The 144179-nt window shown below is 48.0% G+C and overlaps 1 protein-coding gene, 1 long non-coding RNA gene, 1 other non-coding gene and 1 pseudogene across 3 annotated transcripts; 2 read left to right on the top strand and 2 right to left on the bottom strand.

The window, feature by feature from the left end:
• Positions 1-31739: 31739 nt before the first annotated feature.
• On the top strand, positions 31740-78533 carry LOC136319496 (chondroitin sulfate proteoglycan 4-like). The gene is given in 14 exon segments (XM_066252740.1): positions 31740-31892; positions 32011-32137; positions 38793-38956; positions 39298-40438; positions 40441-42310; positions 42312-42852; positions 44241-44711; positions 48278-48454; positions 56793-56991; positions 60725-60856; positions 62651-62823; positions 74580-74763; positions 75401-75470; positions 75900-78533. Coding segments are annotated over 14 exon segments (7380 nt in total). The 3' UTR covers positions 77878-78533.
• Positions 78534-80448: 1915 nt separating this feature from the next.
• Positions 80449-80546, bottom strand: LOC136321513 (small nucleolar RNA U3; annotated as a pseudogene).
• A 24331-nt stretch (positions 80547-104877) lies between these two features.
• On the top strand, positions 104878-105013 carry LOC136321228 (small nucleolar RNA SNORA2/SNORA34 family). Its single transcript, XR_010728506.1, has one exon. It is a non-coding gene; the product is annotated as a small nucleolar RNA SNORA2/SNORA34 family (small nucleolar RNA).
• Positions 105014-117379: 12366 nt separating this feature from the next.
• LOC136320362 (uncharacterized) lies at positions 117380-119392 on the bottom strand. The gene is made up of 2 exons (XR_010728323.1): positions 118775-119392; positions 117380-117868 (listed from the first exon to the last, which is right to left on the bottom strand). It is a non-coding gene; the product is annotated as an uncharacterized lncRNA (long non-coding RNA).
• Positions 119393-144179: the final 24787 nt, after the last annotated feature.

The following is a 144179-nucleotide window of genomic DNA, read 5'->3' as shown; positions in this document are numbered from 1 at the left end:
AACGATGAGACCGAAAGACTTAGGTAACATATCCTATCTTTCCAAGTTTGGTAAAGTCTCAATTCAGTAATGAAGGGACACAGCATTCTACTTTAATTGGCACGGATACTTCCACTCAGGAAAGTTCTAATCTGTGTTGATTAGACTTCATTATTTGGCCGATGGAAACATCAAATTTTTGGAGTCCTGTCTTACAGAGCTCAGTGAGGTCAACTATTTCTCGTCGATCAACCCTGTTTTCTATTTTGGGGCAGGCTTTTTGGAGACGGGCATTTCCTCCACACTATGTAACGCACGTCCACTGTGACAGCTATCTCCAGCACATGGGACAGTTGGGAGAGCAAATGAGTGATGACCAATTGTCTGTCCGTACAGTTCCTTCCAGAGTGCCGTGCCCCACAGAAAACACGTTTTGTGAGGTCCCCTGGACAATATCCCATGACTGTGATCATTGTCACGTGCCTGTTTATTTTTCCCTTGAGAAACTGAATGAGTGAAGAAGAAGAAAAAAAATGATCATAACTCAACAAAAGCATATCAATAACAGGAAACTGTTGGTGAGAAATACCCCAATGTTCCTGTAAATTCACGTCACTGGATTCCCTGGGGACAAAGGTGAGTATACTGCACGGGTAAATAATTGTGATTTAATACAGAGGGTTGGCCTCGGCTGTTTATAGTAAGACAACAAAAAAGGAATTGTTTCTGGAGGCACACATAAGCAAATAATAGAAACACATAGCAATATAATCAGGAAGTGGTGATGTTATGTCCAGGTCAACCACTGAAAACAACACTCTGCAATCCAGCAAAGCTTCTCCTCGGCCCTTGCAGGCCGTCTGAGGTGGGACCTTAGAAGGAAGGGACTCATCCACAGGTTGCTTGGAAATAATGAAGAAAACGAAGTATTTGCTCTGGGAGAATTTCTGGAAAGGGTTCTGCATCACGACACCTGTCTGTTCGCCGGGCCTTCTTCCTAATGGTGATGAGAGAGAATATAGCAACAGTCTCTCCCTCCTTCTCTTAAAGGATTCCTGGCCAGACAGCAGAGCCAGCCTGAGAACTCATGCTTTTGGGTGTGTGCCGTCCCGGCTAAGGAGAGAAAGGAGTGGCTGGGCTTTAACTGCACCCCGACACCCATACGTTTAGGGCTTTTGGTGCTGTTTCTATGATAAATTATGCCTTTGTTTGTTTGTTTGTTTTTTATAAAATTGGGAAACCATAGTTTTCTATTCCCTGACCCCCAAAATTGACTTACTGTGAAAGTAAGTCAATTAAGTCCTTTGTCTGTAGCCTGCTGAGAAAGTTTTACTGGGGTATGAGATAGGGGTGGGGTGTCGAGAAGGGAAAGTGTGAACAGTAGGAGACTCATCCCAGAATTCCACTTGACATCTCTGCTTTTGTTCTGGGTTGACAGGGTGCAAAGTCTGGAAGCCGTCCTCGGATCTGGTCAGCTTTAGAGTTCACCAAGCTCTCAGCCAGAGGTAACATCACTTTGATGGCTCTTACGACCATTCCTCCACTTCTTTGAAGATCTGTGGTAAGCAGAGGGATGACCCCTCCCCCAAAGGTGTCCACATCCTAATCCCTACAACATGTGGAAACATCTCCTTATATCACAAGATATACTTTGCAGGTGTGATTCAATTAAAGAATTTGAGGTGGAGAAATTATCCTGGGATACCGGATGGACCCAATATAACGACAAGGATCCTATAAGCCCCAGAGGAGAAAATGTGGCAGCCAAAGCAGAGAGAAAGAGACTTGAAGACGCTCTGAGCTGCTGGCTTGGAAGACGGAGGAAGGGTCCCTGAGCCAAGGACCTCAGGTGATGAGAAAGGCAAACGGATCTTCACAGTCCTGTCAACACTCGATTCTAGTTCTGTGATACCCATTTTGGAACTCTGACCTTCAGAGCCGTGAGGGAATAAACAGTGTTGTTTTAAGCCATGGCATGGGTGGCAATGTGCCACAGAGCCACAGGGCACTCGCAGAGCCAAACTGTGCTCTATGTCCAAAGGCAGCAGGCTAGAGGTAGACCTGCCAGGCTGCGTCCAGGAAAGTGAAATGCCTCCACAGAGAACCTCCACCCAAGGGCGGCAAAGATGGCTGGCTTCCACCCAGTACTTTGAAACACGTCCAACAATCAGTCAGACCATGAACAACAAGACAAACAAAAGCAGAATCTCCCATGCCATCTCCTCGTCTAACATTTGAACCTGCCAGTTTAGGCACGTCCTGCGTTCGGCATAACAGGCAGGTTGAGCCCCTGGTTGAGTTAGCACTCACTTCCTGTGGACATTGTTCCTAACCTCATGGCTCACAGCCCGATCTGGTGAAAACACTCCAGGCTGTCCCCCATCTCTATATTTAGAAATCATCTGATGTTCAAATGTGTTCATTGGCCTGCTGGATTTCTAAGATCTTAGAGTGAGGGGATAACACTAACTTTTTTTTTTTAACTGTTTACTGCTTACCAGCTCTCTTGCAAACATGTGACTTTACTCTCTTGGCTGTTCTGCTGTCTCTTGTTATTTGCTTATTACAGAGAAGGAAAATGAGACCCAGTATTATATGGTAAATAACAGTACCGGGCTCCTTTACTAGATACTTCTCTACTCCCAATGCTGGAGCTTTTGAGGCTGAGTCCTTGGATGTCCCCTGGGTCTACTCTTGATCCCTGGTCATCTCATCCAGTCTTGTGACTTCAAATACCATATATATGCAACATGACTATATTTCTAACCCACGTATCTTTTCTCGGAAAATAGGGCCACCTCACCCCCTGCAGATTGTACACCCAACCGCCTACCTGGCACCCACGGTTGGATTTCTAATAGATTTCTTGAACTTACCCATGTCCCAAAATTGATCTCCTGGTCTTCCCCCAAGGTCAGTCAGGCCCAGATAGAAACAACACTCACACTTTTCAGCACAGGGGAGTTTCACAGGTGTTAAAAGGATTGTAAACAGGCGGTGGATAGTGTGGAGGCGGCAAAGGAGGAGGGTGATACACAGCAGTCCTGTTCTGGAGCTCACAAGCCTGCGTTGTGGACGATGTTGTCATGTTAGGGTTGCTGGGTCAGTGCTGACGCTGCCCAGAATCCGCTCTTTGTGTGGGTTGCAGGTTTCTGAAGTCACCCTGACCCATTCCTCATTTCAGCAATTGCCAGCAGTAGTCACTTTATTCCTCCCCCTTTCTGGCCTCCCACTGGTGCCTTCAAACAGGAAGCTGGACAGCAAGTGAGCCTGGTAAATGCAGCTTGCGGACGCCTAGCCCCAGAGCAACAAGATGGCAGGCGTGGGGCTGAGAGACAAGAGTCATTCACCAACGCGCCCTTTGGATCTGCTCTGTTCCCAATCTTCCCCGTCTCAGCAGAGGCTGACTCCACGTTGTCACATCCCAAATTTTGGTGATACCCTTGACTCCTCTTTCTTTTTTTTTTTTTTCAGTTTGTGAATATTTTTTTTTATTCAATTAATTGTGTTTACATAGATTCTAGGGACACCTGAAATGCATTCCCCCTCCCCCATATTCCCCTCAACATTTCCCTTGCCTCCTTTCATACAACTCCCTCCCCCCTTCCCTTCAGGTTTATCCCATCCTATCATCCCCTTTCCCTCTGTCCTCTTTTCCTTTGATCCCTTTGATCCCTCCTCTGCCTCAATTCCATTCCTCACATTGTTCATTGGATTCCTCAAATGAGTGAGGTCATATGATGATATTTTTCTTTCTCTGCCTGGCTTATTTCACTCAACATAATAGTTTCCAGGTGCCTCCATATTGTTGCAAAAGGTAATATTTCCTTCTTTTTCATAGCCCCATAGTATTCCATGTGTATATGTACCACTGCTTTTTAATCCACTTGACCACTGACGGACATTTGGGCTGTTTTCAGGTCTTCGCTATTGTGAACAATGCTGCCATAAACATGGGGGTGCATTTCTTTTTTTCAGTCAGTGATATGGTGTCCTTGGGATATATTCCTATAAGTGGGATGGCTGGGTCAAAGGGAAGTTCCATTTCTAATATTTTGAGGAATCTCCATACTGTTTTGCACAGTGGCTGTACCAGTCTGCATTCCCACCAGCAGTGCAGGAGGGTTCCCCTTTCTCCACATCCCTGCCAGCACCTATCCTGTGTTGTTTTGTTAATGAGCGCCATTCTGACAGGTGTGAAGTGGTATTTCATTGTGGTTTTAATTTGCATTTCTCTAATGATTAGTGATGTTGAACATTTTTTCATTTGTCTATTGGCCATCTGTATGTCCTCTTTGGAGAAGTGTCTGTTCATTTCTTGTGCCCATTCTTTGATTGGATTGTTTGTCTTCCTGGTGTTGAGTTTTACAAGTTCTTTATAAATTTTGGTTATTAATCCCTTAACAGATGTATTGTCGAGTATGTTCTCCCATTGTGTGCTTTGTCTTTTTACTTTGTTCATATTGTCTTTAGCTGTGCAAAAGCTTTTTAGTTTGAGATAGTCCCATTTGTTTATCTTGTCTTTTATTTCATTTGCCTGTGGAGATAAAACAGCTAAGATATTGCTGCGATAGATGTCAGTGAGCTTACTGCCTGTGTTTTCTTCTAGGATGCTTATGGTTTCATGATTTACATTTAAGTTCTTTATCCACATTGAGTTTATTTTTGAGCATGATGTAAGTTGGTGGTCTAGTTTAATTTTTTTGCAGGTAGCTGTCCAGTTTTCCCAACACCATTTGTTAAAGAGACTGTCTTTACTCCACTGTAAGCTCTTACCTCCTTTGTCAAATATCAATTGTCCATAAAGATGTGGGTTTATTTCTGGGTTCTCTGTTCTGTTCCATTGCTCTATATGCCTGTTCTTATGCCAGTACCAAGCTGTTTTGAGTACAATGGCCTTGTAGTATAACTTGAGATCAGGAAGTGTGATACCTCCCACTTTATTCTTCTTTTTCAAGATTGCTGAGGCTATTTGTGTTCTTTTTTGGTTCCATATAAATTTTTGGAATATGTGTTCTATATCTTTGAAGTATGTCATTGGTATTTTAATTGGTATTGCATTAAATTTATAAATTGCTTTGCATAATGTAGACATTTTAATGATGTTTATTCTTCTTAATTATGAGCATGGTATATGCTTCCACTTGTTTGTGTCTTCCTTGATTTCTTTTATCAATGTTTTATAATTTTCTGAGTACGAGTCTTTAACCTCCTTAGTTAAATTTACTCCTAGGTACTTAATTTTTTTGTTGTTGCAATAGTGAAGGGGATTGTTTCCTTAATTTCTCTTTCTGACAGTTCATTGTTCGTGTATAAAAATGCCTCTGATTTCTGTGTATTACTTTTATATCCTGCCACCTTGCTGAATTCAATTATTAGGTCCAGTAGTTTTTGGACTGAGACTTTAGGGTGTTCTGTATACAGTATCATATCATCTGCAAATAGTGATAATTTTACTTCCTCTTTTCCAATTTGGATGCCTTTTATTTCTTCTTGTCTGATTGCTGTAGCTAGGACTTCTAGTACTATGTTGAATAAGAGTGGTGAAAGGGGGCACCCCTGCCTTGTTCCTGATTTTAAGGGAATTGCTTTTAATTTTTGTCCATTAATTATAATGTTGGCCATGGGTTTGTCCTCGATGGCCTTTATCATGTTGAGGTATGTTCCCTGTATTCTCACTTGCTAAGAGTTTTGATCATAAATGGGTGCTGGATTATATCAAATGCTTTTTCTGCATCTATTGAAATTATGTCGTTTTTCTCCTTCCTTTTGTTTATGTGCTGAATTACATTAATTGATTTGTAAATGTTGTATGATCCTTGCCTCCTCAGAATAAATCCCACTCAATCATGATGTATAATTTTTTCATGTATTGCTAAATTCGGTTTGCTAATATTTTGTTGAGGATTTTAGCATCTAAATTCATCAGGAATATTGGCCTATAATTTTCTTTCTTTGTGTTGTCTTTGCCTGGTTTTGGAATCAGAATTATGCTTGCCTCATATAAGGAACTTGGAAGTGTTCCTTCCTGTTGAATTTTTTGAAATAGCTTGAGAAGGATAGGAGTTAGTTCTTCTATGAATGTTTGGTAGAATTCACCAGTGAAGCCATTGGGCCCAGGAGTTATGTTTTTTGAGAGCTCTTTAATAACTGTCTCGATCTCTTTTGTTGTAATCGGTCTGTTTAGGTTTTCTGAGTCTTCCATATTGATTTTTGGAAGATTATATGTTTCAAGGAATTTGTCCATTTCACCTAGGTTGTTTAATTTTTTGGCATACACTTCTTCATAGTATTTTCTTACAATATTTTTTATTTCTGTTGTGTCAGTTGTTATTTCTCCACTCTCATTTCTAATTTTATTTATTTGAGTCCTCTCTCTTCTTTTCTTGGTGAGTCTTGTTAAAGGTTCGTCGATCTTGTTTACCCTTTCAAAGAACCAGCTTTTGGTTTCATTGATCCTCCATAATGTTTTTTTAGCTTCTATGTCATTTATTTCTGCTCTGATCTTTATTATTTTCTTCCTTCTACTACCTCTGGGCCTTACTTGCTGTTATTTTTCTAGTTATTTTAGATGAAGGGTTAGGTTGTTTATTTGAGCTTTTTCAAGCTCCTTAAGGAATGCCTGTAGTGCTATACTTTCCTCTCAGGACTGCTTTTGCTGTGTTCCATAAATTTTGAGTTGTTGTTTGCTCATTATTATTTGTTTCTAGGAATTTTTTTATTTCTTCTTTGATTTCATTGTTAACCCATTTGTTATTTAATAACATGCTATTTAGTTTCCATGTGTTTGAGTATTTTTCAGTTTTTCTGTTGTGGTTGATTTCTAGTTTCATGCCATTGTGATCAGAGAAAATGCTTGATATGATTTCAATCTTAAATTTGTTGAGACTGCTTTTGTGTCCTAACATGTGGTCTATCCTAGAGAATGTACCATGAGCACTTGAAAAGAATAGTGTGAAAGCTTCTAAAAATATTTATTAAATAGAGTTGCTCTAGTGTGTCCTTTAAGTCTGCTGTGTCTTTGTTAATTTTCTTTCTTGGAGATCTATCTAGTGATGTTAATGGGATATTGAAATCCCCTACTATTATAGTATTGCTGTTGATCTCACCCTTTATATCCATCAAAGTCTGCTTTATATATTTAGGTGCTCCTATATTAGGTGTGTAGATATTTATGATGGTTATATCTCCCTGTTGGATTGCTCCCTTTATCATTATGTAGTGACCTTCTTTATCTCTTAATGTCTTTGTCTCTTTAAGTCTTTGTCTTAATGTCCATTTTGTCTGATATAAGTATTGCTACCCCAGCTTTTCTTTTCAATTCCATTTACATAAAATAATTTTTTCCATCCTTTTACGTTCAGTTTATGTGCATCTTTTGTTTTAAGATGTGTCCCTTGTAGACAGCATATGTATGGGTCCTGTTTTTTAATTCAAGCAGCCACCCTATGTCTTTTGATTGAATCATTTAATTCATTTCCATTTAAGGTCATTATTGATATGTAGTTGTTTATTGCCATTTTATTTTTTAAAGCTGTATTCCTCTTTTGCTATATTCTTTCCTCACTTTGATCTGTTTATAACAGTCCCCTTAACATTTCCTGCAGCATTGGTTTGTTGTAAGAAATTCCTTGAGTTTTTTTTGTCTGGGAAACTTTATTTCTCCTTCAATTTTAAATGATAGCCTTGCTGGATAAAGGAGTCTTGGTTGTAGGCTCTTGTTCTGCATTACTTTGACTATTTCTTGCCATTCCCTTCTGGCCTCAAGTGTTTCTGTTGAGAAGTCGGATGTCACCCTTATGCGGGCTCCTTTGTAGGTGATAGCCTTCTTTTCTCTAGCATCTTTTAATATTTTCTCTTTATTGCTTAGCTTTGGTATTTTAATTATGATGTGTCTGGTGTAGGTCTCTTTGGGTTTCTCTTTAATGGAGTTCTCTGTGGTTCTTGAACTGTGAGACCCTTCCTTGCATCAATTTAGGGAAGTTTTCAGCTATGATTTGATTGAATAAAGTTTCTATCCCTTGTTCTTTCTCTTCTTCAGGAACCCCTATGATGCAGTTGTTATTTCTCTTTATGTTGTCACAGAGCTCTCTCAGAGTTGCCTCAGAGTTTTTGAGTCTCTTTTCTTTTTTCTGCTCTGCTTCCATGGCTTTGTTCATCTTTCCTCCAACTCGCTGATTTGATCCTCAGCTTCATCTATCCTGCTTTTAACTCCTTCCATTGTGGTCTTCATTTCTGATATTGTGTTTGTCACCTCTGACTGATTCTTTTTTCATATTTCAATGTCCTTTTTTATACTTGCTATCTCTTTATTTAGGTGTTTGTAATGACCATCCATTGTTGTTCTAAGATCCCTAAGCATCTTAAGAATCAGTATTCTAAACTCTGCATCTGGCAATTTGGTTATTTCCATATCACTCAGTTCCTTTTCTGGAGATTTGTCTTGTGGTTTCATTTGGATTGCAGTTCTCTGTCTTCTCATTATGTCTGTGTGTTTGGGTGTGTTGTTTGTAGGGCTGATTGAGTCTAGGTTTGGTGTTGTCTGCCTCCAATTTTTTTTTTGTATTTTTCTGAAGCTGGAAATGGGGAGAGACAGTCAGACAGACTCCCGCATGCGCCTGACTGGGAACCATCCAGCACGCCCACCAGGGGTGACGCTCTGCCCACCAGGGGGCGATGCTCTGCCCCTCCGGGGTATTGCTCTGCCACGACCAGAGCCACTCTAGCACCTGAGGCAGAGGCCAAGGAGCCATCCCCAGCACCTGGGCCATCTTTGCTCCAATGGAGCCTTGGCTGCGGGAGGGGAAGAGAGAGACAGAGAGGAAGGAGGGGGGGTGGAGAAGCAAATGGGCACTTCTCCTGTGTGCCCTGGCTGGGAATCAAACCCGGGTCCCCTGCACACCAGGCTGACGCTCTACCGCTGAGCCAACTGGCCAGGGCCAATTTTTAGTTTTATTATTTCTAGGTCTTCTTGGGTTGGCATCAGCTATTGTTTTTTCGACTTCTCTTTCTTAAACACACTGTATCCAACCCATCAGGAAATCTTTGTTGGTTCTGCCTTCAAAATATATTTCTATCTGATCACTTCCCATCACTCTCCTCTCCTATCTGGATTGTTGCAATGGTCTCACTGCTTCGCTTGATCCCCGCAGTCTTATCAACATGGTGGCGTAAACCAGATGACAGCCTCACTCTGTCCCAAACCTCGCACGGCTTCCCTTTTCTCTCTGAATAGAAGCCAAAGGGTTAAAAATGGCCTATTGGGCTCTATCACCTGCACCACCTTCACTATTTCTCTGATCCCAGAGTGAACACCTGATTTAAATTTCCAGTCGGTTCCCACTCACCTTTCCTACTCCTCTGCTCTTTTCCATGAGCACCATTAGTTATTCAATAATTGTGTCCACTCATTGCTGTGTTTACACCTCCACATGGAGGGGCTTTTATTTATTTTGTTCATGGACAGATCACAGGCTCCATGAATAGTGCTGGTATACATAGGAGGCTCTTAATAAGTATTTGCTAAAAATCAGTATCAGTTGTCACACAGAAGCACACACACATATATACACACATTTATAACTGAGAACTTATTATAATACATACCTCAATATACTATCATATAAAATAAATGTATATTATATAAAAGTTATTTTATAAGGTAGTAGAGAATATGTACGTGTACACAAGACCTCTACTGAATTAAAGTGGTGGCTGGAGAAAGGAAGGAGACAAGGAGGGAGGCGGAGAGGGCGAGAGAAGGGGGTTGAGGGGAGGAGCCACCCTTGTTAGGACGGTAGGTCACAAGCTAACAGCACTTGCTTTTCACACCACATCTCCCAGCCCCATAACCACTTTTCCCAGTCTCCCGTCCTTGAACATTTTGGACTTTTCTCCCTTTGGTTGGTTCCAAACTTCAAATAATTGACAAGACCGGTCTCTGGGGCTCCCTCGATATGCCTCTCATGAGCAGGAATCATCATTTCAGATAATTTGAAATGTGCATAATAAGCTCTCGCAGACAACAAGAGTTGTCTATACTTTAACCCTCTGAATTCTATTCCATCCACTGCCTGATCCCTTATAACAATTACTGATTTCTCTTGGGTCTCGTAATGACTTGTGCATACATCTGTCCTCCTCGGGAACAGGGGGCCCTGTATCAGCTGGGCTGCAATCCATTTTCTCTCCCCATTGCTGGAGGATACTCCCAAGGGAAGGAAAAGGATATGGGTGACCTGGTTGAATCTCCTTGTTGACACGATAACTGGGTCTCTGGAAAACAGACTAATAATAAATTTCCTAAGAGGAGAGTCGTTTTCTGTGGAGTCTTCCTAACAGGATGTCTTTGGATTGCTTAGGGAAACATACCTGGGACCTGCTGATTTATTAAGCTTGGTTCCCTGGAGAATGTTTTGTGAGATATACTATATATTTCAGGAGGGAGGTGTAACATGAAGGTAGCTTATAACTTCATGCTCCCTGCTATGTAAGGTGACTCTCATTTAGAGACTGTCACAGGCCGGAAAGTACATGTCTAGTGTAGGAAGAAGGAGCTGGGGACTTTTCTTGGGGGGGGGGGCCTTCACCTCCCTCTGCCTTGCTGGTGCTTCCAGGATGGTGTATCCTGAAATTACTAATAGAGCTTGAGTCTGAGTAAGGTCTCTAATCAAGCAAACTTAATTTGGAAATCTAATCCTTGGTGTTAGCTCACTCTCCTATTAGACCATGAGCTCATGGAAGGCCAAAACTATACACGACTCAGCTCTGTGTGCCTGGCATTGTGTCTTTAAGAAGGCACCTGCTCAGCAAGTAACACAACACATTATATTGAAGAGTTGCTGGTTCTGAGGACTCCAGCAGGTGAAGAATCTGATGGAAAATGTAGGAATATAAATGCACACAAAGACAAATGATATGCTTGCCAATACTCTGACCACTAATGCCCACTCTCCTCTGGGCGTAATGTGTTTTAAATGTGTCATTTATTTCTACACTAAGCTCGACATCTCATTTACACCAGTGCAGTGAAAACTGTAAGATGGGCTCTTCAAAGGTTTTTCTGTTTCAAGTGAGTTACAGGCTCACAGATATGTCTTGAACGTAGCTTGACCACTGTGGGTCATCCATCAATGGCCAAGTGTGGCGAGGCCCATTCTGGCTTTCCTCGGCCTTGACCACGCTCATCATTGGCAGTTCCAGCTGACCTCCTGGTGAAAACATAGTTTATATCTCTCTCTAATGGACAAAGTAGCTTGTCCAGGGATTTGTTTCATCGTGGTTGTGAATGCAGGTGGGGGAGGGTAGGTTCTTCTCTTCAGTTGGGGCCAGAGGCTATGGTTTGGAGACGTCTGTAGGTGCCATGTACCCCAGAGTGTCTTCCCTGTGGTCTACGATTGTGCTGCCCTCATCAACTCTCCTGCTACTCCTTTATATTAAGGGATTCTTTTTCTTTCTTTCTTTAGAGGGGGCATCTGTAAGCACTTGAGTGTCATTTAAAAAGAGCAACCCTCAGAGCACAATGACTTGGTAACCAATATAATAGGTATTGTCTCTTTTGGGTTTCCTCCATGACAGATCCTGAAACAAGGACTCCAGGCCGGCAGGAGGACGTTGAGGATCAAGTCAACCAGGGAGAAGAGCCAATGAAAGTCGTGCAATTCATTTGTACCAATACATCGACAGATTATTGTGCCTTTCACCTCCTTTCCGCTATGCCCGCTCTAAGCTTCTACCCAGATCCTGCCCAGGCCTTCATGGTTTCCTACCTGAAATATAGCTGCAGCCTCGTAAGTTACCACCTGCCTTTCACTCCCCTTTTCACTGCCTGTTCTCTGCTCCATCACGGGACTAACCTTTTCTCTAGGAGAGCTCACATTACTCCTCTCTCCTGCTCAACTCTACTCTGTGGTTTTTTCCAGGGCAAAAACCCATTTAAGCACACATTTCCAAGCCTAGAAATCAACATTTTGTTTATAATACGGCCCCAGTTCACTTGTGAAACGTTTCCCATTGTGTCCCACTGTTCCAACACGTTAGTGGCTGCAACCAGCCTGAGGGCCATTGGTTCCCAATCCATAGACTTTGTTCACTTGGCAGAGGGCTTTTCCTAAACCATTGATTAGTTGTTCACATTTAGACTTTAAGGCATTTAACATACAAAAAAGAATGCTCATGTCTGGCCTCTTTGGAAAAGTTGGAATATCTGGCAACAACACTGGGTCCCCTGCTGCTGAAGGCCACAGTCAGCTGGATGTGAGTAGTGGTTACAGGTCTTAGATGGTCATGAGAGCCCAGTGCGCCCCAGGCCCCTACCCAGTCCTGTCACTTATTTCCATACAAGGCCCCTATAGTCACTTGGGCCCAGCTCTAAACATGCCCCCAGTTCCTACCCAGCTGCTTAATTCCTGTCTCCAAAAAGCTCCAGTTTTCTGAACAGATGCTATCAGTGACCCTAAACCTCAGTGACTTTGTCCTGAAGTCAGTGACTTTCTGTCATGATCGGCTTGCACAGAGGGAGGGCCAGAGCCAGAGTCGATGCCCCTCCGAGCAGCCCACAAGCAATAACAATGGGGGACAAGTGGAAACTACTCCCACTTCTGCACCATGGAGTGAGGGAGCCCCTATGGTGTGCTCAGCGCTGTCTCCCATAGAGCTCCGGCTGTCGAAAGAGATAACCTGCTTGCATGACATGTAAGACTTCTTTTCCTTCCCTCCCTCACTTCCCCACTTCTTGGGTCACCTCCCAAATTACCTGTTGGATTCAAGCCCTTGTCTCAAGGTCTGCTTCTGGGAGCCCCGCTAAGGCACTTTCCTCTGACTAAGCCACTCACCACCCTGTTCCTTGCGACCACACCCTTCCGTTTCCTACTCAGTCCACAATGTCCACTCATTTCCACAGCCCCTTGTCCCTCTGAGTTGGAACATGTGCTCCCTCAGTCGTGAAAAGTTCCCTGACCTGTCTTCTACCTGGACGTACATTTCCACTTCTTTCTCTGAACCCACAGAGCACTCAGCTTAGTATCTTCCTTATGGCTCTTATCTTTTGCAAATTGTGTTCCACATCTTTATAACTTGCATCCCCATCTTCCTTCCCACCTGGTCAGCTGCTCTGTAGGTACCATTCCAGATCCCTTCTCCCATCTCAGCTTCCAGTGAGTGGTCAGCTCTGTGGGGGTTGGGATGGACACTCACTCAGGTACAACCTCCCTGGACCTTCCCTCATGCCATACCAGTGTGGCCCCATGTCCTGCCCTGGGGCTTCCTGGTGGGTGCTAAGCATGGAATATTGAGGGGCCCTGCTGAGTAAGGACGCATGCTCAAGCCACAAGCGGGGTGGTGAAAAAGATGTGAGCCAGCAGAGTAGCACCTGCCACCCCCTGGACTAAGTGTTCTGTAATGCTCCAAGGCTCTCGGAGGGTGGCTCTGCGAGGCAGCTTATCTGTCACAGTCACCAGCAGCCAATTCAACCGCACACATTACATATTGGCTCTTCCTTCTCTTTTGTTTTCTTATTGTTGAGCTTTGACAGTTCCTTGAATATTTTGGATAACAGTGTTATCCCACGTGTCTTCCTGCAACTTTTTCCCGCCAGTCTGTGGTTTGTCTTCTAAGTCTCTTGATGTTGTTTTTCACAGGGCAGAACTTGTACACATTGATGAAATCAAGCTTGTCGATTACTTCTTTCATGGCTCCCGTGTTCGGTGTTCTAGCTACAAAGGCATCTACCATACCCAAGGTCATCCGGGGTTTCTCCTAGATTATCTTTTAAGAATTGTATAGTTTTGCATTTTACATTCAGGTCTATATCAACTTTGAGTTCATTTTAGTGAAGGATATAAGGTCTGTATCTAGATTCATTTTTTGTTTTTCCTGCACGTGGATGTTCAGTTGACCCAGCACCACTTGTTGAAAAGACTGTCTTTGTTCCACTGAACTGCCTTTGTGCCTGTCTCAAAGCTCAGCTGACTATATTTGTGTGGGTCTATCTCTGGGTTCTCTAGTCTGTTCCACTGATCTCTGTGTCTGTTCTTTCTCCAATACCACATTGTCTTGATGACTGCAGTTGTAGAGTAAGTTTTGAAGTAAAGTAGCATCAGCCCTCCAAATTGGTTCTTCTCCTTCAACATAGTTGGCTCTTCTGGGTATGCCCCTCTCTCTATAAACTTTAGAGTCAACTCTTCGATATCCATAACTTGTTGGGATGGTGACTGGGATTGAATCAACATTTTCCAGAAACTTAGAAATTAACTGAATGCTCACAGAAACTTATGGAGCATTTAGTAGAAAAAAATGACCGAACCTCAGTAAGAAAAGTGAGACTTGTGTCACTCTAACCTGCCCTATGCTTATCCCTGGCCCAGCACAGTGGTCATTGCAGAGGGAGCTCAAGAGTTAAAATTTTGGCTTTAGTAACCGTAGATTTTAGTTACAATAAATAAGGTGATGGGCACACAACATAATCAATAGTTTTAATGTTATAGAATTGTTGACTTAAAACCTATGTGCTCTTATTGATCAATGTTACCCCATTAAATTTAATTTCTAAATAAAAGAAAAATAGGCCTAATGATTAATGCAAGTACAAATGTTTGTTCCAGGAGCTGGGTACATGAACGGGCCTACGTGACTTCATGAGGCTACAAGCGGTCCACCTCTGTGCCCCAGGCCCAGGTCTGCAAGGAACCTGGACGGTATCTCAGCCTTGGTGCTCTAAGGATGCACATAGAGAGATACTGGTCAGCAGATGAAGAAACGCTAGAAAAATCTCTGGACTGCAACTTTTATCTAATTAGCTTTTCTCTAAATTCCAAACCCAGATCCCAAGAATAAAACTTGGAATCTTCCCTTTATATATATAAAAAAAGATTGGCTTGAGATGAGATGTCAGGACAGTTTTCAGGGTACACGGGTATAGAATCCCCATTTTTTCAAATCACTGGCCACCTGAATTAAGCACACATAAAAACTCAGTCTTTGTCTCTACTTACATGGCAGAATGGTGACAGGCAGAATGAACACCAATATTTCCAGTGTCAGTAGTCACAAGCAAGGAGGAAATCCTCCCATTTGTGACCACCTGGATGGAATTGGCGCACAGTGTGCTGAGGTAAGTCAGAGAAAGACAAGTAGGGGATGATATATATCAGTAATATGGGAATCTAAAAAAGTCAGACTCAGAAACAGCAGAGAGTAAAATGATGGTCACCAGAGGATGTACGGTGGGGGATGAGACTGATGTGGTTTAAGGGTCCAAACCTGCAGTCAGTAGTGAACTAGACACAGAGATCGAATGCGCAGTGGGTCAAAGGTGGACAACATTGTACAATAACTAGGTGACAGGGTAGAGGAACTAGATACCACTACAATGGCAATCCTACTGCAATAGAGAAATGGATTAAATCAACAGGTTGCACATCTTCAATCGATACAATGTTAAATGTCAAATCTATTCAATTAAAAAAAGAAGAAGAAGGAAGAGAGAGCCTCAGGAGACATAATAATTGGATGATTTTACATGTTGGTCTGTCCCAGATAGTCCTACTTTATATCTGCTGTAGCTCAATGATTGCTTCTTAATGACTTTTAGGGCCTTCTTTCACTTTCTAAAGTGTCCCAATGTGATTGATGATCAGTGACACCATCACCAGACACAAAACGCTAATGGTGCCCGTTTACATGTACAAGGGGGAAGGAAAGTGCAGGAAGAGGTGGGGGTGGGGGTGGGATGGGCGTGTGTGGGGGGGAGGATGGAGCCTGCTACCTGACTCATCTGTCAGCTAGAATGGGTCCCATTTTCCTAGAGCCTAAAGTTTCATTTCACACAACCAATATTTCCAACGTGACCCCATCCTTCCAGAGCAATGAACGAAATGAGCTGCTTGTGAGATAACAGAGCCGCTCTGAACTGAATAGGTCACAAGTAGGGGAAGTCTAAACGGGAGGAAATTACGGAAGGTGGATAAACTTCCAGCCAAAGAGAAGAACAAAGGAAGTGGCATGGAATAGCAGAGAGATGAATCAGCACTGACTCACAGGGGAAAAGAACAAAGGCCCCATGGTCAGTCCGTTTCAGAGTCCTGAGGCAGGAGGAGAGAGAAACACCCAGTCTCAGAGGCTTCTGCTTTCAGGTGAGCCCCCAGGGGTTGGTGAGAATAGTCTCAGATCTGTATTTTTCCCCAGGAAACACTTTGACATGAAAGATGTGTCTGAGGGCTGTTGTAGCCTTTGTTAGCTGAGCTAAGCCTCGTGCTGCAGAATCCGAGGAGCAAGCTCTTGTGGACGGCAGTTGTGTGGTGGTGTGTTGGCCCGGTGGGACATGAGGGGCCACCCCAGAGCGTCCTTGCCCACGGGCTCCCTTCACAGCTCCACCAGAGGTTTACAGGGCGACATTTCTGCCGGGCTCTTGTCAATCTCCCTTGCCTGTTGGTTTCTCAAGCATTTTACCCAGACCTCTCCTGTAGACTTACCTCACTGAGTTGTTCATACACGGCATCTACCTTATGCTCTGCCAGGCCAGGCCAGTCTCTCAGGATTTGGTCACATCGTGATTGCAATACAGTATGTTAAAATGAAAGAAAAGTAGTAACATGATTTGCATGCCTGTGTTTCCAGACAGCCAGAATTCTCTATCTGGTCTGTGCCTGCGGCGCTGCCTGCCCCCGCCGGCAGTCCACGGTGAGAGGATGGGGGCCTGGCATGGGGAGCACAGAGAGGACTAGGGAAGGGTGTAAAGAAAGGGCCCACTCAGCAGTCAACGCCTCTCTGACATTGGACATTTCATTAGACACCCTCTCGGTGACAACAGGACAATGAAGGACTCCCGGTCTTACTTTCCGACTTTCTACCTACACCTCTTTTGTCTTTCATTCAACCATGTATGTCACCGTGACCTAAGTCTAGAACTACTCAGAAAGCCACACGGCCACAGCAACCACAAAATGGAAAATGGATCACACAGCTGCTGCTTGGAGGTGAGCGGCTCCATCGAGCTCACTGGTGTGGGGCTGTTAGGAGAGCCCGAAATAAACTTACTTGGATTGTTTCTTACAATAAGTAGTCTCCCTGACCAATATGACCTGTGTGAGATTTTGAGATTTTCATTCTCTAGAAAGCTTTGTCTGTGAGAACGACTGTCCTGAGCTCCAGGGTGACCTTGTTCCTACGGAGAGAGAGAGCCTCCTCTCTCTGCCCACATGTTACTGTTGAACGGCTCTGATTAGCACACACCTATGGCCCTATACCTGGGCCAGTTACGCCATCTAAGATGGTGAAATCATGTGACTTAGAGGTTAGGAACATGAACTCTGAAGCCAGATGGCCTGGATTAGAATCCAGGCTGTATTATTTTCTAACCTAGAGTACACTGGACTGGATACTTGACCTCCCCAGGCCTCAATGACCACAGATGTAAAATGGGAATGACGATAGTGCATTCTGGCATGACAGTGAGGAGCAAACGAGTTAGGCAGTGCAAAGGACATCACGCACTTACATAACTCTGGTCCAGCTGGGTCGTCCTGGACCATGGCAGCTCAGAGAGTGTCCATGCTGGGAGGCGTAATGGAAAGAAAGAAGTGACAGTAGAAATGTTCGGTAGTTTACAAAGCGTTTTTATATCTGTTTTCTCATCTGATTCTTGCCCCAGTCCTGCAAGGAGGTCACAGAGGACAGTCTCACTAGCCTCAGACCACACAGTTAAGAAACAGCAGTGATCAATTTTGAACTCGGACTCAGGAGCTTTCCCAGATGCCAGAGTGGCGTGGATATCACCGAAGAGGCTGGCTCAGTGGCTTGGTGATGCCGCTGGACAGTCTAGCCCTTTGCAAGCTGTGACTTGAAGGTGCCCTCAGGAAACGAGACACCGTCCTGTGTCCTTCGGGGACTCAGCGTCTAGAGGCACACAGGACCACGGTCTGCTGCCACCCGTTCAGGGGTCAGTGGTTGGGTCCCTGGGTGGCCACAGTGCCACCATTTCCAGACCTTCTTGTTTTCATTCCCCTTCCAAAGTCAGGGTCCACTCAGGACCTCGAAACGATGGTGTGGCTCTTTCCTTCCTTTCCCGTCCTGTCCTTGTCTCCTTCCTGATGGAAGTTCTGCTCTGATTCTCCCCGCGACTCAGGTCACTTGATGTGCCTATTCAGTCAGCGTCCTGGGGGCTCTGCTTATGGCTTTGTCTTTGGTCCTGGGTTCCCAAACTTTTCTTGTTTCCCTGAACTCAGTCTCCTTTTTAAGTGGGGACACACGGACTCATTCTCTCTCTCTCTGTCTCTCCCATTCTCTTTAACACACACGCGCAGGTACACGTCAACAATACCTTTTCAAGTCAAGAGTTCATGCTCCATTTTTTTCTTTGCAAACCAGGAAAGGCTGTGTCTCTCTGGGATGTACTTCTCTCAGAGCCATCATATAAGGACTCTGCCACTCATCCAAGACCATGCACCCATCAGTCACCTTCCTTATCTGAGACTCCGTTTGATCATTTATGAACTGGTAAAAATAATACCTGTCCCCTCAAAGAGTTACTGTAAGAAATAAGTGGATTTATATAGCTATCTTATTACTTTTTCTGGTCAGGGAACCCTAAGTATCTCATGTATGACAAAGCATGACTCACAATACTGAAAACATCTGCAACCAATATCTGCATCAGCCGGGTGGAAGCTGGTCCAATTAAAGGGCAGCCTCAGCCTCAGGTAATGGTCATAGATTACCTAGGGAACAAAGTGGTGGTCATAGATTACTTAGGGAACATCTAGGCTGGCCCCTGGGACAGGCTATCAGAAAACCACTATGCAGATGGTGGAAACTTAACACACATTCTGCTTCCGTGGATGTTGCCGATGGTGATGAGGATGATCATATCAAAGGTCATTGCACACCTATGAAGGTTGGAGCATGAAAGGCTGTTGACAATTGCCAAGATTTAGTCATTTTTCTAACGATATTCTCTGAGATCTCCCCATAGCTAGATTCACTGATGGGTGGGCAATTATTTTCCACTGATCTGCCATTTTTCTAATGATATTCTTTTTTTTTACAATTATATTTTATTATTATTATTTTTTAGATTTTATTTATTCATTTTTATTAGAGAGAGAGAGGAGAGAGAGAGAGATAGAGAACAGAAGGAGGAGCAGGAAGCATCAACTCCCACATGTGCCTTGACCAGCCAAGCCCAGGGTTTCGAACCGGTGACCTCAGCATTCCAGGTCGACACTTTATCCACTGCGCCACCACAGGCCAGGCTCTAATGATATTCTTTGAGATCTCTCCATAGCTAGAGTCACTGATGGGTGGGCAATTATTTTCCATTGATCTGCTTCTATTCTTTGGCTTTCCAATTTACTGCCTGACTGTAGAGCGCTAATCGGTGGAAATTTCCAGTGGAATTCTGCCAGTTGGCTGAACCCTGGGCTGTCGGCTGTCTGGAGGGCTCCAGGCGGCTGCTAACCACACAGCTCTCTTTCAATGAACCGGACTTCCAGGGACTCGATGATGGACTGACGTCTTATGAAATGATCTCGTGGGTTTGGACAGAGGACAATGAGCCACATGATTCAAGACTCATGACCACCTTGACTGTACCGTCAAGTTTCCAGGCAAATAACCAGAAGAGTGTTCAAGCAAAGCCAGGTGAAAGCACATCAGGGGAAGTCTGTCCAGACCTCTCTGGTGGCCGTTCAAGCTCCTAGAGAAAGTATTCATTTTACCAGGGTACGATGTAGTAAGTTACTAACATGGGTAAATACATTAACCTGTGTTCTGGTGACAACTCACATCTGGAGATGAGTTTGAGTCCTGCCTCATCTTAAAGTAACCGTTGTTCCTAGGCTGTGCAGTAGGGTTACAATGCTCATAAAATAATACTTCCTGTTTATTCAGCCTCCATAGCAAAATTACTAGCTCCCTAGTGGTGCCCTTGTCACGGCCTGAAATATCATCCTATATTTTTTTCAAGGGCCCCTGAAATCTGGCCTGTGCACCCCAGTGCTTAACACTGCCCCCTCATCCCACCTTTGTCCCTCGTAGTGAGGCCCTCGGTCTCTAGAATGAGGCTGTTCGGTGTCCTGGCCAAGAGCTGCTCTAGGGCTCAGAGGATGGGTCGGTGTCCCAGCTCACCTGTGTGGCCCTGGTGACCACACCCAGCCCCTCTGTGCCCGAGGTTGGTTCTCAGTCCCCCTTCTCTTCCTTCACATTCTTGACCTTCGCGATCTCACAGCTACAGCTGGTAGGCTGCGTAGGGCCAGTCACTCAACATTCATTCAACAAACATGTGCTGATCGCTCACTACGCTTGCCAGGCACTGCTCCTAATGCTTGTGAAACACACACATGCATGCGCACGGGCACACACGAGTGCACAAACACAGCTTCAAGGGGCAGGAGACAGGCAACAAATAACTAACAATGATGTGATAAACAGAAAATACGTCGAGTGAAGGGCTATAGTGGCAGGGAGAGGAACAAAGCAGGGGAGGAAGAATCAGTGTGTGTGTGTGAGGGGGGGTCCGTTACTTGAAAGACTGATATCTGAGCAAAGTCCTACAGCAGGGAAGGGACTGAGCCATGAGGGTCACTGGAAGGAGAGCCCACCCTGCAGAGGGTGCCCAGGCAAAGGCTGGGGTGAGGGAATGGGCCCTTGTGAGGACCAGGGCTTTTACCCTGAGACTGAAGGGGCCAGGCAGGGATTTCACTGAAGAGCCACCTGAATGATGTTTTAGGAGGACCGCCATGTTGGGTCGAGATGGGAAGGTAGGGAGAGGGAGGGTTAAAGAAACAGAAACAACCAAACCTGTTAGGAGGCGTCTGCCACGTCAGGACAAAAAGCAATGGTGGCTCGGACCAGGCGATCAACCTGTGGATGATTTTTAATGGACTGCCAACAGGATGGGCAAAATGACTCCCAGTACACATGTTCAGTAGGCTTCTTTCTCTCCCAAGCGCTGGTCCCACAATTTTAAAATGTGCTTACTGAGGGCAAGGCCCTCTGGGACTCTGGAAGGTTGAATGTAGTCCCAGCCCTGAAGGTGGCAGGCTCATAATGCCACGAGGCCTTGAGGAGACAGGGAGCCTCCACCTGGTCACACCAGGGCACCTGCAGGGCTGGACCCCGGTCCCTCGACCACCTGGGAGGGAGCTGGTGCTCACGGCACCCAGAGATGGTGAGCTGGCGGCAGAGGGCATGAGAGCCCCTCCTCCCTGTCAGACCCCAGATGTACTCCGTGCCTCCTTGGCAGGCAGCCCCAAGGACCTGCAGGGTGCCCCAGAGAGATGGGATCTGCTGCAGCAGACGGTAATCTTTGGATGCTGAGAGCTCAGGGCTTAAGTCTCACACATTCACTCCAGGCCTCTGATGAGCAGCTAAATGCTCTCTGAGCAAGACTCCTGGAGTTTAAAGATAATAAATCAAAAGTGGCTTGCACAGAGCCAGCATGCAATAAACAGGAATGACTACAGGGGTGGAGGGCAGTTCCTCCCTCTTCTGATTAGCCTTTTACAATATTGCTGGGTTCATTCTCCTAAGACACGGCTCTTTGATTGTTCCACTGTCTGCATGGTAATTTATCTTAAAAAGAAAAAAGGCCTCGGGGTTGTGAGTGTGGCTGAGGTGCGTGCTTTTCATCTTTCATATATGTTTCTTTGTAAGGCTTTGAAACCCTCAAGCCTGTCCACCAATAGAACCCCCATCTCTTCCTTGAAAGACAAGCAAATGGAAGAAGGTTTTTCTTCCATCTTCTCATTCCTTCTTAAATAATTTGGTAAATTTGGAAGCATTGATTACATGCCTGAAACGGTCCTTGGCCGAGCCACAGAACTTACAGAGATGGGAGAGCTGTCTCTTGCCTACAAGGGTCTTCCAGTCCACGAGAAAGGAAAACGAGGTTCAGATATGAAACTTTTAGGGCCTACTCACTGCAAGAGAACAGGGGAGCAATGGGAAGACCATTTGGGAAAGAAAAGCGGTTCCGTGGAAACCACGAACCTGACGCGGAGTCCCAAGCGTGGGGTGGTAGGCTGGGTGCCGGGAACATAGGGGAAGAAAAATCCAATATGGACTGATGATACTCTGTACCAGTGTCTTTAACTTTGTCACAGTCTGTTTTCCTACTGGCTGTTTTACTGAAAACTCTGCAGAAAACTGACATCCTCTACTGAATTCAAAAATTCATTTTAGGCCTTCTGTCACCCCCTCCTGCAGGGGCCTCTGCAATACTCTGCAGGGGGGGAACTTCTGCTCCCCCTGTCCCTCACGAGGATCCTCCCTGAACGTCGGACCTGAGCCAGGCGAACAAAGCCTGAGAGAGAAGCTGGGGTCACAGAGCGCTGTCTCTCTCCTCCGGGAGTTTTCCAACACCCCAGCAAAGCAAAGTGTTCCCCGTGGACCCCGCGTGGCTCATGCTTCCAGCCCGAAGTTGGATGGTTCCTGTTATGCAATGTGTCCCCACCAATATTCTCACTTCACTTTGAAATGTTGATCTTAAGCAAACGTCTCTTCTGCACAAACACATGAGGCATCTTTTAACACTGTATTCCTTTTTACTGCGTTTGGCTGGGAGGCTTTGTGAAGGCGAATTTAGAGCTTGTCATCTGAATCTTGGTTAATTGCACTCGAGTTTAAAGAGGTGAGATGACTGTTTTCCTTACAAGGGACATGGAAATTCATTCTGAGTTCAAAGGACTTGTTGGACATGATCTGGCGATGGCATGTGAAAAATGGCAGACAGAGCTTTCCTCAAAGCCCAATGGCGCCCCCAAGTGGCACATTCCAGCTCAGGATCCTAAATCTAACTACAGTCCGTTCAGAAACGGTTTCTTCGAAATCAGAGAATTTATTCTCTCTTGTTAGCCTTTGATGCCTGGAGCTCTGGATATGCTTCTTTGCTACCTGCTGCCAGGAAAACAAGGCTTTGATGGGATGCGGGCACTGCCGGGGTACGGGCACCCATGGGATGCGAGCACCATTGCTACGGCACGTGGCAGGTGGTTTCTCAGGGGAGAGGGTGTTGGCTCCTAGAATCAGAGACTTGTGCTGAGCTGATGTTTGGGCAAGGGAGGGGGCTTGAGAAAGGAGGTAAATGCTTTGATACTAAGTAGCATGCCTCCCTCCTCCTACACAGGCAGCTTCAAGAAGGCCACAGTGTACGTCTCCCAAGGTGGCGGTAGTGCTCCATTCTCTGTTCTCCTCTGAAACGTCAGTGGTCAAGTTACCGGTGGGGATGCATGACCCACTTTGGTCATTAGTTTTTAAGGCTTACTTCAGACATAAATTCTTTGAAGTGTTCTAAGCAGATGGATTCAGCGCTTCCCACAGGGGTCTGATCATTCCTGACCTCTGCACGTGCCCCGGAGCAGGTGGATCCCAGAGGCTGGCGGGAGACACAGGAAGGCACAGGGCTGTGGCTGGACAGTCCAATGTCTGCTCCGTGGCATCAGAACACTCACTGGGCCCATGGAATCCGCTCCTGTGAGGCTGGGAAGCACAGCACCATCCCTTCCTCCCCGGGCTGAGTGGTTTGATCAGACATCAGCGCAGGTGACTTCTCAGCCTGGTACATGCAGACATGGTCCAGGCCAGGAGGGCAATCTGGTTCACACGTCAGTCAGGGAAGAGCCCAGATTGAGTGTCAGGTGTATACTTTTTGCACAATTGTGGCATCTTATACAGATCACATGCACGGGTCAAAGTGATCATGTGAGAGCTTAGAAGCCACAGGAAGGAAGAAGAGGCGCTTCAGCAATGTCCCTGCACTGCTTTGGGGATGGGGACTCAGTCTCCACAGGGGGCCATGGAGCTCATGCACAGGCAAGGGGGGTTGTAGGCTTTGCTGTTGGTACTAAGCTCCTGGGCATTTTGGGAGAGCGACGAAAACACCACTCTGCGAGGTCTGTGGGTCGAGGTCACCACCTGGACAAACGCCTAACATTGCACACTTTTCTCATTTGCCTCCCTGTGTGCCCTGAAGAGTATGATAGATGTCATTATCCCCATGCTATGCAATTTTCAGAACTGTCAAGTCTCTCAAATTCCCAGCCTTCCACTCCATCTTTCTAGAAAATTCCCAGGCCTGGGCCAATGCTGTGCTTCCCCTTCCCTGTGTCTGATGCAGGGGGCTGGGCAGCAGGAGAAATGACAGCTGTGAAAGTTGATGAAATACCAGTGTCTACAGTTTTTACATCTATCTATCTATCTATCTATCTATCTATCTATCTATCTATCTATCTATCTCTATCACCCATCATCATTTTTGTATATATATCTATGCTAGTAGGCATCAACCAGGACCGTCTTGGACAGACAGGAGTAATGGTCAACCTAATGATGAACAATTGGGCATAACAGAGGGGAAGGGAGTGTGGGTAGACCAAGGATAATTGAAAACCTCCCAGGCCCGTGGGGAGCCCCCCTACACTTCACAGACACCTTTCATCCCACTTTAGGGAGGAAATTGAGGCTTCCCTGCCCGCTGACCCATGAACTTGCTCCCCTAAACCCCCCACCATCTAAGTCCATCCTCACCTCCTCTCCTCTTGTTCAGGACAGAGCTCCACTTTCTGCTGGACCCCCACCCCCTCCTGCCTCTTTCCAGGACACACCCTTAGTGTCCCCTCTCTCTCCTGAAATAGTCCATTTCTTGTTCTCTGTTTCTCCCCACTGAAGAGCAAGCTCTAATCCGACCCCCCCCCCCTTTCCTGATATTTGGTTCCCCCACCCCGCAGTCTGACTGCCTTCCGGCTCTCCTACCCAAACTGTGGGGCACCGTCAGCACGGTGACTCCTCTCTGCATCTACCACTCGGGGAAGGATGGTTTCTGCCTCCCTCCTCACCACCACCAGCAAGGTTATGAAGCTACTCTCACCAAGGGCAGCTTTACCCAAGCGGCCAAGAAACCCTGGCCCACTCTCATCTTCAGCTTGACTTCTCTCGATGCCCTTAGCTCTGGGGGGTGTTCCTAATGCATTCTCTTGGCTCCCTCAGCCTCCATGAAACTGGATTGCCTGTCCTCCTGGTGGCTCACTGATGATGCTCGGCCATCATCCCCTTGTGGTCAGTTGCCACCAGCCCATCAGGTGAACACACCACCCTGTGAAGACACAAACCCGGTGTCTGATTCTAGCTCCTGTAGGTGGCACTAGAGACCCAGAATCATGGGCACTGGTGGGAGGGAGGAGGGAGGGCTGGGGATGCTCTTCGTTTCCCATCTGACCATCTTCAGTGCTCTGGATCCTGGGAAGCCCGTTGGTAGAGGGGTCTCTTTAGTATATGTTTGTTTTGAAGTCTCGCCCATTTGCAGGGGGTGAAGGCAGGACCAAGTCACACGAGGAACTTGCACGAGGGGCTGGACCCTACACAGCAGGAAACGGTTCCTTGGAAAGCAGAGTTCAACAATCTAAAATCAATATTTGAGTTCTAAGATAGCCGAAAATACTTTCCTGTGGCTTCTTATATTTCTTTAAGTAGGGTTGCCGGAACGCGGCTTGGTGTGGGAAGCACAAGTTCAGCAGAAATATGTTCCTTCTAATGAGGCCTGGTGCCTGTCGACACTGCGTCTGAGCCCCTGGGGCTGCTCAGCTGGCAGTGGTGGCAATCTCCTATGTGTGCCAGATACTAAGACATCCGCAGACATCCTGGGGACACATAAATGACCATAAACTACCCTGGAGCTCTGAGACTCAGCGCAGGGCTTCCGCGGGGCCTGACTCTACACGGGCTTCGTGGGTGGGCCTGTGGGAGCAGCTTACTTCCTGCAGCTGGCCATGTGGTCCCTCATTACGGGGTGGGTGGCTCTACATTGGACCCTGCAGCTGCATGGAGCCTTGATTCTGGATGAGACTAAGCAGGAGAAGGGAAGAGAAGGGAAGTCAGAAACAGGACTCACCAGTTGGGGGAAGGTGACAAGCATGCCTATTGTGGCTGCAGACAAGGGCCATCTTTGTGTGTTCTATGGGACTGAAAAGCCTTTGTCAAGTTCATTTGTTCAGGGCCTATCATGGAATGTCAGAGCTGGCAGGAGCCCCAGAGCCCAGTGAGCCCAGCCTTCTCGTTCTTTTAAAGATAGGTTTCAAAAGGCAGATGGTGGTTTGACCCCCCTCCAGCCCCCCTCATAATTTCATCAAATCAGGTAACTCTGAGATTTTTCACATTCCTTCCGTGTTAAGCTATTCGCTGCAGACAGCTGAACAGGAATAATAACCAGGTGAAATGTGAAGGTTTGGAGGCCGACTTCCTCATTCCATTGGCTTCCAGGACCTGTTGTTTCTGGGTTAACCCGAGGACTGCCGGCTCTGTCCTCAAAACGCCGGGCTCCCCTTGCTCTCACCATCCCCACTGACCCAAGGTCAAGTTGAACAACAAAAAGGCTCTTGTTCCCTCATGCACATCACATATGGCTGTGGTTCTATTAAGACCCTTTTAGTGGGGTTCTGTTCCTTGCAGGCAAACCAGTGTGGCAGAGTGATTTTTGTAAGTGACATATCTCTCTGCATCCCTCTTCACCCAGCTGCTTCCGTGTCCCCTTGGTGTGGGCATGTATGGGCATGTATGAACAGCACTCTTCAAGGAAAGGGTATCTCACTTTGCTTAAAGGAGATGGGAAACACTAGTCAGCAGTCAAAGATGCTGCCTACATCACGTGCCAAGCTCACTGCGTGCATGATCGCATTGAAAACATCCCGTGGAAGTAGGTACTACACTTACCTCTGTGTCCATTTTCCAGATGATAAAACGGAGGCACACCGGTTAAGTGGCCTGCCTTGCTGAGTGGTGGAGCTGGGGGTTTGAACCTCTCACCACTCACTGGGTCAGGGGTTATAGCATCTGCGGGAAGAGCTGTTTCCCTAAATGATACTCAAGTGGCTCTTCCACTACATGATTACTTCCTTCCCTCTCCGCAGTTACTCTGTAAACTTGGGCCTTGGGGGCCTCAGACCTTGAGGAGAGAAGAAGCTGAAGGGGCCCAGACCTCTGCAGTCACCCAGGCCCCGCCCCACCCCTGGTTTCTAAATCCCTCCTCCTCATGGGCCACCGCTGCTGAGTCTCCAGCTGTGGCTTCTCTTTTTGGGTAGAATCTCCCAGAAAGTGTGTTTACAAGTCGAGAAGGAGTAGAAAACATTCATCCTCCCCTACTTGGAGGACATGTTCCCTCTTCTGCTCAGAGCAGCCCTGCTCTGGTGTGGGCTGAAGACACGGCCCGGGTCCGGCCACTGTGCTATCAGTGTGGTGTGAGCTGTGTGGGTCTCAGGGTAATGAAGGACCTCTTGGGCACTGGAGGTAGGTGGCTTGGCTGGAGTCACTCTGCCCCCGCCCCCAGGAGGGGGTTCTGTTCTTTGAGGAATTCAGAGTCCTGGACAGAGAGGCCCTAAAGAGACCCCGGCCACTCCTTAGGCAGTGTCTTAGAGCTCAGAGCACGTGATCTCTCGGGCACAGTCTAACAAGGCCTCCTTGGCTCCCTTCTCCCTTTCTTTGGCTGGCGGACCTCCTAGGACATTTAACGCCTCCTGAGATAGTCTTTTAAAGATTGCCATTTCTGAAGCCAGTGGTGACTTCTGAGAGTTCACCTCTTTTTCGCACATTAACTCCCTCTGAAGTCACAGTCATTGCCACAGGGAAACTGGCTCCAAATTGAAACATAAACTAGTCTGGGTGTAGGGTCAGTCCCAGAGAACGGTTAGCCTCCTGGATGGGCCTGTCATGTGACAAGTAAGAATCCTGGTCTAGGTCTCAGATTGGAGAGAGCAATAGCTTTGTGTTTCAACAGTTACATTCGTGATTTCCTATCCTGTTCTGCTGAGTGGCTACAATTCCATTTCATTCTATTCAGGGTCTCCCCTTCCCACCCACCCGGCAGGCAGGTGGGAACGAGACTGCATCTGTGGAGCCCGCACGGATGACCTCCAAGACCCAGGTGGGGTGGGGACTGTCTCAGGGGTGTCTACACAAGGGTGTTGATGAGAAGGTGACCGCCACACCCCTTCTCCCCATTCCCCCTGATGTGGTGGCACCACCAAGTCCCGTGGAACTCCACACAGCCTGGGAGGGAGACACGGGAGGGAAGAACTTCAGTGGACCGAGGTGCAGTTTTGTGTCCGCAGCAGACTGGTAGGTCCAAACAGAAACCAAGCTGCGTTTTGGAAAAACGTAGAAGACGATCATTCACGTGCACCTGAACTGTGAGCCTAGCGTTGTGTGCTGACTCGAATATAAAATGAGGATTATGAAAAACAAACAAACAAACCCAGAAGCATCTCAGAGAAACCGAGTTCAGAAAGCTCGTCTGGGTTTCATGGGACTGAGAATGTCAACAAGAAGCTGCTGTCTGTGGCTCCGACTGTCCCTTATCAGCTTTTCTCTGGGACTTGGGGCCAGTCTCCTCTCTGTGGAAAACGAGACAGAGGCAGACCGCTTTCTCTGATGACTCATGATCCCGTTCCTCCATTATTTTGCTGGATGGGGCCTTTGTGGGTTAAATTCATCTTAGTGACTAAGGAAAACCTTAGTCATAGCACTGTTAATGCCTCTTGGTTGAAAGTTTTGAGAAGAAATCAGCATTGACGTTCTTGTTTCCCAGGGTCACGCCCTTCAGACTGGGGGCCCACCCCGGCCCAGTCCTGCGGGGTTAGGTAGTGTGGGGTCACGTAAGTCAGACACAGCCACTCAGGCTGGTCACAGTATCGAAGGTGTCCGGGTTAGTTCCAGAGAAGAGTCCCGGGCCCAGTTCCTAACAGACCTTTGTTAAAACCGCCGGGGCACGTGTCTCATACCCCTCCCCACCTTGTGACATCCTGGACAGCAGCGGCTCTAAGTCATCTTTTGTGCACAACACCTTCTGTTTGCATCTGAGGGGGGCCAGTGGATACTTGTCGAATGACTGCACACCTCTCTATTTCTAGACCTTCTTTTCTCTGTGTCCACTCTCTGCTCTCTATACTTTCATTCCTGAGTGGGCAGAGTTCAAGCGAAAGGAGAAATAGAATGATTCTTGTGGCTGGGGCATGGCAGCTGAGTAGTAGCCAAAGTGTCTGTGTTTCAGTGTGACCCTTACGTGGGTGATGTTTTATCTTTCTCCTCGAAAAAATGTTTATTTTATTGATTTTAGAGAGAGGAAAGGAAAGAGCAGGAGAGAGACAGGAACATTGATCTATTCCTGTATGTGCCCTGACCGGGGATCTAAACCGGTAACCTCTGAGTTTCTGGACGATGCTCTGAGGCGAGCTATCCCACTGGGGCCCTGGGTGATGTTTTGAGCAGACACTAGAAAAACATCCTTACGGTCACTGTACTCACAAGTGGGCTTCCCCGAACACCTCAGCACCCTAAGGTCTCATTATTGGAGAGCCATCTTCACTGCTACAGAAAGTGCCTGGAGACCACATCAACTTTGAAAACATTTTTAAGTGATAGATTAAAGCTGTTTAAAGAAGGAGGCCCAGGGGCACTCTACAGGGAGACAATTCTGAGTCTCTTTTCGACACTTTGAATGATTTTTCTAAATGAAAAGCTTCATCATAGTCATTATCAATCACTGCCTTGGTCTGAGTTAAGCTCTAACCCAGGGGTCCCCAAACTATGGCCTGCGGGCCGCATGCGGCCCCCTGAGGCCATTTATCCAGCCCCCGCCGTACTTCCGGAAGGGGCACCTCTTTCATTGGTGGTCAGTGAGAGGAGCACATTGACCATCTTATTAGCCAAAAGCAGGCCCATAGTTCCCATTGAAATACTGGTCAGTTTGTTGATTTAAATTTACTTGTTCTTTATTTTAAATATTGTATTTGTTCCCGTTTTGTTTTTTTTTACTTTAAAATAAGATATATGCAGTGTGTGTTCATAGTTTTTTTTATAGTCCGGCCCTCCAACGGTCTGAGGGACAGTGAATGGCCCCCTGAACTGGCCCCCTGTGTAAAAAGTTTGGGGACCCCTGCTCTAACCTTTCAGGGCTCTCAGTGTGCTACTTAAAAGAGGTCTATTTAAATAGCTGTCCCAACGCCAATGATGACAAATTGAAATTGCAAAAGTATGAGCCTGAAGGGAGTTTAATCACTTAATGTAGCCTCTTCATTTCATAGGGGAGGAAACTGCAGCTGCTGCAGGGTAGGGGATTTGTCACCCACCCAGAGACAGAGCTACTGCCACCCACCTAGTCCAGGTCCAGGGCCATCAGCCCCAGGAAAATCAGACTGCTGTGGGTGGTGGGGAATGTGGTGATGCCTAACATGGGGTGATGTTGTGATGTATCAATAAGAGGTGGATTTGGCTTCATTTATGAGGTGCCATAAAAGGTGAGTGAGCCCCAGCGGCTAAGAGTAACAGGTTTGTGCACAGCCTGGAAAATCGATCCTCTCTGGCTGGTTCCCTTTTCAGCTGCTTGTCAGCCCAGCAAATTGTTCATTCCTTGCTCATTAGTCAGACAACACTGATAAAGTGCTGCGCATTTATTGGCGGGCAGGAGGGGAGAGGACACAAAAGAACAAGAAGACAGAGGAGTGAGGTGGTGTAGAATCCACGGACCCAGGCAACTGTAAGATTCTTGCGATGGGTCAGGGGATCCTTCACCAGACTGCTTAGGCTACTCTGAAATCCTGGTCTAATTTAGTTTGAACTTCAAGAATCTGGAGAGGAGGAAAGAGTTGTATGAAAGGAGGCACAAAGCCACGGCAGACCTCGTTGGGATCTCACCGCTTCTTTGGCGCTTGGCTTCATGCTAGGACCTGAAAAAAAAAAATCTTAATTAATCCTCACAACAACAATAGGCAGCAGGAACTATTATTATGCCCCTGTGCTGACAACCAACAATTGACAGGCACGGAATCAAGACCCAGGGAGGCTAAGGAACATGTCCTGGGCACTCAGGTAAGATGGAGACAGAGCCATGGTTGTATGCTTAACTGTGACGGGACTGCTTCTAGATCAGGAGATCTCAGAAGCTCCTTCCAACCCCAGCACTTTCTGGTTTTGTGATTATCTGAGTATGGGGGAGAGGGTCTCCCAAGTACCCACATTAACGGGCAGGTGACTGTTGTGGGTAAAAAGAGTTCAGTCCCTTAGGAGACTGTTCAGATCCCTCTTCAGAACTGTCCCACCAGAGGGCAAGGAAGCTTGGATGTTTTCCACCACCTTCCTTCTGTCACTGGTTGAGAACTGTGCCTGTGAGCGTTCAACGTTTGCCTGCCTTGGGCACACATGGGCAGCCATACATGGGCCAAGCATACCCCTGGACCCAGACTAAGCCCCAATGCAGAGAGCCACAGGAGCTTGCAGGAGCAAGTCAACATAATGGGAGGTAATCATGAGTGCCTACGGAGTCTGAGCTGGGGACCTACAGCGTCCACGTGCATGCTAAGGGCCCACCATCACTCAGCGGGACATCGATCCTCTCATCTCGAGCCTGCAGAACATACCCAGGAGTGGGTGCAGTGGACAGCATGCTGGGATTACAGTTGATTGAAGCTCTTTCAGCCACAAGTGATGGAAGCCCACCTGTGCTCGCTTAGGTTTAAGGGGACTTCTCCGACTCCTGGAATCAAATCGCAGAAAAGATAAGGTCGTTTTCTCTGCTTGCTTCGGTTCTCATTCACGCAACAGGCACTTGCTGGTGCGCGTGCGCCAGGTTCACCCCTGGAGGTAGCAATAAGCACAGCTCGGCCTGCGCTCTGGGAATGAGATCGCTCCGGCCGGGGGAGTGTTAGGGTTCGGCCTCCCACCCCCCCTAGAAATTCTTCTTTCATTTGTCATCATCTTCTGCTCGCGCACTAAACTCATGGCAGATGTCGCCGGGCAGGGCGGGGACCCCGTCCTCAGTGCCCTCGCTGCCCAACCGGGCGCTGGGCCCCCGCGCCGTCGTCCCTGGGAAAGGCCGGGTCTGCCCGCCAATCCCCGAGTGGGGCCAGGTGCTGACGGGACGCAACAGCTGCGGGTGGGTGAGGTTCTCCCCGCCCTGCCTGACAGGCCTGGCCCGGCCCTGGTTGGGGGCGGCGCCCCGGGCCCAGCTGCGGGTCTCCGCGTGGGGAGGGGCGGGCCGGGCCGGGGCTCGCGCAGGTACCTGGTGGCCTGCAGGGCGCGCGGGTGCTGGGCCGCGGCGGCGGGATGGGGAGGCTTGGGGCGCGTGGCCTCGCTCTGCTGGCCGCCTGCCTGGGGCTCTGCGGGGCGCGCGGGGCCCTCGGAGGTACGCGCCCACCTTTCCCTCCCCGTCCTTCCCTGGGCTGCGCGCGGGGCCGCCAGGAGAGGGGGCGAGCAGGGTGGGGCGCGGGCGGGGGCCCCTGGTTTCCATGCCCGAAGCACTGCAGAGACCCCGACCTTGACTCCCGCACTGGTTGGCCGGGAGAGGGGACTGCTGGGCCAGCGCCTCGGCTTCGGCGCCAACCCCGCCCCGCGCGCGACGCTCCGACCCGGGCTGCTCGGAAACCACCGCGGAGGTCCGGTTCCCGCCCCGCGCGGTCGCAGAGCCGGACCCAGGCTGCGCTCCCCCGACCCCTTCCAGCTTGGCGCGGTCCCCAGGCCCCAGGAATCACCGGGGCGCACGTGACCCTGCTGGGTTGGGGCCTTCAACTCATTGTTCCCTAAGACCCAGCACTAGAGCGCCGAAGCTTTCTGGGTCCCTTCGCTGCGAGTGCGCTTACAGTTCCATGCCGCCTCTCAGAAGCCGGCTTAATAATAAAACCAGAATTATTGAGACTGTTTACATAATTGAGCCGGATGCTTGAGCCTTCCTGCCCTCAGGGGCTCTTTGAAATTTAATTCAGTTCAACAAAAAACTTGCTTTGAGACTTTTTTGGAGAACACTTTGTAAACCGAGGACCTTGTATCTCTAGAGTTCGGGTTAGATTCTGGGCGCGGATTCACTTCGTTGTGGGACAGACAGGGTCACTGCTACCTGCACGGTCCGACAGCCTCCCCAGAAGCTCGGGGTCATGTTCCCGCGGGGACTGGCCAGGAGTAGGGACCTCACACCAGCTCCCCAGCTTTACTCGTTTCAGTTCTGCTGTTTGCGGAGCCTCCGGAGCTCCACCTCCTAGTCCTCCTCCCTCCCTCCCTCCTCCCGGGTCTTCCTCTTCCCTGCCCTGTCTACCTGGTGCGAGGTGGATTGGGCCATACGGGAGGTCCAGGCCACTGGGGCTGTGGCCTTGGTGTGGCTTTGAGCAGGAAGGCGAGATCTGCAAGCCAGGGACATCTTGGGGGCACAGGTGGGGTGTGGTGAGAGGTGGGCCAGTGATCCTAATGGTCAGTGTAGGGCGATGAAAAGCCCCTGGCTTTGGAGTCGTATATCCTCAGAGGGACTTTGGAAAAGTTACCTCTGTAGGTCTTGATTTTGCACCTGTAAAACTGAGACAGGGGTTTGTTCAGGGAGGGCTTGAGTAAGTGCTGTGTAAGACCTAGCGGCCCAAGAACCACGCGGTACACACTCAGTTCCCTCCTCTCTTCTTCTGTGTGGTGAACTTGGGTACAAAGCCAACAGCCAAGGGGTGAGATGTCCACCGAGGGGCTCAGAATGTGGGCCGAGGAGACCTATTGAATAAAGGATTCCATAGCTTATACTTGAACATATACACCATTCTTCATCCGGGGCCCTAGTTGCATGACAGATATTGATAATGAGGTCTCTCACCAAAAGATAACTGGAAGCCCTTGAAGGAATATTTTCTTGAGTGTGTTGTCAGTCAGTCATATGTGCAGTCTGAATTTAGGTTTCATGACTTCCTTATTTCTGTGGGCGATTCAGGCTGTTGCTTTGAATCACTCAACAGTGACTCAGGGAAAGGCTGCTCTCAGTCCTTAGAGGACAGAAGGTGGAGGGTGACGTGTCCTCCATGGGGCTGGCAAGTCTCATGTCCTGCTGCCTTTGTCTGGTAAACAGATGTCCTCAGTGAGAATATCTTCATCGTACACCCCTAGAGTATCTCTCTTTGCAAATCAAATAGTAATCATGCTGTCACCACTTCCTCAAGGTAGAGTACACACTTAGCACTAGACCCGTGTTGTCAACAGTTCAATAATTTTTCTCATATTGGTTGGCTCCTTGGTATTTAGTGGTCCTTATATTATTTATATGTATCTTTAACCTATGATTTGTTAGCAGGAGTTTTTAAAGCAATTGATCCTGCTTGAGATGATTTGTTTAGCGATGATGAGATAGTGGAATCGTAAACTCAGTTGACCAGGTAGACCCGTGCGCGCTGTGGCACTGTATGGGGACAGAGAGAGTGAGGGCACCCCATCATCCCTTCCGCCTTGTATAGTCCTGTCCTCCCTGGTGGAGACTGTGTATCTAGCACGTGAGCTTCACATGCCAGTTTGAGGGAGGGTGCCAGTCAACCAACCTGTAACAAAGATGAAGGAAGCCTCAGTTCTTTTTTCTTCCTTCCTTCCTTCCTTCCTTCCTTCCTTCCTTCCTTCCTTCCTTCCTTCCTTCCTTAATTCCTTCCTTCATTCATTCCTTCCTTCCATCCTCCCTTCCTCCCTCCCTCCCTCCCTCCCTCCATTCCCTCCCTCCCTCCCTCCCTCCCTCCCTCCCTCCCTCCCTTCCCTCCCTTCCTCCCACTCTCCCTCCCTTTCTAATATCTTCTTCTGGTTCCACAGTGAATATCTTAACACCTCACACTGCCATTTCTGTCTGAAGCAAACCCAAATGCTCACAGTGGCCAGTGAGTCATGGCGAGCCAGGCAGCACCTGGTGTGGCAGGAGGGGACACGGGGCATCCACGCCCCACTCGTGGTTTCTCTGCTGTGGGAACAGGTGGGCCCCTGAGTGGCTAGAGTGACTGATTTATGCAGGAAAGCCAAAAAGACCAGGTTTTTCAATTTAAAATCTCTTTATAACAATTGAAATTTACTTTAGAAATACAGCTGTATAGGTAGGTTATACAAAGCACAAACAAAGCTCATACCCTCTGCATCTGGGGCCCTTTCCAGTGCTGCTGCTTTGCCCAGTCTGTTCCCTGCACTTAGCCCAGTACCTGCAAATGATGGATGCTCGGTATCCATGAGCAACTGGGTGACAGATGCCCTGGGGGGCATGGTGGGCAAAGTAATGTCCCCCTCAAGATGCTCACATCCTAATTCCCAGAATGTGGAATATGTTATTTTACATGGTGAAAGGTACTTCGCGGATGTGATCAAACTAAGGGTTTGGAGATGGAGAGATGATCCTGGTTAGAGTCCATGTCTGAGCAGAGGTTGGAGCAATATGATTGCTAACTGGGCCCTCAAGCCAGGAAATGTGAGCAGCCCCTAGAGGCTGATAGGCAAGGAAAGGCATTCTCCCTGCGGTCTCCAGGAGGAGTACACCTTGCAATCACCTTCATTTATTTATTTGTTTGTTTGTTTGTTTTTAGGTGAGAGGAGGGGAGATAGTGAGGCAGATTCCTGCAGGCACCCTGACAGGGATCCACCCAGCAACCCTATCTGGGGCTGATGCTCAAATAACCAAGCTGTTTTTAGTGCCTGAGGCTAACGTGCTTGGACCACCTTGGCTATCCTCAGCACCTGGGTTCGATGCTCGAACCAATCGAGCCACTGGTTGTAAGAGGGAAAGAGAGAGAGAGAAGGGAGAGGAGCAAATGGTTGCCTCTCCGGTGTGCCCTGACCAGGAATTGAATCCAGGATGTCCATATGCTGGGTCAATGCTCTATCCACTGAGTCACCAGCCAGGGCTGACACTTTCATTATAGCTCAGCAAGGCCTATTTGAGTCTATGAACCACTAACTTATGATGATAAATCTGTTATTCTCAGTCTTTAAATTTGTGGTAATCTTATTGCAGCAGCAACAGGAAGCTCATATGGGGAGTTTCTGTCCCAGTGAAAGAGAGAATACAAGGGCCATATCACTGCCAGTCAGAAGGTGGTACGTGGTATCAGAGAGGCATGAGGAGCTAGGAGCTTCAGGAAAGGTTCTGCCTATGTGGATAGCAAACCTAACTCACTCCAAAGCCTGTGGCTGGGACTGGAAAGCTCCCAGACAGCATGGACCAAACATGAAAACACATGTGTGACATGTGGAGCATGCAGGATACGACACTAAGGACAGCGTAGTCTGCTCAACTGGGGCCACCCGGACCAGGACTCCTCACTGCTCTATTGCAGCAGGAGCTGCTCACATCAGAGTCTACATGACCCTATGGGGTCATGTGGGGCCCAGTCTGCAGCCCTGGAGCAAATATTTCTTCACTCATTCATTTTGTCCCAATTTACATATTAGGGGACCTGAGTTTTGTTAGCGAGACTTTTAGAAACGTCCTTATTGAGGTTGACTTTCCATGAATAAGGAGGTTGGGCCTGCAAGGACCTGTTAGGTGTGTGAGCCAAGTTATTTCTTACTTGTAAGTTTTCTTCTTTCCCAGAGTGCTCTAGATAAAATTAGTGACCGCAAATAAATATTCAACTTCAGTTCGATAAAGCATACAATGTCGATCCCAGAGTAAAACACTATAGAAAATCTTAAGAATAGATTTGTGTGTGTGTATGTGTGTGTGTGTGGGAGGGGAACAAAATGTGGCTTTCCTTTCGCATGAAGTTACTCCACTCCCGTGAAGGTACTCCACTCCCCGCGAAGTTACTCCACTCCTACAAGTGAAGGCTGTTGTGTAATGTTATAAAGCTCCTCCTTGGACTTCATCTTAGGATGCTGTATAGAGCAAATACTTTGGCAGAGAAGTTTTGTTTCTGTTGTTATTTATTTTAACTTAGAAAATAAACTTTTACACTTATGTCATCTGTAGAACATATTTAGGTTATATATAATTACCAAAAATATTCTATTATAGAGAGGTAGTTCTAATTTTCAGCGAGAGCTCTGGAATCTGTCTTGAAATCTTTTCCTCACTGATTCTTGCCCGACTGCTGTTTTACCCTCGTGTAGTCTCAGGACCTGTCTTTCTAAAACACAGAGCTGCTGTGTCTCTTCCCGACTGGTAACTACTGTGCTTCCCCGCTGTCTGCAGCATAAGGTTCAACCTCCTTCCTATGGCTTGTTAGGCCCCACAAGTGGGACCCTGCCCTCAGGCATCCAGTTGGTCAGTCACCCATCAGCTCCCCAAACGGTCATCTGCATGAGCAGAACGAAGCCAAACAAAACCACAGCCTCTCACCCAGGGCCCCCTTCTGAGTAAGGGGGCACCCAGGCAGAAGTCTGGGTTAATCTGGATTGCCCCTCCTCTCCCTCTCCCTTCCCAGAGAGTCTGACTTTCTGAATGTCTCTTGAGCCCACCCACTTCTCCCCAACTGCTCCCCCCAACCCTCTGAGTTCATTCTCTGCATGTCAGCTGGAGTTAACGTCTACACTGCACTCTGATGAGCCATTTGCCTGTTTGACTTTTTCATTTTTAATCGGTGAGAGGCAGGGTGGCAGAGACAGATTCCCTCATGTACCCCAACCGGGATCCACCCAGCAAGCCCACTAGGGGGTGATGCTCTGCCCATCCATCTAGGGTTTTGCTCTGTTGCTCAGCAACCAAGCTCTTCCTAGTGTCTGAGGCAGAAGCAATAGAGCCAATTCTCAGCACCTGGGGCCAACTCACTGCAATTGAGCCATGGCTGCAGGAGAGGGAGAGAGAGAGAGAGAGAGAGTAAGAGAGAGAGAGAGAGAGAGTAAGAGAGAGAGAGAGAGAGATGTGAGAGGGGGAGGAGTAGAGAAACAGATGGGCGCTGCTTCTGTGTGCCCTGGCTGGGAATCAACCGGAATATCCACACGCTGTGCTGACACTCCACCACTGAACCAACTGGCCAGGGTTGCGAGAAAGTGTTAACCAGAAGTTTTAAACCTGCTTCCTTGTTTTTACCCTGAGGCAATGGAAATTTCTAGCCACCAGCTGGGACGGGGATTGATTTATTGCCAGAGAGGTGAACATGGGAAAATAATGGGGATGTTGTTTATTAATGTTACTGAGTCGTTCTCAGCGGTCGAGTTTACGATTTAGAAAACATTTCCTGGTTTTGAAAACTTAACAATGCAGCCTCGAAGTCTGTCCAAATCGGAATGGGGGGATTCAGCAACGGGAAGGCCAGTCAGATAAACTTGGGGCATTAGTGGGTTTCTAATTTGTTGTGTCAGCTGCGTGAACTGATCCTTACATTCTAGTTTTATTGAGTTTAATTATTAATGGTTTTTTTTTTTTATTTTAACTAGAGGAAAAGGTGCTTGTGCATATCTGAGAAAGTCTGCAGGGCTCATAGTCATTTCTGTACTGGCTTCCTGTCTTGGTAAACACCCTGGACAGTGGTTGGGAATGCTTGGGGTTTTGACTTAGTTTTGTGTATCCGTAAGTGTTGATTTTACCTAAGTCCCTAAGCTTTGCTAGGCCCAGATTTACTCAACTGTAAGGCTCTCCTAGGTTAGTTTGGTTTGGTAGGTAGCTTGCTTGCTATCTGCCTATCTCAGGTGTGGTTCCCTAGAGACAGAGGGTTAGGCAGGGTCTGCAGGTGCGTGTTGAGTGAGGGCCACCAGGAGAGAACTGCAAAGGGGTGAGGGAGGCAGGTCAGGGCTGGAGAAGAGACCAGGCAGAGTCATGGCTCAGCTGGTCTCGTCTCAGCCTGACTCCGGGAGAGCGCTGGACTGTGAGTGGCAGCACGGACTTCTACAGGTATCTTACGTCGACTTCGGTCAGTCACTGGCTATAGGTTGCCCTCCAGGGCAGGGGGTATAATTTCACTGAAACTTCTGGATAATGGTCAGTCAGCTGGCAGGTGTGTGTATCAGCTTGCTCAAAAGGATCTAAATAGACTCATCGCAGAATCTACTATGCCACCTGGTAGATGACAATAGGAAGTGGAATAGTCATTGTGTGATGAGGTCACTTGCTCATACATTTTCACGTGTCCCCTCAGCATCCTTTTATGGCGAGAGCTATGTGGAGTTCCGCATCCAAGAAGCTTCCTCTGAGCTATCCCTCCGATTAAAATTTCAAACCAGCAAACGACAGGGACTACTCTTCCTTGCGGCTGGGATATATGACTACTGTATCATAGAACTTCTCTTAGGAAGCTTACAGGTAAGATTTTTAAAAAAATCCTTAAAAACAGACAAGCATTCGGATCCTGGAGAGAAAAACAGTGAGAAGGAGAACACAACCACTGTCCTTGTGATTTTTGGCACTTGGCTGCGATAAAGTCACATGCCGTTTGGGAGGGTGGCATCTTCTCTAATACCGGCATGTCTTAAGTATTTTGACCCAGAAAATTTTTATCCTTTATACGTAGCCTAAATGTGTGAGGAGTTTTCATGACCAAGTGTCTCTCTCCCCCCACCCTATCCCTGCCTTTCTGAATGGCCCTATTTTTAAAAAATAGAAAATGAGGTGAGATTGATTAACTACAATCCTTCCTCTTCCAGGTGAGAGCAAACCTGGGAGCAGGTGAACAAACACTCCTTTCTGAGCAACGCCTTCGTGTGGATGACTTGGCGTGGCATTTGCTGGAACTGTCCTGGGTCAAGGGTAACATCTCCCTGGTAATCGACGAACGTTATGAGACGACTGGCTGGATCCCTGGTGGGACACACAGTTTGCGTTTTCAGCACGGAATCTACCTCGGCAGCCGCGTTGGACTCGATGTCCCCTACCTAGACAGAGAGCTCCTCAATTTCCGCGGATGCATGGAGGATGTGGCGTTGAACAAGAGGAAGCTCCTGGAGTCCCTTAGATCGTACCCCAGATTCAAGAAGGTGTACGAGGTGTCCCTGGGATGCAGTGATGAATTCTTTGCGGGGAATGGGGAAGCCATCAATTTCTTTAGCTCCAGGTCCTATGTCGCCTTCCCGCCATGGACTGCGCACGGGGGAGCGCTGTTGGAACTGGCGCTGCAGACGGCAACGCGGCAAGCCTTGCTTCTGTTCCAGTCGGGCAGGGAGGGGGGTTTTATTGCTCTGGAAATAGTTCACGGTCTGCTGCAGGCTCGTGTAGGAAGGCGTGCGGGTGACGCTCAGCTCTCTTCCTTGAGATCAGTTAGTGACAACCAGTGGCACGTCATTCAACTCAGATTTTTGGGACTGTATGTGGACCTGGTGGTGGACGGACAAGGGGTAAGGACATCGCTGCCTTTGCCACACACACCGTTCGTGCCCAAAGGCCCCCTGTATGTGGGAGGCATTGATGACCGTCAGAGGGGAGCAGTCAGGAGGGTAGAACTTGCCTCCATGCCCATGAAGTCTGTATGGGGAGTCTCGTTCAAAGGGTGCATACGAGGCTTGGAAGCCAACTCAGAAAAAGGGGCATTGAAGGATGCCCTCTTCTCTAAAGATGTATCTGCTGGGTGCAACAGGAAGAGCAGAGATGCTGAAAACCCTCCCATCACAGCAACAGAAAACCTGCTTCCACCAGAGACTTCCCTTCCCACGGCTGAGCCCGAGGTCGGCCAGCCCTCCCTTCAAGATGCTGTTCGCCCTTTCTTGGTTTTGAATGACTTGGAGGTCCAGGAAGGCAGGCAAGCCTCACTGGAGCAAAAGCACATGAGGGTGAATGTGAAATCTGAGGACTGGTTATCCACCCTTCTCAAATACTACTTAAAATAAAGGACCTGCCTGCTCATGGGTTCCTTTGATTAGGTGTCGTCCCAGTGCAAGAACTGGAGAAGGCTTTCACCGTGTTAGATCTCAGGCAGGGAAGAGTCTGGTACGTCCACGATGGTTCAGAAGAACCGACGGACTCTTTCACCGTTTCCGTCTCTTTCCATAGCAGGAAGGAAATGCCATCAGACCTGCAAGGACACGACCCCTATGTTCTGAACATCCATGTCATCCCAGTAAATGATCCCCCATTGCTTCAGCTCCCCACAGGGGACATGCTTCTCCTGTTTGAGAACTGCAGGAAACGGCTAACTCCAAACGTGATCCATGTGTCAGACCCAGACACAGACCCCCTGAGCCTTAGTGTTTCAGTTCTTGTCAACGTCAGTCCAGATGCCGGGTTTTTAGAAAGCACCAAGGCTCCTGGGAGAGCCCTTGGTAGTTTTACCCATGAGGATTTAAGAGAGGGCCATGTTTTCTATGTGCACAGGGGCCATCGGAACTCCCGGATCCTTCTCAGAGCAAGTGACGGGGAGCTGGTCAGCCACACCGTGGTGTTACGGGTCATGGCTGTTCCGTGGGACTTTGAGGTGGCTACCAGGACCGGTGTGGTCGTTCCGCAGGGTGGCACGGTGCTCATCACACAGAGGAACTTGTCGGTGGTGGTTAATGGCGAACTCCAGGACATGGAGACGCACTATGTTATCACCCATCGGCCTCAGTTTGGCCAGATTCAGCGGCTGGGGTCCAGCGGTGCGTGGAAACAAGTTGGTACCTTCTCTCAGCATTCCATTGACCGGGCTCGGGTCCGGTACTGCAGCACCTTCAGAGAACTGCAACGAGAGGACGTTTCAGATCACTTTAACTTTCAGGTTACCGTCGAAGGGAGGGTCAGTGATGGGCTGACGTTTCCCATGACCGTCCGGTGGCTAAAGCTGACGCTTCTGAGAAATGTGCCTCTCGAGATCGATACACCGAACTGACAGGTGTTGAGTTCTGATCACCTGCAGGCGGTGGCAGAGGGTGTGGACGTCGCCGGGGGAGAACTACATTTCAAGGTGCTGACCCCACCCAAGAAAGGAGCGTTGCTGCTTGGCAAGGAAGTTCTGAAAGCAAACTCGCTCTTCAGCCAACAAAACATCACAGCCTCAGAGATAAGCTACACACCACGTGACAGGCCCAGGGTGGACGCACTCGACTCTTTCAAATTCTCTGTGGTGACAAAACACATTGAATCCAACAATCACACGTTCACGATCAACCTGAGAGCAGGTAGGACACGTATTATTTTAACCAACAGGGGATTGTCCGTAAGAGAAGGAGAAGGAAAGTTAATTACAACATCGGAATTATTCGCCCAGACCCCGGACAATCAGACCTTCCGATATGAAGTCACCAGGAGTCCTCAGCATGGGAAGCTGAAACGGATCGACTTCTCAGACTCCCTAGGGAGTCGTGACAGCATCACCATGTTCACAGGGGAGGACATAATGGGCAAGCGGCTGATGTACATCCACGATGACTCTGAGACCCGGGGGGACGAATTCCTCCTGGTGGCCTTCGCCGCAGGACCAGGCCACAAGGTGGCGGTCAGCGGTCTTGACACGGAGCCCTTGTCCACCGAAATCAGAGTCGCCATTACTGTCGGGTTGAAGAATGATGAGAGACCCGTGAGGGTGGTAGATGACATCTTCCATGTTGTGTGGGACGGCCAGCGCTTGTTGACCCTGGCCGACCTCTGTTACCATGACCCCGACTCCGATTTTGACGATGGGCAGTTGCTCTACACCCGGCAGGGCATCCCAAATGGGGACTTGGTGCGAGCCAGCGACCCCACTCAGAGACTACCAGTTCCGGCAGGAGGACCTGCAGGAGGGCCGCGTGCTTTTCAGGCATCGGGGCGCCGACTCCGCCCGCTTCGTCCTGTTTGTGACAGACGGTGTCCACTTTGTATCGTCCCTTCTGGAGGTCAGAGCATCAGACCCCTATGTCCGGATAGCCAACAACACGGGGCTGCTGGTGCGGAGAGGAGAGGACAGCACCCTCACACCGGCCAACCTCAGTGTCACCACGAACCAAGACGTTCGAACGGACCGCGATGTCCAATGCCACGTGGTGTGGTCCCCAAAGCACGGCCAGGTACTGGTCAGCAACTCCTTGTCTCACTCCTTTACCCAGCATGACCTGAAGCAGGGACGTGTGGTTTACATTCATGATGGCGTGGGCAGCGTTGATGTGTTCAACCTGACTGTGAAAGTTAAAGATACGTATTTAGAAATGGGTGTCTGCGTGCGAGTGTCCCCAGAAGGCCACCCACAGCTACACAGCAAGACCCTCATTGTTGAGGAAGGAAAACTGGTAAAACTGAGCAGAGCAAGGCTCCAGGTAGGTGGCCAGCCTGGCCCTGGGAACACCCACCCCCCAGCCACAGGGGCAAATCATCTACTTGTTTGCTCCTGAGAGCTGTTTCTGTGTTGATTTCTCCTCTGGCATTTGGAATAACTTTTTTTTAAAAAAATGTGGAGGCCCTTGCGAAGAAAAGCTGGCAGTTGTCTTGGTTTCCTGACTGCTAACTTCCCTATAGTTGGACAGGGTTGGTAAGTGACATTAAGCCTCATGTTAAAGCTGCGTGCACAGACACACGCAGGTGTGTGAGCTTGTTTTGTGTAGGGTAAGCTCAGAATGTGCAGGGCGCTGCATATTAGAGGAAGTGAAGAGAGCTTTACCTTTGTCATTTTTTATCAACACAGCCACTGTTTCATTTGGTCTGAGTTACACTTGTGATGTGATGAAGCAAGTGTAACAACTTGGTGTAACAAACACAAGGAGTCCTAAAGCAGCTGAGGATACCCTGTTGCACAGTTTCTTTCCTTAGCTCTGAACAAGTGGGCTGGCTTAGGTTCCTGAATTGATGGATAAAATCAGCACAGACCAGTGGGATGCCAGGAATGACACCACACACCAGAGCCACCTGGCTTCTCAGGGCTCCTACCCGGAAACTTCCAGCTGGCAGAGGTCTGCTGGCCAGGGTGAGCAGAGACTAAGGTTCGCCACTGAGGCTAACCCTGTACATACTGCTTTATGATGATGGGCCGCAAATGCGGGCTATTCTGAATCCACCCTCAGGACTTCAAACAAGTTGGTGTGATGGCTGAGTGCAGCCAAGGACATCAGGTAGGAAAGCATTCAAATCAGAAGCCATTTGCTCCCGACTCAGGCATTGAGTTTATGTGTAAGTTTCACCACCAGAGGGCAGGTGTAGTTAAGCTACGATAAGTTACAAAGACCGTTTGGAGATGGAGTTTGCTGAATCAGTACCTTCCGTCTACTGAAAATGCGGAGCTAGTCAAAATGGCAAAGAAAAACAAACTTTCCTCTAAAGTCTGGTGAGGTCAGTGATTCAGCTGTTCCTTCACCATCTTTTCTTCTTTCTCTTTATAGCATTTTATTTCTTTCACTTCAGCACTCTGCCTACCGACTTTATTGCCACTGTGAATGCTGCCTTGTTAGCCCATGAGCTGCTACTGCAGTGGTCTTGACCATGACTTTTTTTTTTTCCTTTTTTTTTTTTTTTTTTTGCCACCTGGACTGTACTTCAAATTATTGGCATTGTCTCCAGACCAGACCTAGGCTTAAACTGTGTATCAAACCGGATTTTCATTTAAGCTGTTTGTGGGCATTAATAGAAAAAAATTGGTTCAAAAGTTCTTGACTCCTCCATGTATGAATACGTCTTTCTTTTTGTGTCTGTGTGTCATATATGTGAACTCCAGGCTTTGCACGGAGATAATATTCCTTCCGGGGCCACGTTTGTCGTCAGAACCCCGCCAATGCATGGCTACCTCCGAAAATCTTTCCCGGAAGAAAGCAGCTTGGGTGCTGGTGAGACGTCGCCTTTGGTTTTCACACAGCGGGATATCGATGATGGTAACATCCATTATGTGCAAACGGCCCCTGGCAAACAGCAGGACCGCTTTTTGCTGGATGTGATGAATGGTTTCCATGCTGTGAGTGGGGTTGACATCTTGGTGGATATCGTCCCTAAATGGATCCCTCTGGAGGTACAAAATCTCACCGTCCAAGAAGGTGGCTCTAAAGCACTTAAGGAAGACAACCTCAGAATCCCAAGCAAATATTTTGAGGGGTTTGACTGTGAATTTGTTCTACACAAACCGCCAAGACATGGTTATGTTGAAAATTCTCATTTTCCCAGAGTAAAGCTCATGAAATTCACCAGGAAACAGGTAATACCTCTCAGCTAATATGATTGTGTATCTTAGATAAAAGAGAAAAAAATTAGCCATTAATTTTTCAGACTCATTGACTCTTGAGGGTGATGGGGTCTGAGAGGGCATCTAATCCAACCAGTTACCCTGTAGAAAGGTCATCTAGCCATCGCTTAAATATCTTCATTGACGGAGAGCTCATTACTTCCTGTGGTCAGTTCTTCCAGTTTAAAAAAAATGCCCAGTGTTAGACAGTTCTTTATGCTGAGCTGAAATCTGCCACTGAGACATATCTTTTGGCTCTAGGAGTCAACAGAACAAATCGTGCCTGTTTTCATGAAAGATCTTTGAATTTTTGAAAGTAAGAGTTACCAAATTCTCTTGGATTTTTTTAATCTTCTTTAGGTTAAACATTTCTAATTTCTCCAGTGGAGGCTTTCATGCCATAGTTTCCAGCTCCTGCTCCATGCTGGCTGCCCAGTTCTAGAGGAACTGCACAGTGTCACAGACACCCCGCCCCAAGTAATGCCCAGGTGCTCAGCACAGGGATGGTTTGGTCGTTCATGGGTCTTTTCATGCCTTCACTGCTTACTTAATGAACAGACTGTGGGCAGAGTACACTCTGGGTCATGCCCTATTTGGAGGGTAGCACGGTCAGTGGCTAAAATGGCCCAGCCCCGCAATCAAGCAGGTGGACATGGCCGCCAACCTGGTGTCCAGTTGGCATAAGCTGACTAGTCAAGGCTGGGCTGCTATGCTATCGAGTTTCTTTGCTTGGGGCTAGAATGGCATTAGTGTGAGATTTTTGCTTTCTTATCAGAATAAAAGAGTGATTTCCGTTACTTTCTTTTTAAATATTGAAAGGTGGCAGGCAGGTCCCTGTTGTTTCCTTTATGAGCTCCTGGGTGAATGGAGTGGGTTTGGGGGGCAAGCATTCCGGCAGAGGGGGGACAGGGAGCAGCTTGGCGGCAGGCGCGGGGACTGCAGTTGGCGAGAGCTGCGCGCGTGGGCCGTGTGGGTGGTGGTGAGGTCAGGAGGTCCAGTGCTGGGGTTTCAGCTTCACCTTCGACCCTGACTGAGACGGTGAGCAATGGTAGGTGGAGGTGTGGATAGAGGGTGACATGTTAGCCCCTGAACATGATTGCTGACAGGGGAACTGAGTACTTTCCAGTATTCGAAGGTTTTCTATAAGTGTGCTATATATTCTATAACTTCAGATCAGCAGATGTTTTTCTGGTGTTAGAAGTCGAGGAATAGGTATTTCCCACCAGACCCTCTAGATCAGGTGTGGCCAACAGTTTTTAACCCCCGGGCCAGATTAGAAAGAAAACTTTTTTTACAGGCCGGACAAAATACTAAAATTAAAAAATGTTAAATACAAAAATGATTCGTTTAAGTAAAATTTTATTATGTAATTTGTTTATAAATAAATGTGAGTGAAAAAAATTTTAATATACAATATTATTTTAATAAAAATATAATTATATGCCGTATAAATATTCAAATTGTATTGCAATCAATCGAAACAATATTCAATTAATAGAATGAGTTTGAAAGGGTTATATCACAAATAAAACAATTATTTCATTTTACAAAGAGCCTGGACATGTTTTCAGGTATCAACTGCAGCTATTGTCTATGCTACAATGCCACTTGATTCAGCACACCTGGCCACAAAAATAACGAATTCTTTGACCTTGGGTGCGCACTGGCAAACTCCGCCTAAAAGAATGTGGGTTTCACATCACTGCTAAATGTCAAACAGTTCATATTGAGTACAGAAGAGTACAAAAGTTGTAAATCTTTATAATGGATTTTTTTAAAAAAATAAAGAAGTATCGCAAAACCATTCGACCAATTATTGGAAGTTAACCCTAGATTAGTCACACGCAGAATTCTTTTCCACATATCACTATCTCCTTAAATATCTCAATTTCCAATAATCAAAGACGCTTCTGCTTCTGAGTAGCTGAGATTTTAAAATAGCAGAGAATATTAAAAATTTAATCGTGGGCCACATAAACTCATTACCTGGGCCATATCTGGCCCATAGGCCATATGTTGGCCATGCCTGCTCTAGATTAACACCGATTAAGTGGCATGTAATTTCGGAGAGAGCCACTACCTTGAGAGAATGATGCATTCCTCCAGGGAAGTACTGAGGAGATGACTTCTGCTTAAATGCTACGTTCCTAAAGAATGTTAGGTTCACAATTCTCTGGCCCTTGGACCAGGACCATTTGCCCCGTTTGCCTTCCCATGCTTAAAACGGCATGTTCTGGGCCATCCCTGGGGTCTGGGATTCCTCTGCCCATGGACCTCCAGAGAAATTCGCATTGTACCTGTGCACAGGTGACCACAGCCCTCCCTTGAGAGTCTTTGTGAACTTTCCAACTTTTGTCAGAAACACCCCTGAGATTAAAAAAAAAAAAAATCTTCACTCGAAGGAAGTGCGCCACAGGAATGGGCAAAATGGAACTGTTACCATTTTTGGCTGTGTTTCATCAAAACAAACAGCCCCGGAGACTTTTTCAGAAGTTCTGTTGCTCCCATTGAACACTGCAAGTTCTCTGCTGTTGTGTGTTTGGGTCACAGACCCGCGGAAGCCAAGTTCCTGTCTAGCTTTAAAACCCCCCTGGCCTCTGGTTTCACTCTTCAGTAGTTCATCCGGGCCCTAAAGACACGAAAGACAGGCATTCTGATAAAATGTGTGGTTATGACAAATCCAGGAGGAAGAGCAAATTCATTGGATGCCTATCTCAGGTGAAAATTGGAAAGATGGAACCTATCAGGGATAAAAGTAATGTTTGCATTTGGGTTATTACCATGAGGGCAATCAGCCCTGATAAAATAACTTGGTTCTATTAATTTCATTATATCCTGTCCACGGGAGATGTGTGGTCGCTAGTGTTGGGTAGCATCTGTTAAGAGATGCACCCCCAAAAGAACGGTGTTCTGAAGGAGGAGGAACAGGATTAGGAGATCGCTGGTGTCACTTCTCATACAAAGAACAATTAAAGGAATAATGCCTGGTTAACTCAGAAAAGAGAGGTTTGGGGGAAATTAAGTGTTGCCCTGGCTCATATGTCTCCAAAGAGAAGAAATCCAATCAGTGGATAAAGGGCTCTTTCAGCGCTTAAATCTAACATTTGGAATAGTTCAACAAAGCAGTCCTCAGCTTCCAAAATGAATCACTCTGTAGAAACAGGTAGAGTCTAAATTTTTGTGGGGGTTGTCCCATTGGAAAAAGACTGGATGTATCATTTGCCCACAACCTATTTTAGTGTTAGAAGTAGCCTTTGAACTCAGGCCTGCTGATAATCAGTCCGGCATTCTTTTTACTACCACTCACTGCCCAAGTGCTCTGTTCCCCCCTTAACCTTGTTTCTAGAATGCAGCATCCCTTTGTAAAAACCATACCATCCTAATTTGCTTCGGATGGTCAGAGTTCATGGGATGAACATGTCCTTCTCTGTGTTGGGGAGACATAAAAACAAGCTAGGATTTCTTTTATGGCAAATGTATTCAAATGTTTAAATCACATTTTAGTAAGTTGGCGATTTTGTTGTTGTTGTTGGTAATAGGTAGAGAATGAATTGATCTACTATGTTCATGACGATAGTGAGGAACTCCTTGACAAGTTCACCATCTTTGCGAGTAGCTCGGAACTTGGGAAACAGAGTTTGCCCTAAACTCTCTTTGTGACAGTGGAGTCTGTAAATGATGAGGCTCCAGTGTTAACAGCCAATAACCCCCTCCAGGTAAGCTGCTCCATGCTCTCAGATCCATCGTACTAACATTCGGGCGACCACTTTGATTTTCTTTTGTATTATTTCTAATACTAAAGAATGGGACATATGACTATGGTGGGGTGGGGTGCGGTCAGATCATTGCCTTCAGCCTTGAAGTGTCTCCATGATGCCATTGTTACGGCCCAGCTGCCAGGTCACCCTGCCTGCCTGCCTGCCTGCCCGCCCGCATGCTGCCCACCAGGCTGGTTTTTTGCTGCAGGTAAGGAAGGGAGGTGGAGCAGCCAGGTGCGTCATCTGCTGACTCACCTGAGGTGCTGCTCCTGTGGCCCAAAGTCATGGTAGGGAGGGGAAATACAGAAGAGGAAAAACACAAAACATTATAAAAATTTTAGACATTCGGAAGAAAGGGGTTGTAGACCAGGATGCACAATGACAGTGTTGCCTTCCTCTTATGCAGAGTATAATGTGAAAAAATTACTGTAAGGATGTCAGAGTAATGAAACCTTGTGCACTGAATTTATGATATAAGCCTACTATCTATTATCCATGTCAGCATCATTTCAACTTGATGAGAAAGAACCAAAGGCAGTTGTGAATGAACCCATTAGTTCCTCATGTCCCATTATTGGAACAGTAGTGACATGGGAGTTGTTTACGTCCTACAGCTCAACATCATCACCAAGGTCTGATGTTTTCCACACGTTTGCCTCCTGAGGGTGCATGTTCTTGCATGGTGCACAAGGTTGGTCACTGCTGCAGAGACTGGAGTGCTGGGAGCTTGTCAAAGAGGAACGTGAAGTTTTGGAAAATTTTTGAAGAACTGAATTTCAAAAATTTCAACCTCCGTCATAAATGGGTAAATGGGTCTAGCTAACCTCAAGAGCCTGTATAGACAGTTTAGGATGCCTAAGACATTCTTTACTTTCTAACCCTATTTATTATTATTATTATTATTATTGGAGTATGATATCCCTGTCACATCCATGAGAAAATATCATAACAAGGGCAAGTGAGAGTAACTTCCTGGCAAGATTGTGTGTGTTGGATATACTGCAAGGTATTCTCGCAAATCAATAATGTTTAACCCTGTTACAAGGGTCGTCACATATCAGGCTTGTTACCTTTCCAAAAGCCACTGTCTAAAGTGCATGCACTTCATCACAATAGAAAGGGCCACAGAAGTGTATTTTTCAACAACAGACAGTTGCTCCACAGTTGCAGTGATCCACCACTTCTTCTCAGGCAGAAGGTGCAAATTCAGTGGATTATTTTAAACTGGTGACTTTCCTTTTGCTAGATTTCAAAGCATATCAAGCAGTAACGATGGCTATCAATGACATTATTACAAAGATCACAAACAGATGTTTGCCTGGTGCTGCTCTGGGCCTGGCACTGTCCTACGGACACAGCGTTGATTCACACAGGTGCTCTTCAGCTACCCTGAGGCACCGCCTCTGTTTTAAGGACGAGGGAGCTGAGGCACAGAGGGGCTTAGAGATGCTTGCCCAAGGTCAAAGCCACAGGTGGACGCCCGCTTCTGCTCATAACCACGGTGCTCTGCTGCCTCCTCCTTCACATTACAGTTAAGAAGCCCGAGGACCTGGGGTGGTACATAAAGCGAGGCTGGCTCTTGCTCTCATTTTAAAGAAAAGAGAGTGAACACTCCAGAGGTTGACTTGCCCCAAACCAAAAAGTTGAACAGTGGTAGAGTCTGGGGTAGGGGTGGGGGAAGCTGTTCTAAGCAGGAATTCACAAGACTTGTATATTGTTTAAGGTTCTCCAGAGAGACAGAACAGGTGTATAAAGACACTGTCTCTGACTTTTCAAACAGCAGTGTCTCAAGACCTTCAGATTCTCCCGCTTGGCCACCCATTCTTCTTACCTGTCACCAGGGCCTGGAGGATGTGGCAGGAGTGATCACCTGGGAGCAGGAAGTGGGAGTGTGAGGGTAGCAGGGCTACTGGCATCTCAGACTCTGGATGGGAGCTCAGAGGCAGAAATCTGGATGTTAGCCACTGTGTCCCAGTGTTTCAGATGCATTTCTTTCTCTTGAAGTACTTTAAACCAGTGTTTTCCTACCACCAGTCTGCAGACCTGTGCCAGTCCACCAGAAATTTCATGCCAGTCTGTTGATCGATTTAACCACCTTGATGTTGTATGAAGAGTCTAGACCCAGTGGTCTTAGTCACATTAGCTTGTGCTTAGGGTGATGGCCACTTGTCAGCCTGTATTATTGATGAAAATACTCTTGAGGTTGTCTTAGAGATCTTTGGAACTTGTCCGCTCATTCACACAACCCTTTGCACCATGCAGAGAATTTACAAATCATATGCAACAGACAAAAAACATATTATACAAGTGGAGTTAGGAAATCAACCACTAGGTTGTACCATGTTACACTGTTATGTACGGTAAGATAAAACTTTCTGTTGCGTGTTTCCGTTTCTGGCTGGCTAGGTTATGCGCACGCTCAGACTTCCACCCCCTTTCTCTGTAGTTCATTTTTTTATACTTGTGCAAATAGTGTTTAGACAAAGTTATGTAGTGTTCAATGTATCATGCATGTGGCATTCAGAAACCGAGGACCAGCTTGCACCATCATGCGCTATTGTGCACAGTCTAAATATATGTTTTTTCACACTTGCCCAAATAGTCATGCATGTATTCGCCGGTTCAGAACACATCCATATTGTTTGCAAATAAATTATTGTGTGTGTAATGTCATTGTGCTACAAATTGTAAACCCTACAAACTGGAAAAGAAAAAAGAACAACAAAACATTTCAACCTTCTTCAAAAGTGAAAACAAGTCAAGTAAAAGTCATGATGACATGGAACGTAAACTGAGGACTAGTGCTTCAAGTTTAAAAGAGACAATGAAAAAGAAATGTGTGGATAATTTGGAAGGGGCAACAGAAACCAAAAAAGGAAAAGGAAACTTTGTTAGGCAGTACAATAAGGAATCTTTAAAACTTGGTTTCACTGTAGCGCCTGGTAGTAAATTATCACCACAGCCCTCCTGTGTAGTATGTTCTGAAATTCTGCCCAATGATGCAATGAAATCTCTCAAACTTGTCATTTGCATTTGAAGCATTTCTCAATCTTATTGATAAACCACTGGGGTATTTCAAGTTTTTTCTTTTTTAATCTTTCAAGATTACACAACCAAATAAAAAAAACAAAATATTCAAATGAAGAAAACAATGACAAATTGCTGTGTTGAGTGTCTTATTTAGATGCCCTTCAAATATCAAAAATTAAAAAACAGAAAAGTTCACTATTGCTGAAGAATTAGTAAAGCCTTGTATCTTACATGTCACTCTGGAAAGCTTGGGTCCTCAAGCCACACAAAAACTTGAGGCTATACCTCAAGCACTATTCAGAGAATTATTGCTATGGCCAATGATATTGGTTAATTGTAGAAAGGATAAAGAAATTGAAATTTTTTGCTGTTCAACTTGATGGATCAACTGGCATGAGTAGCCATGCTATTCTGCTTTGCTTCGTGAGGGGTATTGGCCATAAAGACTTTAGGGAAAACTAGTTGGTTGTCTCGGTACGCCAGGTCGGACCACTAGTTCAGAGATCTTTAATGCTTTTAATGAGTACTTTCAAGTGGAGGGCCTAGACTGGGGAGAGTGCCCCAGAGTGTGTATGGACGGTGCTGCATCACTCAGAGGGAGCTGTGAAAGTAAAAGACATTGTGCACCCAGAAATGTTGTCCACACCCTGTACAATTTCACCAGCAGCATTTAGATGCAAATAAACTTTCCCCTGAATTGAACACAGTGCTGAATGACACAGTGAGGATCGTCAGTGATACTCGTAGTCGAGGTTTGAACTCCAGACTGTTCACGACACTATGTGAGAGCACGGATTCACAACACCAACATCTTCTCTACACGAAGGTGAGGTAATCCTCAAGAGGAAGGCTTCTTCATGCCTTTTCGAGCTGAGAGAAGAGATGAAACAGTCTTTGCAAGAGCAAAACTCTGCATTAATAGGGCTTTTGTTGGATGAGGAATAGATGGCTAAGTGTGCATATATGGTGGATACATTTAGCCTCTTCCATGAACTAAATATTTCTCTTCAGGGGTTTAACACAAACATTTTTACAGTAAGAAATAAGACGATGCATTCAAAAAGTTACTTGTTCTTTGGGAAAGTCGCATACAGGGAGAAGATGTAGAAATGTGTCCACTTTTCCAAGACTTTTTGATTGCTGCAGACATCAACTGAAAATTCATGTTTAATATAATAAATCAACATGTAAGAGCATTATTTCAAAACTTGGATCATTATTACCCTGAAAATGAGGATTCCTGTAAAGGTAACCTTTGGATCAATAACCCATTCATGGAAGATATCAATGCCTGCTCCCTTAAGCATTAGGAAAAAGAAAACCTGATAGATTTATCTTCGGATGTCACTCTGGTGTCCAAACGTACAATGCAATCATTGTCACAATGTTGGATACCACTGGAAGAAGACTAGCCATCTCTTTGTCACAAAGCTATTAAATTTTTAATCTATTTTCTATTACCTACTTGTGAGAAGACTTTTCACCCCATCACTAATAAAAACCAGACAGAGAAACGGAATGGATGTCCATGTAGCACTTGTCTCTTGGAAACAAAACTATGTGATTATGTATCTTGCAAAGAAGTAACAGATTTCACACTACCTTTACTTGAATTAAATATTGCTCTCTAAAAAGTTCAGTTGTATTATATTTAAAAATATATTGTTTACTGTTTGATTATTTTAGATAATTTTTATTTTATAATATTATATAACTAAAAGATGATGAACAAAATACTAATAATGGTTTTCATTTCTATCTTAGCGATCCCCAAAACAATTCTCCTATTTTCACTGGTCCCCAAGTGTAAAAAGGTTGAAACCATTGCTTTAAACATCATTTCAGCACTCACAGGGCTTTTGGCTGGCTGATTGTCACGGCTATTCTTTGTACCAGAGATGATTTCCATTCTGACAAACTGGAGTTAGGAATCTGAGTTAGAACCACCTCGGGCAAGTCCTTTGCATTTTACTCTGAAATACGTTCTTCTAGGGCATCTTTTTGGTCTTCAAGAGTGACAGTGATCTTTGTGTCTATCCAATGGGTTTGTGTCCACAAGGGGGCTTCATTTTCCTAGTTTTCATCTTTTGCTTTCTATAATCCTGCCCATTTTGTTTTGTTGTTTTCTGCACCGAAAATAGAACCATTTGCTTGTTTCTGATAAGCACTTGTCATCACTAAAAGGGCTGTGAGAGTAAGGTCAGGGGAGGCATTTGGGTGGTGAGGTCTGGGTGATGACCGCATGCCCAGAAGGTCAGACCGTGGGAGGCTGAATTCATGACTGTTTCCTATCCCTCACATGGAACTCAAAACAAAGGTTTAAACATGAGGATGACAACCGGGATTAAATTGGATCATAATTGGGTTTCTAAATCTTATATTTAAAAATTGCAGCCCTGGCCAGTTGGCTCAGTGGATAGAGTGTCGGCCCAGTGTATGGATTTAATTTCCGGTCAGGGCACACAGGAGAAGTGACCATCTGCTTCTTTCCCCTCCTCCATCGCCCCTTCTCTCCCTCTTCTCCTTCCATAGCCAGTGCCTTGATTGGTTTGTGTGTTGGCCCCAGGCACTGAGGATAGCTCGGTTGGTCTGAGCTTCAGCCTCAGGCACTAAAAATAGCTTGCTTTATTTGAGCAGTGGCCCCAGATAGGAGTTGTCATGTAGAACCCAGTCAGGGTGCATGTGAGAGTCTGTCTCACTATTTCCCTTCTTCTCACTTGAAAAAAAATGACTTCTACTAATAAGTATCAATATTTTTCAAATATTTATTCCTTATACCAGGATTTCTTGGGCTTCAGATCACTTTTCAATCTGAATTGAAGTTTGGGGTCTTTGTTGTTATTTTTTTTATTTTTTTACAGAGACAGAGAGAGTCAGAGAGAGGGATAGATAGAGACAGACAGACAGGAATGGAGAAAGATGAGAAGCATCAATCATTAGTTTTTTGTTGCAACACCTTAGTTGTTCATTGATTGCTTTCTCATATGTGCCTTGACCGTGGGGCTACAGCTGAGGGAGTGACCCCTTGCTCGAGCCAGCGACTTTGGGTCCGAGCCGGTGAGCTTTTTTTTTCTCAAACCAGATGAGCCCATGCTCACGCTGGTGACCTTGGAAGTCTTGAACCTGGGTCCTCTGCATCCCAGTCCCACACTCTATCCGCTGTGCCACTGCCTGGTCAGGCTGTTTGTTTGTTTGTTTGTTTGTTTTCTTTCTCCCTGCCTATTTGAGATTTGTGTCACCAAAGACTGGGTGCTGCATCTGGTCTTACTGAAAGCAAAGGGGCCACTGATTGAACTACATTTGCTTTGACTAGAGAAATCATCTATTAAGCTGTTTAGGATTGAATTAAAAAAATTATTTCTTTGATTTAAGAGAGAGAGAGAAGCATCAACTCCTTTCACTTACTTGTTTTATTTAGTTGTGTGCTCATTGATTGCTTCTCCTATGTGCCCTGACCGGGGATCAAACCCACCACTGTGGCATGCAGGGACGATGCTTTATCCACTGAACCACCCAGCCAGGGCTAGGATTGTATTTTTAAACAAGTTGGTAACAAACACACAAGATAAGGTTCCGGTCAGAGAGCGAAGAACGACACAGACATTTGGGAATATGCACAGTGTTTCTGTGGAAGATATTTATAAATACAGGCAGAAACATAAAAACGTAGTTAGTGATAGAGCTGCCCGTTTTTCGTGGTAGCAACATGTCCTGTGACGCATGATTTCAGAAACTCAAAACAGCCTCGTCCCATCAGATGTGATCTGATGTCTCAGTAAGCGTTTTAAAGTCAACATGCTCAAAACTGACACAATCTTACTCCCCAAACCCACCCCCTGAATCTCCCCTCATTTCAGTTGCAAGCAACTCTTTCTCTTTCTCCTTGGTGAGTGCAAAGCATGCGGGGGTCCTCACTACCTTTCCTTCCTCTACGCCCCTCCGCCACAGCTAATTCTTCTGACGCTCTGTTGGCCTTCCCTTTGCCCTACACCCAGAATTTGGCCCCTTCTGCCCACCGCTACCATTTCCAGCCACTGGCTTCTCACCTCTTTCTGGATGGTTGCTGTCATCGCCTGCTGGACTCCCTTGCTCCCAGCCTCAGCTTACCTCAGTCTCTTCCTGAGCCAGAGGCCAGAGGACTCTGCCCCGCCCCGGGCCAGAGCAGCCTAGTCCCCACCTAACGCTCCACAGCGCTCCCCCCCTGCACTCGGGGGAAGCCAGGGTTCCCAGGGGGCCCTCAAGTCCCTGCAGCGTTTGCCTTCTACCACGTGTCTGACTCCCCTTTTCGCTGGCCACCTGGCTTGTCCTGTGCCCCCACCGAGGCTGTTCCCTCTGCCAGTTCCCTCCCCTGGCTCCTCTTTCGCTTCCTTCTGATTTCCCTCAAATGAGCCTCCCAGCTAACCCCCGCCCCCAACTCCAGAACCCCTCATTTTGCTCCAGTTAAATCTTTTTCATGGCACCTGGGACCTTCAAAGAGAAGACACAGTTCATGTCTGCGTGGTGCCTGCCGTTTCCTCCCTGGTTCCTCTTCCTCTCCACGGAGGGCTGCTCCATGACTCGATGACAGGGCTCCTGGTCCCTGGAGTGCCTGGAATGCCTGGCGTCACCTGGGAGTCCCCTGGCACATGCAGAGACTCCGTGCACAGCATGCTGTCGGAAATGCTCAGGCAATGCAGTCAGATCTCACGTGTGGTTGGAAAACGGGAGTTCCCCAGACACAACGCTGTTGCGCTCAGCTCAGCGGACACTGCACGGCCACCAGGGCCAGCCACCTGCTCTCCCGCAACCAGGGGGATGGGGGAAGGAAGAAGGACCAATGTGTGTTTGTTTTTCCTTCAACTATTTAAAAGCAGATGAAATCACTGGCTTCTTAAAGCGATGAGTAGAATTCCTTCACTCCACTCTTGTGGGTTGTGCGCGCCAGCCACACAGGAGGCCTGTGGTAGCCGTCTGCCTTTATCACTGTTGCACTTTTTATAGATGCGTATGTTCCTTAAGTAGCTAATTTTGAATAAATAATTCTGGATCCTGTTTTTACTGAAACCTCGTAACTCTCATGAATTAAATGAACACTATGACATGCATTTAATGATGTGTCTGTTTCGAATTAAGAGGCCCCACGCTTCAGAAACGCTGGTGAATTGCTTTGGGTTTTAAATCTTGGAGCAAGGGGCCAGGGTCTGTCTGTCTCATTGCGATGCAGTTTACCGATAACACCGCGGTTGGAATGGGTCCTGGTGAGACCTGTGTTTCTCTTCTTTTGAAGGTCTGGGTGAATTCTGTCACCGAGGTTAGCCGTGCCGATCTCTGTGCAGAGGACGCAGACTCGTCCCCACAGGACCTTGCCTACGGGGTCACTCCACCCAGCAATGGACACTTGGCTCTCAAGTCCCTTCCTGGTCAGAGCGTCCGCAACTTCACGCAGGCTCATATCAACGACGGCCAGCTAGTGTTTGTGCACACTGGTAAGTCCCAGTGAAAAATAGTGGAAGCTAAAGTGTGTTCCAATCAGAGGTCAACCTGCGTGTAAGTAGACCTGAGCAGCTGCTGGCTGAAAATCACCAGCCACCTAGAACTTTTCAGACTCAATTCTTTTTTTTAAACAAGTGACCCATGTTAGTAAGACTAATGAGAGCTAACATTGGAGAGGACAGCTCACATGTGGCTTACTCCATTATCACGCAGGGCCTGTGCTCAGCCTTGTCCTGATCACCCCCTGCTCCCCCTGCTAACACAGCCTCTCTTCCCTGCCACCCTGCCTCCCTTCCCCTGCCCTGGCACTGGGGTTAAATGGATTTGTTTGTTTGTTGTCAGTCTTCCCACTAGAGCACACGTGCTTCAAGAACAGGCTCTTTGTTTTGTTCCTTCTGCATCCTCAGAACCTTCAACAGTAACTGGAAGGTAGTAAGTGCTGAATAAACACTTGCTGAAAGAATGAAATGATATCAAATACCTATTATGGGGCAGGTAGTGTTCTAAATGCTAAAAATACATTAGTGAGTAAAACAAATCTATTTGTTTAATGAATGGACACATCAGTGAAGGAATAGACGAATGAATGGAGGAACTATCAGTGTAATTGAAGCGACCCTGATATTAAAACGCTTTTGTTTTTCTTCCCTCTGTTCGTCCATCGATCAATAAGCCACAATGCTGTAAATCTGCAGGAGGTGGGACCCAGTCTGGTTTGGTCTCCGGGGGAAACAGCCCCGTCCCAGGTCCCAGCCTGCAGGAGGCGGTGGAAGGGAGTGTGAGCTAGGGCACAGGATGAAGGATGGGAAAGCTAAACTCATAGCTTCTCAGACAGTCTGCAGAAAAGATAAAACATCTCCTAAGTCCCAGGGTAGTGATTTTCTGCTTATCTTTGCGGCAAATGCAAAGAACCCCCCCTCCCTGAATAATCTGAAAGTAATTTACTATAAACTCTCTCATCCAGTGATCCTAAACCTGTAGCCTGAGGACCTGTGAGGTTCATGTTATGCAACAAGATCCTGAATCGACCCACAAATGTGCTGCAGCATTTGCTCCTAGATTGAATGACCCTTTCCACGTATGTGTGTTTCTGTTTCTTACTTGTGTGCAGATGTGCTGATTAATAAAACACAAATCATTTAGAGAGGCCCTGAACTGAGGGGAGGGATCAGCCGACCATGTGTGGTTTTGATTAGTGAATACCCCCAAATCCAGGTATTATTAGGTGAGGACCTAGAAAGTTCTTCATTTTTTTAATGAAAAGAATATCATATTTTCGGACAGACTTGCTTTGGTGATGCGCATAAGGGAAGTTTCAAATTTCTAAACTGATGCCGTTTGCAGTGGAAAGGGACTCTGGCCCACGCCGGGCGCTGCAGGAAGTGCGGCCCCTCGGTCCATTTCATGTCATTTGCAGGAGTCCTCTGAGCCATGGGGAGTAATGACCCCATTTTACAGATGAAGAAACTGAGGCTCAGATGGATGTAAGTTGGTCTGACCCCGACCCTGGGCCTTCTCCACTGCCAGCCACCCGCCCAAGGCTAGAGGATGGATGTTACTATTTGCAATGAAGGGTCCATGTAAAAACGAGGCCCCGGGATTGCTTTATTTGTCAACTGCCGAGGCTACCACTATGCGCTCTTGGCAAGTGGGAACAAAATTATTTCTCCTTAAAAAGCAGGGAGGAGAGAGAGTCAGAGGTAGGCTTTTTGAGAGCAAATCCATCACGCGTCGTAAGTGGACGGGAGGCAGCAACGGCTCTCCCAGTGGCTGGGGCCCAGCTGCCAACCAGACCGCTGCTGGAACCAGCTGCCTGGCCCACCACAGCTGTTCATCAGCAGCTCCGCACAAAAGCTGGGGTCTAATTAGTCCCCCTTAGCATGTCCTCTTTGCAAAGTGCCCTGCATTAATCTCATTACAGGCCACATAACAACATAAGGAGGTGGATGGAGCCAGGATGGGAGAGGCTAAGTGGTTTAGGGTTGCCCTTCTGAGAGCTCTGTCAGGAAAATCTGAGGTTAGCAGCAGAAGACCCTGCAGGTCCCGCCCCCCTCCTCCACCCCACCCCACCCTCCTTCCCGCTCTCTGCTCATGATTCCTGTGATAGTTAGGGCATTCCCAGTGTATTATTCTAGGCTTGGTTGTGATAGAATTTTTATTGATTCCATTTCCATTTTATTTCCAGATCCATGAACTGTTCACAGGGCCCAATGGCAGAAAGCATCCTCCCCCTAATTTCATGTTTCATTCCAAGTGCTATGTCCAGTAAAAACAAGCCACCAAACAAGCGAACACATTGGGTTGCAGGCCCCTGTTCTAAATTAGGTGGACTCAGAATTCTCTCTCTCTTTCTCTCTCTCTCTCAAGCATGACTTTTTCTGCTGAAAAATTTTGGAAGTCTGTAACCTTTCTAAGAGCGAGAGGAATCAGACCTCTCAGAGTTATCAGAAGCTGTTAAGCCACCAGCTGAGCCCTTTATTAAATCATGTTATTAAGGGAGCCTGGCTGTGCCTTCTTTGTTCCTAGCCACATGTTCCTGAGGGCAACAAAGAGGACATTTCTGGCCATTACTTGATTCAGGGACCTGGGAACTCTGGAGTCCCTGCCGATAAACACTTTCAGAGCGTAGTGGGGTGCGCACCTCCGGCTGTGCACACTGCACCCAGCCGGGTGCTGTGTGAGCCAGGCTGGGGAAGCACCCTGGGGCGGGGGGGGGGGGCACTGGTTGATAGGGGGCTGTCTCCAGGTGGGTTTTCTGCATCAGTTAATGTACACCTTTACTGGTCTCACCTGTCCCTTGACAGGAGTGTGAGGGTAGAATTCTCTTCTTGCAGGAATGTAGCCAAAGTGGTCCTGGATCTTTCCCCTCTTGGTCCCAAACAGCTAGTTTGAGAGAGAGGAATGTATAATTAGGCTTTATTGGGGGGTTGGGAGGGGGGTGGAGCTCAGTGTTATTTACTTCCCCCTTATTTTGATTTTCAGTGTGATCAAGTAAGCCTTATCAATATTTCAGAAGTTGCTAGTGTGTGTGTGCGTGTGTGTGTTGTATACATGCATCACTTTTACTGATGTAAGTTGATTCTGAATAATAAAAGGCAGGTAAAATTCATTACAATTAAAAAAAATTTGGAGGCTTGACTAGGCAGTGGTGCAGTGGATATTGTGTCGGACTGGGACGTGGAGGACCCAGGTTCGACAACCCTGAGGTCGCCAGCTTGAGTGGGCTCATCTGGTTTGAGCAAGGCTCACCAGCTTGAGCCCAAGTTCGCTGGCTTGAGCAAGGGGTCACTCACTCTGCTATAGCCCCCCGGTCAAGGCACATATGAGAAAGCAATCAATGAACAACTAAGGTGCTGCAACAGAAAGTTGATGCTTCTCATCCTTTCCCCTTCCTGTCTGTCCCTATCTGTTCCTCTCTCCGTCTCTGTTACACACACACACACACACACACACACACACAAATTGGAGGCAGCATCTTTGCTTTGTTTTATTATGTCACAGGGGAGGGGGAGAGGGGATACACATTTTAGACCTTTATGGATGGTCTTTTAAGTTGGTGTTCTGGCAGTATTTGCTCTGGAGAGCTCAGTGACTGTAGCCCCACACTGCCCCCCCACTGCTTGGGGGGGGGTGCTTTGCAGGGGCGTGGGGTGGGGGAGAGAGTGAGAGTGGGTGCCTCTCGCAGGACAACCAAATTGACCAGAGTGTCATTTTTTTCTTGGAAAGGAGCGATGTCAGGAGGCTTTGACTTTCAGGTCACCGACGGCTTGAACTTCGCACCACGGCAGACCTTCAGCATCACAGCTCGGGCTCTGGTCATCCGCTTAGAAGTAAACAGAGGACTGAGCCTCTTCCCAGGCAATATTTTACCTTGAGTGTTTGGGTTTCATTGTTTTCCAGTGTATTTAGAAAGTTCTGCCTTCATGGTATAGGGTGTCACCTTTTACCATAGAGTGATAGCAACAACAATAAGAGAGTCCCAGAGAGGATCTTCTTTTTGCAGGAATTTAGCAAAAGCACGGCTGTTTTTCTGCCCCACCCTGTCCCCTCCCCTGTTCCTCAGAAGAGGGTAGGTTGGTCAAGGGCCAAGACCAATGGCGGGAGGAACTACTGCAGCGGGAGGAACTACTGCATCTTTATGGTCCATGTGCACCGTTTCCTCCTATCTCCTCAGAGTCTTTGAAACAAGGAAAGCCTCCAGGTCTTACAGTTTTCCCTCCCTCCCTCCATCCCTCCTTCCCTCCTTCTTTTCTTGTGCATCCAGGGACTATAGGGGATTCCACTGCTGTTTGCCCAGCGGTCACCTCAGCCCGGCCGAGGGGAAGGATCTAAGTTAGCATCTCTGGCTCAGCACCCACATCACAGGGCCAGGAAAAGATGTACCCAGTGGCACAGTATATAATACAAAAAGGAGAGGAAATAATTTAAACTTGCATTGAGGTAGACAGCACAGGAAACAATAAAATTTATATTACAGTTAAAAAAAAAGTTAAAAAATCAAGCCTTGTGATTTATTTACTTGTTATGAAAAGCTAGTAAAATACAGATAGGGAAAAACACTAATCATTTTATGAATTATGGTTACCCCAGCCAGTTGTTCACTACTGGGAAGTTTTTAAAAATACCAATGCCTTGGCCTCCCCTGAATGGAGTCTCTGAGATGTGGCCTGGCCATGTATGTTTTTGAGCCCCAGGTAGTTCTGAAGTGCAGCCAGGATTGGGCCCCATGGGGCTAGGCACGGGACTAGTCTTTGATAAGCTCACAGGAAGCCAGTGTGTGTGTGGCTTACAGAGGTGGGGTGGCGTGGTTGTCCAACAGTCGGCCAGTGGTGGTGGGAACTCCCACGCTCTATAGCACACCGAGAGAAACTTCTCTCCCGGTCACTTCAGAAACAGAGACAGTAGCGGCACATTTTAGGAAGCATTGTGAAATTTTGAATTGCCTTAAGCATTTGAGATCGTGAAAAGAAACCTTATCAAAATCCTATTGAAGACCTATTCACTCAGATTCTTTTAGTCTGAACACTTTCTAAGCTCCATAGTTTTTCTCTGAGAATAAGTGTGGTGCTTCTCTTGATTTTTTTAAGGTGATTGGGATGCCATTGACTGTTTTAATAAAATGAGCAAGCAAACAAACTCCTGTATCCTAGTAGTTTGAAAAATACAGTAATCCATAAAAATAATGTTCTAAAATTGGGGGAGGTGTGATCGCGGCAGAAGATCACATGGCTTTCATGGATTCGGGCTGGACTCTGGTTTTGTCATTGAAGATCATTGTACAATATTAGGGTAAAGGGATGTTATAGCCACCACAGCCTAGAGAGTGTGCAGTTTCTGGTGCCTGTTTTACCAAATATTCTGTAAGAAACGTATTAAAGTGGCCCAAATTCCCTGGGTCACCTTTCTGGAACTATATAAAATGTATAGCCTTCATGGCCCTCTGTTTAACCTTTGGACACAGTCCCAAGTCATGGACTCCTCTCCTGGGTCTCTGGCCTCAGGAGCAAAGCATACCCATGGTGAGCCCCTCACAGCCCAGTTTCAAGCCAGACGCTCCCTGGCGGAGCTCCTGGGGTCTATAAAGGCCACTCGGTTAGCCAGCAGCTCTCATGTGCTCCGTACACACACACACACATTTGATTCTTCACTTAGGTTCCACGAAGGCCCTTACATCTGGGGACCTGAGAGCTGTGGCCAATGACGTGGACAGTGCAGGAAACAGAACGGTGACTTTCATGGTCATGAGTGCCCCGAGACTTGGGAGGCTGGTGCGAGTCAATGCGGACAACAGCTCCGAGGGTGTCTCCGTGTTTACACAGGATCTGGTGAGTACTGATGTCCGTCCATCCGTCCATCCGTCTGTGCAGCTGCACAGGGCTGAGTGTCCCTTCATCCCACGCAGCCAGGCCGATGTGCCCCTCGGCCCAGGCAATACCCCATTTCCCCATGCGGGCTGCAAAACCAAACGCTGTGGGAAGCCCCCCATGCAATACTATGGTCAGAAAACATGAGCAAGTTCAAGCTCAGTGTCTAATAAATAAAAAGGGGTCCTGTATCACTGAAGACAGATTTCAAAGGAAATTGAGAGCACAGTCACAGGAATGAACCTGCAGGAGGTGTCTGTATATGTTCATATGTAAGGTGTGATGCTATATACGTTATTTCATACCTTATAGTCCTATGTGTCCAGATAAAGACGTGTGTGTGAATTCAATCTGTATCCAGAGGCATCTGCTTTAAACTTGGCTGGTATTGTACCCACCCCACCGCCTAGCTTTCCATTTCATGGATACAAACCTTCCAACCTTTTGGTTCTGTCCTGAGTTGCATCCTGGGAATCTGACTGACGGGACGTACTTGCTTATGTGTGATTTTATTTTCTAGAAGTCCACATTTCCAAATGGCCTTCCAAAAAGTAACCACTTCTCGTTGGCCTTTCAACTTCTTCTTTCATTCTTGAACAGTGTGGACCAGGGTCTGACCGTTCGTTGATGTGGCTGACTGTAGGTTTACACGACTAAAGAATAAAAACACTGAAGTCAGGGTTAGAGGAAACGGCACGTGGGCACCCGTGCCACCTTTAACCCCGGAGCCTAGCTTCTCTCCAGCGTGACTGGCAGGAGGGCATGTAGCCTTCTCTTTGCCACCCTCTTCGTCCGGGATGCATTTAAGGGAGGAGAGCATGGGGCTTGTAGAAGCTCTGGAGGGATACTGGAGAGAGGAAGTATGCATTCTCCAGCTCACAGGTGCAGCCTGGAGGTGAACAAAAGGCTGAGGGTGAAATCTGTATTCTCTGGGGAGCTTACTATATCCACAGGCACCCAGACCTCCCAGGGTCAGCTTGCATTCTGAACACTGACATCAGTCACTTAGAGATGCCTTGGCTCTCAGCCTTTGTTTTTTTATTTTATTCTTAAAAGAACTTGATGATGATTATTTAAAGCATTAGTTTTCACTACTTTTTTGTTGCTGTTGTTGTTGTTTGCAAATAGATGGTATTTTAGATTGATATGGTGTGGATGCGGTAGCCAGGGTCCAGCAGGGTACGCTGCAGCAGCAAACAACCCTTACATCTCAGAGGCTTACAGTAACACGTTTATTTCTCACTTACATAGTAGATAAGCTGTGGGTCTCTCCGTTATTCTGGGGTCCAGGTTGAAGGGGCAGCCCCTCCCTTGGACATTGCTGTATTTGCAGCAGAGGGAAAAGTGGTGACCGCAGAACCACATGGTGACTCTTTATTATTTTTTTAAGATCAAGTTTATGGGGATGACATTGATGAAGACAATGCTATAGGTTTCAAGGGTACATTTCTGTGCTACATCATCTGTCTACTGCCTAGTGTGCTGGCCACCCAGAGTCAAATCTCCTATTTCAGTGGTCCCCAATCCCCGGGCCCCAGACCGGTACCGGTCCATGGGCCATTTGGTACCAGTCCACAGAGAAAGAATAAATAACTTACATTATTTCCGTTTTATTTATATTTAAGTCTGAACGATGTTTTATTTTTAAAAAATGACTATATTCCCTGTGTTACATCCATCTAAGACTCACTCTTGATTCTTGTCTCAGTCACATGATACATTTATCCTTCCCACCCTAAAGGCTGGTCTGTGAAAATATTTTCTGACATTAAACCAGTCCGTGGCCCAAAAAAGGTTGGGGACCACTGTCCTATTTGATCACATGTTGACTCTTAAAGTTTGTGCTCAGTAGTGAGGTGGATCACTGTGCTCACATCTGATTGGCTAAAGAAAGTCACATGAGCAAGCCTCAAGTCAAGTCAATGAGGCGGGGAGGGAGGAGGCGGCCTGGAATACTCAGAACAAGAGACCCACCTACCCTTGTGGGCAGCCTGCTTATCAGAGCACTGCTCATAATGCAGGGCGGGCCAGGTGCAGGTTCACAGTTGTTTGCATAGAAAATAATACAATAATTAAGAAATACTAATACAAGAATAGCTCCGTGTTTCACGTACTCACAACTGCAAACCGACGTCTGCCCCACCCTGTGTAGAGCACATTTTCCTATGAAAACAAACCACCTTCAGAGTATAGCACATTTGTAACTAGGAAAACTAGGAATGAAAACTCTAAGCTAGTTCTAGGGCCCCAGGGGCAGGCAATGTCTCAATCGGTTAAAATCCAATTATTTTAAGGTTTTCTTTCTTTTCTCATTATTCCTTTTACTTTAAGAACCAAGAAGCAAGTATAAAAAAAAAGAGAAAGAAAGAAAGAAAGAAAGAAAGAAAGAAAGAAAGAAAGAAAGAAAGAAAAAGAAAGAAAGAAAAAGTAACAATGGCAGGTATTAGCTGAATTTGGTGATGGATTATATGGGGGTTTGGGGACAGTGAGGGGCCCGCACAGGGCTGTCTGAGACCAGGGGCCTCTGGCCAGCTGCTGGTCCTTGTGGGGACAGGGGCGGGCTCCAGTGTGAAAGCCACAAGTCAGGTGTGGGGAAAGGAGTTTTGTTCTTCTCGGAGGGGCCAGGTGTACAGCTCTTCTCACCACCACCGGTGCTGTCCTCTCCAAAGTGTGCACCACCCACCCCTGGCTCGGGCCCTGGCCTTGGGCTGTAGTGACTCAGAGGAGAAAGGAGAGTTCCTATTTGTACACCAGGCACCAGACTGCATGTGAGGCTTCTTATGCGAGTCCCCTCCCTGAGGTGACGATTCCTGTCTCTGTAAAGCAGCGTGGGAAATAGATTCTCAGAGACTAGAAATTCAGCTCAGCGGCCCACATGCTCTGTGTTTCTGGTGTGGGTGTGAACAGGGCATATAATATAGGGGTCAGGTGCCCTGTTTCTGCTCCTTGTTTGGCTACTGATCACTCGTGACTGAGGCCATTCATTCGCTTGGATGCCCAAGTCAGAAGATCTGGATTAGCTCTGTGAGTTAGGGCAGGTTATGTATCCTTTAAACCTCGGTTTTCTCATCTGTAAAGTGGAAGTAGTCATCATAATTGTTGAAACCATGTCCCAGGTGCTGTGCTAATCTTTCTTCTGTACTATTCATAATCTCAGGACACAGGCTTGATCCTACAGCACAGAAAGGTTAAGCAACTTGCCCTCAGTTACAGAGCCCAGAGGCACCAGGGTTTAAACCTAGGGCTTTGACTCTGGGTCCTGCTTCTGTCCCTTTCTGCTGTACTCTCCTCTTGGAGTTTGTAATGGATGACCATGAACTGAATACAACGCTGCTTAGTGCACTGCCGTGGACACTAAATAAAAGGGTAGCTAAGGCTGCTGTTATCTTTTTTGTTTTTGGAAATATAAGCATTTCCTTTCCTCTCACAATAGCCAAAAGGCTCGTTTATCACAGGGGCAGGCAGTTTTCCGGGACACTGGAACTGGCTGCTGTGTTTAAAGCGCTGTGGTGATGAAATGAATGGAAATGAGGTCACGAGAAGAGAGTGACCTTTGCCTCCCACTAGAACCTGCTTACTGTTTCCCTTTGGGGCAGAGTCCCTGGTGTTCTGGAACACTGGTCCCTGTGCAATGGGGCAGGGAGGCGCTGAGGAAATGTCAGGGGGGCCCATCCTGGGTGGAGCACTTGGTGCTTGGGTGGAGCACCAGCTGGAGGCAGAAGGAGTCCTCCGGCTGGGGGCAGGGGTGGGGGGTGGGAGCTGCTGAAGCAAAGTTGAAGTGTTTTACAGGATATGTTTGGCGGCCTTTCTAAATTTCTATGAGTGAATTTTATGGGAACACTTTCCGCTTCCACAGCCATGAAGACTCAGTAATGGGGCCAGAGGAGGGGAGTGCAGAGAAACCTCAATGGGGGTCAAACCCAGAGGGCTCACCCTGGCCCTCCCCAGCCTGTGTGTTTTTCTGAGCATGAAAATAACAAAACTGTTGTGAACTAGAATTAGAAAACATGAAAGCACTGACATTTCTGTTGAGAAATGTAAGGCAGGGCATCCTCAATAAATTCAGTCCAGTTGGTGTTCAACCTAAAGGCATCCCAGCTGTGAGCAGCTTGTGTGTCCAGAAATGCACATTATTTTTTTGTTGTTTCTTTGTTTGCGACTTGGAAAGAGAGAGAAACTTATTATTCATCTTCCTGACTCCCCTCTCCCAGATCCTGTCTCCTTTTTTTGCATGCAAATGGAATATGAAATCTTTTCCTGAAATAAGCAGTTTTACAGCCTCTATCAAACTGGACCTGGTCAACTCTTGGCCCTTTTACAATGGCTCAGTTTACTTTCCCAGTAGCTTCCAGAACATTCGGGAGGTAAAGAAATGGTGGGGTGGGTTTCGGAGGTGGCGACAATGGTCAGATCCTATTCTCTGAAATTACTTCAAGCAAACATTTATTGAGCACGTATTATGTGCTTTGATTAGACTGCTTCCAAATCAGGTCAGTGGGAAGAGAGATTATGCAGGAAACCACTTTAGTTGTGAAAAGAGCTCAGAACCATTCAACCACATTTGCGTCATCAAATGGCTTTGGACGCTTCCTGGCTTTCTAGACCAGGTGTGCTCATTTCAAGGGTCAGTTCCAGTCAATAACCTGCTGAGTGTCCAACCAGGAGAAACTTTAGGGGAGGTGAGGGTTGAGTGCTCCTTCAACCTTGACCTTAAAGGACTAAAAATGTTCCTAGCGCCGTAGCACCTCGTCTGAGGGAGGGAAAACCACTGTCTTTTGCCCATAAAACCCGCACCTTTTCTTGCTTTGGATGGGCCAATAAAAATGACCATTTTAGTGAGTGGCTCTGTATGGATTTATCTGATGAAGTAAATCTGGACACTGTCCATTATGCTTAATATCATGCATTGGCCAAGTAATTGTGGAGAAAACATCTGTTATAGTTCAAAATATTTTCTTATCCCAGAATACACCAACTATTTTCTAAGCTCTACCATGTTAAGCTACCCATAGAAACAAGTACCATTCTTGTTTTTTACCATAAATATTCCATCTGCTTACAGGGGAAAAGCTAAACCACAAAAAACTTGTGGGAAGATCTTATATCCTGAAGCATTAAATACACGAATATACAGAAGAAGTGAATCATTGTAGGGTTACAATGAAACAAAAAGCCTTTTACAAATTAGAGATGTTACTATTTATTTCAGAGAATGTGAGGACCAGTAAAAATTGCATTCTCTCTAGCCCCAATCCTTTCCAAAGTAGAGCACGGAGCTAATGGAGCGGTTCTTGTTCCAGGGCTCTGCTGGGTCATTAGCAGAGTGTTCTGGTTCTGAGACATGTGACGCCTGGCCTTTTTCCTTTTTCATAGTGCGGCGATTGCATCTCAGCCCCTGTGCTGCGTGGACGGAAGAGCAGCCTGCTTGCCTTTGCTGCTGCTGCTGCCAGACAGACGGCTGTCTCCAGGGCCACACATGGGAAACAGTGCCATCCATTATGAATTTTGTCTAATCACCTCTTCCCTCAGAATTTGGATTTATTGCTTAGGATAACACATTAAGGCATTGTGAACGTATTCCCCATAGGATAGAAATTCATCTGTTACAGCTTAATGGAGAATACCACGGGATCATTTAAAAGTGTCCGTTAGTTTTCTGAGCAGGGAGGATAAGGTTCTTGGTGTCAGTGACCTCAGTCATCATTTTGGATATTTTCTGCCAGTTTATTTGTTTGAGTTTTTTTTTTTTTTAGAGAAATAGAGACTGAGACAGGAAATAGAGAGAGAGAGTGAGGAAGGAGAGAGATGAGGAGCATCAACTCGTAGTTGTGTCACCTTAGTTGTTCATTGAATGCTTCTCATATGTGCTTGACTGGTGACCCCTTGCTCAAGCCAGTGACCTTGGGCTTCAAGCCAGTGACCTCGGGACCATGCTGATGATCCCGCGCTCAAGCCAGCGACCTCATGTTTAATCTGGCAAATCCATGTTCAAGCCTGTGACCTTGGGGTTTCAAATTAGGCACCTCAGTGTCCCAGGTCGATGCTCTCTCCACTGTGCCACCACCGGTCAGGCTGTTCTGGCAATTTTAGCTTTGCCTTTACAGGTCACTGAGTTATCTGCAAGCATGTTTTTCCATGTGTAGCAATGATTGTGTTGTGTTGTCACCGTAGTCATCATTCATGGTTCACGCTGGCAATTGGCTGATGGATCCCAGCCTAATGAATGCCTTCTCCTTGGCTAAGTTTCTGTATTACTGCTGCTGTTGAGTGGCAGCGACAGAGGAGAACTGGGAAGCCTCACCTAGTCACAGTGGCAGCAACGCAGAACTGGGAAGCAGCCTTTCTTCAACTCACCACTTGTCGTCAATACAGTACATAGAATGACTGCATCCTAGCCAGTCAGAGCACAGACTGGCCTGTGTCTCCCTTGTCGCACCTGCCGCCTTACTCCTGCTAGACTCCTTGGGGTTGGAGAGCACATCTTGCGAATTTTGTGGTAGCCTACGGTCTCACTGAGCTTCCCATCCTTTAGGGTCGGTGTTGTGGGAAAAGCATTAATTCTGGAGTCCCATGGGACTAGACTAAACACTGGGCTCGCCCACTTGCTGGATGGAGGTGAATTATTGAAATTTTCTGAGCCTCAGGTGGGCAAAATAAACACACCAAAAAACAACATTAAATAAATTGAGTTACATAATATGCCTAACAGAGTGCTTAGCACATACTGATGACTCAGTAGAAGTTAGGCACCATTTGCATGTTTTTTGTTAAATAAATGAGTAAGAAATGCCTTGGATGCCTTATTTCTGCTGCTTCATAGTGTAAATACATTATACATCATAGTTAAATTTTGTGAAACACTTTTAAAGTAGTTTATGTGTTTGTTAAACCAGTATTTATTGAAATGCCATGTATAGACTGGTGAACTAATACTTGTTTACAAAGCAGCTAGAAGTAAGTTTGTGGAGTATGTGCCAAAATTCCAGCCTACCTATTCCATGGTTTTGATGGAAAATATTTTATTAGGCATGCTTTCGAACTTCCTGATTGCCTGATACTTGCGCTGAGCTTCCCTAAGAAACTGAGGACAGCCTTGCACCTTAACCAGACCCCCTGGTGGCCCAGCAAGGGACTGGTCAGTGAGGTGCGTGCTTGGAAGACCAATCGAAAAATACTCAGTGCCTGCCATTTTGAGCATCAATGTGGCTACGGGTCAATTAGGTCAAATGTACATCTGTAATTGAGATCTTATTCTATATTTTAATGCAGAAATGGAGGCTCAGAGAGAGTAAATGACTTGCATAAAAGCCACAGAGCTGAGAGTTGGTAGCATTCATATTTCAATTGAGGTCTGGTCAATTCAAGGCTCCAATTTTAGGACACGCCTCTGCTTCCATTTTCATATTAATATGTGTACAGACGAGTAGCAATTCAGGCAGATGGGACCACTGTGTCCACAATGAAGTGCTACGGGAGAGAGCACTTCGTCCACACTCTTGGGGCCCGGCTTCTGGTCCCAGCTCTGCTACCACGTAGCCCTGCGACTGAGGATAAGGGAGAAGATGCCTAAGTTCCCAGCTCCTCTGAGCTTCCTAGCAGTCTCTAAACTTGAACCCATCACAGAAAAGTCAACAGAGACCCTGGGCTTCTTAGAACCAAATCGATCTCTTTAGCCAGTGACAAACATTCCTCTGTGCACTTCTCTAGCATCCGAAGATATGAGACCCAGAGGTTTCGGTCCCAGAGAGCTAAGGGATGGTATTGTATTGTCCCTTCAGATAAAACACTATTCTGAGAAGGTCTAGAATTTGAAATCACAGGCCTACCCATTCATAGGCCAGGTAGGAATACAGCCTTGTTATCATCCTAGAGAAATGGACCAAGTTGTGTATGTGTGTGGGGGGCATATTGGGATAGGAATGACCCCTTTTTGAATTCAGAGTGCCCAAGGCATTTTTGGGTTCCTTCCCCTGTTCTGCATCATCAGAGAAATGGGCCATCAGAGAGAAGAGACTCTTGGTTCCTTCTTGAAGTTGATATAGTGAAACAACATGGATTTATAGGTTTTAAATTATTTTTTAAACTAAAAAAAAAGTTCAGACTTACAGAACAATTGTAAAACAGTAACAAAATTCCCATATACTGTTCATCTGTATCCCCCAACTGTTAGCATTTAACTAACTTTCCTGTGTGCACACACACACATACACACAGTCATACACATACATATACATACACACAGTCATACACACACACATACACACAGTCATATACACACACATATACATACACAGTCATATACACACACATATACATACACACAGTCATACACACACACACACTTCTAAAATTGCAGACATGATGCCCCTTTAACTCTAAATACCTCCGTGTGCATCTCCTAAAAACAAGGCCTTTCTCTTTTACCACTGCAGAGTAATTTCCAAAATCATGAAATTAACATGGATATAATCTATAGACTTTCCAAATGTCCTCTATAGCAAGAGAAAAAACAAACAAACAAACAAAAACAACCCACAGCACAAAGCATAGCATTTGGTCGGCAGGTGTCTTTAGTGTTCTTTAACCTGGACCCATCCTGTAGTAGTGCTGACATTTTTTGAGAGAACAGACCAGGGACTCGTAGAATGCCCCCCGTTTGGTTTCATCTGCCGTCTCCTCATGATCAGATGCGGGTTGTGCCTTCCTGGCAGGGACACCACAGAGGTGCTGGCGTCAGGAGGGGCTGTGGTCCATTCTGTCTGTCCCTCAGGGCAAGGGCGTTGCCTTCATCACTGGCTCAGGTGCTGTCTCCCAGGCGTCCCCACTCTGAGGGGGCTTGTCTCCCCTTTGCTATCAACACGAAGCTCATGAAGGCACTTTGCAACTATTTACCCTGTATCGCCTCCCACTTTTGTTTACTAGTTTTAGCAACTGTTTTCAGATTCCTGCTAGAAACATTTATTAGAGTGGTGGTTGCCAATCGGTGATTTTTCCCAGGCTGGATTTCCTTCTGCATTTATCGCATTACTTCTTCCACATCTACAGTGTTGCATTTCTAAGGACATTCCGGAAACATTCCATCCGTATCCAGAAAGATTCCATCTGTAACGGAGAAACTCTCTGGGCTCAGCTCAATCCATAAGAAACAAAAACCTCCCCTCTCCCCTTTCCTTAATCCCAGGGCCCAGGGATTCAGCTAAGTGATTTATCTAGCTGTATTTTTTTTTTCTGAAGTTGGAAACGGGAAAGCAGTCAGATAGACTCCTGCATGTGCCCGACTGGGATCCACCTGGCATGCCCACCAGGGGGCGATGCTCTGCCCATCTGGGGCATTGCTCTGTTGCAACCAGAGCCATTCTAGCGCCTAAGGCAGAGGCCATGGAGCCATCCTCAGCACCCGGGCCATCTTTGTTCCAATGGAGCCTTGGCTGCGGGAGGGGAAGAGAGAGACAGAGAGGAAGGAGAGGGGGAAGGGTAGAGAAGCAGATGGGTGCTTCTCCTGTGTGCCCTGGCCGGGAATCGAACCTGGGACTCCTGCACGCCAGGCCGACACTCTACCACTGAGCCAACCGGCCAGGGCCTACCTAGCTGTATTTAGCACAGTGGAAGTATGCAGACCTGTTGGAAGGTTTCCTAAGGCCAATTGCTTTTTGAGGTAACCAAATTTCTAATCCTTTTCTGAGATCCTTCTCTCCGTAGATTTACCCCATACTTTTCCTCATAAAGTCTTGGTTTCAATCTCCCTTTCCTACCCCCCTTCACTCCAATACACACACCTTAGAACCTGACTCTCACAGCTGATGAGGCAAAACCTGACCTCTAACCTCTGGCCTCTAATTAAAGGCCACTCACCTGAACCCTCCTTCAGGGCATGACTGGCAGGTGGACATTCCCCAGGCACTTGCTTCCCTGACTCCCACCTGGGCATCCGATCACCTGCTCCCCAGGCTTCAAGCTCACACACTCAAGATGCACCTGATAGAACTCTCCCTCTCTCCCATGCAAAATAAGGCAATTGGTTGTGCACAGTGTCTCACTCTTGAAATGACTTTTCAGAAGCAGAGCCTATCACAGACCTCTACCAATGTGTCCTGAAGGACACAGCCATGTTGGGGACTCTCCTTCTGTGACTTCCCTCTGAAGACTTCTGACCTTCATCTCCACTCTTCCATCTGTGAGCACCATTCTTTCCCTGAGAAAATCCCTTCCAGACTGTAGGTTTCAGGAAATCTTTAAATTATTCTAAGAATGGGTTCTATATGTATTTTCCAGGAACACTAATTTTCACTTATCCCAAGGGAGGAATCAACAAGATTGTCCACCTTCCAGGGAAACCTTTTCTCCTGGTTAATAGACTGTTACTTTTAATATTAAAAAAAACTGAACCTGTTTTGGCCCAGGCCAGCTAGCTCAGTGGTAGAGCATCAGCCTGGTGTGTGGAAGTCCTGGATTCGATTCCTGGACAGGGCACACAGGAGAAGTGCCCATCTGCTTCTCCATCTTTTCCTCTCTGTCTCTCTCTCTTCCTCTCCCACAGCGAAGGTTCCACTGGAGCAAAGTTGGCCCGGGCACTGAGGACGGCTCCATGTACTCACCTCAGGCACTAGAATGGCTCTGGCTGCAATGGAGCAGCAGCTCCAGATGGGCAGAGCATCGCTTCCTGGTGGGCATGCCAGGTGAATCACGGTCTGACTGCCTCCCCGCTTCTAACTTCAGAAAAATACAAAAAACAAACAAGCAAACAAATGGAACCTATTTTGCCTTACAACATGGTGCCTCTTTGAAGAGGGATGGGAACCTTCTAAGAACCATCCTCCAGTCCCAAAATCCATGGCACAGTCACCTCTTTCTTAGAGGAAGAAAGCATGACTAATCTTTTGTCATAAATCTTAAACTGGGAATAGACATGGCAGGATTGCTAAAAAAGATTGACTTCACCCCCAAGAATGAAGTTACTAGTTAGTACCAGCAATGACCATCTTTGGAGAAACTCCCGTGTCTCACGAGGAGCCTGGCTTCTTGATGAGGAGATGTTGAGACATGAGAGTTTCTTCTCCTTGTTGAAAATTCCCAAGAGACAGCATTTCCTTGCCTCCTCCTTGGATAGGATGAGGAACAAAAGACTCACAAACAGTTTTTTGGTGACTCTGAGGACGGAGGGCTTGTATTCCATGGAAGATCACTAGACCAGAAGCCTAGTTCTAGATACATCCCCTGGACCAGCGCAGTCCCCAAGTTCTGTTCATAAATACGGTATTCCCAAATGCTACTCTGTAAATGATGTAATAGGCAGTTTCGATGTAGACAGACACCTTGGCAAAATCCACACTGGTACATTCGGATATTGTCATAGACCACAGGCTGGGAAAAGCTGTGACCTATCGGAATTAAGAGTTGACTGTTCCATCTCCAGCCTTCCCTTGTGTGGTTACAGTTTTGGAACCTTCAGTCGCTGTTGTTGGAGGAAGGGCCACCCACGTGGAGATGGCATTAGTCATCTCAACATGAATGTGCTTTTCTTTCTCTGACAGATCACTTTTATCACTGAATCACTGAGGCTTGACCAATGTCACCGCACGTTTTAACATGACTGCACTTGCGTGGATATATGTAGTAATTTGAGCGTGATGAGCGGAGGAACCTGTCCAGCTCACATACATGTTCATCTCATGTTGTTCTTGAAGTGAGGCATTGATTTTTCTCACTTGTCTGCACAGGTCAATGAACAGCTGATATTATACCAGCATGTGGACCTGGAGAACACTGGCTGGACCGCGGAAGACTCTTTCACGTTCACGGCATCCTCCCCGCCGGCGGCTCTGGGCCTCCAGGAGTTTCATGTCACTATTTCATACGATGTTCATGAGCCTGGCCGGGCCAGTCGTCTGCTCGCCAATACAGGCACAGCCCCCCACCATGCTGTGGTCGGCACCTTGTCTCTGCTTATTAAAGTAGGGACGGTTTGGAGATAAGGATTTCCCTTTTTAATTGTCAGTGCCATGACGTCAGCCTTGGATGTCAAACTGACGACAGTGATAAAAAATATATTATTTCTTTACGTGCGCTCTTTGCCTGGGCCTCGTCTTCTCAAAGCGTTCATCGTTGTGGCTGCGGGAAGGACGGCACATGGACGTTAAAGAGTTTCATCTGAACTTCCCCATGGGAACTCACCATGCCTGTGACTGAACAGTGTTGGCAGAAAATGAAAGTGGCAAACAAAAAAATGGAAAAGGGTATAAAAAGCTGCAAGAGACTGTGTAGTGGTTGGTACGTTAGGAAATTGACATTTATAGACACTCAAGGTTTCAAACTCCCCTGCTGGAATGTTGGCTGGATATTGTGGGTGTGTATATTGAAAAATCTATTATTTTTCATATGCCTGGGGTAGCAATGCTAATCCACATTCTTGACCAAGAAAGGTGTTTTGAATAATCTGTTGGGACAAGCAAATTTGAGAGAGAATGTGCTTTATAAAAGCTGTCATCTGAAAGTTTGATGAGATACCACTTTGTTCTTGATATTTTCATTTCATTGACAGGGGCTGCTGTCCAGGAGGGAGACCAAGTCCTTATTGACCGATCTATGCTGAACGCGTCCAACCTCTTATTGAAATTACCCCAATCGAGCCCTGGCCGGTTGGCTCAGCGGTAGAGCGTCAGCCTAGCGTGCGGAGGACCCGGGTTCGATTCCCGGCCAGGGCACACAGGAGAAGCGCCCATTTGCTTCTCCACCCCTCTGCCGCGCTTTCCTCTCTGTCTCTCTCTTCCCCTCCCTCAGCCAAGGCTCCATTGGAGCAAAGATGGCCCCGGGCGCTGGGGATGGCTCTGTGGCCTCTGCCTCAGGCGCTAGAGTGGCTCTGGTCGCAACATGGCGACGCCCAGGATGGGCAGAGCATCACCCCCTGGTGGGCAGAGCATCGCCCCATGGTGGGCGTGCCGGGTGGATCCCGGTCGGGCGCATGCGGGAGTCTGTCTGACTGTCTCTCCCTGTTTCCAACTTCAGAAAAATGAAAAAGAAAAAAAAAATTAAAAAAAAAAGAAATTACCCCAATCCCAGCGTTCTTCCCACGAAATCTGGTTCCAGGTGACATTTCTTCCTCACCACGGAACCATTATGGTCGGAGAGAGCAATGTCACCAAAGGAAACCCCAATTTCCCCCAGGACATGATTAACAAGTTTAGAGTCACCTACCTTCACGATGACTCCGACTCACTGGCCGATCATTTCACCTTTGCCGTGTGGCCAAACCCAAAGAGCGAGCCTGCCACCGAGCCGGAGGCTGACTCTCTGGAAGAGGTGTTCCACATCACCATCTCTCCTGTTAACAACCAGCCACCAGCATTAAAGACAAAAGGGCTTCGGTTGAAGGTTCTGCAGGGTGACAGGCTGGTTGTGGGACCTGCAAGCCTGAAGGTGGAAGATCAAGACAGCCCTCCGGGGGAGATCAGGCACACGCTCCTCCGCACACCTACCAACGGCTTTTTGTCCCTGGCTCACAGCCCAGAGATACCTGTACACCATTTCACACAAGCTGACATTGACAACGCCCAGCTCTGCTTCACGCACGATGGGAGCCCGTCCCCCGGAATGTTCTACTTTAGTGTGACCGACGGCCGACACCGCCCGCTCTACAAGCTCTTCCACCTGGAGGTCATCCCCGTCACCATCACCCTGGTGAACCTCACGGACCTGCTTCTCCCCCAAGGCTGGACAACCGTCCCTGTCACCAGTGCTCACCTGTTTGCAGTGACCAATGGGAGGAGCCCCCAGATAACTTACAAGATGACACAGCCTCCCTGTAATGGACGCCTGCTCATGGAGAACCAGGTGGTCTTCCGTTTTGGGCAGGAAGATCTGGATGCGGGAAGACTCTCCTACCACATGACAAACATGTCGGCCTCCGAGGACCAGCTGCAGTTCTTCCTGTTCACGTCAGAGAGCAACCTGACTGGGCAAGTGCTGGGCATCCGGGTGCAGCCCCTCCTGCGGGCTCGGTCACATCTGACCGTTGCCAACGGAGTGGCTTATCGGCTGACGAGAGAGGACCTTGATGCTAGTGAGCTGGCTAACAGGACTAACAATAACCCCACATTTGAAGTGACAGGCCCCCCAGTCCATGGAAGACTTGTCCGGAGAGCGAGCCATGGCCCTGTGACAGAAGACGCCACTGTCTTCACTCAGAGGGACATCGACCAGGGGCTGGTGCTGCTCCAGCCACGCGCCAATGTGACAGGTACCAGTAGGCTCAACGACTCCTTCACTTTCCTGCTCAGGGCGGACTGTGTCCAGCCAGCAGTGGGCGCTCTCCTCTTCACTGTAGTCCCACCTGATGCCTTACTTTGGCAAACTCTCCCCCCTGATGTTTCTTCATTTGTCACTGCAGGTGACCTTGTGCCTCCAGCTCCCTCTCAGAGGAAGGCTGTGGGTTCCTTGGGACCCACATCACAGACAGAGGCTCTGTGGACTCTGACCCCAACCAGACAGCAGGAAGCAGGTGTCTGGGGAGGCCACGGCAGTGAAGGCCCCCCTATGGATGGCAAGACCTCTCCCACCAGGGTTCTTTGGCCACCAGCTGTCACCAAGGCCAGCCGGGGGGCTCTCACCCAGCCCGGGGAGAGCAGATACCTTCTGGTGGTCATCGTACCCTTGGCTGCTACCATCTTCCTGCTGATAGTCACTGTGGTGGCCGTGTGTGTCTGGCTTTGGGGCCAGAAGGTAGAAAAGACAAAATCTCTTATTGAGCCCCAGACCTCCCGGGAACCCACAACCACAAGTCCTCTGCCAGAAAGAAGCAGAACTGTCCCCACTGTCATAGTGACGCCCCTGGTACACAGCCCCAGCAGTTCCCCAGTCAGTCCCTTCTGGGCCCCACCGTGTGCACCAGTGGCCTCTCCAGTCACCGAGCCCCCGGACAAGTGTGCTCCTTGGGGGGCATGGGTGAATCTGCATCCCGACATGGTCCAGCTCTGCCGATGCACCAACCCGACGCTGAAGCACAACCAGTACTGGGTGTAGACCGTGGGCTGTTCCTCACTGACCACCTACTGTGTGCCAGGCACCGGGACAGGTGCTGAGTACAGAGGCAAAGAAGAGCCCGGTTCTGCTCGGCTGTGGCCCCATGGTGAGACGTGAATGGTGTTTCTTGTGACTTTGGTACAACACTCGTCTCACGGGCTCCCCACTGTGAACTCCATGTGACTCTGAGTGTGCAGAAGACGCGGTCAATAGGTGAACCATTTGCCAAGGTGCCATAGTACAGGTTGGCCCGTGGCCCAGAGCGGTGTTCAGTGGGGGCTGGCATTAGTGGGGGAAGGCATTGCACATCCCCCCCCCCGCCCCAGACTCTCTCTTTCTGAGGGAGTCAGCAGCTGGGTCCACAAGTGGAAGAGGCTCTTTTTCAAGTCAGTAAGTTGGTTTCCAGTGTTTTCTTGTCATGTCTTGTCCTCTGTGGACTGTCTCTAGCTTTAACCTCCAAATGCAGGAAATGTGCTGGTGCTCCAGAGGGTGGGGACCAAGCGGCCTCGTTGGAAGGTATCCACTGAACATGTTGTGTTGCAAGAAGCCTTTTCTATTCTGCTGTGTACAATCAACACTACTGTATCTTTGAAGCCCAGAAGAATAAAAAGTTTGTTAAAAGCGTTTGGATGCCTCAATTTGGGTTGACTTGACAACACATTGAAACCATGGCCAGTTTGTGTCTGGCTTGTGTGCTGGAGCCCCCGTGGGCACTCACATCAGCCTCTGTGCCTGGTTCTTGGGTGTGACCCCCAGGCCATAGTTTGTCAATCATTGGTTTAGCTAAACAATAAAGTGTTGAGTCATTTCAACAAACAAGCAGCCTGAGGTGGACATTCGAGGCTGGTTCAACAGTTCAAACATGTCACTGGGGACAGAAGCTCTTCTGTCCTTTCTACTCCACCTGCTGGCCTGTTGTCCTTGTGTCCTGGTCCTTGTGATCGTCAGATGCTAAGGCTCCAACAATACAATCACATGCCAAGGCAGGAGCCTAGTGGGAGAAATGGCCAAAGACCTTTTTTAGGATTTTACTATTATTATTATTATTATTATTATTATTAATCTTATCAAGGGAGTCTCTTCCAAAACATTTTTCTCTGTCTTGGATCTCATTGTTGAAAACCGAGTAATATTATTCCCAGCCCTTGGCCAACCACCAGCAAAGGGAGAGAGAATCTCATGCCTCACCCTCTCCCTGGGACGAGGACAGCATTCCAGTGGAGCAGCCCCCCATGTCGTCGGGGGATGATAGGGGGGGTGGCAATTAAATAGGCCATCCACAGAAGATATTTTGTGTTTTCATAATGGGTGCTGCTCGTATTGAGTGCATACAGGCCAAGGATGCTGCCCAATATCCAGTGATACATAGGACACAGCAAAGAATTATTCAGCCCAAAGTGTCAGGTGTGCCTAGGCTGAGGAGCCCTGCATTAAGCCATAATGAAGATTTTTCCTGTTTTCCCAATGAAGGATTCATCAAGGCATTCCAAGTCGAGGCAAAAACTGTCCCCTGAGAGCAGAATGTCTAAACATACTGAAAGTTCATGTTATCTTTGAAACGCTGATTGGCTGATAGTACACATGAACATCTTTAAAAGAGGATGTATTAAAAACCAAACTAAACTTGAGGGCAGACTCATTTCTTCCTATTTATTCTTTCAGGAAAAAAGATTTTTGCCTTATATCAACAGGTAGAACACATTGGGAAAACAACAACAACAAAAATATATGATGTAGGATATTTACAGAGGTAAAAATGAGGTCAAAATGTGGCCAAAAGTCTGGTGCCTCTGATGTGTTCCATATGGAAAAGCCCCCCACCCCCTGTTCTGCTCCCTCTAGGTTGCTTCTCTCTCCCAACCCCATCTGAACTGCGAAAACAGGTTTCCCAGTCTACAGAATGAACAGAAGCCCCGCATCCCTGAGCCCAGAGGCGACTACCCATGGCTGAGATCCTTGGATCCAATGCCACGGACTCCTGCTGCCGCCACCCCTGGTCACAAACAACTGCTGTGGGAAAAAGCCTCTTGACTCGTCTTCCAAAGTGATTGCCTCCCGCACTCCCGCATTCCTGTGTTATACCGAGCCCCTTCCCAGTGTTTCTGTCCTTGATCCCTTTGCAAAGAAGGAGGAATAAAAGTCCTAAGTCAAAGTTGGCTTGATCACTCTGCAACGCAGAGTTGTTACAAGCAGCTGGTCATTGAGGAGGGGCCAGGTGGCAGTGTGTGCCTGAGCCCACACACAGAAGGAGAAGGCCAAGGGGCGTCCTGCATCCCGTAAGTGGTGTTGACTACCCCCTCAACTGGGCATGCAGAATGCCGGTCTGTGTGGAAAATCAGGCACACTTGGCTCCGTGACCTGCTGGCCTTTTTCTTGCTTCAGCCGTAAGATTTTCTAGAGCTAGGATTGTTATGCTGGCCAAACACAAGAGGCTGGTTCCCCTTCTCTTTTTTTGCTGTTGACTCTGCAACTCCAGACAAATAAAATCGGTGCCTGTGTTGTAATGACACATAAACCAATGCTTCCCAATGACCATTCACATGGTGTGTGTGTGCCTGCTACAGCAGAACATCAGGGTGAGCTCAGACGTCCAAACTCCCTGATTGACCAACTAATTCATGTAGGGCTTAGTAACAAACTATAGAAATGATCCCTGAAAGTATAGACTTCATGTAGGGCTTAGAAAGTTTTCTTCCAGAGGTTCTGGAATAGTCTACTGACTTGCAGGTGGGTTCAATTAAAAAGAAGCAATACCTACCATTTGGTGCTGGCTCAGACCAAACACGGACTGAAAAGTGTTGGCAAAGCCTTGTTCAGTGTTGAAAACTGAAGTTTTGGAAACTGAAAATCAGCCTGAAATGGTTTCTCCCACAGGCAGAGCTATAACCGCCGAGTCTCAACTCCTTTCCTTGGCGAATTCACTGCCTCCTAACAAGTGGCTGGTGAATTGATAAGTGGATACGAAAGGTTAACATCCGAAGAGTGGTTGACTTTTTGCATAAGAGAAGTCATCTTTGGGGGTGGGCTGGAGATGGGGGGGTTCTATTCTAACATTTTTTGATATCTGGAGGGGCTGGCAGAGTCCAATCTTTCAGGGACCTTGCTCAAACACCTGGGTGCACTTCCATGATGTCCTGCGTGAATTAGGCACCGTGAGAGTGACCCAGGAGCTGTCTTTCCTCGCTGGTTCTTCAGGTTTCTGTGGCTGCAGGACACATTTGGAGGGTGGATGGGAGGTAATGGGAGGTGATGACATGTTTCACTGACATTGCCTGTCTTGAGAATGGGACTGCGCTGTACACACCTTGCTTCTTTTAGAACATTGTAACTCAATAGGCTGGTCCCATGTAGGGAGAGATGTGGGCCACAGTGTGGCATGCTGGATGGTGGCGTCTTGGGCTAGGACGCCCGAGAACACCATGGCTGCCCCACAGGTACCGCAGAGGCTGCCTTCTTAGAGGGATCTGCACACATTTATTAGGCACCTACTGTATGCGAGACGCAGGATACCAGAGACTGCTCCTGCATGCTGAAGGTGCATCGTGTTGTCCAGAACCTCTCAAGGAGTGCCAGGATGGGGGGGGGTACAGAGAAGAGGACAGAGAGAAACAAAGGGTAGGAAAGGCTCTTTGCTTTCACTGGTCACCCAGCAAGTGGTGCAGCAAGAACCCAGGAGCCCACCGGCCCACCCTGGTGTGTCACCCATCCCTCACAGCGCCCACCTGTACCTTGCCAGGCCGGTAATACTGCAGAGTGGTGAGTAATGGACTCGGGGTCTGTTTTGGGTCCTGTTGCTTTGATGGTAAAATGAAGCGGTCCCCGTGACAGGAGACCAGGTCTTCTGGGCTCTGTTTGGTGAGCGAGTGGAAACGTGAGTGTTCCCTGGGGACCAGCCATGGGTCCTGACAAGCCGGCATGGGGTCCTCTTAAGTCCTCAAGAAGGTGGTCCAGAGAGGCGTGCAACCTTAAGAGCTGAGTAGAGAGAAGCCGGGGACCCTTTGATTTCCCGGGGATGAGGAAGACAGGAGGAAATGAGCAGTGGAGAGAGGAGTGGCGTTTGCCCACTGAAGGATGACAGGCGAGAGATCTCCCACACCTCTGAAGAGCCACGTTGGAGCTCATGGGAAAAAAGTCAGCTTCAAATCTCTGCTGACACAGAGGGCACAGGCTCGACGCCGTAGGGCAGAACACATCAGTAGACATTTCTCTGCTCTCTGACCTCCTTCCTCTTCCTGCACTTCAACCCCGGAGGTGTAGAAACCTGACTAGCCAGAGGAAGGACAGATATGAGGGAAGAGAAACACTTCCCTTCCCTGACTTCATGCTCAAAACCAGAGGAGGGAAAAAGTCTCAGCTTAAACAGCACATTTATTTTTGCTCTTATATAAGGCTGAGCATTTTTAGTGCTAATCTGAAATTGTGATTTATGACTCAGAGTGACCTTAGAACATTACTCAAGAGTGACCAGAAAATGACTGAAGGTTCCCCCTGCCCCTGGGCTGAGAACTCAGCAGACATGGCGCAGGAAGCTGACTGAAGTGGCAGAGGAAGACAGAAGTGATGTCGTTTTCTTGTTTTCTGCTGCTTGCTCAACAGGACGTTTGTGTGACCATGATGAATTGCTGTTTGTCAGAATCTCACCTCTGCCCAAGGAGGGATGAGGGCCAGCTGCTGTTGGCTTTTGTCTCAAATTTGGTTTCTGTTTGATCATGCCCCATCTACCTTCTACTTCCTCCAAGGGGCCTCGGCGGGCCACTCCAATAGCAAGGTCTTCATCACCATAATGGACATTCTTCCTGCCCCTGAGCACTGGAACCGCCTCCCTCTGTCTGGTGAGGCTCTTCTTTTATGAAGTAGAGCCCCCTCCCATGTGGGGACAGAAGCTGAAATGCCAGGCACTTGGGCCTGACCTCCCTGCAGCTAATTGGCAAACATGGCCAGTGATGGCGGGAGGAAGCAGGGGCTTCAGGTTGGTGACAGATGGTGGCGGCAGAAGGGACATTGGTTTCTCAAAGCAGCAATGACAGAGCAAAGGGCCAGTTTTGTGGTGTTGGTGGTGACACCTGCACCACCTGTGCCCTGTGGGGACCCTGGTGGCTTTGCTGGCTGGGTTCTGCCCTGTGGGTATGGCAACAGTTCCTGGCTCTGTGACCACCCAGGCTGGCTCTCTGGCATTCCTGGGGATGCAGTGAGCTTCGCAGGTATCTTTTCACTTTCCTGAAACAATTGTGGGTTTACAATAAGCTGCAGGGACAGTACAGAGAGTCCTCATGCACCTCATCCAGCTTCCCATCCTGTTAACGTTTTCTATCAAAAGTAGGAAACTACTGGCCCAACCAGTAGTGGAACAGTGGATAGAGTGTCGACCTGGGATGCTGAGGTCCCAGATCAAAACCCGAGGTTGCCGGCTCGAGCACAGGTTCATCCGGCGGGAGCGTGGGATTATTGACATGATCCCCTGGTCGCTGTGTCAGCTGGAGCCCACCCCCCAGTCAAGGCACTTACAAACTAAAGTGCTGCAACTATGAGTTGATGCTTCTCTTTTCTCTCCCTTCTTCTCTCTCTCTCTTTCTCAACCCCCCTCACAAAAGAAACCCCACCAAAAATAAAGTAGGAAACTACCATTGGGGTGACACTATTATCTAAACCACACGCTTTGTTTGGATTTCACCAATGTTTCCACTGACCTCCCCTTTCTCTTCCAGGATCTAACAGGACACCCACTGTCCTTTGGGTTGTCATGTGTCCTCACTCTCTTTTCATCTGAGACAATTTCTTGTCATCTTCTCTGCTGTCTAAGAAGACTGCTATTTGTAGAACGTCCCTCAAGTTGGGCTTGTCCGATGTTTTCTCAATGCTCGATGAGAGTGATAGATTTTAGAGAAAACTGCGACAGAGGGGAAGTATCCTTTTCCTCCCAGCGGTCCACGTCGGGGTACACAATAGCCACTCGTGTGCTGATAGACCCGGCACTGGTGACGCTCACCTGGCTGGCTGGTTTCAGCTGTGTCTGCCGGGTTCTCACCGTGGAAGCACTGTCTCTCCATTTCCACACCGCACCTGTTCGAAGTAAGTCACTAAGCCCACCTCACACTTATAGGGAGGGAGGGTTAAGTTGCATCGATCAGAGGGGCTGTCATCTTTATGTTATTTGGAATTTTCTGTAGGAAGATTTGTCCTTTCTCCTCTACTTATTTATTCAATCCTCAATCTCGCACAAGGAGAGAAGCATTGGTAATAAAACTTCAGGGAAACCTCCTAAAACTCAAGGACAGGAAAAATAGCTGGTGTGATGGGGTCCACAGAGACCCCAGAAGCTGCGGTCAGAGGGAGAACGAGGGGGATGGACGCTGTTCGGGGCCGGCTTCACCCACAAGGCTCTCGGTCCACCTTCCTTGTGGCTTCAACTCAGCAGAGCCCCTAGGTGGCTGAGTTTCTGCCCAAAGTGTTGTTGAGCGACAAGGCAGAGTGAGTCCTGTCACCCTCCCAGCCTCAGCGGGTGGTGTCAGGGAGGTGGGCCGGACAGGGGGTCCACCTCTCGGGGCCTCGGGTGTCAAGTTGAAGAATGAAGTCACTGCTTCCGTCCATCCTTCTCCTCTGCGAGGCTGTGCTGAGGGCCGGGTTGGTCCAAGTCCTCACCCCTAAAACATCGGAAAGATGAATCTGATCTTTTATCCTTCAGGATCTCCGAGAGGCATGGAACAAGGAACTCCCTGGAGAAGCGGGGGGGGGGGGGGGTTCAGGAAGGAAGGTGTGTGGCTCTCTCTTCCCAGGGTTTGCAACCACAGGGAGCCTCGCTGCCCTCCCTGGTGAGAGGGAGAGGCTGCTTGGCTGTGGCCTTTGGTAGACAGAGGCAGCCAACTCCAGAGAGGTGGGGGTGAAGGGGGGGCTGGGCAACAAATCCTCCGTCCCACCCTCCTCCCCTCTGATCTCCTTCCAGCGCCGCCATCGACTAGACCCAGCCGGAAGCCAGAGGCCAGGTTGCTGTCCATTTGGTCCAGGGAGCAGCCTCCTGGGCAGACAGCGGCATGTGGGTGGAGAGGGCAGAGGGTGGGTCTGGAGAAACCTGGGAGACACCAGCACAGAACAGATACCGGCTGTGCCGAGCCTGGCCTGTAGCCCAGGTCCTAAGGGGCTGTCAGGCCACTCTCCTTGTTGTCTCTCCCATCCTCTCTCTTGCTCTTCACAGCCCCCAGCAAGGGTCCTTTCTTGTCACAGCGGGAGGAGCCTCTCCCTTCTGCCAATGGGGAGGGCCCCATGCTGGCCTGCATTTCCCCGGGCCCCTCCCGCAGCAGTGAGGACCTGGGCGGCCAGCCTGCTGTTCTCGGGTTTCCTCTATGCTCTGGAAGCCAGGGCGTCTGAGGCCCCTCCATCCTGGCCTCTTGTGGACTTGCTTCTGGACAGGGCGCCTCTGCTTACGGGCACAGGAAGACCCCACACTGTGTGTGTGTGTGTGTGTGTGTGAGAGAGAGAGAGAGAGAGAGAGAGAGAGAGAGAGAGAGAGAGAGAGAAACAGAGAGGGTGTGAGCAAAGGAAAAGCATCCTTAAGTTGCCCTCCAAGCAAGGCTCGCATTCTTCCTGGAAAGCGTCCTCTTCCCGAGGCCGCTGCAGCCACGGCCAACTGCGGACCAGACAGCTGCTTTGGGAACCGCCGCCCATGCCTCAGAATGTAATTGGAAACAACTGTGTGCTGCTGAACAAGTGGGGAGAGGGAGCAGCCCGGCAGCTCTGCAGGGAAGGGGCTGGGCCGGGAAGGTCTGGCTGGAGGAGGGGGGGGACATCGTTGTGGGGTCAGGGCAGGTGACAAACAAGGCTTATTGGTGAGAAGAAAGAAAAATAATTGGAGGTTTCCATGTAGAAGGAGTTTCCGCTGTCTGCCCTGCCCTGCCGGCCAAGGAGGGCAAAGCCGTGTGACTTTTTACAGTGACAAGATGGTCTTGGATCCGGCAGTGAGAAGGCTCATCCGGAGCAGGGTGGAGCTCCGGTCTTTTCAGGGCTTCTGATCGGTATTTAGACAGGCCTTGTGCCCCTGTTGAAAGAGACGGAAGGCCGGTTCCAGAGGTGTGGGGACAGTTCCCAGAGGATGCAGAGCTATGTCCCGAGCCCTCAGATGGGAAGTTCCCAGTAAGTTTCCAGGTGTCAGTCTCACTTGAACAAGGAAGACTAGAAGACTCGCTCACCCCAACATGCCCTTTGCCTCCTGTGTCCTGCAAACCCCACATTCTCGGGGCTTGGACTTCCTCCATGCACCAGAATTGTCTTCCTCAGCAATGTGGCCTGTACCAAGTGCTGCCGGCTGAGCCTGCGAGGCCCACACCTGCAAGAATCCCCCCACGAGCCCTGCCGTAGGCTGAGGGCTCCTCGGGACGTCTGACATACATCCCCCCAGGGCCTCGAAAAATACGGAGAAGCGGGGCCTAAGTCCAGAAGATGGGGCTCTTAATTAAATGCCTCTCCTTCTGGGGCACACAACATTTGCCCCAACACACAGAAGAGATCAGAGCTGATCATACACAGAAGCGTTAGAAAGGAAATTTTTTAAGGAGTAAAATTACAGCAGCTTCTTCCTTGAGCTTTTTACGGTTGTAACATCAGGTATGAATATGGACCTTCAGGCTCGGTGGTTTGCCTGGGAGTCTGGGCCTCTGCGGATTCAATAGTAGGTTTCTGAGGGTGCACGTTCCCACAAGGCTCCGCAGTCCCAATGAATGCAACAATGTAAACATTCCTGTTCCTGCTGAGCCTAGAAGGCACACAATAACCTACACCAGAACAGTGCCAGGCATGCAGTAAGCACTCAGTACCTGTTTTGACATGTCCTCTCATTTAGTGATCACAGTCTGTGAAGTGGGTAGTCCTATAGACCCCGGTTGCTTGTTTGTAAAACTTTAGACCAAGAGGCCCAGTGACTTGCTCAAGGTCACGTAACTAGTAAGTGCTTATAGGGTAGTTTGATGTCTCCTCGGGGCCCCTTTGCAGAATGAAGGACCGAGACGCCTCCAGCTGCAGAGAGTGTGGGTACAGGGGGCCCGCCAGCCCTCTTAGGAACAGCCTTGGCTGGACAGAGGGATTGCCCAGGCCCGGGACGGCTTCCTAAGCAGCCCCCATCGGATGACGGGTTGACCCGGGGGTACAGAGGCTCAGCCCCTTGCTCCCTCTCAGAATAATTCTGAAGGTCCACTGCAGCTCCAGAATCCCGAGGGGCCGGTCAGCGTCTGCCTGTGCCCAGTCCTGGTCACGTCCTTTCCTTCCTTAGCAGCTGACCCCAGGGGCACTCTCTGGGGGGCCTCTCGCCCTCTAACCTCGACTCAGAACCCACTTCCCAGGAACCCAAGCCTCTGCTGCTTCACTTAGAACTTGGGCCACCTGGCTCCACAGCCTGCTCTTAACCAATGGCCTCTGCCCGTGCCCAGAGAGGCACAACTGTGAAAGCCGGGACGACCCTTAGAGGTCAAATTAAAAATTCCACTTGAAAATACCACAGCTTCCCCATAGATGCTCAGTTCACTGAGAGGGGATATATGCATGCGCAATGGACTAGAAAATTCAGAGGTTCCCCCTGTGTCCCCATATGTTCTAATAATACGAGTAGATATTTGTTGCTGATTTTACTTAGCAGAATTAAGGTCCTCTATGGTCTTTCTTTCTTTTTTTCTTTTTTTAAGATTTAATTTATTAATTTTATAGAGAGAGGAGGGGTGGGGATTGAGACATATCAACTCCTAGTTGCTTCACTTCAGTTGCTCATTGCTTGTTTGTGGCTTGTCATATGTGCCCTGACCACGCAAGCCCAGGGTTCTGAACCATCCAACCTCAGCATTCCAGGTCAATGCTATATCCACAGCGCTACCACAGGTCAAGACTTTTCGATGAACTTCTAAGAGCATGAGTTCAGTGACGGTCAGGCTCCCAAGAGTTGACAGCCTCCTAAATGACCCCACGGGGGCTGGGGAGCAGGCAATAGAAAAAGGAAGGGGACCCTGACCCCTGCTGTCTCCATGTGGGCTTTCCTGGTGTACCATCTTTGGCAGAGATGCTGAAAGTTCATCCCCGTGCCATTCTCATAAGCCTTCTTGTAGAATTGTGGTTTTTTTTTACCTAAAAAGAACACTGGGGTACTGCAACTCTATTCACCTTCTAGAGATGGGGACACTGATGTGTGGAAGAGCATAGGGCTTCCCAGCTGACCGGTGGCAGAAATGGTTCCTGAACTCTGTGCCCAGACTGCCACACGGCTCTTTCTACTGCCCTGTGCTTGCATTTGGAAGTTCATGACATTTCCAATATTATATGAGGGCTCCAGAGACCATTGGTGCACAGCGGTTATTGCCCATGTTCCCCGAACACGTCCTGCTTCCTTGGCATTCACGTTGGAATCGTGTGGCATTTGGCCCTGGGCTATGAGTCCAAGTGGAGCTGGTGACTCTTCTTGGCCAGAGACCTGCTCCCTCTCAGAGGTCAGCGCTCCCTCCTGAGTCATGCAGAGGAGGACAGAGACCAGGAGAAGCAGAGCTACCAATGGAGGGAGGCCTCCCAATTCACACGAGACTTCACAGGAGTGTGAAATAAGCCATTGTTCTCTGACACACCTCAGGTGTCAGGGTTTGGAGCTAGGGGGCACCTAACATTCACAACTCAGGCCAGGGGGTTTCTGCTTCTGGGCCAGCTTGCCCGAATGAAGCATAATGAGCAAGGTTCGCCAGGGGCGACCCGCCATTTGGGAAAAGTCAACGGAAATGTGACAGTCATTACTCGGGCATTCATTGGGCGACTCAGGCTGAGAAGGAAAGGTCGTTGCTGGTCGAGACTCCACCTGCTCTTCTTCAGGATGTCGGGTGTCCCTGGATACAGATGGGGCAGAGTCAGGCAGCTCTCATAAGTCCTATCTACCTTGGTTCTCTCTCTCCATCCAGAGATGGGCGGTGGCCACATTAGCCTTTCAGCCTGAGCCCAGCCACACCTTACCCTCTCTCCCAAGTGCAGTAGGAACTCGTAGGAGGAACTTGCTACTTCTCTGTGAAACCTCTGCTGCAGACCCCCACCTGCAGCAGGGCCTCTCAGGGCCTGGCTCTGAACTGAGAATTCACACCGCTTCCCCCTAATGGGCACAGCTGTGACTCCACACAGGACCCTGAGAAGAGACAGAGGAGAGGTGGGACGTTCTCTCTGGTGGGCTATTGGTTTTGTGGTCATCACTGGGTGACTTTCGGTTCTGGGAACTCAAATTAAACGTGGGTTTCAGGCCCCAGGGTTGAAGTCTGGTCAGCTGGTTTTGTAAACTTCACATTTCCTGCCCCTGAGACTGACATGCCCACAACAGCCAGCTGGCTGATGGAGGGCTGGGTGGCCTGGGCTTTCTTCTTCCACCACTGGCATCTTATTTCAGAAAGACTCCCCATAGCTGTTCACGGACACACATCCCAACATCAGCAGGTCCTAGGTCAGGCTGCCATTCCTCACCTCATGTAGCTTTCAATCAGGCTGGTGGCTCAAGGTCATGGTTAGCAGTTTCCTTGCATGCAGACTCTCTGGGGGACAGGATGTCACACCGCTAGAAGGTGACGCTGTCGTGGGTGATGATGCAGATTATGTGAGAAGTTCCACTACCTGAGCTGACCGCTCCCATGTTCACTGGTAACAGCACACTCTCCACGGGGTTACCGGGGATGGCATACTGTCTTTCCCCATGTATAAGACTCACCCTTTTTCAAAAAATGTGGGGTCTAAAAACCAGATGCATCTTATACAGTGGTAGTAGATTTTTTACTTGCATTTCCCACTTTTTTGTGTTTGTTGAGTTGTATGAATTTTATGGTGAATAAATCTTGAGTTCAATAACTTTATGTAATACATTTTTTTTCAAATTTAGGGCCCCCAAATTAAGGTGCATCTTATACATGAATGACCCCTTGCTCAAGTCAGCGACCTTGGGCTCAAGCCAGCAACCCTGGGTTCAAGCCTTATACATGGGGAAATATGGTAATTAACAAATCCAGCAAATGGCTGTTTTTTACATATAAAACCAAGGAGATGTTGTCACAGATACTTTGTTTTTCTCCTGACATTTCTCTTTTTCAAAATGTCTAATATGTTTTACTTGTAGAAATTAAAGCAATAGAACAGAAAGTCATTTTCTAACACTAAACCTCAAACGGGTAAGTGAAGAGTTTGACATATTTTCTTCCATATATATATATTTTTTGACAAAGACAGAGAGAGACAGATAGGGACAGACAGGCAAGAAGGAAGAGAGATAAGCATCAATTCTTTGTTGTGGCTCCTTAGTTGTTCATTGATTGCTTTCTCATATGTGCCTTGATGGGGGGGGGGGCTGCAGCAGAGCGAATGACCCCTTGCTCAAGCCAGCAACCTTGAGCTCAAGCCAGCAACCTTGGACTCAAGCCAGTGACCCCATACTCAAGCCAGATAAGCCCATGATCAAGCCAGCAACCTCGGTGTTTTGAACCTGGTTCCTCTGTGTCCCAGTCCAATGCTCTATCCACTGCGCCACTGCCTGATCAAAAATAGAAATAATAATAATAAAAAAGGACTTGTTCAGATCAGATACAACCACTCATATCAGTTGCAGAACCACAGCAGAAGGCGATGCCCTTATGGGTTCAGGCTGGAGAAAGTGGACTCATTTGGCCAACACGATTCTGTGGGACCAGATCCCTCTTGGTCTCCTGTGGCTACCACCAGGTCCAAATTACATTATCCCTTGAGCTCACGATCTGCTCCATGTGAAGATTCTCCACCTGAAAGAAAATTATTTTGGACTAATAATCGTTGCTTCTCAAGACATGGATGTGGGAGACACTGGACGTTTCCATGGCTTAGGAATTGGCACACTTTAAGAAGGCAGCTTTTCAGAATTGGTTGGAAGCAAACAGCCCATGAGAGTCTGGGAAGCAGACTTTGCACATCTAAAGGACATTCCTATTTAAGTAAGTGAAACCTCCCAAATGAGCTCAAAGCAGGCAAAGATGGAAATAAAGGTCTTACGCCAAAACTCCAGCCACCACAAAGTCTGTCTGCTTCCCTCGGAGTGGGTGGTTTCTCTTTCATCGATGGAGCTGGGGCACCTTCCAGAGGGAGAGGCCAGGATGGGGTCGGGGCCCTGAGAGCCCCGAGCAGGGTATGGGGGCCTGTTCCTCCCGCTCAGACAGAGCAGTGAGCACATAGCCAACTTCCCTTGCTGGACAGCCGCACACCAGCCCAAAGGCTAGTCCATCTTCACAGTTCCAGCAGCCACAGGAAAGAAGAATGTGTCTGTTTCCCAGTTGGCCCCTTTTCAGTCCAACAAAATTAAAATGAGTCCTACGTTGAAATGGACCACTCTGGAGTTTCCCTGTGCCCTCCACCTCCACGAGGTCCAAGAGGAGCTGGTCAGCTGCGGGCTCTGCTCCAGGTGTCCAGGCAGGTGGCTATGAGGTGCATTCTCTCTAACACGTGTCTGTTTCAGGCCTCACTGGCTCTTCCCTCCCTAGTGCAGCATGCTCCATTGGGAGTCCATGCTAGAGGCTGGCTCAGAGAGCGAGGAGGAGGCAGGAAGTTCATCAGATTTGCCCCAGGTCTTGTGACAGCTCATGGCCCCACAAGTGAGAAAAACCTAGAGTGGGGCCCAAGTTCCATCCCCATCTCTGGGGTACTGCAACCCCGCCCCGTGGCACAGGAGGCCATTTTCCATGGTGGAAATGAGTGGCAGACTCCGCACCTTCCTTCGGGAGCTCTTCCAAGTCCCTGCAAGGTGAGGTCTAATCCCGAGTACTCTGTCACTCCCTATGGTTCCCGGGTGTGTTTTGGAGTTGCCCATGCAGCTTTCTAGAAATATTTTTGCCATGCTTCAAGCCCAGACATTCCCATCCAGTAGAAGGGGACGCAGCCGGGGCCTTAGCATTGGTACGGTTTGAAGAGTGGCAGTTTCCTCAGCTGACATATGCATCAAAACCACCCCTACGGGTGGGATGCCAAAGACCCTGGGAAACAGTGTGGGTGCAAATTTTAGTAGAAGGTCAGGAGCTCGTCCATGTAAAAAGTCAGAAGATGTAAACCCAGGAAGAGGGACAGCACACAGGAACACACACCTCGCTAACAGACATGTGCTGTTTCTAGGAAAGCTACTTTAGCCAGCAGCAGGGGCCCAGGAATAAAATCAGCTGCTCTGTAGCTGCAGACAGAGTTTCCAGCAGGGGAGGGGAGAGACCGAGGAGGCTCCTCCCTGAGGCCAGATGCAGGTAACAGGAGATATACCTGCGCTCAGGGAGCAGGGATGTGTGTGGACAACGTGGCCCCAGGAGGGGACATGGGTGAAGAAGCACCAATATGTTGAACTCCCATGTTATATGGTGTTGGACATGTTGACCATGTTCTCATGATCAAGACTTCCATGTTATTCCGTCCTTACACCTGCCACGCACGCATCACTAGATGTTAGATCCTGAAGACAGAGTGGGACCGCTATCAAAACTTGCATTTGGATCGTTTTTCTTCTTGCCTTACTTTTCCTTGTCGGAGTCCTTCATTTCAACTCTATCCACATGGCAGAGACCTCGCCTCCCGCAGCCCCCAGACTTACACCCTTCAACTTAGAAAGCCCTCTCAGACCTGTCAGTCATCCTGACAGAAATACCTGGGTGGTCTCTGCCTGGGCCACGTGCCCAAGCATGGCAGGTGTTTTCACTGGTGCGTTGATGGCCAAAGCAATGACATCCGTCATTCGGTCATTCGATTCTCCATGTTCCTCATACAGTGGGACTGACCACCTCCCACAGAGGGGGTTGGTGATCATAAGCTCCTCCCCTCTAACCTGGGCGGAGACTGTGACGGCCCCAATGAAACCCGCCGACATGATGGTTTGGGGAGCGCTTCCCAGGCCGTGATGCCAACGGGGGCTGTCACGGCTTCTGGCTTTGCTGGTGCCCTGGAAGGTGAGGGTCGGGATCCTGGCCCAAGGATCGGGGCCAGCCTGAGGAGGGAGTAGGGACAGCTCAGTCCTCAGTAAATGTCCTTGTCCCTGAGGACAGAGCGCCCTCGGTCTTCTTCCTAGTGGTGCCCTGATGTCTTACCTTTTCCACCTTCTCCCTCCTTCCACCAAGTACAGTACTTCCAAAATTTATGCTAACGTTTTTTCTCTTTCTTCGGTGACTTTTTCTCAGAGTGCGTGCCCCCCACATATTTCACATGACCTGCATTTTTACGACTCTAAGAATAAACGCGGTTTGGGCTAACAGCTGGGAAGTATTTCAGGCCCGCGGGGCTGCGCCTCTGCCTAGCAGAGCGTTCCCCGAAGCCCGCACGGAGTGCGCCTCTTCCCTCTGGACCCGGTTCCAGGTGTCCGGCCCGCACACCGTGTCCCTGAAGGAATGCCTGGCTGCTTGTACAACAACCGAACTGGTGTGGAGCATATCAGTGCAGAGAGACGAGCCATCCCAAGAACAAGAAACCGGGAAATGGCATGTTTCTTCAAAAAATTTTTGGGCCAGCTGTGTTCTGACCTTACATTGCCCAGCTGAGGGGCTTCTTTCTGCACCTGGGTGGTCAGCAAGCAGGTGAAGGAGAGGGTGGAGGTGGTCAAGGTGCAAAGCCCAAAGAAACCACTGGGGGCAGATGAGAACATTCCCTCCACCCTCCCCTCCACCCCTGCTGTTCCCCCCTCCCCCACCCCCACTAGTCCACCATGGAGCCATCTATCTAGACCAGTGGTCCCCAACCCCCTGGCTGCAGACTGGTACCGGTCTGTGGGCCATTTGGTACCAGTCCGAAGAGAAAGAATAAATAACTTACATTATTTTGTTTTATTTATCAGGTCTACCGGAAAGTTCTGTCCGTTTCTATCACAACAGGTTTCGACACGTAAGTACATGTTTATTTGGCACATGTGTGCCTCTCTATTTTTATTACTTATACATACTGACGTAGCAAATTAACTAAAACAAAGTTGATTCACGTTAGTCTTCTGTGTGAAGCCATAGTGTACCCATGGCTACTGATAAAGTTCATTTATGCCACTGTATTTGATACGAATTTCAACAAGGAAGAAATGCTACAGAAGCATGTAGAAATTTATTGAAAGTGTTTGGTGAAGGTACAGTTTCTGATAGGACATGCAGAAGATGGTTTGAAAAATTCGAAACAGGTGATTTCGACCTTTCTGATAAGCCACGTTCTGGGCGACCATCTTTGATCGATGACGATGTTGTTAAGACCATGTTGGAGCAAGATCCTTTTCTGACAACATCGGAGATCGCAGAAAAGCCTAATTCAGCTCAGCAAACCATTTCGGACCATATTCGAAAGATAGGATTGGTGTGGAAATATTCAAGATGGGTGCTACATTAATTAAGTCAGAAGAATTTGGATGATCGAGTCGTCATATGCACAACTCTGCTTGCTCGGAACAAAATCAAGCCCTTCTTGAACCGGATGAGAACTGGGGACGAAAAGTGGATTACTTACAAAAACATCTTAAGGAAAAGGGCATATTGTGAACCCGGAAAACCTAGCCCTTCCACCTCTAAACCAAGTTTGACTCTGAACAAGAGAATGTTGTGTATATGGTGGGACATTCGAGGACCAATATATTATGAGCTTTTAAAATCGAACGAAAAGCTCAATTTGGAGAAGTATTGTCAGCAACTGGATAATTTAAAGACAGCAGTCCAAGAAAAGAGGCCAGCGATGTTCAATAGGAAGAACACCATACTGCATCATGATAATGCCAGGCCACATGCTGCTTTGGGGACTCGTCAAAAACTTGCAGAACTAGGCTGAGAAATTCTGTCGCATCCACCATATTCCTGGAATTAGCACCCTCTGACTGTCACTTGTTTTTGTCCTTACAAAATTTTTGAAAGGCAAAAAATTCAAAAATGAAGAAGATATCAAACAAGCACTGGTTCAATTTTTTGCATCAAAAGATAAAACATTTTTCAAAAATGGGATATACAAATTGCCCTCATGCTGGCAAGAAATCATTAATAATAATGGCAATTATATTATTTAATAAAGTTTATTGATGGTAAGAAAAATTTGTATTTTGCTTTATTCCAAAAACAGACAGAACTTTCCAGTAGACCATATATATTTAAGTCTGAATGATGTTTTATTTTTAAAAAATGACCAGATTCCCCCTGTTACATCCGTCTAAGACTCACTCTTGACGCTTGTCTCGGTCACGTGATACATTTATCTGTCTCACCCTAAAGGCTGGTCCGTGAAAATATTTTCTGACATTAAACCGGTCCGTGGCCCAAAAAAGGTTGGGGACCACTGATCTAGACCACGCCAGGGCAGCTTCCCGGCAGGAGGAGAAAGAACCCCACAGCTGTACTCCAGGGCTATGCTTGGGGTGACCCCTGCTTTGTACCATTATCACCCAGTTTCCCGAACCAGTGAGAAGGGAAAGCTTCTGTCCAAGGGTGGGTGACTCAGAACACAACAGACCTGCTTCCACACAGAGCTTGCCATCATGATCAACACACGACTCCGGGGGTGCTCCTGGTGTGAGTTCAGACTTAAGAAAGGTTTTCTCCCAGCTATCAGAGGGTTAAACCTTAAAATATTCCAGCTGGGCTTAACTGGCTTCTTAAATAAGAATCTGATGCTCTTTAAATCATCCAGAGGTCCCGGGTCTCAAGGGATAAAAAGTTCCCTGCGGCCGGAAGGGCTGGGCCTGTGTGAGCTTTGGGCATTTTCTTATTTTACTCTAGAAAACCCAAACAGAGATGGTGGCGGGCTGGCCAAAATGGTTAAAATGCTCTAGGACAGACATGATTTCAACTCCGTTATGGCTGGAGCTGGGCGGGCGTATTTACTCTTTTCCAATGATTAAAAAGTGGGGTGAAAACCAATAATAATAATAATAAAGAAAAATCTTCCAAGTGCTGCAGACGTAAGTCCTGTTAGAATCAAAGTCAAGGAGATGCTGACAGTCTTCCGTGGCTAAAAACCCAAACCTCCCTTTCTCTGAAAATCATTTGGGGTTTGGGAAGAACTCCAGGGAGCCTAAACAGAATGGAATGGGGACGTTGGTCTTTCTCTATCTTCCTGGGAGAATGGCCAGCCTGGAAAAGTGACCATGAGCTTCGCCTCATGAATGGGCAGCTTGAATTTGAGAGGAAGCTGAGACGTGGCTACCACCACCGTCAGACCTGACCTCAGTGTTCCAGGTTGACACTTTATCCACTGCGCCACCACAGGTCAGGCTACCACCGTCAGACCTGAGAGGACAGGTGCCAGGCCTTCTCACTGCTGTGGTTTCTTCACGTGCCAATGGTGATGGCCATGCCTCCCTCACGGATTCTTGTGACTAGCTCTGTGACTCACAGATGTGCGTGAACAATAGCGTGCACCCTTCCCAGACTCACTATATGCCAGGCACTATCCTGAGCCTTTCAGTCTTACTTATCTCAGAAGCAACTTGAGGCAAATCATTTATCCTTTGTTCCTTCTTTAAGGAAAATAATCCCCTGGAAGTCAGTAGTTTTACGCAGAGCTGTTGTGAAGGTTAAATGAGGCAATCTATGAATATACTGATCCAAGAACATGACCCTTATCGAGTCCTTGACGAACGTTGGCTGTTTGGGACCCAGTCTGTCATCCTGACTAGTGACAATTAGCACGGTGACACCGAGTTCCTGTGAGCACTGTGCGAACAAGGCAGGGTGGTGTGACCTGTGGGTCAGCTCCCGTGTCACCCCTCCACATGCACCCCCACACCTCCATTGTCCCTGCTCATGCCTGGGCAGCTGACCTGTGTGGGCTGCGTCCAGGGGCCCCCAACTCTCTGGCCTCCTGGTGCTCAGCTGATGCAGAGTCTGAGAAGAAGAGAGGTGGGGAAGGGTCAGGTCAAGGCATCTGCTCCCCGTTGCCCAGCTTCTCCCCGGTGGGGTCCCTGTGGGCCACCTGACTGCTGTCCTGAGTGTGGTCATGCTCACAGAGAGTTCTCTGCGGGGCTCTGTTCAGGGCACCTCCCTTCTCCCCTTCAGGTGTGAGGACAGAAAAAGTTCTCCTTTGTAACTAGCCTGGACACTGCGACATCACTGTGGTTTCCCTGTGACCTGCCCACACTGTGGACAACAGCCCCTTCATTACACTGCCTTTGAATTGCCCAAGCACGACCCCTGCCATCTCCTGTGGGACCTTCTCTCGTATTCACCCTGTTTCTCAGCTGATACCCCAGAGCAGTACACACTGCACCACAGAGGGACAAGTCTGTAATTCCTAAACCTGTGTCCTGATCAGTGTCTCTGACCCATCCACACCCTTTCCCGTCTCATCCCATGTGGGCGGAGACCCTCGGTCCCATTTGTCTAGACAGGGCAGTGGGGGAACAGGCTCAAGGGCTCTGGAGTGTGGGTGAGAGGATACTGGGGGAATTCAGGCTAGAGGGTTTAAGAATGAGGCCAGGAAGCCACTATAGACTGGAAGAAAACGGAAGACATCAAAGGACAAGTGATCAGCATGAGACCAGGACCAGGTATGGGACAGTGAAGAGAGGAGACACCTGAGAACCTGAGAAGTTCAGTCCCAGGTGAGACAGAGGGTTAAGATCTCAGTGGTGGAGCAGCTCTGTGTGTGTAAGAGCCAGAGTGTGTGGGCGGGGTCAGGCAGGTTATGGGGAACAGGGGGATGGACAGCCATTGACTGTATTAGAGGAGGTCCAGGAACTGAGAGGCAAGGTAGAGGGTGAGTTGCCTATGTGGTCACTGACATCACCAAGGATGAAAGTGATGAGTTGGGTGTAGAAGGTCCCCAGGGAAACCTGGGAGTGAACAGGCAGATGACAGGAACAGGAAGGAGAACGATAGGGCACACATCTGGAAGAAGGAATAACTCCAGGGTCCACACTCCTGTTTGGGAATGCCACCTCCTTGTCCAGGCCCCGAGGAAGAATTATGGGAGAATAAGCATCCTGTATCATTTGACTCAAAGCAGAATAGATGGCACACAAACTTTGGGCAAAATATTTCAGGTTAGTGAGGACCTACAGTTAGCAATAAAAGACCTCCTCTTGGAAAGGGAAAAGGCCAATAAATGTTGATCCAATCTCTAAAGATTTTTTTTTTTTAATCTGCCCCCAATTTGACCTTCCCAGTAGAAATGTTTCATATCCTTTTTTGAGCATTTGTGTAATATGTCTACCTTCCTTTAAATGCCATATTTTGCAAGACTTTCCTGGTTCAACAACAATGACTCAGTTCTTTTATTTATTTAGGTTTTTTTGTATTTTTGTATTTTTCTGAAGTGAGAAGCAGGCAGACAGAGAGACCAACTCCTGCATATGCCCAACTGAGATCCACCTGGCATGCCCACCAAGGGGTGATGCTCTGTCCATCTGGGGTGTTACTTCCGTTACTCAGCAACCAAACTCTTCTTAGCACCTGAGGTGGAAGGCATGGAGCTGTCCTCAGCGCCAAGGCCAATTTTTTGCTCCAATGGAGCCTTGGCGGTGGGAGGGGAAGAGAGAGATAGAGAGGAAAAAGAGGGGAAAGGTGGAGAAGCAGATTGGCGCTTCTCTTGTGTGCCCTGACCAGAAACTGAACCCGGGACTTCCACGTGCCGGGCCAACGCTCTACCACAGAGCCAGCCAGCCAGGGCCAATGACTCAGTTTTTTTAACAAATAAATAAGTCCTGAAAAATTTTACACCACCCGTGTCTCACCGCTTCCTTGAGAAATAAGAAGACATGAAGCAAAAGAGAGATCAAGGCTGTAAGCGTAGTTTCCATCTAATTGACTGTAAAATATAGCCTGCATTTCATTTTGTGTTTTAACTCTAGAATAATTTTTTTTTAATTTTGCAAAGGAAAGATAAAAAATAGGACTATTTAAGCACTAAAGATAAATGTCGTGAGGCCACCATAGCTCTTCCAGGCTCATTCCATTCGGTTGGCCTCTAGCTGCCGAACTCTTGCATCTGGTGGAGAAGCCCAAGGTCACTCACTGTCTTACAGCCAACCACAGGGCGGACGTATCCATCCACCTTGAACTTAGGGAGGATAAGACTGTGGTCCAGGTTGTATGGCAGGGTGGTAATTTCCCCCATTGTCCACTTTCTCTTCTTTTCCATATTCCATGGCTTTTTACTTGGGCCTCTGACCACCCAGAACAGAGACAACATTTTGCAGCCTTGCTTGAGGCTAGGTTTGCCCGTGTAACTAAGTTCCAGCCCGTGCGATGTGAGCAGGTGTGGTGTGGTGTGTGTGAGTTCTGGGGAAGGGTCATCAAAGCGGGGGAAGCTTGCCCTTCTCTTTCCCCTTGCCTTCTTACTGGCTGGGATGCAGTTGTACAACCAGAGCCCAAGCATCCATCTTGTGCCACAAGACAGAAGCTACCTCAAGGATGGTGAAGCAACCAGAAAGAAAGAAAGAGCCTGGGTCCCTAATGAGCACGAAGTTGCCCTAGCAACGTTAAACCCTCTTCCTTGCTGGGCTGGATTAAGCCATTGCTACTTTGGAGTTTCTGTACTCTCAGCTAAATCTAAGCCGATGCAATGCAAGATATGATGCCTCAGTTCAACTGGTTTCCCTGCGAGTCGGGAAGCTCCCCCGGGGAGGATGTCACAATGCATCTGGGCTCATCTTTTGGCCTCATGGCATTTTTGTTCTGTTCTAACATTAGTGCTTCTATCTCTACCAAGTTTCTGGCTCAGGATAGTATCCCTAGTATGTGATGCTGTTGATAAACAAAGTTCACCGTTCAGGCTGCTTTCTGTTCTGCGGGATTTGGCCTGATGGACCAGCGCGCACACACCAGGTGTATCACGTAGGAATGTTGCCCAACCGCTTGATGCCATCTGCAAACTGAGAATAATGTTGTCCACCCTCGGGGGTCATTGTGAGGATTATTACAAAGGTAATAAAAAACAATAATTTTTAAAAAGACTATGTACCCGGACACGTCCCATGTGCAGCGTCTGGGTGAGCCCACTGTGGGTCAGGCACATAAGAAACGCTAAGGGTGCTCCCTGCGGGGGAAGGCGGCCTGCCCAGGACTGCGCAGGGTCCTCAGGCATCTTACCCTTGGGGCTTGTCTCTATGAGATACAGGTCTGAATTCCCAGGACTTTCCTCTTGTGGGACAACAAGTTTTTTGTGCTCAAAATAGTTCCTCCCTTACCAGGGACCTTGACATAGTGTCCTTAAGCCAAACAGCATGAGTCAGTCCCAAGGGTCCTTGTCCCTCAGGCAAAGGGACGAGGGAAGAAAATAGAGCAGATAATTTCTTCTGTTCTGCCCAGGCCCTCCAGATCGGTCCGGTGTGTCTGAACCCCAGTATGAACAGTCTCCAGTGGACACCTAATCACCCCTGCCACAACCCACGCCTGCCACAATCATGTCCATGAAATCGGTGTGGTTGGTCCTGATACATCTGGACATGTTACCTTTGGGGGAGTTCTTTGTCCCCGACACGTGGGCAGGCCTGTTCCCCTGTGGCCTTCTCCCCTCCTGGGCTCCCCGTGCCCTCGCTGACCTCCCTTTCCCTTCCCGCTGCTGCTCTGGGCTTCCTGAGCTGCGCACACCTTAGCCAGTGGTGTTCATGATTCAATGTTATGCCCACAGGTGGGGTGGGGGTGGGGGTGGGTGGGACAAGGACAGGGAGGTGCTGGGAGCCCGAGCCCAACATGGAGCCCACCCCCATCAGTCCGTCCCTTCTTCTAGCTCCTAACACAGACTTTTCCCTTCTCATAGCTATCTACATGGAAATGTCCTCCAAGCGGTAATGCTAAACTCATAACCTCTCTCTCCTCTGTTGATGGTTGCTCCTGTCCACACACTCTTCCCTGCAGCGTGCCTCTTGTCCTGTCTGCTCTAGTCTTCAGGTCAGACACCCTCCAGTCTCCGGGGCTCAGTGCCTCTGTGCCCTCCAGTAGTCCTCGGATTGGCAGCTGTGTAAAGGGGGCTTCCGGAGTCCATGAACGCCCAGCCCGCTGGGGTACACAGACCCTGCCGGGACCCACTGCCCTCCCATCAGTGTCCACTGCCATGCCTCATTCAGTTAGTCCCATGTTCCATCTGCTCTGCCCACTGTAGACGCAGCCCACCCCCATCCGGGTCCACAACCATCATCTCCATCCGGCTTCCTAACTGGCCCTCCACCTACCAGCCCATGGGTGCATCCTACAGAGAAGTGCCAGGTGAGTCTCCCCAATATATATTTCTTCTTATAAATGACAAGATCACAAGAATGACTGCTTTTACTTTAGAAAAAATTTTTTAAATTAAATAACCACATAAAAAAACAAAGGACTGCTGCCCTGTGTCATGTGGGCCCAGGGTATTAGAACCTTGTAGGCAACCCTGGCCAGTTGGCTCAGTGGTAGAGGGTCGGCCCAGCATGTGGATGTCCTGGATTCAATTCCCAGTCAGGGCACACAGGAGAAGTGTCCATCTGCTTCTCCACCCAAACCCCTCTCGCTTCTCTTTCTCTCTCTCTCTCTCTTCCCTTCCCACAGCCATGGCTCGGTTAGACTAAGTTGGCCCTGGGTGCTGAGGATGGCTCCATAGCCTCACCATAGGTGCTGAAATAGCTTGGTTGCTGAGCAATGGAGCAATGGCCCCAGATGAGCAACGCATCACCTGGTAGGGGGCTTGCCTGGTGGATTACAGTCGGGATGCATTCAGGAGTCTGTCTCTGCCTCCTCATCTCTCACTTAGGAAAAAAAAAAGAATCTTGTAGGTGAGACCTGGCTCTATCACTGAGGAGTGGATAAAACCAGGTGAACGTGTTTGCAATCTCTACATGAGGGTCCACACTGCCCAAGGGCAGGTGTCTCACACTCTAATCTGTCTTGGCATTGACTAGAGGCATGTTCAGATCTTGGGGACTGCACCCCTAGCCTGAGAGCCCTAACACTACGTCCCACCCAGTGGCCCACAGAACACCCCGGGGTAGGCGAGGTACCCTGCATTGCCTGCCCGTTCCAGCTGCTCCCGGCAGAGGGATGCCCGTGGGACCTTCTGCGGTCCAGCTGGCCCAGGAGCATCACCCAGAGTGTGGGCAGGCAGCCTGGGCACACAGGGGCATTTGGGGTGGTCAGGAGGGAGGGAACTAAAGATCCTGAACAATTTGTGAAGAAGAAAGTGAAACTTCTATTGAAGGACATTCCTGGGTCATTCTGATTAGTTCCTTGCCAGTTTAAAAAACATGTGTGTGTGTACTTGTGTGTGAATATATGTCTGCACATACACAGTACAGTATATATACACTTTCCCTAACCCCCCATGGAGATGTGGAGTGACAAGTGACCACTTCTGTAAAACTAACATTGCAGTGACCTTTTGCCCTGGATTTTCTGAGACGATCTCTATTTCAAATATTTCGGAATAAAACATATTTTTTGAGTGGGTCAACAGGATACACGTTCTTCAGTGTTGAATGTCATGCGTCCTTAAGACGTTTCATCATTTACTCGGTTTTCTCTGAAATACTCATGGGTCCCCACCCCGCATTCCCTATGATTCCTCATTTAAAGTTTATTAGAGAAAAAAAATAATAAAAAATAAAGTTCATCAGGAGATGTACTTTACCCTCCTCGGAACACAGTTCTCTGGCTCTTTCAAGCGTCCATCCAGCTCTGCCTCAGGCGGCACTGCCTCTGTCGTCTGGGCCAAAGATAGCATGAAGTGATAAGAAAGGAAGGGGGGGTAGGGCAGGGAGGCCGAAGAGGGAGGGGAAGTGGATCATTTCCAAAGCAACGCCCACCTTTCTGTTTGCATCTCCTGCATGTGGAGCTTAGCCGGGAAGCTATCTGCAGCTCTGCAGGGCTGGTTCTCAGCAAAGACAATCAGAGGATTGTTCCCCCAGATTATGTGTAACCATGAAGTCACAGGCCTCAGCATCGTCTCCATCCCTTGCTACCCAGAGTGCAGGCCAAGGGCCAGCAGCCTTGGCAACAACCGACCGGTAGCTGGTCAGACACACAGACTCCACCACTCCCACTCATCCCCAGCAAAGAGAGACTTTTTTTTATTTTATTTTTTTATTAAGTGAGAGGCAAGGAGGCAGAGAGACAGACTCCCACATGTACCCCAGGATCCACCCGGCAAGATCCCTACGGGGCAATACTCTGTCCATCTGGGGCTGCTGCTCTGTTGCTCAGCAACCAAGCTATTTCAGTGCCTGAGACGAGGCCATGGAACCATCCTCAGTACTCAGGGCCAACTTGCTCAAACCATTGGAGCCATGGCTTTGGGGGAAGAGTAGAGAGAGAGAAGAGAGAGGGGGAGGAGTGGAGAAACAGATGGTCACTACTCCTGTGTGCCCTGACCAGGAATTGAACCTGAGACTTCCAAGGAGAATCTATTTCATCAGGATTCCTGTGCACAACTACATTTGAGAACATCCCACTTCACGGGGGTGGAAACTGAGGCCCAGGCAGGGTGAGAAACGTGACCCAGATGTCTTTCTGTGGGGCAGGCATGCAGAGATGACTTTCAGAGCTATCACTGAACCTGGCGTGGAAGCCCAGCCTCCTGCTCCGTAGGGGAAATCTCATTCTTGCCTTGTTCAGGTAACTGGCCAGTTCTGCATTCTCTCCATCTTGTTTGCATAAACAGTTAACTCGCCATTGTCCCTGGCTCTTGTCCCCGGCCCTGATATGCCAGGTGGCCAAGTGTCTGAGGTCTCGCCTTCGGTCCTGGGATTCAAGGGGCAGGGCAGTGCTGCCACAAACGATGTGCCATTGGACCATCACAAAGTGCCTGGACCACAAGCAAGTGGGTTTCACCACACAGGAACGCCATTTCTCTAATGTGACTGTCTCCTCAATTTGAGCCAGCTTTGTCCACCCAGTGGCACCATGACTCACTTTCCACCTTCGACCACATTCCTCCAGCTTTGCACACACAGCTCGTCCCCTCCCTCCCTTAACCACTAGGACCTCAGGACAGTCGTTAGCTTCAGGTCTGTTGGCCACAGAAGCACAGTGTCCGTCAAGCTAAAGACACCTTGACCTCAGTTGAGTTTTAGCCTCAGGTCTATGAAAGCTGAATAACCTGACCTTGAGGACCACATCCCCAGGAGACCAGACAGAACAGGGCCGTGACTGACATTGGGAACTGACACAGTGTCTGGCCCCAACCAATGGGGAGAGCCCATGACCCCAGCTCCCTTAGCCACCATGATGAATGATTTTCCCCCGATATAACCCACCCCCTGGAAGCCATTGGGGGGCCAGGTCTTTGAGCATCAGCTCACCAGTGTCTCCAGGATTTGCCCCATTTCCTTAAATAAACCTTTACTTTTTCTTTGCTGCAAACTCCAAGTTGTGCTTTATTAGGCTTTGATGTACGCAGGCAAACAGACCCCTTCAGTTTGGCAACCTAATGCTGTAATTCCTTCCTTCGTTCACCTCGCCAAGTTAGAGCTCCTTGAGGGTATGGAAGAAGAGGCTTCCGGACAGGCCAGCCCAGCGGAGGCTCTGGGTTGGGACTGTCGGTCCCTGGTAGTCTTCAGTAGAGATCTGAGTGAAAAGAAGGAAACCTTGTCTTCTCATGTGTCCTCCAAGCCACCTTGCAGGGACTGACTGACTCATTGGAGAAGCCATGAGACCTGTGCCAAACTCCACCCAGAAGCACTGTCATAATCCTAGGACCCGAGACCTTAGCGTTACGAAAGAATGCAGGTTCCACTTGGGAGCTTTGCATTCCTTCTCTTCTTAAGATACAGAGTTGTCTTTTTCCAAGGGACCTGGATCAAGTGACATCCTGAATATAAGTCTCAATATCATTGAGCAGATGGAAGAATGAGAACATCTATTGCCTGACTTAGAGGGGAGAAATCATCTCCTTCGATTTATGACGTCCATGATGGAGCAACTACAAGGACAGTCAAATACATCTCACCAGGGTCTCATGCTGCTGGCCAGATCATCGGGGCCCTTGTCACCTGGCCCTGCTTTGGTCTAATGCAGCCACAAGCAAGCACTTGTTGTTTCAAGCACTCTTTCAACACTCATGTGTGTTATGGTTGTAAAACATCACTAAGAAACCCAATTTTTGGCCCTGAGTCAAAGCCAGAAGTTTGATGAAGCTGCTGGTTTCAAGCAGGAGCCTGAAGGAATGTCTGTCTGTGGTCTGTTGGCCATTTCAGAACTTAGGAATGTAATGGTCAGTTCATTAGAAAGAAAACAACTGAGTTAAAAGAAAGAAAGAAAGAAAGAAAGAAAGAAAGAAAGAAAGAAAGAAAGAAAGAAAGAAAGAAAGAAACCCAACTGGATTTTTTTGTTCTAAGCAACATCTACTACTCTCATTGTCTCAATGGGGCAACAAGAGAACATCTATATCTTAAAGAAAAAATTATTATTTCGAAAGAATTATACATCAATATTTGTGGCCTGTCTACTGTTAACCAGCTCCTGCTAAGTGGTCACCACACCTAAGAGCTCCCTTCTCCAGGAAGCTTACTCTCCAGTGGGAAATATAGATCTCACCTAGCTAATAAGGAAAGCCAGACCTGAGTCCAGATGATTCTGGAAGGAACCGAGAAGGAAGGAGGGCAGGAGCTGCTGGGGCTCAGGGCAGAGTCCTGACCAGATCCCAACTCAGCCGGTCCCCTTCCATCCCTCCACATCTTGAAATAGAGCCTGTAGGACTCAGGACGGGAGGGAAGGTGCCTCCTCCATTAAGTCATTCCTCTGAGTCAGAAAGCAAAAGCAGCAAAGGCACAGGTGAAAACATTGCCCAGAGAGGAGAGGTTGCAAGGACTAAGGGTCAGCGGAGATGCTGGGAGTTTACGGATCCATTCAACTAGCCATTCAACCATTCACCAGCGGGGAGTACAGAATGGCATCTTTGGAACAAACAACAGTAATAACGGGACTTACTGCTTGTTGCACGGAGCAGGCTCTGGTCTCAGTGCTGTCCGCATATAACTCGGTCCATCTTCAGAGACGCCCTGCGGATTGGACGTCAGCACTAACCTATTTTACGGATGACAAGACTTAGGCACAGAGAGGTGGAGCAACTCTCACATCAGGTAAATGTGGAGCGGGGGTCCTGCGAGGAGGCCTCTGAGGGCAGACGGGGGCTGTCCAGTTCCGTGCTCAGCAGGGTTTTAGAAAGCGCCTGCTGTTGCTATGTGCTGGGGGACAGGATGAATTGAACCCAGTCCCTGCCCACAGTTGGGTCAGGGGAACGAATGGTTAAATAGGAAACGAAATATGGCAATAAAGGTTGCAGCAGGGACATGCCTGGCATGTGGGAATGCCACCCTCTCTCAGCATTCCAGGGAAGAGACGGAAAAGGAGCGGGGTCCTGAAGGAGACCAGCAGCTGGCTCACAACATGGGGGTCCGGGGAGGAATGAAAGTCCCGTCTGGTGACAGAGCCCCACTGGCCTGGCTGGAGCGGAAGGGAAACATCCAGAACTCAGACGCTCCTGAAGGACCTGGGTCGTTAACAGTGCCCGCCCAGCTAGCGGCTAGAGGCCACTGAGGGTGCCAGGAGGCCTGGTGGTTAGGGCATGGTCAGGGCATGGAGGACGAGAGGGACGTGCTGAAGACAGGCCTGGGCTGCTTCCCAGCGACAGAGTCTCCTTGAGCAGCTCCATCCAGGCCCTCTGAGCCTCCTCTCAACCAGGCCTCAGCCTTGGCCTGGGAAGATTTGAACAGACACCAACACATTGTACATAGGTCAGCTCATCCCCAGGATGACCCCAGCCACCCCCCCCCCACACACACACACAGTGACCACCCACTGGGGGGTGGTGGAGCCCAGGGCGCGGCAGCCACTGCCTGAGGTGGGCCCCGGACCCCACTTTCTCCACATATTGACTGAAAAGGGGTTGTGACTCCTTCCCCTGTCCCTGTGAAGGGCACATGTGTCCCTGCAGCTCAGGAGTGTCTTTCTCAAGGACCTGAAAGGCATTCCTTAAAAATGTCATCATCAGGAGCCTCTGTCTTCCAGTCCTTGTGGGAAGACAAAATCCCGGCTTTGATGACTGCCGGCTGGTGAGCGGTCACAGCGGGTCTGATCCCACTGACCCTGGACCACCCTTTGTAACGTCTCACCTCCCTGCCTCTCCTGAGCCCCAGCTCACCTCTCCACCCCCTACCCCCACCAACACACCCCGTCTGTGCAAATCAGAGCTGAGTCCAGATCGTCCCAGACAGCAGTCCTTCCTGATGGTAGTCTGTCTGTCCTCTCCACTTCAACCGGGGTCGGCTTTGTTAGTCTTCGACCCCAGTTCAGCCGGCCCCAGGCTCGCTGGGCAGAGTGATTCCAGCCCACTCCCAGCCGCACATGGTGAGAGCCACCTGTTGACACAGTCCCAGGCTTTCCAGCGGGGAGGCCACTCACGCCTGGGGCCACGCACCAGGCCCTGGGGGCTGCCTCAGCCTGATACAGCTGGCTGTACCTCTCCGCAGGATGAGAAACTGCTGACTCACTGAAAACAGCGTGTTTATAAACGGGAAGCTGTGTGTGTGACCACCGACATTCAGCATCTGAGAGCAATTGCTGAACGTGGCAAAAAAAAAAAAAAAATGCTGTGAACGAAATTAGAACTCTCTGGCTCACAGAGATACAATCCTGCCATTGACCATTTCTTAAATACTCAAAATAAGGGGAGTTCTTATTTGGGCCGACCCAGCCAGTGAGTCAGGCAGGCTGTGAATATTGATTAAATCCCTGGGAAGGCGCAGTGTTTCCTCTTTGCATTCCTGTTGGTCCCCATGCAGAACAGACAGGCTCCTGGGGACGATTTCCCAGCCACACAAAGCAGGGGTGGTGGCCCTGTGTCCCGCCAGCCCGCCTGCTCCACGCAGGGACCAGAGCTGCCCAGGAGAGACGCACAAACACCGTGACACCAACACAGCCCCGAGGGGCGGGTGCTGACGTGACAGTGGAGAGCTGCAGGGACCCAGCACAGAACTGGGCATCCCGGGCTGGGGCTCTCTTGCCGCTCACGTAACCCATGCATCCTTCTGGTGGTGGGCTTGGTGTCTGGCAAACTGACCCAAGAAGGCTGAGTTCAGTGGCTGAGGAGAAAACCGGACCCTGAACAATCCTCTGGAAATTGTTGGGGCAAAGGTGCCTGTGAGATGTCTGGAGTCTCTCCTCCCCTTTGTGCGGGTAATGGCAGCACAGAGCCTGGGGCATGTGACCTTCTTACTAGGGGAGGAGAGAGTGCTTTGTGTGCAGCTGTGTTTAATCTACACAATAACCTCAGCCTCCTGATTCAACCTCTAGCCCCTGTCTGCGAAGGCCAGGGGATGGGACCGAAAGTCCCAACCCTGCAATCACAGGATTGATTACCCTGGCAACCAGACCCCATCCTTAGGTGAGATCCAAAAGCACCCTGTTAACATTAAAGAAGACACCTCCATGTTCTCATTACTTAGGAAATCCCAAGGGTCTTACGACCTCTGTGCCGGAAACCAGGACAAAGACCAAACATCTATTTCTCCTTATAAATCACAACATCACAATAGGCTAATTAGAACATGAACTGTGGTCTACTCCTACTGTGAAGTCCTATAGAAAGTTAAAATGAACAAACTAAGTCTCCATACATCCATGTGAATCAATCTCAAAACATATTGATAGCAGCAAGTTACAGGAGAGAATATACCATGTGATTCATATGATCTTTAATATTTCTATAAATATTTAAGGCAAGCAAAACAATAGTATATATCATTTATGGATATGTCTGTGTAATATAATAAAGTTTAAATATTCAGACATGAAAGAAATATCCTGACTTCAGGGTAGTGGTTACCTCTGGGGAGAAAGGGTTAGGATAGGAAGGAGGTGCTCTAAATACTTAATGTTTTCTTTTTTAAAAAGAGAGAGAGAGAAAATTGATTCTGAAGCAAATAAAGTAAAATATTAACATCTGTGAATATGGGGGATTGGTACATGAGTATTGGTTCATACTTTCTGTACTTGGCTGCATATTTGAAATGTCATCATTTAACATTTAAAACATCAAACAAAAGACAATATCACTGCTTTTGTCCAGAGGAAAACATTATTTCCATTAATTGTCTTGTTTTAAATGTACTCACAGTGTGTGAGTGCTGCAGATATTATAATACTAATTTTATTAGAGCATAGCACACTCTATATCTCTTTATATGTGTACCTGTAACTATGCTATTCTCAACAGTCCCCTGACGCTTCCTCTGTGAACCCCTGCAAACACTTGCTGTGATGGTGCACTGTGTTTTCATGGTGATCACTGGCTTTCTATTTTTCTAAGTTACAGCAACAGCTACTGACAGGGTCACTGGCTTGGTTTCCTTGTTTCAGTAGTTGGGGCTGGGTCAGCCCAGGTCGAGCTCCTGAGGAACCACAGACCGTGTCTGCATAGTCATCAGGACCCTTCCCGGGGACAGTACAGCCACAGACTGCCGACCATCCAAGCCCCTGGTCTTTCTGCCGTGTTCTGAGGCACGGAACAAGTCTGGGAACGCCCAGCAAGTGCTGCTTACCTTCCTCACTCGATCTCTAACTTTGAAAGGGCTTCCTGTTTGACTTAAGCGCGGGGGTCAGAGGGGATGAATTACAGATAGGCATGGCTTGCAAAAAAAAAAATATTTTATCCCATGGCACAGAGTTGCATAGTAGCAGTTCAATACTTTATAAATAGCCTAGCATGTAAACAATGGAAAATGATCGTGGTGTGGACATTACCACATCATGACACCACTGCCCTGTCACTGTGATTGCCTGTTCTTTGGTATGTATTTGACCACAGTGACATCACTGAACGTCACACCACAGGCCACACGATACGGTACACACCCCCCTCACTTTATTACCCTTACGTGATTTTTTGTACACAGTCAGTCACAGGAACTTCTGAGTTAGGATGTTTATTTTGTTTGGATGTTTCTGATGTTTGGAACCCTTGATAGATGATATTTGTTTTGAATTCTTTCAGTACTATTGTTCTGGTGGCCTTGGGCAATTGCAATTATACATCAAAAGTACTTGCATATTTATTTAATTTATTCTCACATCATAGGTGAGTCTGAACTGATCATTTATTCATCCAAAACATAGAGGGAGTAACAAAACCCAGAGAGAGTAAGGGATACCCCCTGCCCCCAAGGTTGCACAGTAGAGATTCTTGACTCAAAATATTTTCTGATTCTTAAAACCAGCGTTTGTCCTGCGACTTCAATGTTCTTCAATTTTCTCCCTTTAAATTTCAGTTCCTCATACTTGATTAGACTAGCAAACAGCTGCAGAAAATAGAATGTTGGAGCTTAAAGAGGCTTTAGAGAGATGATCTCGTGTCAACACGTACAAAGGAGGAAGGTGGCGGGTTTCCTGGGATGGTGGCTGTGGTTGAGGGCTGACTTTTGCTGTCCCACCTCATCCATGCCTCTGTGATTAATAACACCCTGAAGCGCACTTTGTTCCACCTGCTACGCCTAAGCGACTTTCCACACTGACGCTCTAATTTGCAAAGTGTTCACAAAACAAGAACTAGAAACTGAGAAGTCCTTGTGGTTAAGAAAGTTGGTCAACATCATCCCTACATTAAAAAGAGAAAAATTTTAAAAAGGATGGCATTCGAAGAAGCTGCTTATCGTCCTGGTCAGCTGGCCAGCAAGCTTCATCCTCGTGCACATGGTGCGGAGACAGCATCTCAGGAAACATTCCCATCAGGGACTCTTTCCCACGTGGCTTTCTTGGGCACAAAGGGACACCCGTTGGCCCCCAGGTGTCCTTCAGGAACTAGAACAATAATTCTTAAGAACACTATGCAATATATTAACTTGGAGCTTGGGAAATTATAATACCAGCTCTTTGTTTAGGCTTGTTGATGACCTTCAGTTGTTCCATAGAACAAACCTGGAGGATTCCAAGGAGGGTTAACTTCCTTTGTCGTTTGTGTTCTCTGTTCCTTGGGCAGTGTAACACAGTCAAGTGTTCTGTCTTCTCATTCTACAGCAAGGCTCAGCACCATGACTATTTGTACTGAAGCGAGTATAATAGGGTCTGTCACAGCAATTTTTGACCCCAACAATAGCCACCTGGTGTAAATAAATAAAAATTGTATCTATTTTTTTTATCAGATCAGCATAAATATAATATATACATACTTTGATTATATATATTTTTATATACATATTTGATGTATGTATATACTTCTTGTATATATATATATATACACAAGTATATATATTCTTTTTGATGTGCCACAGAATTTTAGTAACTAGTTTATATGTGCCATAAGATGAAAAAGGTTGAAAATCACTGATTTATAAGGACTTACAATTCTGATCAATTTGTTGTCTGGCCGAATCGGGGAGACAAAGCTCCGAGTCCAGGGAAACAAGACATCTAGAGTTTGGAGGCAGAGACAAAAACAGCCGCACAGGACAAACCCAACTGCTGGGGAGGGTCCCTCTTGACCACTCAGCTGAGTTGCCCGTCAGTGTGTGCATTCGAGGGGACCGCCCCAAACCAGGCAAAGAGCCACCTGATGAAATCTCAGGGGATGGACCTCAGAGTCCCCAGCAGCCCTGGTGGAAAACCTCATCCTTCTAATGGAACCAGCAACCCAGGAGGAATGTCACCTCAGGAGTGGGGATACTCTTCCCATTTCACAGAGGAGGCAGCTAAGACAGAATAAGTAATTGCCCACATCTTATTTAACTATTGGGCTGCTGAGTCATTTATTCCATGTTCTGTGCTCCATTTTAATCATGATTTGGAGATGATTCAGTTTTTCCAAACATCAGGTTACTTGACAACGCAGGTGATGCTTCTTATATAGAAAGACTTTTTGTTCCATTCTTGGGTGTCTAAAGTCTGAATGTTGTTTCCAGGTAAATTTCTGGAAGTGCAGATGTTAGAATTACAAAACTAGAAGGCATGCATTGGTGTGAATTCTTGATTCTACAGATTATAGGAATGGTAAGATTTTTCTCGCTATTTTAAGGGATCAGTCTCTTGAGTCTCACGTTGCTCTCTGCTATGAACTGAATGCTTATGTCTCCCTAAAACTCATATGTTGAAGCCCTGATCCCTGGAATGGGGCCTTTGGGGTGGAATTAGGATTATAGAAGGTAATGAAGGTAGATCTTGATGGGGTAGAATAAGTTCCCTTAGAAGAGGAAACACCAGAGATCGTCTCCCCCCACCCCCACCCCCACCTCCACCCCCACGTGAGGACGCGATGAGAAGGAGGTTGCCTGCCCCGCAGGAAGAGCTCTTGCTGCCGCCCAGCCAGACTGGCCCCTCTGTCTCAGGATTCCAGAGACGCCACACTGTGCTACAGTGTATCTCTCTCTGGGTGTTTAAGCACCCAGCCTGTGCTATTTTGTAATAACAGCCCAAGCTGACTGTACACTAACAAATGAATAATTCCATCCCCAACTCTCACCTGTAATGTTTAGATGATCATAATAGTATGTATAATTTTTTTTTAAGATTTCTTTTTCTTTTTTTTTTTTAATTTTTATTTTATTTTATTTTAGAGAGGAGGGAGAGAGAGAGAGAGAGAGAGAGAGAGAGAGAGAGAGAAGGGGGAGGAGCTGGAAGCATCAACTCCCATATGTGCCTTGACCAGGCAAGCCAGGGTTTTGAACCGGCAACCTCAGTGTTTCCAGGTTGACACTTTATCCACTGCGCCACCACAAGTCAGGCAGTATGTATAAAAATTTAATCCACCACTTCAGGTCTAAACACTGCAAACAGCATAAAAAGTCTTCCCTTTGCAAATAGCCATGTCTGCTGTCCTCAAAGATCCCACTCTGAGAGACAACAGTTCCATTTCTCTGCCCCCTGCTTCCTAAACTGAGGTTAATCATGGAGGTTCCCAGGGCCAGGAGCTAGGAAAACCAGGTCCTTACTCTGAATCTAAAATGTACATCGGAGGCAAGAATACTCTCAAGGTGCCTTATGAACTCCAACTTGTGACCGAGTGTTCCCTGAATTTACTCACATTCTCAGGTACCGCTGCCTGCCAGCTCCCCTGGAACCTGAGATGGGGGGGGGGGGATGCCGCCCCCCAGGGGGGCAGAAGGCGCTGTGCTCCTGTGGCCTATGATTCCTGGAGGCTCTTCCAGTAAAAGCTGCTGACTTGCTGGAGAACACAGAGCTTTTATCTTCACCCCGTGACAGGCAGGACCTGTGGCTTTGCTGTCAACACTTCCCAGAAGAAAAGTAGCATTTCCTCATCATTACAGCAACGTTCTCCTAAATCATGGCAATGTGTCAAGTACCAGGGTTGTGGTCATTTTGCACTTTGGTCCAACACAGAGAAAGTTAGTAATGGGAACGAAGACTGGAGACAGGAATTAGACCAACCAGCCCTAGAGCATTGTGAAATAGCTCTGTCCCCCCTGCCGGTCCCTGCCCTGCTCACCTACCCCCCAGGTTCCCAGACCCTGGTGGGTAACTGACCCTTAATGCCCTACAGGCCTGGCCACCTTCCTTCTTCAAAACATGAGTTTTGAGTCCCATCACTATAGAAAGTTGACCCCTAACCCCATAACGACCCAGTTGTCTTCATAGTAGATGCACAAACCAGGGATTGCACAATGGAAGTCAGAGGATGCTTGAGACCAACGGATGTGTCTGCTTTTGACAGTGGTATTGTGAATAAACCTATTTATATTTTTCTTTTAAAATACCTTTGTACCTACTGTCCTATACTCAGTCTGCATTGGGCTCTAACCTATAGGCTCTGGTGCAGATGGGAATTGTAATTGCTTCTTTTTTTCCTTTTCCTCCTATTTCTTTTGTTTCCTTTTTCTTCTTTGGGAACTGTAATTGCTAAAGTTAATCTCTGCTGATATGCAAATTAATAAACTCTGCTAAGATGCCCGAACCTTTTGCAAAAGGAAGTGCCAGGTGTTGGGAAGTGCCTGCGGTGAGACGCCCAGAGGGCTCAGCGGAGGCAGCACCTCGGAGCCCAGGACACAGGGGCAGGTGCAGGAGGACCCGCTCTGCCTGAACCACTCTCAGATTTACCCTCACACGCTCACAGGGGGCCCACTGAGTGGACCTCATTTTCTTTGATCGATTCTAGAGCTAGGTTAAGGGTCAAAGAATGATGTAAGCTAGTGGTTCTGTTTTACATTAATAAAGCAATAAATTATTGCTTAGATGACACACATGGGTTGGGGGCGGGGAGAACACATGGGTATTCTGTGTGGGACAGCAGCACAGAGCAAAAGTGAGAGGGTAGAGCAGGACACGGCTTATTCTGGCCCAGCGGCGAAGAGACCGGAGAGGCCAGGCCAGAGTGTGACGAGTCTTGCATCCCACAAACATTGCTGGAGCATTTCCGGGTAGAAAGACATCTCTTCCTCTTCCTTCCTCTTTCTCCTTTTCTTCTTTTTAAAACTGGGTTTGTGGTTTGGGAGCACTGTTACCAACTGTGACGTAGAAACAGAAACAGAGCTCAGAAGGACGGCTGATGTAGAAACAAGTATCTGCTGTATCTCCTCCTCCCATGTTGTCCCTGTCCCCTCTCAGACAGGGGTCTGGGGACAACGAGCTCCGGCAGGAGTGACCCAGCGGAAGGGAGGCAGGTGACCCAGTGGAAGCGTGTGACAAATACCTTCCAGCAATGGCCCTGGTATTTAGTTATCATTAAAAAATAATAATAATAAAAACAAAACAAATTTAATTTTTCTAATTCAATTTTTCTTTCATTAGGCTGAAACACTGATCATCACACAATAGATGGCTTAAAGTGATAGAGTGAGGGTGGAATTATTTTATCACGTGATTTAAATTACGGATAAGTCCATTCCCACAACACAGAAGTCTGCCGAGCGCCACCATCCATTTGGTTGAGTTCTGGTCAATTAACATGCCACGATGGTCTTATAAAGGAAAACACACATCAGACTTTGGAAGTCAGAATCAGCAGCACTCAGACCCGAAGACTGATGGCGTGTGCAGCAAAATGGAAATAGACCCAAGAGGCAGAGAGGACTTGGACGCGAGTCCTGACTCCAATTACCTCTGGCTTCCTCCCTGTGTACCTCGACTAAGCCCCCGGACTTGGCCAAGCCTATCTCCTCTTTTGCAAAAGCTAAACACTAAGGATGACTTCCTTGTTGGGTTATTGTGAAGATTTCACATAATGTTAAAAGAAAAAAAAAAGAAATGCTTTTGTTGTTGTCACATCAGAGTGAATACTAGACTTACTATTTTTATAAGGTGTGAGTCTCCCTCTCTTCCTGAAAGATGTCTGCTTTAGATTGTCTGACCTCAATAATTATGCTTTGTTTAATCTCCTTCTTGAAAGGAGAAAAGGTAAACACGTTCTGTGATCGTCTGGGTTGTCTTTAGTGTAAGGAGCTCCCAGATGATTTGGGAGACGACCTGAACTAGCTGTTTCTTGTCTGTGTTCTTTATTTATTTCCAAGGCATCTACTGTCCAAACTTGGGAAGAAGTCAGAGCTAATGGAATTTCTTTGTAAAGAGAATTACATTCCTTACAGTTTCAGAGAGACAGCCAGGTACTAAGAAACAGATGCCTATGCCAACACTGCCGCCGATGAAGACCCAGATAGTACATGAGTTACGGACTGCTCACACTCGCCCCGTTTTTATGAGTCAACATTTCAGGATGTTCTGAACCTCCAACACAGTTGGGATAAGATACAATTTTAACTGAAACTCCCTTTTTTTTGTCTTACTCTCTGTTGAGACCAAGTTATCTGGGTCTCGGGGACCGATCCAATTATTTGGGGGGGGGGCTGTGATAAAAGGAGTGTGGGACACATGACTATGACTTGCAATCACATATTTTAAAAGACTTGCTTCCTTGAGTTTCATCAACACTTTTCAGATTTGTTAGCCTCTGATATGGAAAATAAGAGTTTTCTAAAAAAGACTTGAATATCAGATTTATGACAGAGAAAGTCTTCTTTGATCTGCTGTCTCCCATCAGACATTACCAAGAACCACCTCTAGAGCATGCTCTCTACCCCTAAGGAATGAACTCCAGGACCAGAGGGCTCTGTGCCTCGCCGGCCAGCCCGTGAGACCAGTTTGCTGGGTGGAAGGAGGGTTGGATATGCAGGAAGGAGGGAAGTCTATCCCTGTGACCCCAGGTGACTGTAGGAAGAAGGGAAACAAAGAAAGAGAGGAAAACCCTCAGGGATGTGGGTCCTGAATTTCCCTTCCTGGTTTTCATTTCACTTCCTATTATAAACCTGTGTGTGGCCTCTGAGGAGGGACCCCACGCCAACAAGGGACCATGCGTGGCTGAGTTAGGACGGCAGTGTGGTGTTCAGATAAAGGGGTTAGACTGCACACCTGGATCTCCCTTGGTTCCCATCTGGTGTGAACGCCAAAGAGCAGGCTGAGGGTCATCCATGCGCCACCACGGCCAAGGTGAGGCGATCTCCTTGTGAAGTCTGGAGAAGGACTACCTGGGCTAGGGCTCTGGAAGGACACAGCAGAGACCCAGAGAAGTCCACCCTGTGAAAGCTGAGGGGAGTGGAGTCAACCAGAAGTGGCCACAGGACCCTGACCGAGCGGAGAAAGAAGGCGGCAGCAGCACACTGAGATCAGGTCCTCCACGGCCAAGGCCACCTAGATCGGGGCGGACGTCAGGGTGGGCTGAGACCCTTTCATTCAAGTGTTTTCCTCTTACACCCTATTTGCCGTCTTGGAGAAAATAAGAGAGTATAGATAAGAGCAATTATCCCAAAAGACTAAGCATTAACCACGGAAGCTGTTTAAATATGCAGCAAAGGTCTAACTAGACTGGACATTTAGTCCTCTCTGCCATGCACTCCAAACACCACACAGGGCAGCATCACGGTCCACACGTGACCTCCTACACATTAAGCTGTTACGCGAGCAAGTGCACAAGCCCATCACGTAATGGTTCCCGAGCAATACCACTCATTTGCAATGCATCCCTGGCAAGCTCCCGGCGTGCCGAGTGCTGTGCCGGGGGTACCGTGGGCGCGGTGAAGAATGAGGTGCGGCACAGTCCTGGCCTTTAAGAAGCTCTTGGTAAATGGATGAGTCTTCTCAGGTCATTAAAACGGTCTGTTGACTTGTTAACACTTCAGAAGGTTAGTAGCTTAAGTTATTTTTCTCATGTAACAGTCACAGTGGATGTCCCAGTCAGGAGGGTCCTCATCCTCTACAATCATTCAGGGACCCAGGCTGCCATCATCTTGGCCATGTGGATTCCAAAGCCACCTGGAGCAACGACTGCTCCATCAACCACAGTGGGAGGGCCCTACGGACCCGGCTTCCTCTCAGCCAATCACTGTGAGGCACACTCATGGGAGGGAACCCAGCCTTTAGGGCCACTCATGATAACAAGAGAGGCTGGGACTTTAGTCTGGTCATATGTCCAGGAAGAGGGGGAGGCTGGCCTTTGGGAGACAACTGGAGGCCTTCTCCACAGGAGTATGCTCCCCTGATAACATAGCAGATGCAGCAGAGCGCCGCGCTGGAGGTTACATTGACACTTTCTGTTCTGAACTACATACAAGAAGAGAGACTCAGAGGACTTTCAGGCAGCATGAGAGTGACTCAGAGTCAATAACCACAAGGACTTGTAGATGGATTTATTGTACTTGTAAGCCCAAACCCCCTTGAATGTGATCACATTCTAGTGTCCAAAAGGAATGGAAGAACAGCCTTTCAGAGTGTAGGAATCCCATGCTGGTCCTGGGACCTATCGCACCCCAGCGACAGCCGACAGCGGGTCAATGGGCCTCCCCCCTGCCCAAGCCTCCCCAAGAAGAGGCCATCACAGTCTCTTGCCCTAGCAAGCATTTAGGACGAAGCATTAGTGTTTCAGGTCAAAACAGAGGAGGGACCGGGGCTCTGGAAGGCGAGGGGGCAGGGAGCTGTTCACAGTGAGGTCTGGAGTTGGGGTCCTTGGGAGTTAGCATCTCTCCCAGGCCGCTGCTCCAAAGGCTGCAGAGTCCGCCACCGGCAGGGCGACAGGGAACCAAGGTTGGGTGCCAGGTTACAGCTTCAGGGCTTGATGAACGGAGCCTGTGAGACGCGTCCTGGGAAGCTTGCCCTTGGGCTTTCTAGAAAGCAAACAAACATTTTTATGAAATCTGCACAAAACAGGAGTGGAGACTGAAATGACTGGAAACGTGCCAATGGGGACATATGTGGGAGGCTTGTAAGAGCAGCAGTCAGGAGAGGAGGAGGAGCCGCAGTGGCCCTGCGTGCAGAGGGAGGAAACAGCGCCCGGCAGTGACCAGATAACACGGCGGCCGGAGGGGACACAGGAAGGACAGTACAGAAGAAAACTCAACAAGAAAAGTGCCGCTGGGGAAGGTCGGCGGTCATCTTAAAGAAGGAGGTCAAGAGATCAAGGACGGTGACAATACCATCCTTGTTGTTCTTCTGGGTAGGGTCTGATCTGGGGGATGCGCTTAGGGGCCTGGTGGAAAGGTGAAAACACATCACTCAGGTCTAGTCTCTCACCTTATTTCAGGACAGGACGGAGGAGGCTGTGAGGCCACCATGGGTCAGCTTGAAGGATGCCTTTACTCCCCTGTTCGTCAGCCAGCAACCCAAAGCGTTTCCACTGAGTGCTGGCTGTCGGGGCTGCTGTGGCAGCTGAACCAAGACGCAGGGGTGAGCCTGACAGCCAGATGTCCTCGGACACCTCCGGGCTCCACACCAGCCCCCCAGCAGGGCTCCCTCCTGCCTCCCCTTCCTTTGGGTTGAGAGACTTCCTGGCACTTTCATGCCCTCTGTCCCTCCGCTTTGCCCCGAGCCAGGTGGTACTGTATCACCTGGAGTACATCTGCATTGTAACGGTGAAGTGATCATGACCTAGGACCATGAACTTGACAGGGAAGCGCAGTCAGTCCTGTGACCTCGGAGCTGACGGGACTATGAACACAGAAGGGAGGCAGGCTCGCTGGGCCAATGGCTCAGCGTTGTTCTGACAAAGAGAAAATTAAAATGAAGATGCTCACCAGGCCCATTGTATTTTCACTTCTTTGAGTGACAGTGTACACACAGAACCCCAGGTTGGGTTGTCTTTGCTCATCTTCCAGTTCGTGTTTATGTGTCCAGCTCCAGCCCAGCCTTGGAAACACAGCAGCCAACCGCACAGTCTCTTAGGACAGAGAAACTGATCTGCTTCTTGGAGGTGAATCTTGTGGTCCTGGGAAGACGTTGTACCTTCGTGGTCTCAGTGCCCCATCTCTACACTGGGACTGAGACCAGAGGGAGCTTTCTTCCAGCTCACTTACCGAGGACAGACCCTGATGGAAACAGAGGTCCTGGTGCCCCTGCCCTCCACAGTCTCCTCCAGACATGACCCCTAAGGATCAAAGGGAGAGGCAGTGGTGTCCCAGCAGGAGACGCACACTCGGCCCCCAACCCTCTGGGCCACCTCTCAGGCACGGGTGCTTTGTGCTGACTCTCACGTGGCTGGCTAACAGAACAGTGTCTGCATTCCGCTGTGCTCTGTGTGCTTCGGGCTGGCACCCAAGTAACAGAGCAGTTCTGAGGTGGAATGAAAAGGAGGGGCAGTGTTTGGTGCCAACCGTGGGAGGGAGGAGCTCCTGGGGCTGGCAAGGGCCCAGCTTGCCACAAAGCTGCCCCTGCCTCCCGCCCCTACAGCTGGCAGCCTGGCCAACCACCTCATCCCGTGTCCCACGGTGGACAGCTGGCACCGGGAGGGCCCTGTCCCCTTGGCGGTGCAGAACTTAGTTGTGCCTGTGGAAAGCGTCTTTGGTCCTTGTGCACGTCAGCAAGGAGAAGGCAAGACTCCCAAATCCAGGATCCTGAACGTTTTCGGTGCCCTTTGGCTGGCCGGTGAAGCCCGTGGACACCATCTTAAATGACTGTTCTAACATGCAAAAAAAATTAAAATACATATATAAGAGTATAAAGGACAACAATTATATTGAAACTAAATGATCATTGAAGATTGTCATAATGTAATATAAGTGCTTCTTTATTAATATATAAAAACATGTTTCTCCATAATTTCAAAGTCATGATGATTTGTTGACTTTCTCTGCAATAACCATGAAATGATACTAAAGTAACTGATTTCCAACGACAAAATTCCAGGTGCTGCTCAGACTACTGTGCTTGCCTCCTATTGTATTAGCTATCTGTTGCTGCATAACATACTTAGCAACTTAAAAAAATGAAACCTTACCACTTGCAACAACATGGATGGACCTAGAGGGTATTATGTTCTGTAAGATAAGTCAGACAAACACAAACATCATATGGTTTCACTTATCTATGGAATCTAAAGAACAATATAAATGAACAAACAAAACAGAAACAGGCTCATGGACACAGAGAACAGGCTGGTGGCTGGCAGAGGGGAGGGGTGTGGAGGGGGTGGGTGACAAAGATGATGGGATTGGGAAGTACAGATTGATAATTACAGAATTGTCACAGGGATGTGAAGTACATACAGCACAGGGAATAGAGTCAATAATACGGTAATAATTATGTAGGGTCCCAGGTGGGTACTGGAAATATCAGAAGGAACACTTTGTAAAGTGTACAATTGTCTAACTACTATGTTGTATACCCGAAACTAAGACAAAGTAATATTGAATATAAACTGCAATTGAAAAAATATTTTTTTTAATTAATAAAAACAAATAACAGCCATTGTCATACTAGGTTTACGAGGGTCAGGAATCCAGCAGGGGATTCTGGGTATTTCTCGTCAGAGCCCTCTATGAGGCTGCAGCCCATTTGTGGGCTGGGCTACATCATCTGACCCCTGGAGTGTCCACGTCAAGCTCACTCAGTTCCCGGATGGCTCTTGCCTGGATGCCTTAGCTCCTTGTCGCACATCCTTGAGACACGGCAGCTGGTTTCCCTTGGATTGAGAGGTGGAGAAAGAGAGCAGCATCCGAGCGAAGCCACAGTCTTTCATAGCCTCCTCTGAGTAGGGGCGCTCTGTCACTTCCACATCCTGCTGGTCACATAGATCAACTCTCATACATGGGAGGGGTGCACAGGGGTGTGAACTCTGGGAATGGGGTCCTTGGGCCATCTGGAAGCTGGCCACCACACTAATGCCCATCATGGAAAGTTGCTAAATTTTAAAGCTTAGTAAATATAATTTTTTTTTTATTAAGTGAGAGGCGGGGAGGCAGAGACAGACTCCTGCATGTGCCCCGACTGGGATCCACCTGGCAAGCCCCTTACAGGGCAATGTTCTGCCCATCTGGGGCAGCTGCTCTGCTGCTTGGCAACCAAGTTATTTTAGCACCTGAGGCGAGGCCATTGAGCCATCCTCAGCACCCGGGGCCAACCTGCTCAAATCATTCAAGCGATGGCTGCAGGAGGGGAAAAGAAAGAGTGAGAGAGAAGGGGGAGGGGTGGAGAAGCATATGGTCAATTCTCCTGCATGTGACCAGGACCTGAACCCAGGACTTTCATATACTGGACCAACACTGGACCACTGAGCCAACCAGCTAGGGCTGTAAAATATTCAGATCCAAGATCTTAGACCCTGATGTCTATGCACAGACTCTAGGCTGACCACCCCTGGTAGATGGAGAGCATCTTTGTTCCCAATCTCTGAGTTTAAAGGAAAGCTGTGGGGTGGTCAAGATCACAGACCACCCTTTTAAACACAAAACTTGATGGTCTGCATACAGGCAGGAGAGACTCTCCTCTAATGAGCTGGTGGTTGCTGCTGCTCTTGGCTTTGCACAGAGCCTGACATATGGGAACACCTTGGAGACAACCTCACTGGAGATTTTTACACAGAGAACATACCACCCTTGCTCCTGCCTGGAGACTTTTGCACATTCTCCTCCCTCTGCCTGGTACGCTCTTCCTCCAGGTCTGGTTGGTTGAATCCACAGAGGCAAAACCCAAGGATACAGAGGGCTATACACACACACACACACACACACACACACACACACACGTGTGTATATATACATGTAAACAAGCACAAATTAAATACAGAGGGTGAGTGTATGAGCACTTATTATACTCTCCTTGTCATCCTGTATATTTATAAATGTTCATAATAGCAAGCTCATAAATTTTTAAACATATAGGAATCAGGGCCTCAGAGAGGGGAAGAGATGTGCCTGCTCATGATAATTTAGCTGCCCGTCAGTGGCAGATTAGGAACCCCCAGGTCAAAGTACTTTCCGGAACGTTCTTCCTCACATTTTTTTTTCCCAGCTCTGAAACAAAGACTTTTCTGATGAGTCAGGAAAGCTACAGAGGACAAATCCCTCTGTCCCCAGTTCAACAGGGGTCAGAAATGTTTTATCAATTTCAAACAGACCCACACTTGGTCAGTTTTCCTGGAGTCCATACATATACATGTCATCATGAATGGCCCATGTGTGATTTAAACCACGTACACCAACAACAAAGGATGTTTCTTTCTTCTTATTATCAAAGCCTTTAAAAATAAGAGAGATAAGCCTTCAGCAAAAACAGAGCTCACATGCTTAAGGCCTTTGCTGAAAGGTGACTGTTGCTTCTGCTATGTTTTAACCTCTTTTTTCTTTCTTTCTTTCCTGTTTTGTTCTTACTTCCCAGGCATCCAAACTCTGATGCAGCCCAGACTCAGATTCTAAACAGCCTGGCTTTAAAACTTGGCTCTTACGCTTACTAGTTGTGCAACGTGAACATGGACACTCATCTTCCTATGTTTCCGTTTCATCGCTGTAGAACGGACCCATGCTAGTGTGGAAAGCAGAACAACATCCCCCAATGATGCTGATGCTCTAACCCCCGGAACCGCATACATTCTGCCAGACCTGGAGAATGAATGGCCTTTGTGTGACACTCAGACTTTGCAACGGGAGATGACCTTAGATTACCTGGGTGGACTCTGCCTAATCACACGAGTTTCTAAAACTCAACGCCTTTCCAAGGGTGGAAAGAGAAGGATGCTACAATGAAGAAGGACCCGCTGGCTGGACTGTCAGGAAGGACTTAACTGTCCCTGGAAATTGGCTTCGCCTCATCAGAAGAGATGTGTATAAAGAGCTATCACCAAAAATCCCTTCACAAACCTTAAAATGTTCGAATAGCAGCATTTTTTCGATGTAAAAAAGAGAAAGGTAAATGTAATCTTAGCAATGCATTTTATTTCACCTAATGTACCCAAACTATTGTTATTTTAACACATTATCAGTATAACATTATCAAGGAGCTATTTTACATTTTTTTGTACCAAGTCTTTGAACTTATTTGTGTTTTACATTTCCAGCTTGTCTGAATTTGCACTACCCACATTTCACGGCTACTGTACTGAACAGTGCAGCGTACAGGGCATAAAATAAATGTCCTCTAGACTGAGGGACACAGGCGTAGTTGAAAGCAAAGGAACCTCAGTGAAACCTGGGTGTTGAGTAGAAGCTGCGACCCTAAGTGTTAAAACCTGCTTCCCTGTTGCTGCTCTATCTCCCCCACCCCACCCCCACCCTTCTCTCTTCTTGGTTTCAAAACTCAGGCAGCTAAGCTTACGCTGTTCAGGGAGTTCTTAAACATGGGCAGTTAGCCAAGGATGACCTGACCCTTGAGGAAAGCATTTAATAGGAAAGGTGCTGAACACACAATGTTGGGAAATAATTCTGAGTCTCTCATATTACTGCCTGTTTTCCCCACAGAGATGCTGCACCCAGGCTCCAGGCTGTGTTTTCAGAGCCATCTGTATCCCTAACAGCCTTGAAAGATACCGCGTCTCCCTCCAGGGCAAAGCGCAGGTGGGCCTGCTGTCCAGTACGCTGTCTTACTCCAGAGCCAAAGTCAGAAAGACTTACCAGACATCATAAAAGCTGAGGGTTTCCTCCCCTTGAACACAAGCAACTGACTGTGTGTGCAAACACTACCCAGGCTTCTTTGGGTCGCCCTGCGGGAAATTACACTCGGGGGAAATTGATGCAAATGCTTGTATTCTGGCTGCGGCTATTTCTATGAGCAGTCAAGTCTCTTATCTCTGACCCAGGAGTCTCATGTCTTCTGCCTGCGCTCATGCAACTGTGACAGGCTAACTTGTTGGTCTGCAAGTTGGGTAAAATCTTAGATCTTCACAGTTCTTAACAACAAAAAACAAACAGGAAAAGACAAAAACAACTTAAAAAAACAAAAACATATAAGTAATTTTTTAGCCTGGCCTGTGGTGGCACAGTGGATAAAGTGTCCACCTGGAATGCTGAGGTCTCTGGTTCAAAACCCTGGGCTTGCCCAGTCAAGGCACATACAGGAAGCAACTACTATAAGTTGATGCTTTCAGCTCCCCCTTTCTCTCTTTCTCTCTCCCTCCTCTCTCTAAAAATCAATAAATCAATAAAAGAATTTTTAAAAAATTAACTTTAATATCCTCTGAGAGATTTTAAAAAGTTATTATAGCCATGAAAGAAGCAAGAACGCCATAGAAATGGGAAATGCATAGTATAGGAAAGAGTTCTGGGGAATTAAACCTGTGGTAATAACAGAATAGACCTCAGAAGAGCTGCTTCTGCGTATCCTTTCGTGGTCCACTAAAAGGGGCGGGGGCACCAGTGTGGTTAATTTTACATTTTTTAAAAAGGAAACCTGAGAAATTATCGGATCATAATGTTTTTCGCTTTCTGTATGTTTCCAACCACATTTTCACCTCATGGCTCGTCTCTTCCCTCACTCGTTCATTCGCTCAGCAACACATTCCAGAGCTCCTGCTCTGGGTCAGGCCGAGTGAGGGGAGCGGAGGAAACAGAGAGATGGAGACACATTTCTTGCCCGAGCCGGTATGTACTGATCGCCTTATGTGGAAGGTGCTGGGGCGGGGTCCTCCAGGGGACCCCTCACAAGGTACGGCATGGCAGGGTCTCTCTCCTTCGAGGTCTCAGCCTCCTTGAAGTGACAGCCCTGCACAGAAAGGCCAAGTCACAGTGTGCGATGTGATGTACCAGTCAGGCGGCAGTCAGGTGGCAGGACGAATCAGCATTTCAGAGACAGGGGCTTCACTCGGGGTCTGGGCAGGTGGGGAAGCTCTCACAGCGGTACCGGCACCATTGTGGCTAACGCTAATGACGGCTTTCTCCTAAATCACAACATCTTAAGGGGGATGGGATCATTTCTTTGAGAGAATAAAATCTTTTTCAGTTTACATCAACTTCATGGAAATAGAAATGGCCCTTGAAGAGTTGCAGATTTCATCTGTGGCCATCTAGTTCCCTAAATAAGAAACTTGTTGGCGTCATCTTGGATGCAAGAGATGAAAGTTTATTATTATTATTAGTTTTTAAAAGTTACTCAACATTAATTGCATTTGGCACTTTTTAAATAAGGGAGATTGCCTTACACTGGATGGTTCAAATTACACTGTTGTCTGTGAGATGTTTTGCTGTGTAATTGCTACATGCTGGATCTATAATTATAAGGAAGGCCTGAATTTTCTCTCTTGACTAATTTCCCTGTGCTGAAAAAAATATATATCTGTCTTCTTTTTTTACTTCTCATTCTCAAATAAGCTAACCAAAAGGTAATCCCCCTCTCCAGTAAATTACAAAGAACTTAAAAATAAAAATGTCACTGGTGATACAGATATATATATACATATATATATTATTTTTTTTAAGTTTAGGTCTCATATGCTGTTAGATTTAGAGACATTATGATCATTTAATACAAAGTCTTGTATTTATGTGGTTACATCCTAGATGAAAAAGCAGAGATCCACCTTGAGTGAGGGTTAGAAATTTTAAGTTCTTAGGATCATCTAGAGCTAGTAAATGACTCTGTCTGACAAGACTACAAGCAACAAAATAAGCATGCAAGTTTGGGATGCCTGCTGAGTGCCCTTGAACTCCCACAGAGAGAGACTACCCCAGGGTCTGGCCACAGAGGAGACACATCCGGGGTTTCTCCCCTTCCGGTAAGGGCAACGACAACTGCAACAAACAAAACCTGGGTGAAACAAAATGTTTACTTTTTATTTCTTAAAAAAAAAATTGAAGAGTTAACAAGATAGTGAGGACTTGATCTGCAAAAATCTAGAAGGCAAAAAATCCCAGAAGGCACACAGAGTGACTTTGACCCCAACAGCAATTGTCAAACCCGAAGAAACGTGTAAACCTGAGGTGCTGTTTCAGTGGCCTCACAGAGCACAGGGAGGAAGTCAAGGCCTGGGGCCCACATCTAGTGGGGAGTCCTGTTTCCCCCCCAAATAAACCAAACTGGGACCCAAAGGCCTATCCCTTAAGGGAAATGGAAGGCCAAAAGTAAACCACCCCTTATGTGGATCTGCAGCCCAGGTTTGCATGGCCTGGATGCAAAGAACAAGCCTTGGACTTGAACTTGAACTCACTGGTAGTAATGCTGTAAGCACAGACAAAAATCTTCACCAGAGAAACGTTCCATCATCTCAGACAGCAAACATGACTAAATTACTTTTGACTATAATAATCCCAAATGGTCAGATGTGATAAGACACATAAACAAGGTAACATAAATGGAAGTAAGCAGAAATAAGAGACGACAGAATCAGACCACACAGACTTTTTAAATATTAAAATGATAAGATACACATTATACTTATATTTGTGTTTCTTACGTTTAAAAAAAAAAAAACATAGCCTGGCCTGTGGTGGCTCAGTGGACAGGGCGTCAACCTGGAATGCTGAGGTCACCGGTTTGAAACCCTGGGCTTGCCTGGTCAAGGCACAGACAAGCAATCAGTGAACAACTGAAGTGAAGCAACTGTGAGTTGATACTTCTTGTTTCTCCCACCTCTCCCCTCTCTCTCTGTATTAATAAATAAAATCTTTAAAAAATAAAATAACATAGACCTCCTAAGAATAAGAAACCACCAAAGACTGGGAATACCACCTGATTTTTGTAAAAACAAATAAGCAAGCAAACAAACAAAATGCCGTCAAACACCTCCACATGTCTAGCACAGCCGAACCTTCAGAGAGAAATGGCAGAATTGCTCCACGATGAACCTGGACCGCCCGAGTGAAAAGTGCCCGGACCCCACCTGTGAAGGATGCGTGCCTCCCCACTCCCACTCTGGGGGTCCTGAGGTTTACCCTCCAGGAGTTGTTTATCTACCATGGATAAGAATATTTGCATCTTTTTTTTTTTTTTAATCACAGTTCAGATAGACCACAAATATCGACCAGCAGTGGTGAGTATGCCGTCAAGAGCCCTTGGTGGAGAAATACCTCAGCTTAATGTGAGGGGAAATTTTTTATACAACTCTGAGTGCATTCTTCTTCCTGTATTTACCTCAAAAGTGAGAAACAAAAAGTCCTACTGGCTTTCATAGCAACCACACTTTTACTGTAAGTCCTTCATTTCCGTATCCTTCAATGCACTGCTCGGATCTGCCTTCAGAAAGGACTTATTCTGACAGGGACTGTCAAACACACACACACACACACACACACACACACACACACACACACACACTCAGCGTGCCTTTGTCTATCCACCACTACAGGGATTCCTCAGCTGAGGAGAGTCCACTGGCCAAGGTCTCATGTACTTCCCCGGGGGGCCCACAGGCAATGACGAATCAACCCATGCTATAGAGCCTTGTCCCTTCCCCTCCTCCACGGGGGCATCTCTGAAGATGATTCCATCTCTAGGACTCCCTACAGGGTTGACTGTGTCTTCTGTTCAGATATTTAGCCTCAGAGTTCAATGTCTCCCTGTGGCCAACCCTGCTTTCTCCTCTTTTCTTCTGCCCATGTCACCCGAGAGCATCCTTGAGAAACCTCCTACACACAGATCTTTGTGTTCTGGTGCTTCCCAGGGATCCAGCCCACGACACGCAAGTCTTCATTGATTTGAGCCTGTGTACCTTATGGAGGTACAAACATACCTTCCTTGGAGGTGCTCTAATTGCGAGAACTTGATTTAAGAGGCAGGAAATCTTCTTGTTTTGGGCGGTCCAACCTGGACGACCTTTCAGGAAATTCCTTAAAAACCACTCCGCAAGGAGCATCCAGATGTAGTTCACGACTTGCCAAACTCATTCGCCAGTTCCCCCAGCTGACAGTGACGTCAGGAAAACAGCCAATTCCTGGTTCTTACAGGTGGAAGCTAGCGCCCAGGCCCAATCACAGTTGAAAGCAATGAATTCAAAGTAATTGCATTTTGAGCTTTTTTAAAAAGAACCCAGGTTTGTTTGCTTTCTCAAGGAGAGTGGGCCACTCCGTTGTGAATTGTAGGAATAGCTCTAAAATAGTGATCCAGGGAACAAGCTTTCAGCCATCCTGTGGAGAGGGCTTGAACATCTGTCGGATCAAGCTGCTTTCACAAAAACCCTAAAGTGACTGAGGTCCTTCTGTGGGGGTTGGTAGAGGTTGTGTTTATGCCCTTCTCCACCCACTCCATTCCGGCCCAAACCATTGAAAATAGAATCTGATTGAATTCATCTACCCTTGAAAACAAAGTCACATGCACAACATTTTTTACAGCTCTGTTGAGGCATAGTTGACAAATAAAAATATAAGGTATTTAAAGTGTATGATGTCATGATTTGATATATGTATGCACTGTGAAAAAATTCACATTCCTCATCTCACTTGTTGGTTTATTGATTTTGGTGAGAACATGGAAGTTCTACTCTCTTAGCAAACTTCATTTATGCAGTACAGTCCTATCCACCACCGTCACCACGTTACACATTAGACCCTCAGCCCTTACTCGTCTTAGAACTGGAAGTGTGCGCCCTTTGGTCACACACGGGGCACGTGGAGGGTGACGTCATCAGGCAGAAGCCTCAGCTGCCAGGCCATCTGCACTCGCCCCTCCGGATCGATCTAAATGCAATTTCTTGCCATTAGGCTTTTGGTCGGTTTTGCAAACCAGTTTTATTTCTATAACACAGGCTAGATCCAAGGACATCTATTTTTAACAAGAAAAATAGACATGTTGAAAACAGACAGAACTGAGATGCGTTTTTGGTTTGGGGGCCAAGGGCAGAAGAGCCTGGGAGAAGATGAACTGACTGGCCTGTTTCTCTGGCTTCATACAATGTACTGTATCCCCCACATATAAGACACACCCTTTTCCAAAAACTTTGTGGTCTAAAAACTGGGTGCATCTTATACAGTGGTTGTGGCATTTCCAATGCCATAGATGGAACTGAGGACGAGGCAATCTATGAAAACAGTGATTCGTCATCAGACACAGATGAGGACAAGCTAATGGATGGGAGTTTTGACAGTGATGAGGAGTTGCATGATTTTATGATGAATAAAACTTGAGTTTAAAAACTTTATAGAATACATTTTTTTTTTCAAATTTCGGGTCCCAAAATTAAGGTGCATCTTATACTTGGGAGCGTCTTATACATGGGGAAATATGGTAGGTGTTTAGGGCTCTGAGCCACCTGGAGGGCCTCACTTACCTGCAGATGTTTGTATGGGCAAGGGGGGAGGGTAAAGGAGAAGCAGGAACTAGGAAATAAGACTTTTTGGGGTGAGACAGGGAAATCGATGCAGTTCCTGCATTAAAATTCAGTACAATTCTGAAAGCGTCTCTGCAAATTGGTTACTTTGGAAGCCAGAGTCCCTGGAAAGAGACGTGCCCAAGGCTGTCAATCACAGGAAGATGGAAACCCCAGGAAGCCCTATTATTTCCCTGCAACTGACATGAGAGAAAAAGTCAATCGGAGTTTTAAATGATCAAAGTGCTTAGTGCACTCTCTCAAGACACTGTTTGCTGAGATTCAAGGCAGAGGCTTTTTGGAAAGCGGTTGTTAGTGGGTCTTCTCCCCACAGGGCTGCTCAATGGGGCTATGTCCTCACAGAGTCCAGTGCTGGGAGGGGTGTCCTTCTGTGTCTGGACTGCTCAACCCAACATCACCTCTGCTGAGAGGGGGTTTGGGGTAAGAACGAGCCATTGCAGAGGACATGCCCTCGGCTCACTTTCCCAGCTAGCTGGGTTTGTCTTCCCAGAGGCAAAGAGAGCCTAGAAGGACTGACTGGTGCTGGGAAGGAACTTCCCTGGCCCTGGGAGCCCATGCGGGCGGCGGGGAGTGCGGGGGTTGGGGGGTGGGGGGGTGTCACTCTGACCCGGGTGGTTGGGCAGAGCTTTCGCCGATAGTCATGCTGTGCCTAAGAGAACCAGCGATGAGCTGAAAATCAGTTTCTCTGTTGACTTTACCTGGAAATATCAAAACCTGTGCTTTCTCTTTGCCATCTGATGGGGTTGAGAAGACTTTCTATCAGGCAATATTTACAAACTGCTTGAGATCCTTTGATGACAAGATACAAGATATTTTTATCTTCGTGGCAATTGTTTGGGGGAGGTTTTTGGGACTGTGAAGGCTTGGGTATTTCTTAGCCATAAAATGTCAAAAAGTAAAATAAGACTGGCCTGCATGGGACACGGAGAGAAATTCCCTCTTCCCTGTGCACGTGATGGAGGAAGAGGAGAAGACGGGAGAAACGTGAGGAGGAGGAGGTAGAGACACAGGACCAGGTGGACACCGCACACATGGCCTTTGCAGGGGGTGTGGGCTGCCCTGCCCGAGCCACTCCTTGCCTTGCTGGGTCCCACACTGCTTCTGCTCCCACCTTGTCAATAAGCTCCCCTTCTCATAGGTTCTGTCTAGTGGAACTCAGAGAAGGGCATGGTTGGCGGCTCTGGAGGAACGAGGCTCCCAGGAACTCCAGGCTTCCTTGGGACGCTCGAAGCTTCCGCCAGCTATGGATTTGGCAGAATTACATCAAGTGAATTTGGTCCAGAATGCCAAGGTGCAAGGACCCACTGGATCACTTCTGGGTCACAGAAGGGAAAATAAAACAGCACTTGTTTGGTCAAATCAGCATTCGGATCCAGAATATTCAGGAACACTGTCTCCAACTCTCCACGCACTTAGTTGTGTGGTATCATCAGTGCCGGGCTCTGTGTGGTATGAGAATGGACCGATACTGGCCCTGCTCTTGAATGGGACAGGCACGGAAATGGAGGGATGCCCCCTGAGAAGACCAGGCAGTGTCCGTGGCAGGAAGGAGGAGCTTTGTGGCACATGGGTCCCACTTTGTCAGGTGCCAGATGTCTAGAGACCTCCTCCTTGAGGGGCCACATCTTCTCAGCTCAAATCTGGTAACGAGTTCGTGTTTGGAAGTCTCTTTTCCAGGGAAGGCAGCTTTCTTCTGTTTCCATCAAGGACTCTGTGCCTTATGAAAATCTCCTTAAGAAAAAAAAAAGAGAGAGAAAAAAACATCATAAGAAGGAAACTCTTGGGTTGCCACATCAAGGGAAAATACAGGGAGCATGTGCTAACAGTGATTACGACAAAGGCAGTGGAGCCCTCCTCAAGGGGCCCTCGGCTGCAAGCAGGTGCGGGGTTGGGGGACTGTCAGTAGAATCTGAAGATTTCTTTCTGGTCAGGTGGGTCTACCTGAATGCAGTGAGACCAGTAGAACATCTCACCATTAAGGAATATTCTGAGTTAGGGAACATAGGCATTTACAAATATATATATATATATTTGTAAATATATATATATATATTTCCTTATATATATATATTTGTAAATATAAATATATATATATATATTTCCTTTTTATTCTTCTAACGTCTCTACCTTGCACACTTGTGCCTTGGAAGATGTGCAACATACCTTTTTGAATGGTTTCTGGTGGGCTATGATGATGGCCGGACAGGATGCAGAGTGGGAAGTCCCGGCATCAAATCCTGACTCTTTTATATACAAACCAGTTGCAGGGACTCAAGTGCAACCATCACTGCATGAAGCCTAATTTCATCATCTTTTAAACGGGCTGTTGATAGCATCAGACATTTGAAAAGACCTGGCTCGGGCTCAACCCAGATCTCCGGCGATGGGCCTCCCAGCACCATGGGACAGCGGCTCTGTAGCTCGCGTTACCTACGTAATTCTCTCTGATTGTGAGGTTCCAAACCTTTCCGTGTCCCATGCACTATATGCGACGCGTGGGCCCATGGTCTCACGTGTGGTCACCGCCACCCTATGGTTTTAACACTATCACGCCTCATTTTACAATGGGGAACACTGAGGCCTGAGGGGAAGCAGTCGCTTGCAGTCACCCAGCCGGGAGCCCAGACAGCCGGACCTCGATCCCACGCCCCGCAGCCTTCTCCGGGATCCCGCTCCTCGCAGTCTTCTCTGGGATCCCGCGCCTCGCAGCCTTCTCCGGGATCCCACACCTCGCAGTCTTCTCCGGGATCCCACGCCTCGCAGCCTTCTCCGGGATCCCAGGCCCCGCAGCCCTCTCTGGGATCCCACACCTCGCAGTCTTCTCCGGGATCCCGCTCCTCGCAGTCTTCTCTGGGATCCCGCGCCTCGCAGCCTTCTCCGGGATCCCACACCTCGCAGTCTTCTCCGGGATCCCACGCCTCGCAGCCTTCTCCGGGATCCCAGGCCCCGCAGCCCTCTCTGGGATCCCACACCTCGCAGTCTTCTCTGGGATCCCACACCTCGCAGTCTTCTCCGGGATCCCACGCCTCGCAGTCTTCTCCGGGATCCCACGCCTCGCAGCCTTCTCCGGGATCCCAGGCCCCGCAGCCCTCTCTGGGATCCCGCGCCCTGCAGCCTTCTCTGGGATCCCGCGCCTCGCGGCCTTCTCCGGGATCCCGCGCCCCGCAGCCTTCTCTGGGATCCCGCGCCCTGCAGCCTTCTCTGGGATCCCGCGCCTCGCAGCCTTCTCTGGGATCCCGCGCCTCGCGGCCTTCTCCGGGATCCCGCGCCCCGCAGCCCTCTCTGGGATCCCGCGCCCTGCAGCCTTCTCCGGGATCCCGCGCCTCGCAGCCTTCTCCAGGGTCCCACGCCTCGCAGCCTTCTCCGGGATCCCACGCCTCGCAGTCTTCTCTGGGACGTGGCCACGCGGTTCTGCCCTGAGTGTCCATCCATACCTCTCCTCACCCCTCCGCCCAGCACCGACCCGGCGCCTCCTGCCTGGAAAGACTGACTGACGGACAGGGCTCAGGGCCACCCTCCCACTTGGATGTGCTCCGTGCCAGCCTCTCTGCTCTCAGAAATGTGAGTGGTGTCGTCTCGGGCCCTCAGGGGAGCTAATTCACAGCAGAACCGGTGATCTTCCTGCGGGGTTTGGAAAGTGTGGGCTGAGGGATGATGTCAGCGGCCTCTCTGGGCGTGGGGCTGGGGCCCCTGCTTTCAGGAGACCAGGGTGGAGAGCCACCCAGCTGCTCCCAGCTCCTGGCTGGCACTCGAGCAAGCGCCGCTCACACGCACGCGGAGCCTGGGACATGGTCCCGGCTCTCCACAACCGGCGTGGCTCTCACTGCCAAGAGATGAAAGACCCTCTGGCCTGCCTTCCTGATTGTTTTCAGATGAAAAGGTACTTTGGGGACAAGTTCAATTCCCCCAAGTGCTGTCTGAATGGTTTTGGCAGCTTCACCCCAGGGCTCTGGCTCCTAGCAAAGCCGCCCAGCCTCAGACTTTCCAGCCCATGAGGCCCGCCGACCCTGCCCTGCCCTACGGTGAGCTCATGCCCTGAGCATGGGCCAGCTCCCAGCCTGCTGGGGGCTCCCACCACGCACACAGGGCACCTTTGCCCCTGGCTGACTGTGGGAGGAGGGTCCGTGAGGGGCCTGAGTCTGCCCCAGGCTTGGGGGAGGCGAGCACCTCCCAGAGACCCCAGCCGGGCAGGACACCTGTGAGCCCTCAAACAAGATGTTCCGGGGCACCTCGGCTCACCGTCTGCCAGAGAGCTCCTTCACTGCCGGAGGGCTGCTGCCCCACAGAGCCTGTAGGGTTTTTCTCCTCACTGTCCAAGATCAGACCCACAGTCAGCGCCCAGAGGAGTGCTTAATCCAACCCCAAGGGAGGCCATGGACACGGGTGGCTGGCTCCATGTTTAGGAGTGAGGTCACGGCAGACCAGGTGCCCAGGCTGCACTCGGCCCCCAGCCCAGGGTCCATGCCCCCCAGCCCCCCGCTGTCCTCACCTCCTCCTCCTCCTGGAAGGAGAGCTTCGTGGACTGTAATTCGAAGATGGAGAAAGTCACAGGAGGCTCCAGACCCTCACGGAGCCATATAAAGATACCACTGAGAGAGGATCGGAGAAGCATCGGTTTCTGTTTTAAAATGAGCATAATGATGGGACACAACCCAGCTCTTGTTTCCCCTCGGGCTGTTCCAGGACTGGGGTGCCCTGAGCCTCCCTTCTCTGCCCTTCCCCAACTGCCCTGTTATTGTCCTTCCATCACTGGCCTGAGGTTTTCTTCCCTTCCTCTCCCTGGGCCCCTCAGGGACTTCGGTCACCTCCTTGCCGCCCCTCCCCCCAGGCAGCTCCATCCAGTTCCTGGTCTGGCACTTCCCACCACAGGTCGGGCTGTTCTCTCTGGGACAACAACGCTTCCTCTGCTTCTGTGACACCAGCCTCCTGGCGGTCCCCCTCGGCTGCTGGCTCTCCGCCGCTTGCAGCACCTGGCTCCTGGGAGCTCTCCTCTGGATGCCCCTGCTGCCCTCAGGTCCCCCGCGGCTCAGTTCCTCTCCTCTCCACCTCCATCCCCCTGCCCAGAGCAAGCACTTCTGTGGCTTTCCTACCACACCTGCCCGCATGGTGTAGCAGGCTGTCCAGTTGCGTTTTGCAGTGGGTTTGCAAGTTCTAGAGAGCTTCCTAGTTTCCTGCATCTGGTAACAGTCCTCTTCCTTGGGCCTGTGACCCGTGATCCAGGCTGTGCTTGGGTCTTGGGTCAAACATGGCCCTCCTGGGTCTTCCCCATTGGGGTCCCACTCATCACCAAGGGCCTTCTCTACCTTTCTCTGTCTTGCTCTGGGACCCGGGAGACTGAGTTTTACACCCTCTGGCTTCTGGTGGGTTTAGCAGGGGGAGGGATCAGCGAGAAATCAGAGGATGAAGAGAGGAAGAGTAGTCAAAGTGCGTGACACCAGCCGGGTAGTCATCCCAGGAATGCCAGAGAGGACACAGGTGACATGACCATCCGGCCAGAGACTGGAAAACTAAGTTGGAGAGTTCAGATCACAGGAGGTAGCCAACACGTCATCAAAAATAAACAAACAATATAAAAATGTGTACCACAAAGCCCTCCTCCCATTTTCCTTCAAGCTCTGTGACCTTGAGAAGGTTGCTGAACTTCTCTCTTTTTACAAAACAAAGACAACACATGACCCTGTGTTTGTCCCCAGCTGGTAGGGGAGCTTTGAACAGTGTGCGGGGAGCAGGGCCGCTACCCACATGCCCTGCCCCAGCCGCTCTCCTGGTCCCTCCCTCTGGCCATCTCCTCACTGTGGGCTCTCCAGCTGCAGTTCCACGCCATCCTCCAGGCCCAGGACCAGGACAGCCCGGGGCTGGGCCCTCTGACTCCACAGAGCACGGCAGATACCTCGCAGAGCACCGACTCTGAGCTGACAGCAATTGTCCAGGTAAGTGGGCTTCCCTGAGCCCCCGTGTGAACACAGGGTGAGGAGTGGGAGTTACAGCAGGTCAGAAACAAAGCTGAAGGCCTTGGAGGGGGTTGGGGATGGGAAGAAATGGGTTTCAGGCCTCCCTTCCTCTCTCCCTCCCTCCACCACATTCCTGCTGTTTAGACGTTCTGACAACTGGCCAGGATTTGGTCTAGGAGAATTAGAAATAGAAACGAGACGAAGCTCGTTTTGAACCGAATGTCAGCCTTTGCCATTCTGCAATTCTCCAATTATCCCCCACCCTCGTGCTCTTTCTCTTTCTCCAATGTCACCTCCCTGGTGCCCCTTGCCCTGCCCACACATTGTCTCTCCTGCTTTACCCACTGAGACTGGTCTCAGAGCAGCACCTGGCACTGGGCGCCTCAATAAACATGGCCATCGTTAGCAAGGAATAAACGAATAGTATATGCACATTACACAGAGGGACTGTTATTGCTGTGCCCATTTTACACAGGAGGAAACTGTAGCGGAAGACCTTAAACATCCCAGCCCAAGTTCACGGAAACATTGACTAATGGAGCCTGGTCATGTAGGCCTGTTCACATATCCCAGTTCCTGGGACGAAGCTTTTACTTGAATTAACCATTAAGCCACTGACCATACCCGAAGCCACCAGTACTCAAGAGAAAATTTTATATCCTGCGTTCCCCCATCAGTTTGGGAGTCAGGATTCTTTCCTACCACCCAGAGAATCTACCTACATCCGTGTCACCAGAAATGGTTGTCCCAGACCCTTTAAGCCCTTGACCCTGGGAGCCCCCGGGAACCACCCGGCAGCTGGAATGGTGACCTGCACCTGCCCTGGGCGCTGTGGTTCACGACAGTAGCTGTTCCTGGAAGCCTGGTCATGAACTCCGAGGAGGAGCCAAAACCCTGTCCCAGCAGAAGGATTCCAGGCTCAGGGAAGTTGGAGGGTTGAGGGGAAGGAGGGTGCCCACCAGTTCTTAGCTTCACCCCAAGTCTCCAGTTCTTGCCTTTCCCATGCACAGGCCTGTAACAGGATCCACAAAGAGGAAGATAAAAGACACCTACCCCAGCCTGGAGAAAATCCAGTTTCGAGATCAACAACAATCGTTCTTGCATGTGAGTGTGTGTGTACGCGCATGCGCATGTATGCGTGCCCGTGTGTGTGTGTGTGTATGTGTGTGTGTGTGTGTTTAACACAACTGTGGTTGAATTCTGACTGATTGTCTAGTATGAGAATTCATTCAATACTTTTAAAAGATAAAACAAATGAGAAGGACTTCTAGCTCTGGTCAGGCACGTGAGGAGCTTTGAAGTCATCATCCCATTCTAACAAAAAGTAAGAAGTTGAACAAACTGGAAAAAGTCAACCACTCTTCTTAGATCTGTCAAAAACAGTGCAGTCGCAGGACGAACGACCGCCTGCCCCTAGGGCTGGGGGCACAGAGGACCCCAGCTACCCATGCAGACACCATGACAGAGCCTTTGACGGAGGTCACCGTGTGGGCAGGACCCCTGAACTGGGGGTGACAAATGGCTGAAACCCAGTAGGAACAGCTCCCAGAGTTTAACCTCCACGATTTAACCAGTAGAGCCTGTCCTCGGGGACCCCCACACATTTGTGGGTTTTACCCCTGGGAACTCGACCAGATTCTCACAATGAAGCTCAGAGAAAAATCCCCCCATGCCTCCAGGAAGGGGCAGGGGTGAGGAGCCCCCCTGAAATACTCTGAGGGTTCTGTTCCTAACAAGGCCTGCCCTTGAGAGAAACTGTTTCACTGGAGCCTAACCTCAGAGGCAGATTAAGGTTGAGGTCCCAGGTGCAGAAGAAAATATTGGGCCCCTTAAAAAAAATGAGGGAGACAGGGAATATAAAAACACATGTTAATCATATTTTTAAATAAATAAAAAATATTATGTACTATTAATATGAAAATAGCACATATGAGACCAAACTTGGTGTCATTAGAAAAAAGTGTAGGTCCTGGCCGGTTGGCTCAGCAGTAGAGCATCGGCCCAGTGTGTTGAAGTCCCAGGTTCGATTCCCAGCCAGGGCACACAGGAGAAGCACCCATCTGCTTCTCCACCCTTCCCTCTCTCCCTCCTCTCTATCTCTCTCTTTGTCTCCTGCAGCAAAGGCTCCATTGGAGCAAAGTTGGCCTGGGCGCTAAGGATGACTCCATGGCCTCCACCTCAGGCGCTAGAATGTCTCTGGCAGCAACAGAGCAATGCCCCAGATGGGCAGAGCATCACCCCCATGGTGGGCATGCCAGGTGGATCCTGGTTGGGTGCATGCAGGAGTCTGTCTGACTGCCTCCCTACTTCTAACTTTAGAAAAATACAAAAATACAAAAAAAGAAGTGTAAAGTTGGAAGTTTTGCAGGGCCCTTCAGAAGTTGGAACCCAGGACACGTGTCCAGTGCACCTGCTGTTAAATCAGCCTCTGCCTAACCTGCTGAGGTTTTATAAGGGCCTAACCCCCCTGGGGGAAGGGAAATGCCCAATCCAGCCCACTCTAGACACCTGCCCCATCTAAAGGGTGGAGAGGGGACCTGAGACCAAGACCTGATCGTGGGATTGTAGACTGCTTCCCCTCCCACCACACCATGCCACCACATTACCAAAGGCCCATCTACCACAGCTCCTCTACACGGTGTGGTATGTCTACCTTTCAACAGAAAATTACAAGACACACTACAGAGCAAAAAACACAGTGTGAAGAAACAATGCATTGAACCCGAGTCCTAGATGGCAAGAATGTTGTTAGCATTGTCAGACCAGAAATATTTTTAACACTGTGATGAATAGGCTAAGAGCTTTTGTGGGGGAAAAAAATATGCAAGAACAGAAAGAGAATGCAAGCAGAGAGGTGGAGATTTTAAGAAAGAAGCAAGAAAGAAATGCTAAAGATCAAACTCAGAAGTGAAAAATGCCTTCAATGGGCTTGTGAGCAGACTGTGCATCGCTGAGGGGAGGATCTCTGAGTTTGTGGCTATCACAATAGAAACTTTCAAAGCTAAGAAAAAAAACTCTGGGGAAAACAAAAACAGAATATGCAAGAACTGTGGGACAACTATAGAAGGTGTAACATAGACAATGGTCGTGCCAGAAGGAGGAAAAAGAGAGAAAGAGAAGGAATATTTGAAGTAATGATGACAGAGAAATTACCCGAAATTAATTTTAGCTACCGAACCAGAGACCTGGGAAGCCCAGAGAACATCACTTGGGATAAAAGCCAGAAAAACCTAAGCTGTGCACCCATTGAATAGGCATATCCTATTCAAATATCAGAAAATCAGACATTTAAAAAAAAAAAGCCTTGAAAGAAGCCAAAGAAATAGACCGCCTTACCTGTAGAAGACAAAAAGTAAAAATTACACTTGACTTATCAGACACCGTAAAAGCAAGAGAGTATAGTGAAGTATTTAATGGGTTGAGACCAAAAAAAAACCCCCCAAAACCCACCAACCTAGAATTTGTACCCTACAAAATCATCCTTCAAAAGTGTAGAAAAGATAAAGACTTAAAATTTTATTTTGGCTGGTAGGCCTGACTTGTGAGAAATGTTCAAGGAAGTTCTTTAGAGAAAGGAAAACAATAGAGTCAGAAAACTGCACCTACCTAAAGACTGAAAGAGTGTCACAGAAGCAACAAGCGAAGGTACCCTGTGCTGCAGGACGCAGACCCTGGGGGACGCTGTGCGTGTGTGGGGACAGGGAGGACAGGGAACTCTGTGCTCTCTGCTCAATGTTACTGTGACCTTAAAACAGGTATAAAAAATAAAGTACATTAATTAAAAAAATGAGACTTTAATTTGCTTTAAAAAATTCAAATGACAGGTAGTTGGCACATGGGCCTTTAGTTACAATTATTCTGACTGGTGAAAGAAATGCTAACTTTTAAATAATGTGTCCTGGCCCTGGCCAGTTGGCTCAATGGTAGAGCATCTGCCTGGCATGTGGAAGTCCCAGGTTCGATTCCGACCAGGGCACACAGGGAAAGGGCCCATCTGCTTCTCCACCCTTCTCCCTCTCCTTTCTCTCTATCTCTCCCTTCTCCTCCTGCAGCCAAGGCTCCATTGGAGCAAAGTTGGCCCAGGCACTGAGGACAGCTCCATGGCCTCCACATCAGGCGCTAGAATGGCTCCTGTTGCAACAAAGGAATGGCCCAGGTGGGCAGAGCATCACCCTCTAGTGGGCATGCTGGGTGGGTCCCAGTTGGGCACTTGCGGGAGTCTGTCTCTCTGCCTCCCCGCTTCTCACTTCAGAAAATAAATAAATAAATAAATAAATAAATAAATAAATAAATAAATAAAATAATTTGTCCTTAGGAACAGGGCATGAGGAGCTTTATGAGAATAGGAATCTGCTCTTCCTTCCTCTTTCCTCTGCCAGCGACTCCCTAGAGCCAGCAGTCTGGGCAGTGCCATCGCCCATTGGAGGATGGCAATCTATTCAGTGATTTGGCTTCAACCCAGCTATTTCTCTCTGCCTTTCACCCTGTCTGTCCTCAAACCAAACTAGGACTCAAATTTGTTTCAAGCTCTGATGCTTTCTGATTATAGAATGGCTTAAAGGAATGTGGTGATTGCTCAAAATTTGGAAGAAGCTATTCCATGACAGAGATCACTTATTAAAACAAACAAACCAACAACAACAAAAAAAAAACTTTAGTTTTCTGGTTTCAGGAAATATTTAGAGTGACAAGGAAATCTGTGTGCTTGGGTCCGTTTTGGGACAATGTGACTAATGTCAAATTATTACAGTGTTCAAAAATCTTAAGAATCAACATTGTGAGCTACTTCAGAGGGAAAAAATGTAAAAATGGAGGGGTAAACGCTAGTTGATCCAAAATTTTAAAAAGTAATGAATTGGAAAATGAGAAACTAGAATGGTTCAGATTAATGTCTTCCCAAACTATTCCCCTCAAATAAATACAGATGACACCAAGAAAGGAGGAGATAATTAAAACCACTTGGCAGGAAGTGTCTCCCTAAGCAACAAATATACGAGGCGTTCCCAAAGTAAAAATGCTAGAGCTGTTCAAGAAAGGGCAGCTTCTGGGGAGTGGGTGACAGATTAGGAGGCAGACCACTCCTCTCAAAGGGAACGTCCCCTCTCTCTGACTTGTCAGATGGCCACACATCCATTGCCCACCAGGGTCCCTACCATCCTTGCAACATCCCTGATCAGGCTGATTTAGGACAGGCCAATCTATGTCAGATTTAGTCCGGTACCTTGCTTATCCTTGAAGTCTAGGAACCTCTAAAGGCCAACCAAGTTCAATTCTCACCAATTACACTTGATCTGGCAACTCATTTCTGAAACTTAAAATGAACTTGAAACAAGGTTAGTGTGGTAGGCCATGGGGCTCTTCATCAGTATTTTCTATCCTCCTTCTTGGGGCACAGTTAGGTCACTCTACCCTTCTTTCCCCACGTTAGACACACCCCTGCGGTTTGCTTTGACCAATGACACATAGATGGAGTAATGTATATAGGTCCTCCAGATGGAAGTCTTTAAGACTTTGCCAGTGAGCATCCTCCTCAGTACGGGGATCAGCAATGTTTCCTGAGTGTCACAGAGAAATGGCAGAGTCCCTGGCTGAAGGACCATGGAGGAAGAGATGAACCTTGTTCTAAGATACTGAGAATTTAGGGTTGCTTGTAACTGCAGGATAAGGCAGTCTGTCTGGTTGAATATAGCTGATCACTAAGGCCCAAATACCTAAGGCTCCCAAATAATTCATGCATCCTTATTTTCAGAAAAACTTCTTTCTAGAAGAAATGGTCATTTTCCAATTGACTTAAGACCCTGAAAAGTCAACCTCCTGTGCCGTATAACTTCCTGACTGCAAATGTGGTCAGAGTAGATGTTTGACCCCAGGTAGACTTGTAAGATGTGACGTGCGCTGTTAATATCCCATGCCTCATCTGTCCTAACACTTACCGGCAACTTTCAGTCATTTTATTTCTGAAGTGCTTTTCTGATCTTTGTCATTGACAGTATAGCTGCTTTAATATAAGAATAGCTACCTGTACCTGAACAGGCAGTGGCACAGTGGATAGAGCGTCAGACTGGGATGCAGAAGACCCAGGTTTGAAATCCCAAAGTTGCCGACTTGAGCACAGGCTCATCTGGTTTGTGAAAGGCTCACCAGCCTGAGCCCAAGGTTGCTGGCTTGAAGCCCAAGGTCGCTAGCTTGAGCAAGGGGTCACTCAGTCTGCTGTACCCCTCAGTCAAGGCACATATGAGAAAGCAATCAATGAATAACTAGGTGCCACAACGAAGAATTGAAGCTTCTCATCTCTTTCCCTTCCTGTCTGTCTGTCCTTATCTGTCCTTCTCTCTGTCTCTCTCTCTCTCTTTCTCTGTCACAAAAGAAAAAGAATAACTACTTGTACTTCAATGTATAAATCTGAAACTACAAAAATGGCTGTATATTTTTATTTAAAATAGTTCAATCTGAAATTAATCAAATTCCCTTAGAAGAATAAGTATTGTAGGCAGTTGGGCTTGAAACCCAAGGTCGCTGGCTTGAGCCCATAGTAGCTGGCTCAGCTTGAGCCCCATGGTCAAGGCACATGTGAGAATCAATCAATAAACAAATAAAGTGAAGTAACTGCGAGTTGATGCTTCTCATCTCTCTCCTCCTCCTCCTCTCTCTCCCCCTTTCTATCTCTCTCTCAAAAAAAAAACCACACAAATAAACTTTGAACATTAGGTTTGTTGTGATTTCAAAGAGAACTTAATTTCGAACAAATATTTGGCAAGCAAAAGTCTGAGCCTGGTGAGCTGTGCTGGTTTTTATGTTTTTAAGCAGTGAATTCAGAGAGATGGTCTGTGTTCCAAAACATGCATTTGAGACAAACGCTCACACTTACCAACTCTGATCCAGGCCCATCCTTCTGGGAGTAAACACAGCATGTACTTTTAAGTTCAATTTAAATTTCAGGTAAGAAATGTTGCCTTGTCCTAGACTCAAATCCATATCTCTCCGGCAGCCACAGATTTTTTTTTTTTTTTTTTTTTTTTTTTTTTTTTTGCTAAGAGAAAGATTTAGACAGGCATCTATAATTCTGCTCTGGGCCAGGCCCAGCTATCTGTGCATTTCTGAGCACTTCTCAGAAAGCAGCCCTGCCCGATGACACCATCAGTTCCCCTGGGCCTGGGCTGACTCAGGATATCTGCACGTGGACGCCTCAGGGCAGTTTGCGCTCAGCCTGTCCCCAGATGAACCCATCAGCTTCCTTTTCAAACCCTGGCCTGGGAGCGCTTGTCCACTCTCCGCTGCCCTCACGGCCGGCCACTCCCTGACTCTGTGTCCAGTATCAGCCTTCCCCTCTCGCCCAGCCATTTCCCGCCTGGCCCTCACCTCCCCATGGCCTTGATGCCTCTCCTATCCCCTCCTCTCCAATCCCTTTTCCCACGGTCCCCAAATCAATCTCTGTAAAGCACCTCAAAAACGTGATGCTTGCGCTGCCCTCTCTTCTTTGTCCCCGCAGACCCAGCCCTTACCCGCTTCCTGTCCCCAAAGCCCAATCTCCGTGGACAGCTTCGGTGAACTCCGTAACCACTGGCTACGAGTCCATCGTTGACAATGTGGAGGCCTCCAAGAGGAGTGTGAGGACAGGTGTGCCCTTCCTGGCTCCCTGCCTGTGTCATTGACACAGGGCGACCCCATCCTCTCCTTCACTGAAGGCACATGTCCTGTCTAGAAGCCTCCCTCTTGTACCCCAGTTTGAATGTGCTATATGCTATCTGCAGGGGTGGGCAAAAGTGGGTTTGCAGTTGTTCGTAGGGGAAAAGACATGCAGGTTATGATTCTCACCACAGCTTTCAGTGCAACTTCAGCGCAACCCCGTCAGTGCTCGGATCACCAGCCTTCACGTCACACGTCCTGTGGTCTACCGCTACACTGAAGCACACTTCGACACGAAGTGCTCACCCACATTGGCTCACTGCTATATTTCTTTGCAACCCTGCTTTTGTTTTTTCCTTTCTTCCCATCCGTCTAAATGCTGTTTATCATCCCTACTGAACCCTTGCTCATTTCATGTTGCATCATCCTCTGGACCAGATGTCTTAGTTATAGAAGAGCGCAGAGCTGTGAGATGGAAGAAGCCACGAACCCGGAGCAAGGACCACCCACAGGTTGGTCGGTCGCTCCCTGAAGGACTTCACGCGGGTGGAAAACATCGGCCTACTGGGTTCTGCCACAGGGATGTGGGGTTTTATCTGCTTCAGCTTCTGGCATTAACCTTAGTTACTTGGGCAAAATGCCTGTAGAGAATAAAAGCATTCTGCTCCTCAATGAGGGTCCCGCGTGGGTGATGAAGGTGAGTTGTAAACACACCAAGCAAGTGTGGTGACCCCCGGGAGTTCACGAGAACACACTCCCCCCTCTGACCATTCCCTGGATTGGGAGAGGAAGAAAGCTCATAGGCCCCCTGTTTCCAGATTTGTCCCAGTCATCTGACAAAATTTTCATGATTATTTTGTTGTTGTTGTTGTTGCTGTTGTTCAAGAGGAACTATTAAAAAATAAAAATAAAATTAAGTAAATTTTTTACAGATTAGATAAGCTTTTCAATAGGTGCTGGTTAATAACAGCATTGGAATCAATCTATTTGTAGTAGTTACTTAGATAGAGGGCTTGGGCTTATGAAAGTTGTTCACATTGAGGCCCTGGACAAGTGGCTTAGTTGGTTAGGTCCTGACATGCCAAGGTTATGGGTTTGATCCCCCGGTCAGGGCACATACAAGAAACAGCCAATGAGGCCCTGGCCAGTTGGCTCAGTGGTTAGAGTGTCGGCCTGGCATGTGTAAGTCCTGGGTTTGATTCCAGTCAGGGCACACAGGGGAAGTGACCATCTGCTTCTCCACCCCTGCTCCTTCTCTCTCCCTCTCTCTCTCTCTCTCTCTGTTGAGTGCATCAGCCCCGGGTGCTGAGGATGGCTCAGTGGAGTCTCCACTCAGGCACTAAAAGAAGCTCAGTTGTGAGCATGGCCCCAGATGGGCAG

This window comes from Saccopteryx bilineata, chromosome 1 (assembly GCF_036850765.1).
Source record: "Saccopteryx bilineata isolate mSacBil1 chromosome 1, mSacBil1_pri_phased_curated, whole genome shotgun sequence".
Taxonomy (NCBI): Eukaryota; Metazoa; Chordata; class Mammalia; order Chiroptera; family Emballonuridae; genus Saccopteryx; species Saccopteryx bilineata.
Note: the sequence above shows the minus strand (reverse complement) of the source record. Positions and strands in the feature narration are given on the sequence as shown.